This window comes from Triturus cristatus, chromosome 10 (assembly GCF_964204655.1).
Source record: "Triturus cristatus chromosome 10, aTriCri1.1, whole genome shotgun sequence".
Lineage (NCBI taxonomy): Eukaryota > Metazoa > Chordata > Amphibia > Caudata > Salamandridae > Triturus > Triturus cristatus.
In genome coordinates, this window is record NC_140593.1 from 1,247,800,108 (window position 1) to 1,247,944,286 (window position 144,179).

Genomic DNA, 144,179 nt, shown 5'->3' on the forward strand with positions numbered 1-144,179 from the left:
CTGAAGTTTTTGTTGGCTATCTGGCCTGGCTTGCCTGGGGTCGTGCCTCTCCCCTTTTACTCCTCTGACCTGTCGCAGCGCTATAGTTCGGTAGCCTCTACCCTACCATGGCCGACTATTGCTATGAGGATGATTATTATGGAGCGGAGCCGTCGGGCTCCCTAGAGCAGGACCTCGTGGAGGCCCTGGATGCTGGTGTACAGCACTCCGTCAATTCTGCCCTGGTGCGGGCTATTGCACCTTTCAAGCGCCACCTAAATAAGTATGCGCTGCAGCAAGGATAGATCCCGGCTGCAACCGTCCGTCAAAAAGCGAAAGACCCGAAAGCTTCCAACCCTCACTCTGAGGATTTTGCACGGCTCTCCAAAGCTTTGGCTAATGACCACGCATTTGTCGCGCGAGCAGACCAGGTGGAGTCTACCCAAGGAGACCAGAGAGACTCCTCCGCCAGTACGGATACGGATTCGGATCAGTAAGAGAGTCCTCAACCTGCGAAAAAGGTCAGAAAAGAGCATCACACAGAGCCTCCTCAACCCAAGGTTTTGACCTTTGACCCATCGGACATGGTCCATCCTAACTTTACCGCATGGCTCCCGCCGCAAGAGGTGGCGGATTACGTTCAGTCCAACATCCACCGTCCTTTTGACAAGGATGTCAGAGCCCGGCTTCGGTCAGAGTGCCCCAGGCCAGATTTGGCGGCTCGGGTCGCGGAAACACCCGAGGTGGATCTGACGATGCTCACCTACCTATAAAAGTATGCCAAGGATCCCAAGAAAGGCATAGACCGCGCCTCGCGGTCATGCCAGGATAAACTTCTTGACCTTTCAGGCCCCTTAACAAAAATTCTCGAGATGGGATTCCATGCCAAGGAATCTGGATCCCCGATAAATCCTGACGCCCTCATTGGATGGGTGCAGCGGGCGGTGTGCCAGTTAAGCAACGCCAACTGCGCCATGTCGAGCGAGAGGAGGAGGTCTATACTCCTCAAGCTGGACCCTAAATTGGCAGAATTGTCCTCGTCAGAGGCGGGTCCCGTGGCCCAGGGCCTCCTCTTCGGTCAACCATTCTTAAAAGAATTGACTAAGTTCGTAGCCACCTTCAGCGCCTGGACAAGGCACAGGAGTCACTTCGCTGCGCATTCAAACCGGTTTTCACCAGGGCCGGACGAAATCGAGGACGGTCGTTCGGCTGAGGAAACAACCAGGGCACCCCACGTGGCCAGCAACATCACAGAGGTGGCTACCAGGACAACCCCGGCAATCCTAACTTCTACCCCTCCCGGAGAGCGAGAAACCGGTTCCGTAGGGGAAGGTTCGGTGGCAACCAAGGAAACCACCAAGACGCCGGAACTAGAGGTGAGACTAATCCTATGTTCAGAGGTGATCGTGGGGGGGACGTATTCAGTTATTTCAACCAATTTGACACACCGTCTCACAGGATGCTTGGATTATGGAGATGGTGTAGGGGTACAAGCAGGAGAAGTATGAGACAGCCTCCCAAACTTTCCGTCCCCACCCCATACATTTTTCCCAACAAGATTAGACTTTCATCTCAGAAGAAATAAGATCCCTTCTGAAGAAAGGGGCAATAACCCTCAGGGTTTTCTCAGCCATGTGTTCCTGGTCGAGAAAAAAGGGGGCGGGTCCAGGTTGGTCCTGAATCTCAAGGAGTTCACTGGATGGATCGTCTACCTCCACTTCAAAATGGAGGGCATTCATCTGCTACACGACCTTCTACAGGAAGGGGATTGGCTGGTCCGGTTGGACCTGAAAGACGCGTATTTGTCCGTACCCATCTACGAATACACGGTCCTTCCCTTCTGACTTTCGTCAGCACCATGGTGCTTCACGAAACTCCTTTGTCCTGTGGTAGAGTCCTTGCACGCGCGCGGAGTGCGACTGATCGTCTATCTGGAAGACATAATTCTCATGGCGCAGTCTCCTCAGTTAGTGACTGCACATCTGGAATGGTCCATCCATCTCCTTCAGAGCCTAGGATTCGTGGTGAATCCCCAAAAGTCAGTCCTGGTCCCTACGCAATCTATAGAGTTTCTGAGTTTTCAGGTAGATTCCCGCAGCTGCCAGCTTCTCCTGCCCACGTACAAGATCAGAGCGATCAAGAAAGAATTGAACTTGATTGTGAACAGGCAGATTGTGTCCTTGAGATCCATTGCCCAAGTAGTGGGGTTATCGGCCTCTTCGATCCAGGCGATATTCCCAGGTCCCCTTCACTACCGCGTACTCCAACGCTTGAAGATTCAACATCTCCGCAAAAGCCTCGGGTTATGCTGAACAGATTCCTCTTTCAGAGGACGCGAGGTTGGAAATGTTGTGGCGGTTAGATCACATGGAGTCGTGGAATGGCAGAGCCATATTCGGTTTGAAATGCGAGGTGGTGATTGAGTCGGACGCCAGTCGTTGGGGCTGTGGTGCCCGCTGCGGTCCGATCTCGACGGGGGCGGTGGTCTCCAGAGGAGCTCTCTCTCCATATCAACTGCCTGGAGCTGCTGGCGGGCTCGTTCGCCATTCCGCAGCCTTTCTCTGCAGAAGACAGACTGTTGCATCCTCTTGTGGATGGACAACGTATCGGCGGTTCGATATGTGAACAAACTGGGAGGTACGAGGTCACGTATCCTAGCGGAGATTGCCAAGGATTTTTGGCACTACTGTCTACAACACAGACTGTCAGTAGTGGCGGAATACCTCCCGGGACGCAGGAACGAAGTTGCCGACTGGCACTCCCGTTACCTATGGGACTACAGCGATTGGCGCTTGCACCCTCGAGTCTTCAGGATGCTGAACCTCCTATGGGGTCCTTGCCAGTTGGATCTATTTGCGTCACGTCTGAACAAACAGCTCCCGGGTTTTTACAGCTGGCGCCCAGATCCAGAGGCTCTGGCCTCGGATGCGTTTCTTCAGACTTGGCTCCCAGTCCTTTGCTACGCCTTCCCGCCTTTTGTCATGATAACCAGAGTCCTGGCCCAGGCCAGGTGTCAGCAGACAGAACTGGTGTTAGTCACACCATTGTGGAGAGCACAGGCTTGCTCCCCGGGGGTGGCCTCCACTGAGGCCCCCGGTCCAGCCTCTATCCCCCTCCCCCTGGGGAGTGGGGGGCCGAACCAAGGGGCATTGTGATGTTTGGTTCTTCTAAAGGTTCTCCTCACAGACAGAACTCAAAAAAGTGTTATAGAGTACAGGGTGCTCATGGGATTTGTAGTTTATTGTGATTTGTTGAATAAAAAAGATCGTTTTTTATTGGCTGCTGTAATAAACCAAAGAAATGAGAAGCATAATCCTCGCCTCCGTTGTCCTTAATAGAATTGAAAATTCTTGTCACGAATGTTGGCAAATTTTTGATTGTGCATTGACATTCACTATGCCTACTGGATGTGGCGGCCATGTTGGAATGGTACAGCCAACTTGCTCTCCAACACGCTGCCCACTGAGTGCGGAGGCCATTTTGGAACGGTAAAGCTCACGTTCCTTTCAAGCCCAGAACGTCCTCAGTATTCCATATCTAGGCGTCCATGCAGCGGCCATGTTGGAATGGGCACATTCTACCGCAAGCAGACAAACTACGAAACGGTCATGTTAAAAAAAATCAGCTCCTGGAAACTGAACCCGGGTGGTCCCTTCCACAGGGGCAGGGAGGGTTCACTGTCCCGCCATCCGTGGTTCGCATTGTTAATCCACTGGCCTGAGACTGGGAACACCCAAGATGGTGGCAGGAAATGGCCAGTAGTGGGGCAGAGTCACTCAGACTGTGGAGCTCTGTGATTGGCTGAAAGGGAAGGTGCGCCGGAAATACGCTTGACAGCCGGAAACAGACGATTAAAGATAAGCTCAGCCTGAGAGGAAGAAGGTGAGTGACAGGGGGACCGGGGAAGCGACCTGAAACTTCCCCCCGAAGAACAGAAAACAACAGAGAGAGAGAGAGTGCCCTCCCTGGCTGAGAACACTACCTGGAGGGAGGTAGAGGACCATCCACCACTCCCAAAGAGCAAAGAGAGAGACCCCCCCTCCCCAGAGAGTGAACCTTCCCCCACTTCACAGAGAGACCCCCCAAGAGAGTGAGAATCCTCACACCACTCCCAATGAGAGAGAGACTGCCTTCAGAGAAGGACCACCGCCGGTGAAGTGACAGAGAGGGACCCCCTCTTCGGGAGAGATACATCCCCCTCCCAGACCCCACCACTGGATGAGAGAGAGACCCCCCCCCCACAGACCCCACCACTGGATAAGAGAGACCCCACACACACAGAGCCCACCACCTGATGAGAGAGAGAGAGACCCCCTCCCCACTCAGAGCCCACCACTGGATGAGAAACAGAGATCCCCCACGCACAGAGCCTACCACCGTATGAGAGAGAGAAATCCCCCCACACACAGAGCACACCACTGTATGAGAGAGAAATCCCCCCCACGTACGGAGCCCACCACCGGATGAGAGAGAGAGATCCCCCCCACACACAGAGCCCACCACCGGATGAGAGAGAGAGACCCCCCCACTAAGAGCCCACCACTGGATGAGACAGAGATACCCCCGCACAGAGCCCACCACCGGATATGAGAGAGAGATCCCCACACAGAGAGCACACCACTGTATGAGAGAGAAATCCTCCCCACATACAGAGCCCACCACCGGATGAGAGAGAGATCCCCCCACACACAGAGCCCACTACCGGATGAGAGAGACCCAACCCCACTAAGAGCCCACCACTGAATGAGAAAGAGATCCCCCCGCACAGAGCCCACCACTGGATGAGAGAGAGAGATCCCCCCACACACAGAGCCCACCACCGGATGAGAGGGAGAGATATCCCCCCACACACAGAGCCCACCACTGGATGAGAGAGAGAGATATCCCCCCACACACAGAGCCCACCACCGTATGAGAGAGAGAGATTCCCCCCACACACAGAGCCCACCACCGGATGCGAGAGAGACCCCCCCCCGCACAGAGCCCACTGTAGGAAGGTGGATATCTGACTATGGTTACCCCCAATTTTTTGCCTAGTGTCTAGCTGATTTTTCGACTTAGTTGGCCTGAGATCCTGCCATTCAGGGTCTCAGGCTGTCTGCTCTCTCTTTAAAACAGTACTCCATGTACCCTAGGTACATTCCCAATTGGTAAGGATCACCTTATTGGACCCTGTACAGTGTACCCTAGGTACCCAGGGCATAGGTGTACCCTAGGCCCCCCAGGGGCTGCAGCATGTATTATGCCACCCCTGGTCTGACCTTCCAATCAGACACAACTGGCTGATCACTCAGCTGGGGCAAGGTCGTGTAATCACCCCTTTCTTAGATATAGTGGGGCAGATTTATGAAGAGTGACGCATCGCTGCCGCACCGCAGCGATGCGTCAGAAAACTTGCGGCATCGCTGCGACAACGCAAGTCAAAAGAGATGCGCCATATCAACAAGGCGTCGGAGCGTGGCGCAACGCGGTAACCTGCGTCAGAAAAAATGACGCAGGTGCCGCAAAGGTGCCGCAAGTCAATCCGACGCAACCACGTGAAAAGTCACGCAAGGATGTTTTACGACACGCAACGCCATTCTGAAGAGACTGCGTGAACGCACACTGCGTGAAGCGAGAAAAATCGACCCGGAAAGCGACGCAAATCTGCTGAAACACATAACTCAGAACAGAGGAGCCAAAAATGGAAGCTGAAGGTGACACCAGCACCCAGGACCCACACGCAAATACTGGCAGCAGAAGTCCTGATGGCCAGGCTGAACCAGTGGCCAAACGCAAGCGGAAGTCTAACTTCAGCCATGAAGAGAACGAAATCCTGGTGACGGAGGTCACCAACCACCAGCACCAGCTGTTTGTCAACTCCAAGCTGCCCATTTAAAAAAAAGACGCAATCTGGCAGCGAATAGTGACAAAAATCAACTGTGTGGGACAGGCGAAGCGGACCATGCTGGACTGCAAAAAAAGGTGGCATGATTACAAGCGGCGCACCAAAGAAAAACTTGCTGCAACCGCAAGGCCGCACTACAAACCGGAGGAGGCAGCCCAGCACATCAGGAGTCACTTGATGACTTGGAGGAGCGGGTGGCACGAGTCATCCCAGAGGAGATAGTGAGTGGAATCTCTGGACAGGACAGTGCCGCAAGAGAAACAGAACAGCAGACAACTGGTAAGTAACAAAAAATGCACAATAGTCATGAAGGGGTCATGTTGGGCATAGCAGATTGAAATTTCACCGTGCCGTAGTCTGACGTCTGCATATTGTTGACCACATATTACTCCACAAGTACAAAACTCCACAATGTAAGTCCCACGCATATGTCAATCACACATTTCAAATGTCAGAAATGCACCACCATGTCCATATCTGATTGAGCACACATACTGGACATCATTTATGTAGGGACTTGCACCACCGGCATCTCACCTTAATGAATATCCAAAGTGAAGATCTCGCAGTGCAAGGAGTACATAAAAGATGTGCACAAGGTCATGCATATGCATACTTGCGTAATGTAGCCAATAAGGTGCAAACATGTGCTACATCTTGCCTGTATGGCCGTGAGGTGTGCCAGGAGGTGTGGGCAGGTGTTGAACTGTGGGTGGAGGACGTGTGCAGCGGGGTCATACAGTGAAAGTGTAGGCGTAGTGCTGTGGCCCAGGGAGTCCATGATAACCGAATAGATGTCCATAACACCTTTGGGATGTGTATCAATGATGGTGGTGCTGTATGGTGGGCATGGTGAACAAGTGACACACACAATGAGGGTTGGTCCACGTCAATATGGTGGTGTGGCTGAAGTTCAATCTGTCTACTGTGGAGGAGATGTGCCTGTCAACGTCTCGAGCAATGTGGCTTGGTGTTGGCAATAGCTCTCTCAGTCTGATGCCAGATATTTCACCAAGTAGCCAATGGTGTCCTGGTCACGGGTGTTGTGCATGTGGAACCAGAGTCCCTCAAGTAGGAAAGGGTGGGGGGGAGTCTGGTGTGCAATGACGTCTACAATGGCATTGTTGAAAGGGTGCACATGTCCCGGGTGGCATGCAAATGAAGGGGGCAATGTGATTGTTGCCTTGCCGGGTCTGGCCGTGTTAACGTGATTAGCACCATGGTTAATGCTGGGTCATTTAAGTGCATGTCCATTGTAAGTGTTCACCTTCCTTGTAGGAAATGGCAATGCCTCATCCTTGATGGATGTGGTGGACCCTGTGGGAATGAAGTAGCTGTCAATTATGTTGATGGTGATTACAGGTCCACAATGAAGGTTGGTGTATGTGTATGTGAAGCAGGTGACATATGAAGAGTCAACAGCAAGGTTGGGTGACATCTCTGTAGTGGGCATGGGTACTGCCAGCAGTGTTTTGAGGATGTATGTGATCTGGTTGTGTGTAGTGTTGTTTTGCTGGGTGGCACACGGCACTGGTGTCCTGATGTGTAACAAGGTCCGTCCTGAGATTACACTTGTGCAGGGGGCAAGATAAGCATACTGTAATGCAAGATGGCAGGGGTGGTTGCGTACAGGGTGGATGTCGAGGTGGGTGGCCATGTTCCAGCAGAGGAGTGTAGATGAGGAATTGTCCGAGCTGGTGTGTGTGGTCCTGGGCCAAATGACTACATATGATTTTAGCCATAGCTACCCTCCCTCATGCTAGATGTACATTACAACACAGTCATCACATTTCAATGTCAATTCCAAGTAACCACAGCCTTGCATTTGCCTTCACATGACATGTGAAATCAGTGCATTGTGATGCAACAAATAGGGGTTCCATCCATCAAAGCATATGTAAATATTTGCTTCCTGACATAGCAATGTAAGCATAGTATTCTTGAGAAAGAATTATCAATATCGGGATTCATGTTGAGAGAAAAAAGGGACAATAGTCGCTTCTCTATGTGGTCAAAAGCTAAACAGGATGCCTTCACTGGCCAGTTAAATTGTAAATCGTGTGTTTTCTGGGGTCAAACATTGCTATCTGTGCGTCGAGTGTGGTGTCTAATTGAAAATAGGGGGCAATGGTGGACAGAAAATGGACATAGGGTGCCACTTGGGGGCAAGAAATTTATTGTTACACATTGTATTATTTGTGGCGACAAATATACAACTGGGCGACATATGGGGGCAATTCATGACAAAATTGTGTCTGTCGGGGGCAATCCATAACAATAGTGTATTGTATGCACCAAATGTGCTATCTACTGTTAGTGGGGTGGGTCTGAGATGGATCCCAGTTAGCTTGCGTCATGTGTAACAAGTGTCCCTTTGAGGGTTGCAATCACTTCAGTAGTTACTGTAATTCACAAGGCTATCCTAGCCAGCTCCCACCACACTGTTGTAACATGAGACCCATTGGTATGCATCATAACTTCAAGAAATAGAATAGTATGCCATGCAACAAAAGACATCTTGTGTGAGTTCACAACAGGTCTGCATGATGCACAGGGCTGCACAGCATCTGGCAGTGACAAATTATGTAGGGGGCACTGGACAGCTGTCTAGAGAACTAATGCAGAAAATACACTGGAGGGGGCATGGATGTGGGGGTGGTTGTAAGCGTGTGCCTTACATCACATCACAAATGAAAATGTGTAACAAGGCCTGGCCATGTGTAAACTGTGCACCTGGGACTATGAGTCTGCCTCAAGGGACAGGAACCAGCCATGCTCCCTCACCTAAGTCAATCACAGGGCTGCAATGTGGTCTTGTGATTGCTCATGCGCGCAGGGACAGTGCGTTCTGACAGGGGCTTGATGGGTGGCCATGTACTTAATGCAAGCTGTAATGCTGTCTGCATTGTGAACATGGAAGTGCACATGAATGTCTGTGCCAGACTGAGAGGACAAATGACCAGACATTGTGCACCTCATTAGGCATACTACTGAGTCATGGGCCCAACTCTGATTCAAGCAGACCCAATCTCCCTCACACACAGAAAGGAAATGTAGCAACAGTACATAGATATTTGACCCTCATGGTAGTTGCTTCACTGTTTAGCACCACTCAAAATCATGGACCAAAATCTCAAGATCCATAAAGGATATTCCCCCATTGGGTGTCCTGCACCCACAGGCATTACCCCTGCGCACTACCATATCATGGCCATCCTACACTACACATCACACCCTGCACTCACTTGGACATCCACACATTGGTGATACCTGATGCACATTGATAATGTCGGTGAATCAGACAGCAGGATCCTCTGCTAGGTGGACTTACCCAGGCCTGGGTTGAGCATGTCCTGCAAAGACAGCTGGCCAAGGACACAATGACGGGGATGCCACATGCATCCCTCATGTGTGTAACTTGAGTGCCAAAGATTCATACGTGAGATTCAGCTCAGGGTCAAAACCCTCCACAGCGTCGGGCCATCGACCCATCCTGTGGCCTAGGGTTCAGATATGCGTTGAACACCATTGGCAATATACCTTGTGTAGCTCAGTGCACTGTTGGGGCATGGTATGCAATGTCTCACACCATCGGTAGTTACCCCTGAGAACAGGTAACATTCACAAATACATGGGGGTACAGGGTGTCTTCACACACAAGTCTGAAGCATGCCACCATGCAACCATGCTGGCTCAAACAACAGGTACAGGTGACCACCAATGCCTCAATTACCAACAACAGAGCCCAGCAAATAGACAGCACCTCCGTATGCCAGGTTGACTCACTAATAGCAGGCCAGCAATGGCACCATGAGCCATGAACCCATTGTTGCCTACATGGGTTTGTATGCCATTGTGTAGTACGATTGCCCAATTAGATGTGATGCACAATGGTCGTGCCCATCCAACTGCATGTACTCAGTGGTGTATCCTCATACTTAAGCAGTTTCCCTTGCTTCCTGGATTTGCAAGGCATTTGGCGGGGTGTGTGAGAGTAGGATCTGGTTCACATGGGTACCCCCACTTTTTGCTGGTGTCACACTGTCTCCCCAACCTTAGTCTGGCTGTGTCCCTGATAATCTGGACCAATGCCTAGCTGCGTCCTCTCGCCCCCACTATATGCTATACTATGTACCTAGGGCATAGGTACCTCACAGGCCTACCAAGGTCTGAAGCATGTATGAACCCACCCCTGGGAACCATTGACAAATGGCCACACATGTAGGCTACTGCAGACTGGCTAAGGGTGTGCTCTTTGACCTCTTACTGTGGTATAGTCTACCTATATAACTACTATTTGACAGACGCATATAAACCTATACGCCACTCCTATGGCAGGACTTGACAATCCTGAAGGTAGAGTGCTTGGAGTTATGTGAGAGGGTGGCCAAGCGTGAGATGAGCCTTCATGCAGCTTGTGGGAATACATCCGTACGGCTGTTATGTGATACAGCCATACCATATACACTTAAGTGCATTATTACCTTGTGGTAAAAGCCAACTTTGGAATGTCTGCCTCAAAACATGTTGGGTGTTGTCAACCGCATTGTAATTCTTCTCCCCCGCATGTACTGTCTGTGGGGGTAGCATTCCACCATTCGAGAGGGAGAGACATGGTCACACTGGCTAAACCTGGTCGGAACTCCCTGAGCCCTGGCATCATAAAAAGGATTTCCCAGACACAGACACGGGTCTGGCCTACTCCTGCTGACCAAAAGTCCTGCAGGGGATGGGTGGACAATAGCTTTCATTTTTAGGGGAGGTGTGTCCACCTCCCCAGACAGGCAGGTGTGTATTGTATCTGAGAGGGACCACTCTCTGGTGCATTGAAGTCCTGGTGTGGGTGCACGTTTGCTGATCATGTGCATAGACCACTTTTAAACGGTTGCAGGGTTTACCTGCCCCTGCACTTACATGAAACAGGACAAAGGAAATGGTTGTAACCACCCCTCACTCAAACACCACATATAGGTGGGTCATTAAAGTAAGTCCATCCCCTAAAACCACTATAAGTATAGGAATCTTGTCACTAGGACTTGAGATTACCCTTGATGAAAATAGGTCCTATATATCTCCTGTACCTTGGAATTTCTATCACAACTAGAATACAGAATAAATACCCCTTGTGGTCAAGGAGTGACTCCCCAGCTTGTCTGGCACCCAAAAAGCCAATTAACTGTCTGCTTGCAGAAGCTCCTGCCAGATGCCAAAGTCTGTGCATCACCAGAGGTGGAATTCCAGACTTCCCCAAGGCTACCCTGAGTCCACAGCAAAGCTGAGGCCCGTGGGTGATGTGAAGCTGTGACCCCTGGACCCCGTCATCTTTTGCAGCAACAGCAACTTCCTGATCCTCCTCGAAGATGTGCTTTGGGCTCCCACTAGCCCCAGCCTTGAGCACCACCTGCAACAAAAGTTGCTGGCCTCCACTCCACGAGGGACCCATGTGCCAGCTGAAAGTGCGCCTGCTTGATGCACCTTTGCAAACACTAGCCTGTTGGTTAGCAGGTGGCCACAAAGGCAAATCATCTTCTACTTGGCCTTTCCTGGTTGCTCCAGATGTGCCCTGACTCACCCTTGCTGGGTGAGTCCCTCAGATCTTGCAGGTCTGCACTGCAGTCCCTCCTCTAAATTCCATAGACTTGCCGTTGCCAAGGCTTGTTGGGTCCTTACTCGCCACCAAAAATGCAGCAACCAACAGACTTCGGGGCACATCTCGAATTGCGCACGTGGACTTCTTCAATGCCTCAAGGACATCGCGGATGAAGAGTCAAGACACACATCAACTCACATGAAGCACACCACATAAGGGGTCAGTGTTCCATCTTGTCCTAGGTCACGGGCAAGTGACCAACACTCTGTCCACTCTGCTTTCTGGTTCCTTACATCATAGAACCAGGTTTGGATCTCGCAAGACACGTCTCCTCTTCACGGCAGATGAAGTACTTAGCTGGCTCACATTGAAATGGATGCAACAAGCCAACACCAAAAGACACCTGTGCACCCTGATTCCCTGGGTGGCCAAACTCAAGTACCCTGGTGCCCATGTGTGTGCGAGTCCCAGAATATCTGAACTCAAAAAGGCTTTGTTCCGGACTTGACCAGAAGACCCCCTAATCTTCAAATTTACAAACACGACATTGCACATTGAAGATTATGTGAACCTGTGGTTGTGGTCTCACACTGCATACAGTCCCCATGTGTCCCATATGTCACTATGTTGGGTGGTCCCTTGAGCTCCCAGAGATTATACAGGTTGTGTCCAGTGCAGGTGTGTTTGAAATATCAATGTATTGGTATATGTATTGGAACTCCCCTAGGGCCCAAACGTGGAATACTGATATCACTGATGATTGTTATCCTGTAACTTAAGTATTTTCAACTCTAGGCCCATAAATAGACTAGAGGGGTGTGCGTAAACCTAAAGACATATATTAGAAACATATACCTGGTGCGTTATTCCTTCCATGTGATAATTCCAGACATCATACACTGGTAAAACATTCCTGCTTCACAGTCCTTCTAAAATTCCCATTAAGTCTTCTCTCCATACCTACCACTAGGATAGCTTTCAACAAAGGCTGTCTTCATACTATCATCAGAAGGTGTCTTTCGGACTGGTACAAGCTGCACAGTTCAACTAGTGGACAGCATATATCAGGCCACCGTCTCACCGGGGACCTTGGAGACTTGATGCCCTGTGAGGTACTGGGCACAGGTTAATACATGTAGCATTATAACCAATGTTAGCTTAATATCCCACATTGTAGGTTGACTCATAGGCTAAGTTACACACAGTTGATGCAAGAATAATTCTCGCTGAATATATTTATCATTTGACTATAATCTTTTTATTACTACACTCATTGCTTGCCAATGGTGTGATTAGTAATGATATCGTTGCAGTATTCCTGGCAGTCTTTATTGAGGACAACAGCAAATCTTGCCACGTCACACTGTATTGTAAGAGCTGGAGGAACAGTGTGTCCTTAGTGGGTGATAGGCTGACACAAACACAACTCATGCAAACTAGTGTGTGTTGTAGATGGCACACATGGTCCGTAATGTAACAGGAATGTGCAGGGACACATCTCATTAGTTTGTGTTTTGAAAGGAGGACAACACACTTGAATCACATACAAATGTACACTTGCAGTGTTGGCCTGAAATGTCAGCTACCACTAATAGTAAGATTACAATTGTGGTGTAAGTACACAGGTCAGCATCAATGCATATCGATTAACAGCAAGACTAATGTAATGATAAGTGGTGCTTAGTCCATTCAAGTGGCTCTGAGTATGAAGAATCTGTGTGCCTAAGGACAGAGATCGCTAGAATGTGCCACAAAGATCACCTTGGAAAAGACACATGTGATGCCTCTCACAAAACATCTAGACAATAGAACATGCAAACACCACTAACAGATTTGCATCTTACTTTTACAGATAATGCTGCTTCCACATCACAACAGGTGGATGACAGCAATCTGTTGGACGACATTGAAGACAACCCTCTCTCCATTGACAATGGCACACTTGAGGAGCTTATTGAAACTCTGCGGTCACCTACACCACCTCCAGAGCCTGACAACCGTGGGCTTGCTGATCAAGTGGAAACCCCAGCCCCACCAGATCCTGCACCCACAAACATAAGCACAGAGTGGGAGGACACCCAGCGTGAATTTCAACGAACTGCTGTCTCTCTACAGCGTGACCTCCTCAATGAGGTACACGTTGGTGTGTTGAGCATGGGTGGCACACTGCAAGCAATCCTACAAAGCCTAAATCCAGAGTTGGTGAACATCAGCCCTGAGCAAGGCAGCTCAAACCAAACACCGGGGGATTGCACAATCGCTGGCAAACATTTCGAACATTATGAGCCAGAGGCATGTGCAAATAACAACACAAAGTGCCACCAGGGATGTAGCCCAGCACCTCCAAAGTATTGATAACCAAATGAGAGAGATGCACCAACGTCAGGAACAATACATGTCAACACTCACAGCATTTCATGCAGATTTGCTGACGGTGATTAAAAATCAGCAACTGATGCTGAATACTCTAATGGTGAGATTTATGTCACCTGAACATGTGTTCCCACACACATCCACTGCCACAGCTGGTGGTAGCAGTGGGACAACATGCCCTGCACATAACCCAGAAACCAACACACACTCTGAAGACTCCGAGGATGAATTTGCAACACATGTACAGAGGAAGACATCCCAATAAATGACTGTACGTCACAGTTGTCGGATGACAACCACCAACCATTCACTGCTATGAGAACAATGTCCGCCACACAAGAGTCTCCAGATAAATATTAAAACTGTGTCATACAACATGTTTTTGTTGTACAAAATATGAAGTAAGATACATTGTGACTATAACAATGTATGAAAATAAAACCTACTTTAAAAATAAGAGATCTTGTTCACAACACCCTCAAACATGTCAACTTCTGTTGTTTCCACACTTGATTGTCAAGGACAATGTGCCCTTGTGTCCGGTTGGTACCACTCAACATTACCAGTGTGTATAATGTATGATTGCTAATCCAGACACACGTGGAATAGTGCATAAGTACAAGCTAAAGATTTGTAAGCATGACTAATTAGATGGGAAAAGACATGCTGTCACATGTAGCAATTAGTGAATGTCACTCATCAATGTGCGGCAGCGCATCACCACAAGCCCCTCCCTAACACAGAAATCCCACACATAGTCAAAGTAAAATCTGCATTCCTGTGCTCTCCCCTGTGCTGGTGCTGAGCCCTCTGTCATGTTCCGGTGTATGCACCCTAGCAGCATGCCTGCGTCATGGTGGGTGAATATTTTGGGCATGAATGTACACCTCTACACACACAAATTATCCCTGAAGGCTTACATCTGAAATGAATGCATGCTGTACACTGCAGCAAAACTTCAACCTCACTAAAACGTGGATTCAGTCAAAGCATGGTCATCAATGTGCCACTATCTGCCACACCTAGTGAGGCGTAGCATGCGGATGCATTAGCAGGAATAGGAATCCTTGGAACGCTTGAATGCTGTCTCCTTACACTGTTTAGAGTTGTGAACACCAACAGTAACCCACATGGGACACAACTTTCACAAATACAGCTTATCTACAAAAGTATGGAGTGTAAACTGCAGGATTGGATGAGGTACGTATTTTGACCCTGGTCCCATGTGATCTTTGTGCTGCTTTCGACAGGGTGTCCAAACAGATCTCACTGCTAAGGTTCGAGTAGGCAGGCAAAGTGGCCATTGCAATGGACTGGTTCACCTTTGGAGAGGAGCTTCCATGTTAAGAATCCCCCTATCATCTCCATGCCTCACACTAATGAAGAGGGTGTGCCACAGGGCTCAGCGCTGACCCCAACACATCTTGAGGCATTTCTCCAACCATCACCTGCGCTGTCCATGTGGTGAGAGTTCACAGTAGTGGCACATGCCGATGATATGCACTTGCAAATTACACTTTGCAATAACTGTGTGCCGGATGTCCCCAATTTTGTGATTAAATTAGCAGATGTTGCAGGATGGATGACTGCCAAGTGCCTCTAGCTCCATGCCAGCAAGTCAGAGGTGTTGCTGGTGATGAAAGATCATAAGCTGTGGAGTGAATGCTGGTGGCCTTCTAAATTTGTGTGTGCACTCACACATAAGCAGGTGCTGAAAGACCTGTGTGTCAGTGGAGACTCTGCTGGCATCCTCCAGGCTTACACTAACAAAGTGGCAGGAATGTGTCTTGGTATATTAAGGGGGTTCACACTGCTGTTGGTAGTCATTGTTGTCAAGCCATACATCACTCAGGTTATTGTCCATGAATCTATTTTCAAACAAAACATATTACTGCACCTTTCTGTAGCTGGGGACAAACAATTCTGAGATTGTGAGACTGGCCAGGGTCACAAACACAGCTGCCAGGACTCGAATAGATCCCTATAGAACCAGCTCCAACGCCAGCCCCAGTTGTTGCCATCATTGGCTTGCGTCAGCCAGAGTAGTGAGTACAAGCCTCTCAGATTTGCGTATAACATATTCGAATCATCCCCTCCTGCCATCTTGCCCCACATGCTGTCACAATACACCACCACTTGCAAAATCAGAGCAATAGGTCAACAGCTAGTGGTTGTCGCACGGGTAAGGAGGGTGTGAGCTTTCGTGTGCAACTCCTTCACAATAGCAGCTCAAGTCTTGAACTTATTCACTACACACATTGACATCATGGAGTATACTCTGGGCTGTTGTGAGGTTCTCAAGATTCACCTCTTCACTTACATCCGGGACTCCTACTGTCACCGGCCACCTGTTGTGTTTGCTACAAGTGCTGGGAGGGACCTTTGCTGGGGAAGCTGTGTGCAACATAAGACGTCTACACAGTACAAAATTTAACAAAGTCTCCACACAGTGGATGGTTGAATCTCTGTCAAAATGGGGCTGAGAAAAGCTCTGACAGTGTGTCACAAAAACACACTTCCTGGCTGCATAAGATGATTCAGAGACAGCACATCACCATTGATGACGTTGCGTCTAAAAATATTGTTGTCCTGCCCCAACTAAATGGCCATAAATTTCAACCACGCTACTTCATACAACATCCATAAATAGTAAATACTTCTGTATACAGACAGTGTGTTGTACAGTCATATGAACTAGCCACTTGTAACACAATGACCACTTGCACATGAACATGGTGTAGCTATTACAACACGGAGGGATCAGATGTGTGGTGAGTACATTCAGTACATCTGTGTAAGGGAAAAGCTGTATTTCACATACATATGTCAACATCGTACCCAGCAGAGACAGAATATTGCTAGATTCTCATGCAGAGGTTGGCAAAAAACTCATGATTAGAATCCAAAACGTATGTATGTGTCAGACCACTATTGGCTACCAACAAAAGCAAAGCACAGGTGTTGCATGAACATGTACATCTAGTCAGACATGTAGCACAAACCTACATGAATGTACTAATATGAAGCACTCAAACAGGAACCGGTGGTCACAGTCCATGTGCCCACCAACTCACACATACAACATATGAAATGCGGAATAACATAGAATATAGTCCAATGTATGTTAAGAAAGGTTTTATAAAATAAGAAGGGTGATCAAGAATGACATTACCTAAACAAACTACCATATCTTAACAACTAATCTAAAAATTAAAACCTATCTAAACTAACTAATCTTACACTAACTAACTTAACTCTATTAACCAAAGCTAAACTATGATCACGCAGACAAGTAGACATCATCCCCCCACCCCCCCTTAAGACATCAATGCACAATAGACATACACATACTTAAACTACACATTTACTAACTATAATACCATACAAAAACAATTTTTTTTTTTCTCATAAACTATTAACACACATAACATTACCCCCCACCCCTAAAAGTATTAAAAAAACCCTAGGATGAAAAAGCTTAAAACTAAATCTACATCTAAAAACCTATCTCAACTAACTATGCCTACATATACTAAAAAATCTAAAATCAGTAACAAAATGATACTTACAAAATCAAATATTTACAAAAACAATATCTGTTAACAATATTCATATTAGCCCCTAGATTAGGCTAATCAAATGTTCAAGTCTCTGCTGGACCGTGTCCAATTTGTCCTCCAACTTATCTAATTTTCTGTCCATTGAATCAAGTCTGGACATCAGGGTGTCCATTGCCTGCTCATGAATGGGCTGTGGAGCAGACGATCCAGAGGCTGCTGCACTGGGGACAACTGCGGCTGATGACGTTGATGGGGCCACGGGAGTGGGAGGATGCTGATGTGGCTGCATGCCATCCCTTGCGGCGGGGTCGGTGGTCCATGTGTTGGTAGCCCGCTGCTTCTCATACTGGCGGGAGGTCCAGCGGAAGCCCTTTGCCACGGAGAGGGGAACAACCTTTACAACGCAACTTTTACAACGCACTACCATTACAACGCATTTTTTACAACGCATAATCCATTACAACGCATGACATTACAACGCATGACACTACAACGCATTTTTAAAAACTACCTTTACAACGCATTCCATTACAACGCATACTACCATTACAACGCATACCATTACAACGCATAATATTACACTATACTATCCAACACTTACCCTACTGATGCACCCCCTGGAGTTAGAATAGTAATTTTTACCCCTACACTATCCAACACTTACCCTACTGTTGCACCCCCTGGAGTTAGAATAGTAATTTTTACCCCTATACTATCCAACACTTACCCTACTGATGCGCCCCCTGGAGTTAGAATAGTAATTTTTACCCCTATACTATCCAACACTTACCCTACTGATGCACCCCCTGGAGTTAGAATAGTAATTTTTACCCCTATACTATCCAACACTTACCCTACTGATGCACCCCCTGGAGTTAGAATAGTAATTTTTACCCCTACACTATCCAACACTTACCCTACTGTTGCACCCCCTGGAGTTAGAATAGTAATTTTTACCCCTCCACTATCCAACACTTACCCTACTGTTGCACCCCCTGGAGTTAGAATAGTAATTTTTACCCCTACACTATCCAACACTTACCCTACTGTTGCACCCCCTGGAGTTAGAATAGTAATTTTTACCCCTACACTATCCAACACTTACCCTACTGTTGCACCCCCTGGAGTTAGAATAGTAATTTTTACCCCTATACTATCTAATACTTACCTTAAATGTAATTTAATATTATGCGTTGTAATGGTATGCGTTGTAAAGGTAGTATGCGTTGTAATGGTAATGCGTTGTAAAGGTATTTTTTAAAAATGCGTTGTAGTGTCCTGCGTTGTAATGTCATGCGTTGTAATGGATTATGCGTTGTAAAAAATGCGTTGTAAGTGCATGCGTTGTAAAAGTGTGCGTTGTAACGTCATACATCCCCACGGAGAGGATGTGTTGATATCGGGCCTTCCGTATGCGGAAAGCCCGCTCTTCCTCTGCATTCATGTTATCTGTATGAAAAGGTGGACATGTGTTAGTTCACCAGAACATGCCGGACATTAAATCATAGGAAATGCATGCTGTCATGTGTAATGTAAACCACATTTGGCCAAATCATTTTTTACATTTGCTGCCCACACACACCAATACAGAAGTACTGATTTAGCTCGGCACATACTGTGCAGTCAACTGAATGTCATGGTTGCATGTTAATCCTTGCCACACTTGACATAGTAACTAATTACTGATGAGCCATATGAATGTAAGAACCAGTCAACAGGCATCACGACATGTGATCATTTCCCAACAAAAATGACATCTGGCTAGCCTTGTATCAGTCATGGAGTCATGTGGACATGAATCTGCAATGGATGCTAGGTTCTGACAGTGTCACAGTTTGTCATGGAAGAAGAACTTCTTCCCTTGCATATTTACCACTAGCCCGTTCATTTCACACTCCAACAGAGGAATGCACTGTAGTGGCAATTGCATATTGGAACACAGAGATGTGCTTGCTGTCTACACACCAAGGAGACTCATAATTGATAACAATACTAAAATTGGATGGCATGCAGCATGCCATGTAGTACTAACAGGGTGAAATTAACGTCAGCTTGGTGTTCACAGCATACATGCAACGAGCACTTACATGTAGACCATGGTTTTAGTGTGTATTGTCCAATCTCCAAAACACAGAAACAAATCTACCATATCTTGCAGCAACTCAGTCATCATGACAAAGGATCAAGGATGCGTCACAGCATCATGACATAAGTCTTATGTTGTCATGAATGTGAATATAACATTATCAGACAGGATGTGCCACACTTGTGTGTTGAAATACTTTCGTAGTGTCACCTACCCTGTGCACTAAAGCACGTCACAGCAATTTCAACATCATCCCTTATCTGTCCCATGGGGAAAAAGGGACAATCAAGCACTACAGTTCCAAGGATCACATCAGAAGGACCCATGCCTAGCTGTTGAAGTGTGTGGACTGCAGAAATGCTCACCTGCAGTCCATGCATCAATTGCTAATGCAACCATGCTGCCCAGGGTCATCCTGGCAATCGGCCATCTCATTGATTGTGCCTTACACATCCAATCATCTGTGGGACACACATTGTAAGTCCTGTACCAACTTTAATTGTGAAAGTGGGTCTGTGATACGTCTAGACATGAGATGAGGCTGTCAGCAAAATAATCAAATAGGAGGCTGATTCCTGTCCCACTAACAAATGGCTGTGGACTTCGAAATTCTAAAAGCCACCATAGTCTTGAAATATTCCGTGTGGAATTCCATGAGGACGAACCACGCATGGGCTCCCATCTGTTGTGTTACACGTAGGAAAAGTCAATGCATGGACACTACACCCGCTTTGGTATACATATATTGACATCATCCTGGAAACTGATTGGATTGAATAAGCCTTTTCACTACATTATGGAAGACATGCATACTTGACACATAGCTTTGCTCTTATTCTGTGCATATGGTACAAAGTGTCATCTATACTCCGTTGTAGGAATATTGCATACCTATCCAAGGTGGGTGGGTCCTCGAGCACAATGGAACCACATGAGAAATGTGATGACCGACAGATTGAATGCCAACTACATGACTCACAGACATATTGATGTGCAGATCGCAAGGCATATCCACAGGAAGTTTCCATACATTACAAATTGACCCTTTCATTGACCCAGCACAAGGCGAACCGCATTCAAATACACAATATGCTATACACAGTACGCAAACACCCCATCCAACTCATGGACATAATCCATACATCTTCCACGGATGTTGCCTTCCTGGGGGAGACATGTTTGAAGGCCTCCTCCATGCCCGACGTTGCCATAGCCATTCTGGACGGCTACAAGAACACTGGCAGGGACCGCAACAACGGAGTAGGAGGTGGACTTGGCATTGTCATGGTCAACCACAAAACCCTCTGGGCCTCACACATCAATGACCACACCCTCAGCATCCCCAAACTCATGCACTTGAAGAGCCACACATACCACAACCCCATTCTCAGAGGAACCCTCGTCTACAGAACCCCTGGACCCTGGCCTCAATTCTGTGACACCATTGCCAATTGGTTCTGCACGCATGACTACATCCTCCTGGTAGACCTGAACCTCCACCTCAAGAACCACAAACACAACAACTCCTCCACCCTGGTAGTCAACCTCGGACTCAGTCAGCTCGTCAAAACGCACACCCACTCCGCCAGACGCACTTGAGCCAGATCCTCGGCTACCTCCCATGTCACTTTCAGCCACACCACCAAACTGGACTGGCCATTGGTGCATCCACTACACTTTCAAGACAAATCACCACACCCCAACACATTCAACACATCACATGCTGCAGCCAGATCAAAGACAACAATGAACAGCTTGACAACACCCTTGCCCAGAGCCCACACGCCAACCCAAACTACACTGACTGCGCCACATGCAACCGCAGGCAATTGATCAATGACTGCGACAACACTGTCACCCCGATCACAGAACCCTCCAACAGACACATTGACAAGAAGGCTGCGTGGTTCACTGTGGACATACGGCCCTCCATACAAACATACCAGAAAGTACATAAAACATTGCACCCCAAACAGACACCAGACAGTATGTGGGCCACAAGAACGCCATCCTCAGACACCATCACCTCATCTGAACTGCTACAAGGGCCACCACCAAGGACTGCATAGACAACAGCGCCCCCAAAAACAAAGAGATCTTCAACATCATAAAGGTAGCCTCCAACCCTGGCTCCAAGACCAATGACATCCCACAACTGCAAGACCTGTGATACACCCTTGCCACACTCTTCCATTGCAATATTGCAGACATCCAGTCTGCAATATTGCAGCGGAGAGGTGTGGCTCACTGGTTAGAGGCGGCAGACCCGTAAGCAGAGGACGGCCCGGGACCAGGGTTCGATTCCCGACGCGGCAGGGTCGTGGACCAGGGTCAGTGGGCTCGATAATTCTCGCTTCGGTGCCTACTCCAGTCAGGGACCACACTCGGCAATTCTGGGCATTAGCTTGCCTCATCTTCACCAAGGCCCCCCCAGACCGCCGGGGATGCTTGGTCGCACCTTAGAGATACCCATTAGGGACCATCTCTCAGGGTGAGCCAGGACGGGTTCCCCAGCGGTCGAAGCGCGGAGATACTCCCCCGGGAGTCGATTCTAGCGCTATATAAACCCACAATTAAATTAAATTAAATCCACAACAGCTACAACAACCCGTACACCTTGACAGGCACCGACACCTCAGACCCCCCTGCCACCATCCACACTGACCCCCCTGCTCACCTGGACCAATGTGAAGGACGATGACAACATCAAAATGAGGTACACCATCCACTCCATCTCACCGTCTGACACATTGGCGCACCACATGTGCAGCAAAGCTAGCCCCACCATCGCAACCCATCTCCTCAAGGCCATCAACATCTCCTTCGAGAGTGCGAGCTTACCAGCAAATTTTGATGCACGCCGAGATCAACGCCTCACTCCAGGAATCCAAGGTGGATGCAAGAGGCCTCAAGAACTTCCAGACCATTTCCCTGCTCCCATTCCTGCTAAAGGGCATGCAGAAGATTGCAAACAAACAACTGACCGGCTACCTCGAGGAGTACAACATCCTGGACCTCTCACACTCCGACATCTGCAGGAATCCCAGTATTGACAATGGCCTCATTGCCGACACCAATGGCATCTGGCCCCTGATGTACAATGGTGAAAGTGCGCCACACATCCGCCAGGACCTCTCAGCCGCCTTCAACAATGTCTGTCAACGCACCCTACGCACATGCCTCCAAAACGCATGAATCCAAAGCAAGCCTCTGGAGTGGACCACCTCCTTCCTCTCTGGCAGAAGCCAGAGCCTCCGCCTACCCTCATTCTGCTCCCAAGCCTCAAAGCTCATCAGCGACAGAACACAAAGATCATCCCTCTGCACAACATTGTTCATCATCTCCATGGGCCCGCTTGCACACGTTGCACAACTGCACCACCTCCACATCATCTCCTACGCTGACAACACACAGCTGATCCTTTCCCTCACCAAGGACAACCTCAACACCAAAACCAACATCCACAAAGGAATGACTGCCGTTGACGAGTGGATGACGAACAAATGACGGAATCCAAACTCAGCCAAGACGGAGGTCCTCTTCTTTGGATCCACCCCCTCAGCCAGGGACAACTCCTGTTGGACTACTACACTGAGAGCAGCACCGGCAGCCACCAACCATGCAAGCAACCTGGGGGTCAACCTCGAATCAACACTCACCATGACCAGGCAGGTCAACGTCGTCTCATCCGCCAGCTACAACACCTTCCGCATGCTCAGCAAGATGTACAAGTGGATCCCCACTGCAACAAGAAGAAGCTTCACCCTGGCCCTCGACAGCATCAGGCTGCACCATTGACACGCAGACAATGTGGGAGCCACTGCCAAACTCCGTAAACGTCCGCAACACATACAGAACGCTTCTGCACACCTTGTGCACGACATCTCTTGCCACAGCCACATCACACCCCATCTGGGATCCCTGCATTGGCTCACCGTCAACAAGAGGATCGCCTGCAAGCTTCTCACACATGCACACAAAGCACTCCCCCACACCGGTCAAACATACCTCAACAGGATAATCACCGTCTACAACCAGAATTGCCAGGGCCCTTTCAGTGACCTTGCCCACTGTCCCCAACATCCAAATACCTACCAGCGGCGGCAGTTTGTACTGCCAACATGCCGCAAAGACCTGGAACACCCTCCTACAGCTGAGCCTGGTCCTTCTTGGCTTCATGAGGGTACTCAAGAACAGGCTGTTCGAGCAGTAGCAGCACACCTCCCCCCGCGCATTGAGACCCTCACGTGTGAGTAGAGCAATTTACCAAACTAATGATTTATTGATTCATTCATTCATAAGTCAGAGTGCCATTCTCATGGCTCATCCATATATACAAATGATTTGGGGCTAGGGATGTTGATGGTAATTGCACTGACAATGTTTCCACAGCATGATACATTGGCGAATTAATGCAAGGATGACATTAAACAGTCACTACAATATACTTGAACTTGTTCAAATTGTTCACGGACGTGAGGGATAAAATGTCAATTTTTTGGATGAGCGCACACTTATATGACACATGAATCATTGATTTGCGGTACGCGTGCACTGTTGCTAATGTACCAGCAGGCCATATATTTAGTAAGTATGGAGTGGCCTAGACCGTGAAGGTTGACTAGGAGTGCAACCTGATGATAGGATGTGTGAATTGTATCCTTGGACCTATTCGGTTACGTGTGCGTATTTTCAGAATCATGGCTGGCGTCGAAAATGTTGAAAGGAAGAAGATGATATCAAAGAATCAAGGTGAACATAGCAAAACTTCTTGCCACGTAGTGTGTTCAAGAATATGATCTTTGTACATTTGTCCATGTATGTGTTAGCATAAGATGGTGCTCCCCGGAAACCCATGGAAGTTGCGTTTAACTGTATGTAAAGATTCTCATTCCAGTTACAATTGCTATTGTGTACACAGATTATAAAGTGTCGTGGAATTAAACATTTAGATGCATCCAAATGTGCTATTCAAATTGTAAGACCATTCCATGCTTCAAGTCCATTGGCATGTGTTATGCATGTCAAAATTGCCACACATCAATGGTGCCCAAAATTAAACTTCCCCTAAATTCATCATTGACTGTCTTCAGGCTTCATAAGACATCCATTATATCGTCTACATAAATGATCACACTCTTGTTATTGTTCTTGTGCAACTCATTTTGATCACTCAGAAGTTCTGGTGTGCTACAGCTTGCTTCCATAGCGTCATGTCCATTTCCATGGTGCTTGGAACTATTGGAATGTAGATTGTAATCCTCGTGATAGTCATGGGTTTTTTTCTATTTCATTTGTTACATTCACCAGTGGTGAGGGGAGCACGGTGTATTCACATGCCATACTAGTGTTCATCTACATATCTGATCACAGGTGTGCTACCTTTTAACTCGTTATTCTTTTCTCAACACAGTATACCCCTGATGAAGGGACACAGCCTCACAAGTTTGCATTGGGTGTCACAGTGATCTCTTTTCTCACATGAAATATGAAATGTGGATCAGCTTGGCTTGTTCATGGGAACAATAGTACAGCACGACCTTGCATGCATATTGAAAAGTATCTGTTGTCTATCTGTCCTTGCTAATTTTTGTTTACAAAAATAATATTTACATGTAGGCGCATTCATTTTCTGTGCAGGTCTGAGTCCTAGTCACCTTTCATGCTCTAGGGCAATCAGTGCACTGACGTGAAGAGCCATTGACAAGCATGGACACTGAGCATGGCCACTTATTGGCTGGTTGTCCTCTGTGTCACCACATTGAATCAACATTGAGAGGCATGTCAAGCCATGTACATCCATAGACCAGCGGACTCTGACCTTGCACCCCCACTGCAACCCTGGAATCACGCCCTGTACAACAATTGGTGAATGCTACATCCCCAACATGTAGTGAGCACTGTGCCCAGCATGCACTCCTCTCCTTCTGGCAGGGTTCAGATGCTGTTTGCTCAACTTGGCTTCGGCTACTCCAGTCCCAGTGGCAATGGCCACTCCATTTTGCCTTGTGGATAGTGGCAAGGACTGTCTGACAGTGTTGTGGCTTCTGATCTGTCCACACATGTCTACACGTAGTACAACGGTCACAACATGTTACATCATGTTCTTTGGAATTTGGATGCAATAGATAAGTTCTGACTGCAGTAGGAAGTTGTGATTGTACCATAGTTGCCCACATACACAGTTTAGCTTCCATCCTCGCACTTGATACACATCAAATTATATTAACAAAGATACTCACTGGTGGCATTTGGGTCTTCGAAGCTGTCGACCTCCCCATGTGTATATGGCCGTGGGCCACCTACAAGAAGAGTAACAGAAGTACAAATTGGTATAGAATCACATCATATGTACATGCAAATTTAGACAGAAACATTATTTAGCGTGACACATGCATGGAATTAACAGGACGTGTCACTCCTTTTACATTGAGTGCAGCCATATTTTTCCTTACACACCTGGACAGTGGAAACACTTGATTGCTTCTACATCAATGTTCACTGAGTGTGGAACACACATGTGTGGCATCCCTGTGATTTGGCACGTGCATCAACAGATTCATCACACATGCCCTTATGCAGACACTGTTGCTGACTGCTGTAAGGATTGCTGTTTCAAAAACGTGTTTATGCACATGCACATGTGTAAGCATTTATTAGCCACAGACACTGACAACGCTTCTTCGCCTCTCAACATTCCCACAGCATGTAAAGCTCTATCTTGTTCACTGATTGCACACTGACATGATCTTGCAGAAGAATGTTGCATTGTGGCTCACACATGACTAGGGTTACATTTGGCTGCCTGCTTCACACTCCGTTCGGGATGCTGATTCACCTGCAGTGCATCCACCCTGACGTATACAGTGTTCAAGGTGTACATCCATGATACATTCAAGCGAACATGTAGTTTGATGCATGTACACACTGCAGATGCACAGCATCGGACCATCAGCCAAAACCATCTTTACCCAGCAACAAGCCAAACTCAATCATTGGACATGCCTCTACACAATCCATCAGCTCAAACTTGGATCACTTTGTATGGACTGTACCAGTGGCAAATCTACACGATACGCAAATTACACAGCCAGCAACACCCAGGGACAGTAATCCAGACTACAATGCACCCTGGCGTTCACCACCAAGTACACGCACACTACGTACACACAAAACTACACCAACTCTGGATCATGACATGCATCGCCATCAAAGTGTCCACCCTTTGAAGACTAGTCATGGAGATCTGTATCATCCGCAAAAAGACTAGCAACAGATTGAGCGTTACTCACAGGAATCTTAGTAAACGCTACCTTTCCATCACAAATTAGCAGATGACTCACCAATCAATCATCCCATTTCATGAATAGTCTGCAACAACTGTCTGGTATGTGCACATGCCATTGCACTCAATAGGTACATCTACATCACAAAGTTAAGCACAAGCCATTGCACGCTCAACAGCAAACGACTAAGTGCACAGATCCAGGTCCGAACAAGGACAACACCCCTGTGGAAACTCGTCCAAATACCTTCATGCCCCTGAGGTGTGTACACAACCCACATCACATACATCATTGCCCAACATGCAATCGCATACATGTACCACAGACTTGTGACATAGCTCAACTCACATCTTGACTACAGACATGCCAACAGATTAGCAAAATGCATTGACAAGCTTGTAGACATCACACAGTAGCAACTGGCCACAAGGCACAGCCACAAGGACGGTGCCAACATCAACACATCCACCACACCAAGACCACATACCCCCATGGACTGACCGGTCTGACGTACACCTCCTGTCAACTATACAGCTGCATCCCTATGAAACAATTAGCACCCCACACAGGAAATTACAAAATATTGACATGAAACAACTATAATGAGCCACAAACCAAAATGCCAACAACACCTTGCACTACACAAGCTTGGTTCTCAATGGACCACACAGATGGTTATCGTAATGTCTAGATGATTTTGCTACAGTCTCCAACACAGACACACAGCAGCACAGGAAGTCAACACGGTTCGCATACAGACCACATCATTAGTGAGACACATGCAGACACCATTTTGCTAAGATGAAGGACGGGGAGGCTAATACACCATAAATCCCCTTGATAAGGATCCAAAGCAAGGACACCATCTCAACAATCCACACACACATCAAGATTTTAAAAGGGCAAATGACTCACCCAATCAATCCTCAGCAACTCCAGAAATGCTAAGGTAAGAATCCACTTCACGAGTTACACTGGCAGAGCTAGCATTGTGCATGCGGACATCTCCCCCTCACAGGATCACTACAACAAGCTCTGCTCATATTTCCACACTGATGTCATGTGCCTCCAGGATCATTGACATTTTCAGACACAGGTCAATGTAAACATATATCTTCATGCAAAACCTGCTACCCCTCCATCTCATCTTTGACAACATTGAGCAGCACAGACAATGCATCTACCATGAGACTCATCCTTTGCTGATCACAAATGTACCCCTGTCACCAACCTCTCCTACCAATCTGGCACACACGTCACTCCAGCATTCAGCGTTTACAATGAAGCCGGGTGTGTAATAGTGAGCGTATGCACCTTAAGTGGACTAGCGCCTGCTTACGACCCACATTCAATGGGCTGACAACAAACATCCTGCGCAGACCACACCGTGCACCTCTCCTTTTCAAATGTATAGAATAAACTCTACAACTGCAGCTGGATTGCAACCCTCACATGTGAGTAGGCCAATCCTGATGATGATGCCTGCTTGATTCATCTATTGATGCCGCATGCTTACATACACAACCAGAGTCATGTATATCGTGACATATGCACAGGGTATGGACTGAAATACAAGATAGTGCAGGAATGATGCAACCCCAGACCTTTGTCTGCACCACACTGTTTAAAATTCCAAGCAATGGAATACAACATGGACATTTTCAATATTCCTTGTTCCAACAGTACTTCACTATATTCTACATCCTGGTGGTGCTGGTTCATGCTGGTTCATGCTTAACATTGACAACATTGACAATGAACTGCAAATCCAGCAAGCGTGTTGGACCATGCCCTTGTGATTATGCAACATTTGCACTCATTTTTTTAAAGGCTTGCTATGTTGCATGTTGTTAGATGTGGATGTTCACACACAACACCCATAGCCACTGATGCATGGCCAGACTTACAGAGAGGCAATTAACTGGGAAACCATCAGGATGGCACTCCACCCTAAGGTTGGCCTACTGTGTCACGAACAAGGGACTATTTAATCATTTCATTTGTCATCGCTCAATGCATGCTGCATTTGATTACACGCATTGGAGGAGAGAATCATAACAATTGTGACCTTGGGGTGTGAGGGACCTGTCAGCCCTAGGGTGGTCTCCCCTTCTATTTTTGATCGTGACTCATTTTTTCATCCTTATTTTTATGTTGGACTAGGTCTCCGTGCGCCTTTTCATTGCCAATCAGTGTTAAGGTGCAGGTGCTCCCTTCTCCCAAGATGGCTGGCACAGACCCCTGCTACTGCAGAGTGGTCTTTCATAGTAGCACCCTAGCTGCCAGGAGCTGGCTGGGACCCCACAACAATCTTGCGACACCAGCCCGCCTTTTGTCCCATGGGTAGAATGGGGAAGCTCCTGGAATGTGCTGGAACCTTCTAGAAGGGAGGTGGGGTTTTACTTTTGCCGCCTTGGCTAGAGGTCACCTGACCTAGGGCCACTTAAGTGAGGGAGGGAACTTTTTGTGGTGAGTTGGCCAGTGGGGTACAGCAGGGCTGGAGAATCCACGCAGGAGTGTAGGTGGTTGGGCCTAGCCAGGGACTTCTGCCTCTGAGAGTGACAGGATTTAGGTGCTGCCTCTTAAGTGAGTGAGTGAGTGAAACCCTCTGATCTTGCACAGCAGTAGGAGGACCCAGAGAACCTCTGCCCAGCCTGACTAGGAAGGACCTAGTCGTTAACTCCATCCCTACCCCCCTGTAACAGAACCCCCTTAAGGGCGCCAGAGCCATCTGGCCCAACAAGACTTCATCTAACACCTGAGAACAGAAACTGAGTGCTGAGACTGCGTGTCCTGACTGACCCCCGAAACCCTATGCAGATTGAAGAACCACCGGGGATCGACCAGGTACGAGCGCTGTGACCCCTGCGCTCCCTGACCTGGCCTGGGACCCCCGGCAGCGTGCTCCGCTGAGCGCGGAGCTCCCCTCCTTAATTTGAGCCCCCCCTGTGGCGTGGAAGCAAGCGCGCTCACCGCGGTGGGCCGGCGGCCGGATGAGGTGCCCTTCAGTGTCACGAGGCCCGTGGAGAAGCCCGGGGCCCCGTCGCTGCCATCGCAGCTGTGCAAGAAGGTGCGCGAGGCCGAGGACGAGTTCCCCCATCGCCGATGGAGCGGACGCCATCCGACGTCAAGAGCAAGGTAAGCCCGGAGGCTGGGATTGACCCCGGTGCGCCCCCTGCTGGTTGGGAGCCGCACCGCACCCTGAGCCCGGGTTCCCTCTCCGTGGGAGTCCCCCTGGTCACCACGACAGAGAGACCCCGCTGAGGGATCCTTTCCTTGTGCCCCCCGTGACTGTACTGAAGCGTGGTGCCCTACAAACTGCACCGGAGCCCGAGAGACTCGCTCCGCAAGTCCCGTGCGCTCCCTGCTACAAGCTCCGTGTGGAGAGATTCACTCTTACTGATTACGAGCAGCGCTATGCTCTTCATGTTCCGTTCTGAAGTGCTGAATGTCATTGCTTACGAGTAGCGCTCTGTTATTCAGGCCCCGTACTGAAGTATTGAATGTCATTGCTTACGAGTTGCACTCTGTTATTCATGTTCCGTTCTGAAGTATTCCTTGCTAATGATTACGAATAGCGCTCGGTTTGAAATGCTCCAGTCTGAAGTATTCCTTGCGAATGATGATGAGTAGTGCTCTGTTTCAAATGCTCCGTTCTGACAAATGCATGGCTATTGATTACGAGCAGCGCTCTGTGTTAAATGCTCCGTTCCAAAGTGTTCCCTGTTAGCAACTACGAGCAGCACTCTGGTCTAGATGCCCTGTTCTGAAGTAGTCATTGCCAGTTGATCACGACTAGCACTCTGTGGAAATAGGCGCTGTTCTGAGGTATTCACCGCTTAGCGCGTAAAGCGCATGAATCGCCACTGAGGCGCTACAGATAACCAAAGTAATATGGGTGGGCCCACGAGTTCTGCCCTGGGTCCCTGCACGCCCTGGGAGTGGCGCTACGGTCCCCAAACCCTACCCTGAGAAGTAATATACACTAGGGTGGCCTAGAGCCTTTAGAAACATACTGGAGAATAACGTGCTGGTGAATATGGTGCGGGTGAATCCACTGCTAATCTAAGTGAAGCTTGCATTGATATCTTATGAACTGCATTTACATCTCATGAATTGCATTTATATCGCATTAACTGCATTTATCTTGAACTACTTGGATAAACTTGATTTATTTGCATATACCTTTACAGTGTGGCGTACCTTATTGTGTGTGTTCCCCGTTCCATGAGAGGTGCGTGTTGTATGGTTGCTTTACACACAGGCCTTTGGGTGCCCAGCCGCTCGTGTCACGTTACCACCCTTAGGGACTGGAGACCCCGGTTTACTACAGGGTGCATGAAGGTGTCCCTTCCTGAACAGACACTACTGCCCCATGACGCAGGCAGCCATGTACATGTTAGCAAGTTTGCCTGCACCTGCACATGGTGGCAGTTTGTGTACCAGCACAGGGCTTGGCACCGTGATTGCACATCATGGGGCAGATTTATGTTTGACTTGCGCCTCATTTACGCCGCCGTTGCGTCACTTTTGTGACGCAGCAGCGGCGCTAATCCTGCGCCATGGTGCGGGGTATTTACAACGTGACGCATCTGGGAGATGCGTCACGTTGTAAAGCCCTGCGCCACATGTAGGCGTTCCAGGGCAGGTGGGGGCGTTCCGGCGCAGGAACGCCTCCTAAAAGTGGCTGAGTGAAATCTACAAGATTTCACTCAATCACTTTTCCAGCCATGCTGCGTAAATCCCTGCGCCTGCTTGAAGCAGGCGTAAGGATTGACGCAGCATGTTAGGGATAGGGGCACCCAGAGCCTTGCTGGAGCTGCATCGCGGTTGCGAAGCAACTCCAGCAATGCGCCATCCATACGACGGCAGATGCGTCACGCATCTGCCCATCCGAGTGCCACGGTGCGCAGCATCATAAATGGGGCGCATCAATGGTGGCGCACGAGTGGGCAGATGCGTGGCAACTCCTCTGGCACATCTCTGCTGATTAGCAGAGATGCGCCAGACGTCATAAATCTGCCCCTTTGTATCCAAATCATCCTCCCCCTTGTTTACAGCATGACAATGAAAAAACTTTTTTTTAACTGGTGCATGTGTCTGTGTGAATAGAGAAAATTTCTATGTCAACATCATATATATTGGGGCAGATTGATGTTTCCTGGCGCATCCCTGCAAATCAGCAAGGATGCGCCAGGAAAGATGGGTCACACAAGTTTACCCTTGCGCCACCCATGATGCGCAGCATTTGCAATGCGGCGCATCATGGCGCAGGAATAAACAGATGCGTGACGCATTCGATGGCGTAAGGTTGCCGCAGTGCTGAAGTTGTGTTGCAAGCGCAACGCAACTCCAGCACTGTTCCAAGCTGCCCATCCCTAACATGGTGTGTCAAGCCTTACGCCTGCTTCAAGCAGGTGCAGGCTTTTGTTGCATCATTGTCGGAAAAGTGAGTCAGTCACATATTATAGATTTGACTGAGTCACTTTTCCGAGGGTTTTTCCGCCGTTACGCCCACCCTGCATACATTAAACCTGACGCAGGTTTAATGTAGCGCAGAGCTTTACAGCGTGACACATCTCCATTGATGCGTCACGATGTGAATAGGGCGCAAACTGGCGCAGGGTTTACACCTCCGCTGCGTCACAAAAGTGACGCAACGGCGGCATCAAAGGGGCACAAGTCCCTCATAAATCTGCCCCATGGTTTCCAACATATGTGTCTGTGGCCACAGAACAGTCTTTTGTATTGCATGCGCTCATATGTAAATCCAAACAGACCATTGCAACGCCAATTGATTGGTCATACGATTTGTGCAGAGGGAGATATGGCATAGATTAGCACCTCTGAAGAGAATATATGAGTAACAAGAAACATTGACTTACCAACTGGACCACCAACCTCCAGGCCAAGATGATCTAGCAGGTCAGCCTCCCTGCTGATGACGTCCTGCCAGCGGTGCATGATCTGGTGGGGTGTCCGCTGGATCTGGAATAGACGCCCCAGATGTTGCTGCACCGTGGTCCACCGGCGCTTGCGCCCGGCCGTATCATACCCCTGACTGACCCTTCCCCCCATGCTGATCATCCGGGGCAGGTAGTGGAATATTAGCCATATCATACCCCCAAACTCTCGATCGGTCAAATTTCTTGACCTTCCTGACATGATGTATGATGATGTAAAGGAAACTTAATAAATATGACAAAGGAACTTATTAAAGATTTACCTAATATGTACTAACAATTAACCCACCCCTATATGAACCTTAAAACTAACTACCCCAATCGACAAACACCCCACAATACTTATCTTACAGACACACACAAGACTGACAAATCACTAAAGACAGACAAACACACCTCAAAAGACACAGGGGACAGACAAAAGACACTTTGAAAACCAAATCAGGACAGCACAGACTCCAAACAACTCCTCCAGCAAGCACACACCAAGAGCAAGTGAGGGAAAGTGAAAGTAACTGTGCACTTCCTGGTTTGGGAGGTTCTGGAATCATTGCATCATTTCCTGCTTCGATGTGTCACGTTTTGACGCTGTGCGTCACGCTTCCGTTGATGCGTAGATTTCCACTTAGGCTCAGGTATGCATGTGTGACGCTTCTTTGTTTAGCGTGTTGCATCATGCATTAATCATTACGAAGCGTGACGTAAGTCACAGTGCGTCGCGCATTATCGAGATGCTACTGGTTTGTGTGCATTTGCGAGACTTTCGTGTAGATGCGATACTTTACGGGTAAAAGCGTCACTTTTCATGTTGTTATTGCTGCAGAATGTAAAAATTATCCACGCTTTGCTACTTGCGACACTTTACATTGAGATGCAACACTCTTCTATTGTGTGAGTGACTCAATCATGATTTGTCACTGTATAGATGTGTATGTGTGAGGGCAGAACTACCAGGAAGTGCAGCATCGTAGCAGCATTTGCATTTTGCACTCCTGAATGCGCAGGTGTGCCACGTATTCACAGAAATTTGTTGCATCTCCATGCTTCACCCTGCACTGGTGCAACAACTTGAGGCATGCAGTGGGCCAGGACCCTTGGACCCTGGTGCATGGATGCGTACGTCCCAAGATATTATCTGTGTGCATGCAGGGTCACCTTCCTGACCATGAACAATCAATACAGGCATTATCCCCTTGAAATGAGTGCTGTGGACTGCAGCACAGATATGGAGCGGGATAAGGCACGGCGTACATACGAAGGGGCAGATTTACAAGCCGCTTGCGCCACTTTTGCGTCACTTTTCCCATGTTCATAGTGACGCAAAAGTGGCGCAAGGGGCTCGTAAATCTGCCCCGAAGTGCCATGCTTTTGGCTATTTACAACGTGACACATCTAGTGAGATGTGTCACGTTGTTGAGCCCTGCGCAAGATGTGGGTGTTCCTGGCAGGGGGGTGGGGGGGGGGGGGGTGGCCTTCCAGTGCAGGAACGCCTCAGACAAGTGGCTGAGTGACATGTACAAGATTCCACTCAGTCACTTTGACGTCCATGCAGCGTCAAAAGCCTGCGCCTTCTTGAAGCATGTATAAGTATTAATGCAGCATGTTTGCGATAGGGCCAAGATCAGACTTGCTGGACCTACGTTTCACTTGCAACGCAACTCCAGCAAAGCAATGCACCGCATTTGCACAGGGGGATGCGACACGCATCTGCACATCCATGTGCAACGGTGCACCACATTGTAAATGCGGCGCATCTGTGTTGGCGCACGGATGGGCAGATGGATCGATACTTCTGGTGCATCCATGTTGAATGACAGAGATGCACAGGAAGTCCGTAATCTGGCACGGAATGTCTCCTTTTTTGCAAATCATTACGCCACCTCTAGGGTGGTTTAGTATTCAGATGCATCTCCGTGCTTTCACTCATTTGGTCAATCTGGATATGTATCTTGTTCCATGTGTGTTGTGTGTGAACTACCACAGCAACGTCCATGGCACTCAAATTCTCGGCTAAGTGCTGTGTGTAAAGGGTTTGGGGCAGATTAACAAGCCCCTTGCGTCACTTTTGCACCGTCGTTGCATCACTTTTGTGACGCAGCGGCTGCGTAAAAGCTGCTGCCCATTTAGAACGTGACACATCTAGGGAGATGCGTCACGTTGTGAAGCCCTGCGCCACATTACACCTGCGTCAGGTTTAATGTGTGCGGTGTGGGCGTTCTGTCGCAGGAAGCCCCGTAAAAGTGACGCAGTGAAATCTACAAGATTTCACTGAGTCACTTTTACATCCATGCTGCGTCAAAACCCTGCGCCTGCTTGAAGCAGGAGTTAGAATTGATGCAGCATGTTAGGCATAGGGCGGGCCTGAGCATTGCTGGAGTTGCGTCGTGCTTGCGACACGACTCCAGCAATACATGACTTTTCCGTCAACAGATACGTCAGAATTTCTGACGCATCTGTCAATCCTTGCGCCATGGTTCGCCGTGCATCCATGGTAACGCAAGGATTTGGCAAGTTGGCGCAGGGAGGGAAAGTGACGCATCTCTACAGATGCGTCACTTTCTTGTAAATCTGCCCCTATGTATTTAGAAGGAGATGTGAAGTCACACAGGGTGGGTGTTCCGCTCCCTGTACATATGGATGGTCCCCATGCACCACCAGTCCGTCAGACAAAGTGATGTTCTGGTGGCACAGGGGGGCTTGTCATTCTACCCCATGTTGTTGTTCAAGGGATGTTTAACATATGGTACATGTGTGTAACCTGTGTCGACATGTTGCCTTATTGCATGTTGACTTGTGTGGCTTCTTCTCACCAACGTTTCCATCTGTAAAATGATATGTGTGTATATTCGGAGTGAATTACGATTGATCTGTGAGTGGTACTTCCAACTTGCACAGCAGCTGACTGACATTACATCACACATTGTTGGCAGTGCCTGCATGTCATTGCTTGAGCTGTGACTCTGCACAGACATGTATGTATTTTCCTAATCAACGGCGGAAATGCTGCATCACTTTTCACATGTCCATATGTGAGACATCAGCATCCCAAGGAGCTTTTGCACAGGTTTTTCCATGCGTGATATTTGTGGCCACTTTCAGCAGCTCTGCTTGTCAGGGCCACCACACACACATAGCTTACTCAGGGTGCAAGTGTGCATGATTCACTGCATGCCATCTATTCATGCAAAAGAAGTTTGCATACAACTATGAAACATGTTTTTGATAGGATGTTGCATTCCTGTGCTATGCCAGTGCCACAGCTTGTCACAACCAAGGTCCTTCCACTGCCATGCAGCAGCAGTTTCATGTACATCTGCACATGTATATATCTATGATTTGAACTTGAACGTTAATGGACACATAGTTGAGGATGCGACTTGAAATTGTGTAATGTTCTTTATTGTACATTATTACTGACTTCAATTTTCAACATCATGCGAAAAATTGAGTCACTATGTGTGTGCGTCGTTGTATCCCTGCTGCTGTGTGCTGGTTGTCTTGCACTTGGGGTTGCACATGTTCATCATCGTCCACCTGTCCAGGCTGCTGGTCCTCCTCCTCCCAGGGCACATTAGTTTTGACACAGATGTTGTGTAGTATCGCACATGTAAGTATTATTTTGCCAACAGTTTCTGGGGAATAAAGTAGCCTTCCGCCTGATACGTCAAGGCAACGGAACCTTGACTTCAGAATTCCGAAGCTGCGTTCGATAATGTTCCTTGTCCGGCAATGGGCATGGTTGTATGCCTTCTGTTGGTCAGTGGTTGGATTGCCAAATGGTGTCATAACCCACCTCTGGACTCCATATCCTTGATCAGCTGTAATTGGGAGGTAATAGATACGTGTTACTTTAGGCTGACATCAGTATACATGGCATGTGTCCTATGTCTACCTGCGCAAACTTTGAAACTACTCAAGTCCATGTTTATGGTGTTCCTGTGTGTGGTGGGTAGACAGTGTGTGGCCTTGACTGCTCTGATGTGTGCACGCTACGCGGGGGGATGGGCAGTTGCTTTTTCCAAATCATATCATCTAGCAGACAAATTTACAGGGCTCATGCAGAACATGGGTGATTGTTTGCCGGACACTGTGAAACAGGGGCAGAGGGCCCTGCCCTTCAAGGACTCTGGCAAATTGTGCTGTACCTTCATATTCCGACAGGCAGCCTCCCATGGGAACTGAAAACAGCATGGCGTGGTTGGATGGGGGGCTTGACAGGGCCAAACCTTGATGTCCCATATGCACGTGACATCGCATTATCCATGTGTGAAGTATCAGTTCACTGTGGGACCAGGGGCGACTGTCTGTTTGGCAGACAAAGGGTATGACTGATATTGTGGATTGGTATGAGGATGGCGTGCTCCTTCCCTTTGCTAACCTACCTGAGCAATGTGGCCCCTGAACAGGTCAGTTTATCAGATGGTGCACCAATACATGATTACGGTGTGTAATTGCTATGTGCACTTGTATACACATTGTTGCACATTCTAATAGTATTACTTAGCTTTTTACATGCATTTCGTACTGCACCTTTCAATAGTTAATTTGAGCTAGATGTCATGGGGCACATTTATGAGGTTTTGCCGTAGGGAAGCGCAGCAGGCCTTCCTGCTGCGCTTCCCTACGGCAATTGAAAAGGGCAGGGATGCGCCGTATCAATGACATGAGGCGCATTCCTGTCCTTTTTCCCTGCGCAGGCGCACAAAGGACAAACGAGGAGAAATAAAGATATTTCTCCCCGTTTTTTTTTTTTGTTTTTTTTAATTGTTATTCAGTTTTTGCATAGAAAGGAGCATTGAAGTACAGTATGCATGAAACACAATACTTTTACATATGAACTAAGGATATAGCATATATATCCGATGCAACCTTACACGCCGTGCCACATAGTTGTCAATGCCGACCAAATAAAACATACGAGTGCTTGATAGTACCTCAGTCAAGCACATAAGTATGTATCCAACCATGCCCCTGCGCTACGTTCCCAATCTTCGAGATTCTATATCTATGGGGGCACAGCCTCCCGAACAACCCTCTAACTCCCTACCCACCCCAACCCTCCCAATTAACCCAACACTTGCCACGAATTTCAGTCTGAGGGTCACAGATTGTTGACCTCGGGTGGGGAAAGGGAGTGGGCGGACCCACACTTCAAGTGCAGAGTCGGGGAAGGATAGAGGCCGAATACATCGGCCAGAGTGGGGACTGTGATGGTTCCGGACAGGCATAACAGAGGGGGGGAAGGCTTGTATCATCACCCACCAGGATATGGCCTCAGTCAGACGGAAAATTACAACCCTCAGCCCCAGAGGACTGGCCCCAGCTACTTCCAGACTCAACCGTTGGCATACACCCTGTTTCACGCTGGGGTACTCCGTGGACTGTGCCCCGCAGCCTCCTCACATTCCTCCACCTCACCCTTAAATAGCTCAGTCAGATGTGCCCATTCTAGAGATATTGGACGCTTTCGCAGCCCTCGACTCTCTTCCCGGTGCAACGCTTCTCGCTCCGCCACTGACCACCTCAACACCTCCTCCCCCCAGTCCTCCACCCGCGGCGGGGCTCGAGACTTCCACCGCTGGGTTATCAGGCGCTTTGCCAGCATTAATGCCAGATTGGCAAAGCGACGCAACAGTTTCGCCTTCAGGGGGAGCGGCAGCAGTCCCAATTGGCAAGCTTCTGCTGTGTTCCAGGAGGGGCGTTCAGTAATTATATTTAAGACGTGCGTTATCCTACCCCAGGATCAGGATATTTCTCCCCGTTGCGCCTCCCTTCCGCCTCCCCTGGGGAGGCGTAAGCTTTTGGCGCTGCCACAGATTTACAATTTCTCGAAAATCAGAGGCAGTGTCAAAAGGCCATGGATGTTGCTGGGAACGCCCCCAGCAACACCCATTGCACGCCCCTTTAACGCAGAACACTGCGTTAAAGGGACTGATATTTATGATGCAGCATTAAGCCGCAGAAAAGTGGCTCAGTGCTGCCTGATAAATATCACGCAGGCTTCTGCGCCACGGAACGTCACAAAAAGTTACGTTCCGATGGCGCTAGGGGCCTCATTAATGAGGCCCCATGTGTGCATATGTCGTCAGTGTGACTTGGTGATCAACAAAGTTTGATGTGTGATTTTTCCATGCATTCCTATCTGGTGTCCCTTGGCCCTTTACGTTATGCTGCTATTTGGGTCTGCAGGTTTGTCCAATATGTTGTGTGTTTATAGTGTATATGTGGCAATGCGTTTACACATTGATGTATTGCATCATTTGGACCTAAGGGCATGTCATGTGGATGTAATGTGGCATTGTAGAGGCTGCTGTTGCATCATATACTTGGATATACATTTATTAGTGCTTACCTACAAGAAGGCCGTTGCCATTTTGCCCATTTTCAAAACGTTCATTGATTATGCTGTTTCTGAAAATGTAGGAGTCATACACACTGCCAGGGTATTTCGCAAGGACATTGAGAAATTGTCCCCGATGATCCACAATGGCCTGGACATTGATGGAGTGTGTGTGCTTTCGGTTGCGGTAAAGGTGTTCCGTAGCTGCAGGTGGTACGAGCTGTACATGCGTGCAGTCCATTGCTCCAAGCACATGGGGAAATCCAGCAATGGCAAAAAATCCTTCTTTGATGTCCATCTGCAGCTGCTGTGTGTTGGGAAACTGTATATACTGTGGGGAGAGCTGGAGAATGGCATCCAGGACCGTAGGGAGGAAGCCCGAGAAAGATGACTGTGACACCCCAGCCACTTGTGCAGCTGTTGTTTGGAACGATCCAGAGGCCAACATATGCAATACCGCCAGTAGCTTTGTCAGGGGTGGGATGTTGTTACCCCTTTCAGTTGGTGCCTGGAGCTGTGGTGTGATCTGCCGCAACAGATTTAGTATGGACGCTTTCCTGATCCGATACAGTTTTATGACTTGTTCGTCCCGGAGTCCAATGAGGGTGGTCCTTGGACGGAAGATGCGCTCCTTTCTCCTGCGCAGCCTTTGTGGTAATGGTGGAGGCTGCGGTAGTGGGATTGGTGGTGGTGGTGGTTGTTGTCTTCTTTGTGCAACTCCCAGCTGGAGGATTAGCAGGTCCATGTTGCTTGCTACATAGCAATTTCACAGTCTTCACAGTGGTTTCCAAGCCAACACGTGTTTCGTCGCCTCTAGTAATATTGTACATGCGACTTGTTCACGGCTAGGTACAAATTGATATGGTAATTTACATTAGTTAAACTGATTATTTAGGAAATTGCATACATTTGTTAACATTGTAAACAAATGTGCTCCCAGGGTAAGTGTCACAAATTATGGGTTCTTTTCGTGGGAGGTGGTATCCCAAGGCTATAGTGTACTTAGCATGCACCGTGAGGTCAGGTGAGTACTAGCCTTATAATATCCGTTTGTGACCAATCAGATACATGTAGCTTTAGCGTGAGTGTGGTGTGTAGTGAAAATACACATATGTGATAGAAATCCGTTTTTTGTGATGTCTACTGATAAAGCATGCGATATGCAGAGCCAAAGACCCAGGTAGGTGGTAATGGGCAGTTGCAAATCATATAACATCAATGTGGGGTATGTTAAGCTGAAAGGTTATTAACTCCAAGGTATGAGCAAACTGACCTGCACACTGTCTAATTATCAGTATCTGCAATGAGTAAAAGAAGGGAAAAAAAGAAAAAGTACATGTGGCCATGAGTACCCACGTAAGGGGACACTGAGATCATAATAATCGTCACAGGCATATGCCAGGGAGAGATACATACTTAGGGTATGACGATAATTCCGGGTCATACAGTCATGCGACGGGGGGGGCCCGGTCCTAGTAAGCAACCGAGAAAAACTATAATATTTTAAATGACATCTTGAAATATCATATCTCAGAGATTAAAGCACGCAAAACTAAGAAACTTAAAAGAGATGAGGCTGATTACCGTAATGGTAGGATCTTTACCTTTGCCACCAAATACGATCACCTTGTATCCAAGGATGACCCTACCAAACCCAAACCGGCAACTTCCGTTAGCTCTAGTAACACCTCACTTGATACCGCAGCAACGAGTGGATCAGAACAGGGGGACACCCGTACCGAACCCTCAGATTCAGAGAATCGTTTTTTACAAGAGGTGTTACGAATCAAGAAAGGGAACAGGGAACAGAACAAACGACCCCTAATAAGCCCAAGACAAGGAGAGGGAAGAGAGGAGGTAGAAAAAGAAGAGAAGGCAGGAATGAAAACAAGGTCCTGGAACAGGAAGAGATAGATACAGTGAGCATAATTAATCTATCCACCAAAACACTGACAAATGATGATGAAGCTCTCCTTAAGAAAGGCCTCAACTTCTGTCCCAAAAGTCACGGAAATGTGGTGGATCTGAAAATAGACCTGTATAAATTTATTAGGAAAATAAAAATTAAAAAGCATTTCATGTTTGACAATGTAGTCAATAAAAGAAACACTGTTGATCGACAATTACATCCGTTGAGTGAGATTACTATTCAAGAAATTGTTGACACTAAGCTACTTTTGTCACTAACAGACTGTGAGGATGAAATCACAACTGCAGATATTGTCATGCGAGATCTGAATGTGATAAGTGATGCACGAGTGGAGAGTGGTCTAAAGGAAAAATCAAAATGGACACCCACGTTACAGAGTGGAAACAGTATAGATATTTTCTATAAACTAGTTATCAATGATCTTGATAAATTTGACCTAAAGAAACACACACCACACCTAAGGAATGACAACTTGACACACGGTGAGAGACAAGCACTCAGAAAGTTGAGGACTGATGATTGCATTATCATAAAGGAGGCAGATAAAGGGGGCAACATCGTCATTATGTCTAACCTAGACTATGATAACCAAATTCTCTCACAATTGGGAGACCTAGAATGTTATGAACATATCACCACTAATCCTATTTGGAAACTTACAGATCACATTAATAGACACCTAAAACAGTGGTATGGCATGGGTATCCTTGACAATGACGAGTATAGCTACCTACAAGTTAATAAACCAAGATTCCCTTGTATATACACACTCCCAAAAATACACAAGAATCTACCTTTCCCCCCTGGTAGGCCTATTATCTCTGGGATAGAAGGACCTACTGAAAGATTGTCTGAATATGTTGACATCTTCTTGAAACCATTGGTATACAACCTGCCATCATTTATACGAGATACCAAACATATATTAGGTCTTTTAACAGACATAACGTGGGGGCCTGACATGACACTAGTAACACTAGATGTTACAGCACTGTACACGAGCATCAAAAGAGAGAGTGGATTGAAAGCCATTAGGAAAATTCTCAGCACTAGATCTGCCAGCACATGGGAACATACAGAAATGCTCATTACCATGATAGAACTCATCCTTGATAATAATGTTTTTCTCTTTAAGGAGAAATGGTACCGTCAAAAACAGGGAGTTGCCATGGGCTCTAGATTCTCTCCTTCGTACGCCAACCTGTTCATGGGATGGTTTGAGGAGGAGTGGATCTGGGGCCAACATGGATCAGAATGGACAGAGTTCATTCTCTTCTGGGGCAGATATATTGACGACTGCCTGATGATTTGGACAGGAGACGATGTTAAACTGATGAAATTTGTGGAACACCTTAACGATAACACATGGAACATCAGATTTACACACGCACACAGCAAGGTGAAGGTGACATTTCTGGATACGGAACTGTATATAGAAAATAATCAGATCAACAGCAGACTATATCGCAAAGAGACAGCGTGTAATGCAATACTGCATGCGTCCAGTGCACACCCCAAGCACCAGATAAATGCCATCCCCTATGGGGAATTTGTCAGAGCTAGACGCAATTGTAGTGTGGATTCTGACTTCACAAAATGTACTGAAGAAATGACTAAACGCTTCAAGTCTAGAGGTTACAACACAAACACCCTAAAGAAGGCTGAATCTAGGATCAAGAGGATCAAAAGAGACACGACCCTAAGGGACACCACTAGTAGAAAGAAAGACGAAAACAAAGTCAGGTTCATCACGAATTTTAATAACCTTTCGGACGTGCTAGTGAAAAGTCTGAATAGACATTGGCACATCCTTAAGAAAGATGAGACCATGACAGGGGTGATTGACAACAAACCAGAGATCACTTACAGAAAAGGGACCTGCCTTAGAAGTCTCCTCAGCCCCAGCTATCCCACACCCCGTATCAGCAGAAACTGGCTGTCTACATACATGGTGGGTTTCCACAAGTGTGGACATTGCTCAGCCTGTAAATGGGCATACAGCAATAAATTAGAACACGTGGGCCCTAATGAAAGAAGCTACAAAATCCTTACAAATATCACCTGTAGCACAAGCTATGTAGTATACATCATTGAGTGCAGATGTAACAGGAAATATGTGGGGAGTACGATACGTCCTTTACGTGTCAGGATAGGCGAACACATGAGGGCAGTCAAGCAGGGTGACCACAGATATCCCATCGCGACACATATCCTTGAATGCCAATCCCAGGGTGTACATAAGGACTTCCTGTTCTATGGTATAGAGCAGACAATAAGAAACCCCAGAGGGGGTAACAGAGAACTTACACTTCGCAGGAACGAAGCATCCTGGATCCTAAAACTACGTACGACTGATATAGGGATGAATGTCGATGATGAGATGCATTATTTCCTTGGTAAATAAAAGAAGTGCCTCATATATAACCATATAGATATATCATCTCCTGTCATGTATACACAGTAATGAAGTATCTTTGATAACTGCATAAATTTTGTACATATGCTATTTAAGTGTTTTAACATATGCGTATATTATGTTTTAAGATGTCACTCATCCCTGCACCTTAGCCACTGAAAACCATAATTTACATGTTTTCACTAAATTACACACAGTGGTATGTTTAGCCCTTCATATATATAAGTATTCTCAACAACTTCTGAGGCTCGCTGATATAGACTATTTACAGTTTATGCCCAATTCCTCAAGGTTTATGCCAGCTCTGCCACTTTATGGGCAATATACCCATCCCCCAAGGGGCCCAATCATTGCCCTTATAGATAGTATTAACATTTAGAAGAGCCTGTATATAACTTCAGATTAAATCTGATATACGCCTGTCAGCTCGAATACAGACTTTGCTAACCACATTTGGCTTTTCTGTGTTCATGTCAAATATCGAGTTAAACTGACCCCAGCGCTTCACTGCCGTTTTTTCTCTTATTAAACTAAACGGGGGCACATCCTGACCCAAGATGGCCACCGCCTTTCCATTACATATTGCTGCAACCAGAAGTTTTATTTTGGATTTACCTAGTTTCGACATTCTGATAATGGCCTTTGAGATATATTACGTATCCATGGATATTATAGGATACGATTACTAACATTATCATCTTTACGAACACCCGAACATACTTTCTTCGCTGTTTCGGGATTATTATCGTTTCATACACGCAAGTAAATATGTACGTCTTGAATTACCCACACGATGTACATGACCATATTCTGATCGCCTGTACACATTGATTTTGCAATTCGAAACAGTCCTAGACATGGCGCCTGCATTTACCTACATTGTGTTAGTACACATGACCGATTTCCGGTCATGTGACTTCCGATTCCGAGTCAAATACATGCCGAGTGTTCTCTACCGGCAACTCGAATTGGAGCCAGACGCGGATGGGGGCAGTCTCATATTACGGACGTTCTCTCCACTACTCGGAGGTAAGAGATTAACTAGTAGCACTCGGGACGCGCATATTGGGTCCTTTTTGACCACCTATTAATTTTAAATAGTGTTTCCTTACACGGATCCTATTATTTTGTCTCGTTGACCTTAGATGGGATCTTTGCTGTTATACTGAGCACAGCCACCAACCGAAAGTTTTTACCTTACTAGGACCGGGCCCCCCCCGTCGCATGACTGTATGACCCGGAATTATCGTCATACCCTAAGTATGTATCTCTCCCTGGCATATGCCTGTGACGATTATTATGATCTCAGTGTCCCCTTACGTGGGTACTCATGGCCACATGTACTTTTTCTTTTTTTCCCTTCTTTTACTCATTGCAGATACTGATAATTAGACAGTGTGCAGGTCAGTTAGCTCATACCTTGGAGTTAATAACCTTTCAGCTTAACATACCCCACATTGATGTTATATGATTTGCAACTGCCCATTACCACCTACCTGGGTCTTTGGCTCTGCATATCGCATGCTTTATCAGTAGACATCACAAAAAACGGATTTCTATCACATATGTGTATTTTCACTACACACCACACTCACGCTAAAGCTACATGTATCTGATTGGTCACAAACGGATATTATAAGGCTAGTACTCACCTGACCTCACGGTGCATGCTAAGTACACTATAGCCTTGGGATACCACCTCCCACGAAAAGAACCCATAATTTGTGACACTTACCCTGGGAGCACATTTGTTTACAATGTTAACAAATGTATGCAATTTCCTAAATAATCAGTTTAACTAATGTAAATTACCATATCAATTTGTACCTAGCCGTGAACAAGTCGCATGTACAATATTACTAGAGGCGACGAAACACGTGTTGGCTTGGAAACCACTGTGAAGACTGTGAAATTGCTATGAATCAAGAATATTAAATTGAAGAAAGCTACAAGAAAGAAATGGAAAATCACTTATTGTGTTACAATTGTTACTTGATGTAATAATCTATGCAAACTTTATTTCTACGTGTGCTTGGGTACCCCAACTCTTGACTTTTGTTGCTCTGGCCACAAATCCTTTAGGGAGGCTAGTGGTTCTCCCCTACCCTCTAGCACCGTTACTGATTTAGAATCTCACGAATACCGGGTGCACTCACCACAAGCGCCTATTATCTATTATAAATACCACTGCCCAGCTCAAAAAAACTCTGTAACAGAATAGAAGGCTGCTGTGGTGCACCATGAATTCCTTTGAAAGTGTGTTAAGCAGTAGAGCTAAAGAAGCAGATGACCTCTTCAACAATAGGGATGATAACCCATCACCTTCCTCAGCCAACCCAGGGGCTTCATCCAGACCAAATGAAGGTCTAAAAAACAAATTCCAACGCCTAGAGAGGCTACGAAAAAATGAGGCATCTAAATGGTGGGACGGTGCCACCCTACGACAATATATCAAAATAAAACAAATACCCAGGGGGCTCCGTTCCCAAATCCTACCCACATATGATGACCTAGACCCAGATCTGTTAACAGCATGGGAACAAGAATTGACAGAAAATTCCAATAAATTAATGGGGATTCTAATCGAAAATTGTGATAGAAAAACAGCAAAGTTACAGACAGAAATAGAGACCCTAGAGGCAGAAATCAAATCACTTAACCTCCTAGAAGCAACCGAGAAAAACTATAATATTTTAAATGACATCTTGAAATATCATATCTCAGAGATTAAAGCACGCAAAACTAAGAAACTTAAAAGAGATGAGGCTGATTACCGTAATGGTAGGATCTTTACCTTTGCCACCAAATACGATCACCTTGTATCCAAGGATGACCCTACCAAACCCAAACCGGCAACTTCCGTTAGCTCTAGTAACACCTCACTTGATACCGCAGCAACGAGTGGATCAGAACAGGGGGACACCCGTACCGAACCCTCAGATTCAGAGAATCGTTTTTTACAAGAGGTGTTACGAATCAAGAAAGGGAACAGGGAACAGAACAAACGCCCCCTAATAAGCCCAAGACAAGGAGAGGGAAGAGAGGAGGTAGAAAAAGAAGAGAAGGCAGGAATGAAAACAAGGTCCTGGAACAGGAAGAGATAGATACAGTGAGCATAATTAATCTATCCACCAAAACACTGACAAATGATGATGAAGCTCTCCTTAAGAAAGGCCTCAACTTCTGTCCCAAAAGTCACGGAAATGTGGTGGATCTGAAAATAGACCTGTATAAATTTATTAGGAAAATAAAAATTAAAAAGCATTTCATGTTTGACAATGTAGTCAATAAAAGAAACACTGTTGATCGACAATTACATCCGTTGAGTGAGATAACTATTCAAGAAATTGTTGACACTAAGCTACTTTTGTCACTAACAGACTGTGAGGATGAAATCACAACTGCAGATATTGTCATGCGAGATCTGAATGTGATAAGTGATGCACGAGTGGAGAGTGGTCTAAAGGAAAAATCAAAATGGACACCCACGTTACAGAGTGGAAACAGTATAGATATTTTCTATAAACTAGTTATCAATGATCTTGATAAATTTGACCTAAAGAAACACACACCACACCTAAGGAATGACAACTTGACACACGGTGAGAGACAAGCACTCAGAAAGTTGAGGACTGATGATAGCATTATCATAAAGGAGGCAGATAAAGGGGGCAACATCGTCATTATGTCTAACCTAGACTATGATAACCAAATTCTCTCACAATTGGGAGACCTAGAATGTTATGAACATATCACCACTAATCCTATTTGGAAACTTACAGATCACATTAATAGACACCTAAAACAGTGGTATGGCATGGGTATCCTTGACAATGACGAGTATAGCTACCTACAAGTTAATAAACCAAGATTCCCTTGTATATACACACTCCCAAAAATACACAAGAATCTACCTTTCCCCCCTGGTAGGCCTATTATCTCTGGGATAGAAGGACCTACTGAAAGATTGTCTGAATATGTTGACATCTTCTTGAAACCATTGGTATACAACCTGCCATCATTTATACGAGATACCAAACATATATTAGGTCTTTTAACAGACATAACGTGGGGGCCTGACATGACACTAGTAACACTAGATGTTACAGCACTGTACACGAGCATCAAAAGAGAGAGTGGATTGAAAGCCATTAGGAAAATTCTCAGCACTAGATCTGCCAGCACATGGGAACATACAGAAATGCTCATTACCATGATAGAACTCATCCTTGATAATAATGTTTTTCTCTTTAAGGAGAAATGGTACCGTCAAAAACAGGGAGTTGCCATGGGCTCTAGATTCTCTCCTTCGTACGCCAACCTGTTCATGGGATGGTTTGAGGAGGAGTGGATCTGGGGCCAACATGGATCAGAATGGACAGAGTTCATTCTCTTCTGGGGCAGATATATTGACGACTGCCTGATGATTTGGACAGGAGACGATGTTAAACTGATGAAATTTGTGGAACACCTTAACGATAACACATGGAACATCAGATTTACACACGCACACAGCAAGGTGAAGGTGACATTTCTGGATACGGAACTGTATATAGAAAATAATCAGATCAACAGCAGACTATATCGCAAAGAGACAGCGTGTAATGCAATACTGCATGCGTCCAGTGCACACCCCAAGCACCAGATAAATGCCATCCCCTATGGGGAATTTGTCAGAGCTAGACGCAATTGTAGTGTGGATTCTGACTTCACAAAATGTACTGAAGAAATGACTAAACGCTTCAAGTCTAGAGGTTACAACACAAACACCCTAAAGAAGGCTGAATCTAGGATCAAGAGGATCAAAAGAGACACGACCCTAAGGGACACCACTAGTAGAAAGAAAGACGAAAACAAAGTCAGGTTCATCACGAATTTTAATAACCTTTCGGACGTGCTAGTGAAAAGTCTGAATAGACATTGGCACATCCTTAAGAAAGATGAGACCATGACAGGGGTGATTGACAACAAACCAGAGATCACTTACAGAAAAGGGACCTGCCTTAGAAGTCTCCTCAGCCCCAGCTATCCCACACCCCGTATCAGCAGAAACTGGCTGTCTACATACATGGTGGGTTTCCACAAGTGTGGACATTGCTCAGCCTGTAAATGGGCATACAGCAATAAATTAGAACACGTGGGCCCTAATGTAAGAAGCTACAAAATCCTTACAAATATCACCTGTAGCACAAGCTATGTAGTATACATCATTGAGTGCAGATGTAACAGGAAATATGTGGGGAGTACGATACGTCCTTTACGTGTCAGGATAGGCGAACACATGAGGGCAGTCAAGCAGGGTGACCACAGATATCCCATCGCGACACATATCCTTGAATGCCAATCCCAGGGTGTACATAAGGACTTCCTGTTCTATGGTATAGAGCAGACAATAAGAAACCCCAGAGGGGGTAACAGAGAACTTACACTTCGCAGGAACGAAGCATCCTGGATCCTAAAACTACGTACGACTGATATAGGGATGAATGTCGATGATGAGATGCATTATTTCCTTGGTAAATAAAAGAAGTGCCTCATATATAACCATATAGATATATCATCTCCTGTCATGTATACACAGTAATGAAGTATCTTTGGTAACTGCATACATTTTGTACATATGCTATTTAAGTGTTTTAACATATGCGTATATTATGTTTTAAGATGTCACTCATCCCTGCACCTTAGCCACTGAAAACCATAATTTACATGTTTTCACTAAATTACACACAGTGGTATGTTTAGCCCTTCATATATATAAGTATTCTCAACAACTTCTGAGGCTCGCTGATATAGACTATTTACAGTTTATGCCCAATTCCTCAAGGTTTATGCCAGCTCTGCCACTTTATGGGCAATATACCCATCCCCCAAGGGGCCCAATCATTGCCCTTATAGATAGTATTAACATTTAGAAGAGCCTGTATATAACTTCAGATTAAATCTGATATACGCCTGTCAGCTCGAATACAGACTTTGCTAACCACATTTGGCTTTTCTGTGTTCATGTCAAATATCGAGTTAAACTGACCCCAGCGCTTCACTGCCGTTTTTTCTCTTATTAAACTAAACGGGGGCACATCCTGACCCAAGATGGCCACCGCCTTTCCATTACATATTGCTGCAACCAGAAGTTTTATTTTGGATTTACCTAGTTTCGACATTCTGATAATGGCCTTTGAGATATATTACGTATCCATGGATATTATAGGATACGATTACTAACATTATCATCTTTACGAACACCCGAACATACTTTCTTCGCTGTTTCGGGATTATTATCGTTTCATACACGCAAGTAAATATGTATGTCTTGAATTACCCACACGATGTACATGACCATATTCTGATCGCCTGTACACATTGATTTTGCAATTCGAAACAGTCCTAGACATGGCGCCTGCATTTACCTACATTGTGTTAGTACACATGACCGATTTCCGGTCATGTGACTTCCGATTCCGAGTCAAATACATGCCGAGTGTTCTCTACCGGCAACTCGAATTGGAGCCAGACGCGGATGGGGGCAGTCTCATATTACGGACGTTCTCTCCACTACTCGGAGGTAAGAGATTAACTAGTAGCACTCGGGACGCGCATATTGGGTCCTTTTTGACCACCTATTAATTTTAAATAGTGTTTCCTTACACGGATCCTATTATTTTGTCTCGTTGACCTTAGATGGGATCTTTGCTGTTATACTGAGCACAGCCACCAACCGAAAGTTTTTACCTTACTAGGACCGGGCCCCCCTCGTCGCATGACTGTATGACCCGGAATTATCGTCATACCCTAAGTATGTATCTCTCCCTGGCATATGCCTGTGACGATTATTATGATCTCAGTGTCCCCTTACGTGGGTACTCATGGCCACATGTACTTTTTCTTTTTTTCCCTTCTTTTACTCATTGCAGATACTGATAATTAGACAGTGTGCAGGTCAGTTAGCTCATACCTTGGAGTTAATAACCTTTCAGCTTAACATACCCCACATTGATGTTATATGATTTGCAACTGCCCATTACCACCTACCTGGGTCTTTGGCTCTGCATATCGCATGCTTTATCAGTAGACATCACAAAAAACGGATTTCTATCACATATGTGTATTTTCACTACACACCACACTCACGCTAAAGCTACATGTATCTGATTGGTCACAAACGGATATTATAAGGCTAGTACTCACCTGACCTCACGGTGCATGCTAAGTACACTATAGCCTTGGGATACCACCTCCCACGAAAAGAACCCATAATTTGTGACACTTACCCTGGGAGCACATTTGTTTACAATGTTAACAAATGTATGCAATTTCCTAAATAATCAGTTTAACTAATGTAAATTACCATATCAATTTGTACCTAGCCGTGAACAAGTCGCATGTACAATATTACTAGAGGCGACGAAACACGTGTTGGCTTGGAAACCACTGTGAAGACTGTGAAATTGCTATGAATCAAGAATATTAAATTGAAGAAAGCTACAAGAAAGAAATGGAAAATCACTTATTGTGTTACAATTGTTACTTGATGTAATAATCTATGCAAACTTTATTTCTACGTGTGCTTGGGTACCCCAACTCTTGACTTTTGTTGCTCTGGCCACAAATCCTTTAGGGAGGCTAGTGGTTCTCCCCTACCCTCTAGCACCGTTACTGATTTAGAATCTCACGAATACCGGGTGCACTCACCACAAGCGCCTATTATCTATTATAAATACCACTGCCCAGCTCAAAAAAACTCTGTAACAGAATAGAAGGCTGCTGTGGTGCACCATGAATTCCTTTGAAAGTGTGTTAAGCAGTAGAGCTAAAGAAGCAGATGACCTCTTCAACAATAGGGATGATAACCCATCACCTTCCTCAGCCAACCCAGGGGCTTCATCCAGACCAAATGAAGGTCTAAAAAACAAATTCCAACGCCTAGAGAGGCTACGAAAAAATGAGGCATCTAAATGGTGGGACGGTGCCACCCTACGACAATATATCAAAATAAAACAAATACCCAGGGGGCTCCGTTCCCAAATCCTACCCACATATGATGACCTAGACCCAGATCTGTTAACAGCATGGGAACAAGAATTGACAGAAAATTCCAATAAATTAATGGGGATTCTAATCGAAAATTGTGATAGAAAAACAGCAAAGTTACAGACAGAAATAGAGACCCTAGAGGCAGAAATCAAATCACTTAACCTCCTAGAAGCAACCGAGAAAAACTATAATATTTTAAATGACATCTTGAAATATCATATCTCAGAGATTAAAGCACGCAAAACTAAGAAACTTAAAAGAGATGAGGCTGATTACCGTAATGGTAGGATCTTTACCTTTGCCACCAAATACGATCACCTTGTATCCAAGGATGACCCTACCAAACCCAAACCGGCAACTTCCGTTAGCTCTAGTAACACCTCACTTGATACCGCAGCAACGAGTGGATCAGAACAGGGGGACACCCGTACCGAACCCTCAGATTCAGAGAATCGTTTTTTACAAGAGGTGTTACGAATCAAGAAAGGGAACAGGGAACAGAACAAACGCCCCCTAATAAGCCCAAGACAAGGAGAGGGAAGAGAGGAGGTAGAAAAAGAAGAGAAGGCAGGAATGAAAACAAGGTCCTGGAACAGGAAGAGATAGATACAGTGAGCATAATTAATCTATCCACCAAAACACTGACAAATGATGATGAAGCTCTCCTTAAGAAAGGCCTCAACTTCTGTCCCAAAAGTCACGGAAATGTGGTGGATCTGAAAATAGACCTGTATAAATTTATTAGGAAAATAAAAATTAAAAAGCATTTCATGTTTGACAATGTAGTCAATAAAAGAAACACTGTTGATCGACAATTACATCCGTTGAGTGAGATAACTATTCAAGAAATTGTTGACACTAAGCTACTTTTGTCACTAACAGACTGTGAGGATGAAATCACAACTGCAGATATTGTCATGCGAGATCTGAATGTGATAAGTGATGCACGAGTGGAGAGTGGTCTAAAGGAAAAATCAAAATGGACACCCACGTTACAGAGTGGAAACAGTATAGATATTTTCTATAAACTAGTTATCAATGATCTTGATAAATTTGACCTAAAGAAACACACACCACACCTAAGGAATGACAACTTGACACACGGTGAGAGACAAGCACTCAGAAAGTTGAGGACTGATGATAGCATTATCATAAAGGAGGCAGATAAAGGGGGCAACATCGTCATTATGTCTAACCTAGACTATGATAACCAAATTCTCTCACAATTGGGAGACCTAGAATGTTATGAACATATCACCACTAATCCTATTTGGAAACTTACAGATCACATTAATAGACACCTAAAACAGTGGTATGGCATGGGTATCCTTGACAATGACGAGTATAGCTACCTACAAGTTAATAAACCAAGATTCCCTTGTATATACACACTCCCAAAAATACACAAGAATCTACCTTTCCCCCCTGGTAGGCCTATTATCTCTGGGATAGAAGGACCTACTGAAAGATTGTCTGAATATGTTGACATCTTCTTGAAACCATTGGTATACAACCTGCCATCATTTATACGAGATACCAAACATATATTAGGTCTTTTAACAGACATAACGTGGGGGCCTGACATGACACTAGTAACACTAGATGTTACAGCACTGTACACGAGCATCAAAAGAGAGAGTGGATTGAAAGCCATTAGGAAAATTCTCAGCACTAGATCTGCCAGCACATGGGAACATACAGAAATGCTCATTACCATGATAGAACTCATCCTTGATAATAATGTTTTTCTCTTTAAGGAGAAATGGTACCGTCAAAAACAGGGAGTTGCCATGGGCTCTAGATTCTCTCCTTCGTACGCCAACCTGTTCATGGGATGGCTTGAGGAGGAGTGGATCTGGGGCCAACATGGATCAGAATGGACAGAGTTCATTCTCTTCTGGGGCAGATATATTGACGACTGCCTGATGATTTGGACAGGAGACGATGTTAAACTGATGAAATTTGTGGAACACCTTAACGATAACACATGGAACATCAGATTTACACACGCACACAGCAAGGTGAAGGTGACATTTCTGGATACGGAACTGTATATAGAAAATAATCAGATCAACAGCAGACTATATCGCAAAGAGACAGCGTGTAATGCAATACTGCATGCGTCCAGTGCACACCCCAAGCACCAGATAAATGCCATCCCCTATGGGGAATTTGTCAGAGCTAGACGCAATTGTAGTGTGGATTCTGACTTCACAAAATGTACTGAAGAAATGACTAAACGCTTCAAGTCTAGAGGTTACAACACAAACACCCTAAAGAAGGCTGAATCTAGGATCAAGAGGATCAAAAGAGACACGACCCTAAGGGACACCACTAGTAGAAAGAAAGACGAAAACAAAGTCAGGTTCATCACGAATTTTAATAACCTTTCGGACGTGCTAGTGAAAAGTCTGAATAGACATTGGCACATCCTTAAGAAAGATGAGACCATGACAGGGGTGATTGACAACAAACCAGAGATCACTTACAGAAAAGGGACCTGCCTTAGAAGTCTCCTCAGCCCCAGCTATCCCACACCCCGTATCAGCAGAAACTGGCTGTCTACATACATGGTGGGTTTCCACAAGTGTGGACATTGCTCAGCCTGTAAATGGGCATACAGCAATAAATTAGAACACGTGGGCCCTAATGTAAGAAGCTACAAAATCCTTACAAATATCACCTGTAGCACAAGCTATGTAGTATACATCATTGAGTGCAGATGTAACAGGAAATATGTGGGGAGTACGATACGTCCTTTACGTGTCAGGATAGGCGAACACATGAGGGCAGTCAAGCAGGGTGACCACAGATATCCCATCGCGACACATATCCTTGAATGCCAATCCCAGGGTGTACATAAGGACTTCCTGTTCTATGGTATAGAGCAGACAATAAGAAACCCCAGAGGGGGTAACAGAGAACTTACACTTCGCAGGAACGAAGCATCCTGGATCCTAAAACTACGTACGACTGATATAGGGATGAATGTCGATGATGAGATGCATTATTTCCTTGGTAAATAAAAGAAGTGCCTCATATATAACCATATAGATATATCATCTCCTGTCATGTATACACAGTAATGAAGTATCTTTGATAACTGCATAAATTTTGTACATATGCTATTTAAGTGTTTTAACATATGCGTATATTATGTTTTAAGATGTCACTCATCCCTGCACCTTAGCCACTGAAAACCATAATTTACATGTTTTCACTAAATTACACACAGTGGTATGTTTAGCCCTTCATATATATAAGTATTCTCAACAACTTCTGAGGCTCGCTGATATAGACTATTTACAGTTTATGCCCAATTCCTCAAGGTTTATGCCAGCTCTGCCACTTTATGGGCAATATACCCATCCCCCAAGGGGCCCAATCATTGCCCTTATAGATAGTATTAACATTTAGAAGAGCCTGTATATAACTTCAGATTAAATCTGATATACGCCTGTCAGCTCGAATACAGACTTTGCTAACCACATTTGGCTTTTCTGTGTTCATGTCAAATATCGAGTTAAACTGACCCCAGCGCTTCACTGCCGTTTTTTCTCTTATTAAACTAAACGGGGGCACATCCTGACCCAAGATGGCCGCCGCCTTTCCATTACATATTGCTGCAACCAGAAGTTTTATTTTGGATTTACCTAGTTTCGACATTCTGATAATGGCCTTTGAGATATATTACGTATCCATGGATATTATAGGATACGATTACTAACATTATCATCTTTACGAACACCCGAACATACTTTCTTCGCTGTTTCGGGATTATTATCGTTTCATACACGCAAGTAAATATGTACGTCTTGAATTACCCACACGATGTACATGACCATATTCTGATCGCCTGTACACATTGATTTTGCAATTCGAAACAGTCCTAGACATGGCACCTGCATTTACCTACATTGTGTTAGTACACATGACCGATTTCCGGTCATGTGACTTCCGATTCCGAGTCAAATACATGCCGAGTGTTCTCTACCGGCAACTCGAATTGGAGCCAGACGCGGATGGGGGCAGTCTCATATTACGGACGTACTCTCCACTACTCGGAGGTAAGAGATTAACTAGTAGCACTCGGGACGCGCATATTGGGTCCTTTTTGACCACCTATTAATTTTAAATAGTGTTTCCTTACACGGATCCTATTATTTTGTCTCGTTGACCTTAGATGGGATCTTTGCTGTTATACTGAGCACAGCCACCAACCGAAAGTTTTTACCTTACTAGGACCGGGCCCCCCCCGTCGCATGACTGTATGACCCGGAATTATCGTCATACCCTAAGTATGTATCTCTCCCTGGCATATGCCTGTGACGATTATTATGCTCTCAGTGTCCCCTTACGTGGGTACTCATGGCCACATGTACTTTTTCTTTTTTTCCCTTCTTTTACTCATTGCAGATACTGATAATTAGACAGTGTGCAGGTCAGTTTGCTCATACCTTGGAGTTAATAACCTTTCAGCTTAACATACCCCACATTGATGTTATATGATTTGCAACTGCCCATTACCACCTACCTGGGTCTTTGGCTCTGCATATCGCATGCTTTATCAGTAGACATCACAAAAAACGGATTTCTATCACATATGTGTATTTTCACTACACACCACACTCACGCTAAAGCTACATGTATCTGATTGGTCACAAACGGATATTATAAGGCTAGTACTCACCTGACCTCACGGTGCATGCTAAGTACACTATAGCCTTGGGATACCACCTCCCACGAAAAGAACCCATAATTTGTGACACTTACCCTGGGAGCACATTTGTTTACAATGTTAACAAATGTATGCAATTTCCTAAATAATCAGTTTAACTAATGTAAATTACCATATCAATTTGTACCTAGCCGTGAACAAGTCGCATGTACAATATTACTAGAGGCGACGAAACACGTGTTGGCTTGGAAACCACTGTGAAGACTGTGAAATTGCTATGAATCAAGAATATTAAATTGAAGAAAGCTACAAGAAAGAAATGGAAAATCACTTATTGTGTTACAATTGTTACTTGATGTAATAATCTATGCAAACTTTATTTCTACGTGTGCTTGGGTACCCCAACTCTTGACTTTTGTTGCTCTGGCCACAAATCCTTTAGGGAGGCTAGTGGTTCTCCCCTACCCTCTAGCACCGTTACTGATTTAGAATCTCACGAATACCGGGTGCACTCACCACAAGCGCCTATTATCTATTATAAATACCACTGCCCAGCTCAAAAAAACCATGTTGCTTGCTATGCTTCCAAATTGCTCTGCGGCACTTTAAATCAAGTTCTGGTGAACTTGCGTCGTTATTTGTGCGTGGGTTTATGGGGCGCAGGTTTTCTGACGCATTCTCATATTTGCGTGACGCATTACGTAGATGCGTCGACGCGAGGAAATGACATAAATATGCCTGCGTTAGCAATGCGTTGCTTTTTGGTTGGGAACGCCTACCTTGCATATATTAAAAGTGACGCGACGCAGCCGATTCTGACGCAAATCAATTCCGTCGCATCTTCGATTACGTGACGCATATCCGTAGATGCGTCACATTATAAATTTTGCGTAAAAAAAAAAACGCCGCAGCGTCACAAAAGTGACGCAACGGCGGTGTAAAAGTGGCGCATGCCCAACATAAATCTGCCCCAGTATACCTATATCTACCCTTAAAATAAACACATGTGTACCTATCAGCCACTCCTATGGCAGGCCTTAACAATCCTGGAGGCAGAGTGCTTGGTAACATGTGAGATGGTGCTCTAGCATGAGCTGAGCCTGTCTGCAGCTTTCGGAACCATGTCCTTATAGGTGTTCTATGATATAGCCTACCATATACTCTTAAAGTGCCTTATAATCTTAAACGGTTATGGTAACTATGGTTTGGCTTTATCAAAACATGTCGTGTAAGGTGTCTAACACTTTGGAATAATACCCCCATACCATTTCTGGTGATGAGGATATTATTCCCCCCTTCTAGAGGGAGAGACATGTTAAAATCCTACTTTGCTGTTTAACTCTAACCAAAGCCTCAGCATCACAAAATGGATGCTGCTGCCACAGACACCAGTCTGACCTCCTGCTGCTGGGAGTGATCCCGGCAAGGGAGGCTTGGACAATAGGTTTCCTGCTTGGGGAGGTGCTAGCACCTCCCCAGAGAGACTTTAGTGTATTGGGGCAGGGAGGGCTGAAAGGAATGAGACATGCCTGGGGCACACAAGGTGTCCCATGCATAGTCCAGTTCAAACCGGTGCTGGGGCACTCCAGCCCCAGTCCTGGCGCGAAACTGGACAAAGGGAAGGGGGTGTAACCACCCCCCTCCCAGGTCCCACCCATAAGGCGTGACCTAGCAGGTAACCCAGCCCCCAGATTAGTATAAGAGTGGTAGCTGGGCCCCAGGAGATTAGATTATCCTGAACCTGCAACTTGAACAGAAACTCTGGACCTTCGACATTCGACGAAAGAAGAAGACTGAAGAATCTCCCTTGTGGCCAAGGAGTGGCTACCCTGTGCAAACAGGCACCATCAAGAAACTACCCTTTGCTTTGCTGAAGTTCTACGAGGGACCGACTGCAGAGCCCGACCAGAGCCTTGACTTCCAGACTTCTCCGACCCTGATCCACATCCACAGCCGAGCTGAGATCCGTGGAGGCGACGAGAGACGTGGGACCGGCTACCTGGGAAAAGTGGCGAGTATCTTCCAGCGCAGCTTCTGAGGCACCCTCGAAGTTGTGCACCGGGGATTGAGAAGCCCCAACCCCAAGCACCATCTGCACCGAAGATCAGCCCCCCACACTCCACGAGTCCTGCGTGGGGCCCTTCTGCATTTTCCTGCTTGCCGCGTCTGTCCGGTTGCTTGCCCGTTGGCTAGCGGCCTTTGTGACGACACACCTTGAAATCTTCACTGCTGGTTTGGCTCCTCCAGACTGGCTCCCACTTCCTTGCAAAAGAGAAGCACCCCAGACCTTCCTGGTCTGCACCAGAAGCAAGTCCTCCGTTCTTCGTGGGTTCCGCTTGCCAAGGCTTGGTGATTCCTAGTTCAACTGCGACGCCGCCGACAGCAAGAGCCTTCGTGGGACAGCTCGCCTCCTGGTCCTGGTTGTCCTCGACGTCTCCTGGTACCCGTGGCTGCAGCGACAAGCTTCACCTTTCACCTGCAATCTTCCCGACATCGCCTGGTTCCTTCCTGGTTCCACGTGGTCACTGGCTAGTGACCTTGACTCTGTCCCTTCTGCTTGCAGGTGTCCTCTCTTCTTGATCCCAGCCTTGGGATCCACCGGACACTCTTCACTGACTGCCTGTCAGCAACTTTCCTTCAGGCATCCATAGAAGTCCACGACGAAACCCGACGCAAGTTCACACCTATGCACCCGCAGCCCGTGGGCTAGGTAACTTGGGTACTTTGGTGCTCACAAGGGTAGTGACTATCCTAGGGTCTAGTTTCAGAGTCTCGACTCTCTAGCTGCTTCAGAAGTGTCCTTAAACTGTTAATTTCTAACTGCTAGTAATTCTATCGACTTTTACGCGTGACGCGTGAGTGTTTCCACTCTGCACCTGAATCCCGTGGGCCTCCCACTTCCTAACTGTTGTTAGTGTAGTGTAGCCCCAGCGATTCCCTAGGCCTAGGCCTATCCTATTTCCGTGACAGTGGTCCTTATACCACTTCTTTAGTATATGGTTTGCGTGGCCCCTAGGGCCTAACTGTATTACTTACCTGTGTGACTTAATGTATGCTTGAATAAGACTGTGTTGTACTTACCTCTAATCTCATAAAGAGTGCTGAGGGTTTGACTAGAATAAATACACTTTATTTTATATATATATCTGTTGTGGTGTCCTTTCATTTGGTATTCAAGGGATTATATATGGTATCACAGCTGGCTTCACATGCCATTCAGAGTTTAGCCTAAGACTGCTCTTGTCCATGCTACCACTAGGATAGCTGGTCTATAAGGTTGACTTTACAACCAATCACCATAAGGGTTGTTTGGACTGATATAAGGTGTGCACTAGAACTAGTGACATCATACATCAGGCCAACTTCTCACACCCACCACCGGATGAGAGAGAGAGAGATCCCACCCACTCAGAGCCCACCACCGGATGAGAGACATAAATCCTCACACACACAGCCCACCACCTGATGAGAGACAGAGATCCCCCCACACACACAGCCCACCAACGCATGAGAGCGAGAGAGACCCGCACTCACAGCCCGCCACCGGATGAGAGAGATCCCCCCCACACAGCCCACCACACACACAGAGTCCTGTGCTTCTTCAGGCCTGTGCTTCTTCAGTCCTGGTGTGTACCCTCTTTATTACCTGGGCAAGCCAATGTGCTTCCCGCCTGCCAACCTGGTTGACTGTTTCCATACCCCTCTCTGTGAAGGTGACCCGGTAACCGTTACCCCACTTCTTCAATGCCACAGGCTCTGCCCTCCGTTGCGTAATTAATTGTTTACTTCCGGTTCACCAGAACAAAGGGGCTTGAGGAGCTTGCCAGTCCCACTGGGTCCTGACTGCCCCGTTTGCGGTCTATGCCCCTTTCCAACCTGTTTCTGGTATTCCTCTTGGATCGCTTTGTAAGTACCGCCATGCCTCGCTGGGAGCTATCGCTGCCAGAGAGAACCCCCATGCCATACCTGTGGCACAATTCTTGAGAACTATCAACAGCCCCTTGCATTCAATGCCGCTAGCATATTTCGTAGCAGGACATCTGTTCCAGTGTCTGACAGGTACACCCCATCTGCCCTGTAATAGTGCGGCTGCCGCAAGTTAATCAGGGTGTGCCTAATGCTGCCTAAACCTGCACCCCCTAGAAATTTGGCCATGAGGCTGTTAAGCCTCTTCCTTGACAACTCCATACCCTTTTGGGAGCACACACCAGCCCATACCCTTCTGGGGATGATCTCGGACCACACCCCCTCCGTGTTATCCATGCTCCTGGCTAAATTGGTGAGATCCTTCTTTAACATGTGAAGTAGTTTTTTCCTCCCTATCGCCGGAAGGTCATTTCCCCCTAGATGAATTACTAAAATATCCAGGTCCTTTGAGCGGGAGCGGAAATCTGCAATGACGCTCCTCAAGTCTCTCCAGTGCAACCCCGGCTTCCCAAACCATCGCACCATTGTTCGTTGAAAGGGGAACGTTGCATCCCACCACTCGCCGTGGGCTCTGTAAGCAGCCATGGATACGTAAGAGTGCCCGATGACCCACACTGTTTTGCGTTCTGTGGAGTAGAACAGAAGGACAGAATTGTTGAGTTCAGTCTTCAACCAGCCTTTTATTATACGTGTAACCTGGTGTACATAAGTGTATAAAAGATCCCGACCCGAACTCCCGCAAACCCCTGCCTGTTTAATCGTTTAACTGCTGGGTGTTGGGCGAATGTAAACCCGGAACCTGTTCGATTCCCATCTTCCTATTCGTTTTATAGCGTTTGCCGAAATACCCTCCTGGAACGCTGTTGTGGCTGCCCCAATGAGGAAGGAATGTGTAGTGTAGTGATGCCCCTGTAGCCCAGCCATTTGGACCGTTGCTGCTAACACCCTTTTAAACTGATAAAGTGTTACTGGGCTCCCGTCTTTGTGGGTGAGAAGGTAGTTGTCGCTGTTGACACCCTCCCGTTCCTGGATGTACCCTGCTAAAAGATTAACTGGCCAATATGAGCTGTGCCCCCCCATCCTATTTAGTGTAATGTACTGTCCCCTTCCCACTTGATCTGTTTTAGAGTGTCGCACCCGTAAAGATGTCTGGTGTGTGCCCAGGGATAGGTCTTTAACCAACAGGGCCCTGCTTCTTTTGTCCCCTTTTGCTCTCGCTACTAATTCGCTAATGCGAAAGGCCCCAAAGAAGGCCAAGGAAAAGGTCACCCGAAACAGCATACTTTCAAATTCCGAGTGGCAAACCAAAGGGAGGTGGTCCATTAGAATTTTTAGTGTGTTAAAATCAATTGGGGACCAGTGATCCTCTTTTTTGCTTTCAGCTTTGGCCCAACCTTTCAAGGCTTCCCTGAGAACAAAACCTTTAGTGGGATCGTCCAAACCCTTTAGGTTAGCATGGTATGCTATAGCTGATAGGTGCTCTATAACCCATGGCCTAGATTTACCGGCTGCCCTGGCCCACACCACGAGCTATTTGACCCTCCTTCCCAGTTGCTGGAAATTGTCTGGAAGCTCGGAAACCTCTGCTGTAAAGTTCCAAAAAGTGTCCACACAACGCCGCTACATTTGCCTTGTTCCCACCGCTAAAGCCTCTTCAGCCATATGCTGTAGTTGACCTTCTAATGCATAAGCTTCCAATATTCCTCTTTGAAGGGCGTCATTTCCTGCTGCGCATCTGGCCATTCTGCTCGGAATCTTTCCCACTGTAAGCGAGAAAGAGCATCAGCTGCCTTGTTCTTAAACCCTTGCACATGCTTTACTGTTATCTGGATATTATACCGGAGACACCCGCTCACCAAATGCCTTAGTAAACCTAATACTATGGGACATGACGCCGCCTGATTATTAATTGCCTGGACGGCTGCCATGTTGTCTGACCGGATAACCAAATTCTTGTTAGCCAAGGTGTCCGACCAGAGTGACAATGCCAAAACAATGGGAAAAAGCTCTAACGCTGTGACATTGGTGGTGAGGATATCCCAGGAGAAAGAGGGCCTGGTGCCCGGTGCCCACCTTTAAATACCCCTGCCTCCCTAACACATTCCTTCCCTAGATTTACGGCTGATCTGGCCCATCCCTAATACCAGCCCTATCATCTGGTTGTCCCGCTTCCTTGTCTCCCATCCCTTATCTCTACCCAATCCGGTCCTTGGTGTTCGGGCTCTGCTCCCGGGGGTGGCCTCCACTGAGGCCCCCGGTCCAGCCTCTATCCCCTTCCCCCTGGGGAGTGGGGGGCCGAACCAAGGGGCATTGTGATGTTTGGTTCTTCTAAAGGTTCTCCTCACAGACAGAACTCAAGAAAGTGTTATAGAGTACAGGGTGCTCATGGGATTTGTAGTTTATTGTGATTTGTTGAATAAAAAAGATCGTTTTTTATTGGCTGTTGTAATAAAGCAAAGAAATGAGAAGCATAATCCTCGCCTCCGTTGTCCTTAATAGAATTGAAAATTCTTGTCACGAATGTTGGCAAATTTTTAATTGTGCATTGACATTCACTATGGCTACTGGATGTGGCGGCCATGTTGGAATGGTACAGCCAACTTGCTCTCCAACACTCTGCCCACTGAGTGCGGAGGCCATTTTGGAACGGTAAAGCTCACGTTCCTTTCAAGCACAGAACGTCCTCAGTATTCCATATCTAGGCGTACAACAGCGGCCATGTTGGAATGGGCACATTCTACCGCAAGGAGACAAACTACGTAACGGTCATGTTAAAAAAAATCAGCTCCTGGAAACTGAACCCGGGTGGTCCCTTCCACAGGGGCAGGGAGGGTTCACTGTCCCGCCATCCGTGGTTCGCATTGTTAATCCACTGGCCGGAGACTGGGAACACCCAAGATGGTGGCAGGAAATGGCCGGTAGTGGGGCAGAGTCACTCAGACTGTGGAGCTCTGTGATTGGCTGAAAGGGAAGGTGCGCCGGAAATACGCTTGACAGCCGGAAACAGACGATTAAAGAGAAGCTCAGCCTGAGAGGAAGAAGGTGAGTGACAGGGAAACCGGGAAAGCGACCTGAAGCTTCCCCCCGAAGAACAGAAAACAACAGAGAGAGAAAGAGAGAGAGACTGTGCCCTCCCTGGCTGAGAACACCACCTGGAGGAGGTAGAGGACCATCCACCACTCCCAAAGAGCAAAGAGAGAGACCCCCCCTCCCCAGAGAGTGAACCTTCCCCCACTCCACAGAGAGACCCCCCAAGAGAGTGAAAATCCTCACACCACTCCCAATGAGAGAGAGACTGCCTTCAGAGAAGGACCACCGCCGGTGAAGTGACAGAGAGGGACCCCCTCTTCGGGAGAGATTCATCCCCCCCACTGGATGAGAGAGAGACCCCACCACTGGATAAGAGAGACCCCGCCCACACAGAGCCCACCACCGGATGAGAGAGAGAGAGACCCCCTCCCCACTCAGAGCCCACCACTGGATGAGAGACAGAGACCCCCCACGCACAGAGCCCACCACCGTATGAGAGAGAGAAATCCCCCCACACACAGAGCACACCACTGTATGAGAGAGAAATCCCCCCCCCCCCCACGTACAGAGCCCACCACCGGATGAGAGAGAGAGAGATCCCCCACACACACAGAGCCCACCACCGGATGAGAGAGAGAGACCCCCCACCACTAAAAGCCCACCACTGGATGAGAGAGAGATCCCCCGCACAGAGCCCACCACCGGATATGAGAGAGAGATCCCCACGCACAGAGCACACCACTGTATGAGAGAGAAATCCCCCCACGTACAGAGCCCACCACCGGATGAGAGAGAGAGATCACCCCACACATAAAGCCCACTACCGGATGAGAGAGACCCCCCCCCCCACTAAGAGCCCACCACTGGATGAGACAGAGACCCCCCCCCCCGCACAGAGCCCACCACCGGATGAGAGACAGAGATCCCCCCACACACAGAGCCCGCCACCGGATGAGAGAGAGATCCCCCCCCCACACACACACAGCCCACCACCGGATGAGAGAGAGAGATCCCCCCCACTCAGAGCCCACCACCGGATGAGAGACATAAATCCTCACACACACAGCCCACCACTTGATGAGAGACAGAGACCCCCCACACACACACACACACAGCCCACCAACGCATGAGAGCGAGAGAGAACCCCACTCACAGCCCGCCACCGGATGAGAGAGATCCCCCCTCCCCACTCAGCCCACCACCGGATGAGAGACATAAATCCTCACACACACAGCCCACCACTTGATGAGAGACAGAGATCCCCCCACACACACAGCCCACCAACGCATGAGAGCGAGAGAGAACCCCACTCACAGCCCGCCACCGGATGAGAGAGATCCCCCTCCCCACACAGCCCACCATCGGATGAGAGACCCCCCTCACAAACACACACACAGAGCCCACCATCGGATGAGAGAGAGAGAGAGATACCCCCCCCACACACAGAGCCCACCAACGCATGAGAGCGAGAGAGAACCCCACTCACAGTCCGCCACCGGATGAGAGAGATCCCCCTCCCCACACAGCCCACCATCGGATGAGACCCCCCTCACAAACACGCACACAGAGCCCACCATCGGATGAGAGAGAGAGATCCCCCCCCCCACCCATACAGAGCCCACCACCGGATGAGTGAGAGAAGCCCTCACACCACTCCCAGAGAAGAGACACTGCTACAGAGATTGAGCTCATTCCCCCCACCCGCAGGAAGTCCCCTTCATCCCTCCTCTGAGAGGAAGATCCCGTGGAAGGAGAGGGTGACTCCTCACCTCAAGTATTAAAGATCTGTCCCTAGGCAGATCCTCATCGATACAGTGTGCAGGGGGACTCCTTCGGTCCTCCAGAAACAAACCCACCCGGTGCAAGTGAAACCCACCCAAAGTACCAGACCATAGCAAGAGACAGGGATCATAGTGAGGGGGAGATCCCAGAGAGAGAGTATATTTAGAGCCGGGAAAAAATACCCCAGACAGAGACTATAGCGAGAGGTCATCATAGAGGCAGAGATACCCTACAGAGAGGGCAAGAGCTTATAGTGAGCAACAGGTCATACTTGGAGCGGGAGCGCAGAGACATAACATTGCAAGAAATGGAGAGATATGAGAGAGACAGACTGACCCTGTATTGAGCTGGATGCAAAGAGAAAGATCACACAGAGATGGAGATGATGGAGAGACTATTGCAACAGTGGGAGAGATACTCCAGAGAGAGAGCGAGACTGAAGCAAGAGAGGCCGAGAGAGAACATAGCAAAAGATAGAGATATCCTAGAGAGAGAGAGCGAGACTGTAATTAGAGAGAAACCGAGAGAGACTATTGTAAGAGATGGAGGGATACCATAGAGCGAGAGAGAACGCCAATAGAAGCACAGAGATTATAGGGAGAGAGACATACTGAGAGAGGGAGATGACAGAGAGAGACTATAATGAAGGAAGGATTGATACCCCAGAGTGAGAGCGGGACTGTAGTGAGAGAGAGGCCCGGAGAGAACATAGCAAAAGATAGAGAATTACCTTAGAGAGAGAGCGAGAGGGTAATTAGAAGCAGAGAGAGACTATTGCAAGAGATGGAGGGATACCGTAGAAAGAGAGAGAGCCCATAGTGAGTTTAAAGCACCGAAAAAGATCATAGGGATGGAGACAAATCATAGTGAGAGAGATAGACAACAGAGAGAGACTATAGCGAAAGAAGGTAGGGATACCCCAGAGAGAGCAAAACTGCAGTGAGAGAGAGGCTGAGAGACAACATAGCAAAAATAGAGAGATACCTTAGAGAGAGAATGAACCTGATTCTGGGGAAGTTTGGGCTGTGGTCTTGTGACACTCAGGAGGTTAGTCTGGCAACAAACTCAGACAACATGTTAGTACATAAGTACCAGCCGTTCTGCATTTTTGCCATTCCCTGACACATGATTCAGACTCTTCCTCGGGTTTTTACTTGTGTTTGCTTAGTACATTTGCTCCTTTGCTACTACTCAAGGGTTTTTGTTTTTAAATAATCAGCTGTTCTACAACCACTTCTGCTAGATCTTACTCATGCTTTCATTACTTTATCTGATATATTTTCTTTCTAAGGGGACTTTTCATTACTCACCCTCTACATAGTATCACATATTACTTCCTGTGTCTAACGCTCCCCATCTGTTTAATTAGACCTATCTCCATCCTGTTCTAGCTTTGCCCAAGTGTTTAATGTGACTCTCTGCTGTCCTTCCACAACACCGTCCCAGTTTTAAACTGTGTTGTAAACTGTGGCTGTTCATTGGTCAAAAGGCTTAGTACTCCCTCCTCAGTACCGCCATGTCTCATTTTGTAACCTCCCATGGCGACACCCCCTGTTACGTGTGTTGTTACTCGGTAGTCTTTAATTACAGCCACCGAGTACTGTTTTCTCAAATAGCTTTGCCATGCCTGCTGTTGCAGGCAGGACACACTCTCTCCTAATGCTTTTTGAAAAAAATCTTATAGCACACATTTCCAACGCTATAGGTCTCGCATTTGCCAGAGTTTAAGCTATTGGGATTGAAAATGACAATGCCTTTTATTTATCTGGTTTAAAAACAACACATGAATAAAAGGCATTGTCATTTACAATGCCGCTAGCTCAAACTCTCGTAAATGTGAGACCTATTGTATTTCAAATGCTTGTTATGCTAGTCTCCTGCCGTAACAGTTGCTGGACCTGCCGTAACCTACCTATCCCCAATTTTAGATCCAACAATCCTGTGTCTCTTCCCGGTGGTGGTTTACACCCATGTGTGTAGCATTCAATTCTCCTTTAAGCTTTACTTGATTAATCCTCTTGTACCTTTACTGTGACTTTTGTTCTGCTTTTTATTCAGCTCAGATTGTATCTCTGCGTTGGATCTGACCTCCCTGTGACCTTCCTTCTACTCAAGAGCTCTAGTTACATGGTAGGCCTCATCAGGCTGTTATTTGTAACCTAGAGCTTTACAGGACCCTTTGCATGGGGCTTCCTGTTTCTTAGCACATTTTTTAATTATTTCCTATATGAGCAGTTAAAAAGTGACATTTTCTCTTCAGTGAGCTAGGAGTTGCGTCATTTGCTCACCCTTGTGTGACACCCCATACAGGACTGGCCCAGCTGGAAAGGTGTGCATGAGAATATGTTCTGTAATCAGGAACGCATGAAAGGATATAGAAAGTTAGGAGCTCATTTATGAGCCCCTGCGTCACTTTTGCGCCGCCGGTGCGTCACTTTTTGTGACGCACCAGTGGCGTAAAACATGTGCCATGTTGCGCCATATTTACAAAGTGACGCATCTAGGTAGATGCGTCACTTTGTAAACCCCTGCGCCACATTATACCTGCGCCAGGTATAATGTATGCAAGGGGGGCGTTTTGACGCAACAAAGGGTCGTAGAAGTGACGCAGTGAAATCTACGAGATTTCACTGCGCCACTTCTAGGGTGCAAATGCGTCAATTTCTTGCGCCTGCCTCAAGGCAGGCGTAAGACTGACGCAGGCCCTTTCACATGGGGCTTGCCCCATGTGAAAGGACACATTGCTGGAGTTGCGTCACTTTTGTGACACACTCCAGCGATGCGTCACTTTTGCGCCTACAGATACGTCAGAAATACTGACGTATCTGTGACTCCTTGCGACATGATGCGTCATACTGTAAATATGACGCATCACTGGAGTCGCAGGGAGGGCGCAGTGAAAAGTGGCGCATCACTGTTTTCACGCAGTGATGCGTCACTTTTCATAAATGAGGCCCTTAGTTTTTATTCAACAACTTTGGGAAACATGTACCATGATTATGCAAAGTGCAATGCATCCCGTTCCAGGTCTACTTAAAGATGGTTAAGACAACGCAACCCTTCCCAGGCCATATCTTAGAAGATGCTTTAGTGGTCTTGAGTATATGTCAGTAAACGTCTTGGCACCTTCTGCACAGTGTTGTAACTAGCCTTTGACCAGTAGACTAGCAACTCTGCTTCCAGCAAGACATACAGTGTGCATTGTTGTTGGGGGAGTGTATGAGGGAAGTAATCGTTCAGAAATATGAGCTGAGGAGGCATATGGATTCACGAGGGAATTGTGTTTTGCGAGCTAGTTTAAGAACATATTCAAAAAGTGAGTTTTTAGCCTCTTTCTGAAAGACTGGAGGGTTGGTTAGTTTCTCAGCTGCATGGGAAGTGAGTTTGAATGCTGCTCCGGTGAAGGACCGCTGTGTTGCTTTTTAAGTCCTGAATGTAGTGGTCACATGTTAGACCATGAAAGATGGTACGTAAGTTTGCAAAATATGGAGGCTGGCTTGGGTGAACGACTTTATAAACAAGCAGCTGGCTTTAAATGTGATAATTGATTCTAGGAGTAGCCAGTCAAGTTCTCGTAAGTAAGAAGAGAGTGTCTGATTTTGTTCTTCTTGTTCAAGGTTAGTTTGGCTATAGAGTGAAAGGCCACTTTGATGTGTCGGAGCTGAGGAGAGCTGGTTACTTTCTAGAATGGCATTTCCAAATTTTAGCTGGGAGATGATTGGGGCATGAATTGCTGTTTTTAATTGGTTCTGGAATAGAATTTTTTTTTAATTTTCTTTAGCAAGTGTAAGTAGAAGTTTGATGATTGAACTGTCTTGTCATTTTGGGGTATTAGTGTGAGTAGTAGTACATTATCCAGGGTGAAGTCCGATGATGTTATCAGTGGTGATAGATAAATGTTATTTATTGGTGATGTCTTTGGCTGTTGTTACGTATCATCTGCATATTTGGGAATTTCGACCCTGTGTCAGACAAGTGAGTGCTGAGCTGCTCAAAATGTACTTTTTTTTTGTTGAAAATTATTTTTCTTTATTACCATTAACAAATACAAACATAATTGAGCCATACATCATCATAAGTAATGCCGATATTGATTGATAGCATACACCACACGCTATCCATTCACATTTCAATTTATACATAGAGATATATGTCAGATCTCTTACAGTTCCATCCGTATATCGCCAGCCATTTTTCCTCACCAAGACTCCCCATGGGTAGCACCGCGTCAAACTTTAGTCACTCAGGTCTGATTTTGAGTCTTCAGGTGGTGGGGCACATATGTTTCCCCGAAAGGTATTCCAGTTACCCCACACATGTTTCCATTTGCGTGGGCACAAAATGTACTTTAAATAGATTCCGGCGGACGCTCTGTGTCATGCCAAATGTTGTTGAGGTGCATTTGTCAGTCTTCACTATCTGACTGTGGTAGAACATGTAGAGATAAAGCCAGTTTATGACTCAACTTTGGATTCACAGTCTTTGGTTTAGCATGTCTAGCAATTTGCCAGCGATCAGCCATATCAAACCTATCTGACAGGTCCAGTATGGTGAGTAAGCACTATTCTGTTTGTCCAAAATGTGGTGGACGTCCTGTAGGACTTTTAGGGTTGCCATTTGGGGACTGAGATCTGATCTGAAACCTGACTGGTGGTCTTCTGGAAGGAATTTGTCATGTATGTAGGTCAAGCATTGGGAGGAAAGACAACTGACAATAAACTACCACCTACTCAACTACCACCACATACCGTACGCTCCTTTGGTGAACACCTAGCAGATCTGATAACACACTGCTCACTCGCCAAAAACATCATCCTAGGGCACCTCAACCTTCACAGGAGTGATGAAAGCAAAACTCTTATCCGGTCCTTAAAGGACCTCTTGATCAGTAAGAATCTCTCCCAGCTTTGCAAAGGTCAAACCCACAACAAAGGCTGTACCCTGGATGCTATCATAGCTCAGGAAGAAACACTAACTACTGACAACATCCTCTCTGTCGACTGGTGGGATCACCACATCATTCTGTTCCACATCAACAATACAGTCCACCACCCAACTCACACACAAAAAGCCCTTTTGTGGACGAGAAACGTAGGGAAAATTCCCCTAGAAAGAATGGGATCACTACTCCCCTCACCCCCTCATCAGATAAACTTTCAATAACTGAACTGATTACCCACTACAACTCAACAATGTCCTCTATACTGGACCAAGTAGCCCCTTTGAAAACTGAAAAGGGTGAGAAACACACCCTCGAGATCCTGGTTCCAAAAAGACCTCAACACTGAAAGATGAAAGCTTAGAGCGCCAGAAAGACTCTGGCAAAAAAATCCATCCACAGCCCATCTGGACCAACTCAGAAGGGAACGCAGGAATTACAAAAAACACATCATGAATGAAAAAGCCAACTTCTTTAGCAACGCTCTCGACAAAGCCAAATACTACCCCTATGAGCTTTTCAATATCATCAAACAACAAACCACTAAGCCGTCCCTGGAAAAAAAACCTCAGATCTCTGAAGAATGGTGTGACAACTTTGCCAATTTCTTCAATGATAAAATCACAAAGATCGAGCTCTCGCTAGGAAGATCACAACCAGTCATCCAAGGGAAAACTCCCTCCCGAAAAGGAAAATAACAACCCGCCTTTCCACTTCACTGCCACCCTACCAACAATCTTGCCACAGAAAAATAATGGGAGCAATCTAATCCAAGGGCCCCACACATTTCCTAAAAGCTGGAAGGTATTCAGCCCACTCTCTGAGGAAGATATATCTGCACTGTTGGCTACGTCCAAACCCTCCTCCTACTTTGCTGACCCCCTCACAGCAGCCCTAGCAAAACAACTCAATCATACTCTAACCCCCCTCTGGTCTAAGATTATAAACAGTTCCCTGATGACTGGAGTGATGCCAGACTGCCTCAAACTGTCAAGTCACTCCACTGCTTAAAAATTGGGCGCCGACCCAAACGGTCTTGATAACTTCAGATCTGTCTCCAATCTCCCCTTCCTAGCTAAAAATGTAAAGAGATGTGTTCTCCCGCAACTAAACCAACTCATCGACAACAACAATCTCCTGGATCCTCATCAATTGGGCTTCAGAAAAGGATGCAGCACTGAAACAGCTATTCTGAACATAGTAGACGACCTACACAAATCCCTGGATACAGACTGATGTTGCCTGCTCATACTCCTAGACTTATAGACGGCCTTCGATAAGGTGAACAGCAAGCTCCTCTTGGAGTCTCTCGAAAAAAAGATTGGTGTGGATGGGGTGGTCTTACGCTGGTTCTTATCTTTTCTACAAAACCGCTCTCAACAAATAAAAGTAAACAACCTGACCTCCAACACAACAGCAATAACCCGGGGCGTCCACCAAGGATCTGTTGTGTCGCCTACACCGCTCAATATCTACACAGAGCCCCTCACGTCATTCTCAACCAAGCAAACATCCCCTTCCATCTATATGCAGATGACACCCAGCTCTACATGGAACTCTCATCACTAGACGACATACACCGGTTAAATGCCACCCTGAAAGAAGTCCAACTCTGGCTATCTCACAACTCCCTGAAGCTCAACCAAGATAAGACTGAGCAGTCCCCCAGATGAAAGAATGGCTAAATATCATTGACACTTTTAGCTGCAAGCTATCCCTGGATGACTCTGCCAAATCATTAGGAATCACACTGGACTCCAAAGTGATCATGAAAGGTCATATAAAGAATGGTGCGAAGAGTACCATCTACAACTTGAAACTTCTGAACAAAATCAAACCATACTTAACGCCAAATTATCTTAAATCTGCCACGCAAGCGCTGGCGTTATCTAGTTTAGACTGCGAGAGTGCCACCCTCAAAGGCACTGCGAAATCCCACCTTGCTCCCCTTAGAACCATTCTCAATGCCGCAACCAGAATGGTGACAGGAATCAAAACATGTGACAACATCGCCCCTTCGTAATCAAAAGAAGGAAGAATAAAACGTCAAAAGACGGATGGGCTATATTTAATGAGGTCCAGTATACAGGCCCTGAATTGGTCAAACGGAAAGGGTATACAGTTCCTCTGTTCATAGAGGAGAGAATGAAGGATAATCTCCTCAGAATTAGACTAAGTGGGGAGTGGTGTTCAATAAGCCTAAAGGGTATAGGACTGTGTGGGGTGGGGGAACCCACATTGGTGGAACTAAAACCCTCACACACCCAGCAAGCTAGGTGTCATGCTTCATCATCTGGGTTTTGCTCCTCGTCGGGTCGGCGCTGCAATTCCCGACGGGCACCCAGAGATGGGGCTCTTTGGCGGAGATCTTTTGTTCCTTGCCGAGGGTGAGTGCAGGTGAGGGCCAGGGAAGTGTAGACGTTAAGTGGGTGTGGTTAAAAAGGGTCGGTTAGTCTGAATAAATGATTTTATTGGGTCAGTAAACCACCCTGTTAAAATGACAAGAGAGGTGGTAGTCTTGACTAGATGGGTCAGGGACTACTCTACTCTGCTCTGGCGGTCGACATGTTTCATGCCTACAAGGTCAGGAGGATCCAACGGCAATTCATCAGGACCAGTGATTAAAACTATCTACAACTATGTGAGGGTGTGGTACTAATTATTAACAGTGATAAGAACTACCCTAAGTAAGTGTCGGAATAACTAGACTCTTACTTTCTGGACCGGCCTAACGTATTGGAAAGTGCCGCTCCAGTCGGTACTTGGCGAGCCTCTTGGGGATGCGAACTTGCCTAAGTTACGTCGCCCAAGGGTGGTGTAAAGACCTACCCCGCTCCGCCGAAACCGGGAAGCTTCCCGGTTTCGGCGGAGCGGGGTAGGTCTTTACACCACCCTTGGGCGACGTAACTTAGGCAAGTTCGCATCCCCAAGAGGCTCGCCAAGTACCGACTGGAGCGGCACTTTCCAATACGTTAGGCCGGTCCAGAAAGTAAGAGTCTAGTTATTCCGACACTTACTTAGGGTAGTTCTTATCACTGTTAATAATTAGTACCACACCCTCACATAGTTGTAGATAGTTTTAATCACTGGTCCTGATGAATTGCCGTTGGATCCTCCTGACCTTGTAGGCATGAAACATGTCGACCGCCAGAGCAGAGTAGAGTAGTCCCTGACCCATCTAGTCAAGACTACCACCTCTCTTGTCATTTTAACAGGGTGGTTTACTGACCCAATAAAATCATTTATTCAGACTAACCGACCCTTTTTAACCACACCCACTTAACGTCTACACTTCCCTGGCCCTCACCTGCACTCACCCTCGGCAAGGAACAAAAGATCTCCGCCAAAGAGCCCCATCTCTGGGTGCCCGTCGGGAATTGCAGCGCCGACCCGACGAGGAGCAAAACCCAGATGATGAAGCATGACACCTAGCTTGCTGGGTGTGTGAGGGTTTTAGTTCCACCAATGTGGGTTCCCCCACCCCACACAGTCCTATACCCTTTAGGCTTATTGAACACCACTCCCCACTTAGTCTAATTCTGAGGAGATTATCCTTCATTCTCTCCTCTATGAACAGAGGAACTGTATACCCTTTCCGTTTGAACAACATCGCCCCTTCCCAGAAACTGAACTAGCTCCCAATTGAAGCTCACTGCCACTTCAGAACTGATTCTCACTCATAAAGCCCTTCACACTGAGAAACCAGCTTACCTCTCCTCACAACTCAACAAGACAGGGCAGACAAGGAACCTTAGGAGCTCTAACATCCTACTCCTCATTCCGCCCAAATCTCACAAACAAAAAACCCAGGCACGCTCCTTCTCGAGCAGAGCACAAAAAATATGGAACTCCATTCCTGTACATATCAAGACAAACCTCTCGTTCCGGAGTTTCAAGAGACTGGTAAAGGATCTCCTCCTCAGCCAACATCTCAACTAGCAGGACATCAATCGCCCTTCAAGACATGACCTCAACCCGTAGCTCTCCTTCTACCCCATCCCTGTTATTTTTCCTCCATCGTGCTCAACCTTTTGGCTTGTTCTGATGATACTTGTTATGTGTTGAACATATACTGATGTAAAACGCTCTGATACCTTTGGGTCTTGTCAGTGCTATATAAAACTCTTAAATAAAAAACATATATCGTTGATTTTCCCTGATGATTAGTAGGTAGGAAGTTGTCATTTACGTAGGTCACGCATCTGGTGGAATCACATAGGTCGTTGATTTTCCCTTGTGATCAGCAGGTAGGAAGTTGTCATGTATGTAGGCCGTGCAGTAGGTAGAATCACATATGTCGTTGATTTTATCTGGTGATCAACGGGTAGGAAGTTGTCATTTACGTAGGTCATACATCAGGTGGAATCACATATGTTGTTGATTTTCACTGGTGAACAGTAGGCAGGAAGTTGTCATGTACGTAGGTCATGCATAGAGAGGGATCCCCATATATTGTTGTTTTTCCAGCCAAGGAACGTTGAAACTGGACAGTGTTTGTATAGAAGGTTTAGATCGGAGTTTGATTTCTTTAAGATCGGTGTGATCTAACCCCTGTTCAGAACATTTGGGAAGATTCTGCGGTGTATACATTGTACCAAGTGCCTCTAAATCCAGTTTGAGATGAGAGGACACAGTGCAGTAGTAAAGGTTTTCTGGTTCTTGCCATTAAAAATGCTGACAACAAATATACAGTATACTCTCAGGGACATGTCGTTTTGAGGCATCCTCTTCAATCGGGGATATCAAGGGTTTCACCCTCTGCAGGTCACACTCTGCAGTTAGGAATATCTCTCGACTAGAGATTCCCCTACATTCAGGAACACCACTGTCTGAAGTCTCCATTTGCATTCTAGATTTTCAGTGGTTTCCGTTTCTAAGTTAAATTCTGATCACTTGTCTGTTGTGTGTGAATAGCATCCTACGACACAAGGCTTACCTTGTCTCAACAATCACAATACAACCCTCCCACACAGCTTCTGAAGACTTTAGTGTCCACAGGAAATCTTTGTGACTTGGGTATGCAGCTCCCTTCTGCACACTAGCCAGGGGAACTGAGCTTCTCTCTTGATAACACCATAGCCACTGGGACTGGACGCAGCTTCCTCTCAACATAACACACTGGGTTACGAGGGAGTCACAGCTATCAGCGGTTCCTTAATAGGAGTGTCAGGGCTCCGCCCCACACTCTCTTCTTGCCCCTTTTCTGCTTCCTATTTCTTTTAAAGTGTTAGTTCATTTCAGTCACTCTGATCCTTGCTCTGTGCATGGGTCAGGCAGAGGCATGGCACTCGTTTAAGACAAGTACACTAGCGCACACGTTCCCCTGTCGCAGCTTTTTCTGGGCTTGTAAAATGCCAGCCCAGAGCCGTAGCATCCTGCAATGTTTAGAGCCACAACCAGTTGTGACGCACAGTGCCCTCGCTTCTGCAGAACTGGTGTCAGTAGGTGAAGAAATATGCAGCATGCTTGTAATCACAGAGCTCCCATTCTTGGGCCTTTATCCCATGCCAATTACCAGTGGTGCTAATCCGCTCACCAGCCTCTGGTTAACCTTCAGTTAAATGCAGTTTAGTCCGGTCCTACTGCTACAAAAATATATACCAGCCGATGTTCAAACAGAAGGTTAACCGAGGCCTGCAAGCTTCTGTTAAAACGGCAGCTGGTATACATTTTTGTAAGTAATGAAAGACAGTCTGGGATACTTCCTGTCCTCATAACATCACTAATGTTTAGAATGTGGCAACAGGTGTGGAAAATTCACAATTTTACCACATTTCTTCAAAAAAATGCAAAGGTGGTGGAACATCCAAACCCAGCTTGCAAAAGACATGCTCCATTTCCACGCTTGAATATGCAGGCAAACTCATAGTTGCCCTTACGCCCTACCACTTTCAAAGTTCACCAGCCGCCCCTGGTCACAGCTCCTTCCCACAACAGCTCACAGTGGCCAAGAGGACTGGGGCCACTGCCCTCTTCCTTGATTCCACACTAGTCAAAGGTCTAAGAAGACCACTTCCTTCCAAGATGTTACATTAGCCAAGAGGACCGGGGCCACTGCTTTTTTCCTTGATTCCACCCCAGTCAAAGGTCTGACAAGACCGCTTTCTTCCAAGATGTTACATTAGCCAAGAGGACTGTGGCCACTGCTCTCTTCCTTGATTCCACACTAGCGAAAGGTCTGAGAAGACCGCTTCCTTCCAAGATGTTACATTAGCCAAGAGAAGTGGGACCACAGCTTACTCCTGGGATCACATACCTCTGGCGTGTTTTCTGAAATCCCTCTTCAGAAGCCCAGCATACATGCTGTACTTTATAATGGGCATGGCTCAAGAGAAAGGCTGGGGCCCTGTCCCTGGCCTGCCTTGTCCCTGAAATGTGAGAGCAGTTACTGAGATCTTCTTGCACTCTCTCCTCACAGTGTGGACTGCCTGCGTTTTATCCAGGCATGCTCAGTCCCACGCCTCCAGGTGCAGCTTATATCTCAGTTGATTTCCATCTCTGAGAATGAAGGAGACCGCACAAAATTTCAATTTTTTTTCCTCATACAAGGCAGCTCCCAAAGATGTGCCGCAAAAGGTCGACCCTTTCCTGTGGCCTGTTTCACTATCCGCCAGCCTCCATATTTGTTTTATTCAGCAAGGGCTCTCAGCCCCTCTGTCCTTAGTCCTTGCACACCAGGGATTATCTCCAGGTCCTGTGGTAGTCCATGGTTGCGATTGTGTAATTTACATGGATCACACTTTCTTACACTAATAGGTGATACGTTTGTCCAGATAGTATTCAATGTACTGGGGGAAAGGATGTTCCATGCAGAAAGAAGCACAAGCACAACATATTTAAATATAATACAAACCAGAGCAGAAAGAATGATTCCTTCTTTGTCATCAGCATGTTTTCTTTCATTCATACAACATTGTCTTTCCGCCACAAACTTCTCTTAGTCACAGTTATTTAAATAAGATAATATGGAATTTAGAAGAACCCCAAACTTTCTGTATCTCTAACTAAGGTGTGGTGTCTTGAATATTAAATTGCTTCCTAGTGAGACGTTTACATAAAACTTTGTAATGATAAAAGACTGTTCTTCAGGGCCCTTTCTTGAAAAAGGTGCTTCCAGAGGCATAGTTGGTCCAAACCCTAAAAGTAAAGAATGGTATTAAGCATAATGGAAATGCTCCGAATAAAAGGAGCATTGTGTTAATTACAAGAAGCGGATACTTCAATCAATCAATCAATCAATCAGGGTACTTGTAAAGCGCGCTACTTACCCGTGAGGGTCTCAAGGCGCTGGGGGGTGGGGGGGTGCGCTCCTGCTCGAAGAGTCAGGTCTTGAGGAGTCTTCTGAAGGCGAGTAGGTCTTGGGTCTGTCGTAGGTGGGTTGGGAGGGTGTTCCAGGTTTTGGCGGCGAGGTAAGAGAAGGATCTACCGCCGGCGGTCGTACGTTGGATGCGGGGGACATCTGCGAGGGCGAGGCTGGCGGAGCGGAGCTGGCGGGTGTAGAAGCTGAGTCTGCTGTTCAGGTTGGCTGGTCCGGCATTGTGGAGTGCTTTGTGTGCGTGGGTGAGGAGCTTGAAGGTGATCCTCTTGTTGATGGGGAGCCTGTGCAGGTCTTTCAGGAGGGGGGTGATGTGGCTGCAGCGGGGGTCGTTGACGATCAGTCGGGCGGAGGCGTTTTGGATGCATTGTAGCCGCCATTGGTGTTTGGTTGGGATTCCTGCGTAGAGTGCGTTGCCGTAGTCCAGTCTGCTGCTGACGAGGGCCTGTGACACTGTTCTTCTTGTTTCGGTCTGGATCCATTTGTAGATCCGGCAGAGCAAGCGTAGGGTGTTGTAGCAGGAGGAGGAGACGGCGTTGACTTGCTTGGACATGGAGAGGGAGGAGTCGAGGAGGAATCCTAGGTTGCGTGCGTGGTCGGTTGGTGTCGGTGCTGTCCCTAGAGCGGTCGGCCACCAGGAGTTGTCCGAGGCTGAGGGGGTGGGTCCGAGGATGAGGACCTCCGTCTTGTCCGAGTTCAGTTTCAGACGGCTGCTCCTCATCCAGTCGGCGATGGCCTTCATGCCCTCGTGAATGTTGGTTTTGGCGGTGTGGGGGTCCTTGGTGAGAGAGAGGATGAGCTGGGTGTCGTCGGCGTAGGAGATGATGTTGAGGTTGTGGTGGCGGGCCACTTGTGCGAGGGGGGCCATGTAGATGTTGAACAGCGTCGGGCTGAGGGATGAGCCCTGGGGAACGCCGCAGATGATGTCGGTGGCTTCTGACCGGAAAGGTGGGAGGCAGACGCTCTGGGTTCTGCCGAAGAGGAAGGACGTGGTCCAGTCAAGGGCCTTCTCTTGGATTCCGGCTTCTTGGAGGCGTGTCTTTAGGGTGCGGTGGCAGACCGTGTCGAATGCGGCTGACAGGTCTAGGAGGATGAGGGCTGATGTTTTGCCGTTGTCCAGTTGGCGTCTGATGTCGTCTGTGGCGGCGATTAGGGCTGTCTCGGTGCTGTGGTCTCATCTGAATCCGGATTGGGACGGGTCCAGGATGTTGTTGTCTTCGAGGTGGCGGGTCAGTTGAATGTTGACGATTTTCTCGATGACCTTTGCCCGGAACGAAAGCAGGGAGATGGGTCGGAAGTTCTTGAGGTCCTTGGGGTCCGCCATGGGCTTTTTGAGGAGGGCGTTGATTTCGGCGTGCTTCCAGCTTTCCGGAAATGATCTTGCGTGTCTCGTCGTCGTTGGTGTTGGCCCAGGAGGTCAGGCGGTTGGCGCTGTTGGTGATCGCTGGGGGGTGGTGGAGTCGTGCATCGTTGGTGCGGTCGTGGAGTTGAAGCTGTCGTGGATGTCAGCGATCTTGCGGTGGAACAAGATGGCCAGTGAGTCGCACAGTTCTTGTGAGGGCGGGATGTCGTTGGCGCTGGCGTCGGGATTGGAGAGTTCTTTCACGATGCGGAAGAGCTCTTTGCTGTCGCGCGTTGTTATCCAGGCGGTCTTTGAAGGAGGATCTCTTGGCTAGTCTGATGAGGTGGTGATGTCTGCGGGTGGCGTCCTTGTGGGCTGCGTTGTTTTCTGGCGTTCGTTTGTGGAGCCATTTCTTCTTCAGCTTACGGCAGGCGCGTTTGAAGGTCAGGAGCTCGTCGGTGAACCAGGTGGCTCTCCTGCTGGCATGGCTGTTGGATGGTGTCTTGAGTGGGGCGAGGGTGTTGGCGCAGTCGTCGATCCACTGTCTGAGGTTGCGGGCTGCGGCGTCAGGGCAGGTTGGGTTGATAGGTGGGTTCTGGGCGAGGGTGGTGGTCAGCTGGTCTTCGGTGACTTTGTTCCAGCAGCGGCGCGGCAGCTGTTGGGTGCGATGGTGCGTGGTTGGTTTTTTGAAGGTAAAGTGGATGCAGCGGTGGTCGGTCCAGTGGGGTTCGGAGGTAAGGTCGAAGGCGATGTGGGTGCTTGTGGAGAAGACGGCGTCCAGCGTCTGGCCTGCAGCGTGGGTGGGTGCGGTGACGAGTTGTCAAGAGGCTTAGGTTGGCGAGGTTTTCGATCAGAGTGGCGGAGTTGGCGTCGTTGTTGTTCTCGAGGTGGAAATTCAGGTCCCCGAGGAGGATGTAGTCCGTGGAGGCGAGTGCGTGGGTGCTGGCGAGGTCGGCGATGGAGTCGCTGAACTGAGCCTGGGGTCCGGGGGGTCTGTAGATGAGTGTTCCTCTGAGGGTGGTGTTGGGGTCAGTGTGGATCCGGAAGTGCAGGTGTTCGGCGGTGTTGAGGGTGTCGTCTGCGTGGGTGGTGACCTTAAGGGTGGACTTGTAGAAGATGGCTATTCCCCCTCCGATTCCATTGGTGCGGTCCCTGCGGGTGATCGTGTAGCCGTCCAGGATGGCTATGGCGATGTCGGGTGCCGAGGAGTCGTTCCACCAGGTCTCGGTGAGGAAGGCCACGTCTGGGGCGAGGGTGTCGAGCAGGTCCCAGAGCTCGACAGCGTGTTTGCATGCGGAGCGGGTGTTGAGCAGAATGCAGCAGAGGTGGTTGGGTCCAGTTCTAGGAGGTTTGGTGGGTCTGTTGCAGGTGAAGCTGCAGGTGCGGCAGGAGAAGGGTCCGTGGGTCCGTTTCGGGGTGGCCTGGAAGCAGGTGTTGTGTCGGCCGGCGTTGAGTGCGTGGAGGGAGTCGGCATCGTATCTGAGTCTGGCGTCGTGGCGAGCGTGGGGTCCAGGGTTTCTGGCGCTGGGTGTGGTCCAGGCGCGGACGGGCGCAGACAGGCTTGCTTTAGGCGCGGCCGCGCAGCGGACTCCATTAAGAAGGGGGCGAGGGAGGGAGGAGCAGCTGGGAGGGGGAGCGGGTGGCGAATCCGGCGCGGGGGAGGGGCCGCAGGGGAGGCAGCGGTGGGAGCGGGAAAGCGCAAGAACGGCGGGAAAAAGGCAGGAATCGACAGAGGCAGCAAGGGGGACGCGGACGCGGTGGGGGAGCGACCTGGCCTGTGAACAGTGTCGAGGGTCGCACTTGTAGGCTAAATATTTGCTGAGTGTAATGCTATACTTTTATGCAAACTAACTCTAGAAGGTGGCAAGAAGAGCCTTTGTTATCTGGACCTCAAGTAGGGAGAAGCTCTCCCCACTCAAGGCAGTCCTCTTCTTCTTCGTTGTAGAGTAAACTAGCTGTAGTTCTGGAACTGCTCATGGCCGTGACGGTCTCCATAACACAGAATCTTTCCCGTTGAGCTGGTGCTCACAGTTGTTTTGTGCCAGCTGGGCTTCAGGTGTAGTGCAGGAAGGAAGGAGGGAGCATACTCTCTCCACTGGGCAGTCATGCTCTCCTTCTTTTTAGAGCACAGTAGCTGTAGTTCTGGAACTACTCCTGGTTTTGAGGGTCTCTGCAACTCCAGATTTTTCACCAGATCCAAGTTCTCCGTATTGCAAATGCATAGAACGCAGATGCCTCCAGGTCTTTAGTGAGTTATAAATGCTTTGGATCGTATTGGGAGTCAGATGGGAGCTAAAGTACTGGATCAGGAATGCCAGGACATTTCCAGGTTTGTGAACTGTGGAGGGACGACTGAGCACCTTTGAAATGTAGGAGGCTGTCCCCTTTAATTCAACCAGAATCTTCCTGAGTTTCGTACAGAAAAGATGGAGGGAAGAGGAATGTGTAAGTGGCACCCAACTTCCCAGAAGGTTCTTTCTTTAGGCTAGTATTACTAGGCAGATCCTGCTTCTCTGCACATGCTCTGATGGAGTACGGCCAGCCCTGGTCGGTACTCCAGGTGACCTGATACAGGGCTGGCCATTCACTGTGTGCGCCTTAAAAGCCCAATACCAGCTAGAGAAAGGGGAGGGAAAAAAATGTCCACGGATGCAGGTAGGGGACATGCCAGTAAATTGTAAGTGGGAAAGCTAAAAAGGCTTTCACTTGCCTCAGTGCTACCTAATTTTGGATTGCAGGAGCTGCGGGTTTAAAAAAGCTGTACAGTAGGGGGGAGCAACATATGAGTTTGCGTGGAGGGAGGAAACAGAGAGCGCACAGGGATTTGAGCTGGCAGACGCACATGAGGGAGAGAGCAAGAAAACAGATGCACTCTCATGAAGTTCTGAAAGGAAAAGAATAAAGTAGTTCCCTGAATGTCATCCATGGAAGGACTCGTGACATCCAACCAAAAGGGTGGCAAAGAAGCTATGCTCCAGAAGATGTACAAACACAAGAAGAGGAGGGGAAGCCATGGAATAAACTGTAAGCACATAAGATTGACATTAAACCCAGCCACTAATAAACAGCAGCATTATCCAAAGTCCACTCTAAGGTTTAAGACTCAAGACCACGAGGCAGGAAAGCTAACAGGTCAGACAGAACATTGAAATGTAGAGGCAGAGTGAAACAGACACTAAGTGAAGTGCAAGAAGAATTTGATCTCCCTCGCTCATGATACAGGCATGAGCAGCATTTCTCTCGCTGGTTCACTCTCCTCTCAGACAAAACACATTCTTCTGGGCCAGGGCATCGCTCCTCCTGGCAGACGGAGGATTTACATCCATGGGATAAAGCGCATTTTGAAAGGGACTTTCATGGCACCACCACAGAATGCACATATCATGGATTCTCACTGCTGCTGCATTTCTGTGGCCTTTCTTCCTACTGTGAAAAACAACTTCTGGTGTTTTCATGAGGGTGGAAGCAATCTTGGGGTCTTGAATAGGATATTCATAGGGAATGTAAGGAGCTCAAATAATGCAAATGCATTGAAACTCCTACCCTTATGAAACCTGTAGAGTTACTCAGTCATAATTGTAGAAGAACTCTAAGATAGTACATATACAGGGAATCCCAGGTTTAGAGTTAATAGATTTTCTAGGAATTTCGAGGTCACGGAAGATGCATGTACTAGGTCAGGTCTTCTCTGGAAGTACGCAACTGTTTACAAAATCAAATATTAACATTAATAAGACTTATACTGAGAAGTAAAATTTAAAATTTGAAAACATTTTCTATATTTGATTGTGAATTAAACAAAATATTTCAATTTTTTTTTTTTTTTAATTTTTCAAAAACCTTTATTGACAAGATTGCATAGACAGGTTACACACTTGCACCGAATCAGAGCACCATATACATGAATACTATAGAATATGACAAGGTTGACCAATAGTACAAATCATCAGAAAGCAACAACATGACAGATATAACGTAGGCGCACCAGGACAGTGAACAGGAATTGATGAGGCACCCAAGCTGCAGGAGAAGGGACGGGCTAAGCTGAAGGGAGTAGAGACAGGGGGGAAGCCAATTACTGACCTACACCGGCGGCCGTGGCCATTGGGAGGTACGACCCAAGAGGGCCCCATATGTCGAGTGGGCGAGATCTAGCTGGCATAAGATCCCAGAATTCGGACAGTAGAGTCTGGCAGCGCGATGCATCCTCGAGCCAATGAGCGAACTTAGGTGCAGGTTTGCGGCCCCAGCACATGGAAACTCTACGCCGCGCGAGGACAAGCAGCATGGCAGTCAAGCAGCGGGAGGCGCCTGGGCAGAATTTAACAAAGCCTAGGAGGCAGAGCGGGGGGTCGGGTTGGACCAACGATGAAGTGATCTCAGAATTATTATTGTTATTATTATAGAGATAGCAGCACAGACCTCACGCCAGTAAGCAGAGACCTTGGGGCACAGTCAGGCAAGGTGGGAGAAGTCCGCCGCAGGAGCAGCGTAGGCATCTATCACTGGGGATGAGTCCCAACTTGTGCAGCTGAACGGGAGTACGGTAGAGCCTATGCAAATATTTAAAATGAATGAGGCACAGAGGGTAGTTTGGGGACAATCGCTTAGTCTGGTTGCAACAGTAAAGCCAGTCAGCTTGAGAGATTTCCACACCAAGGTCCCCACCCCATGCCACGCATGCACGGTCAGTGGAGATGGAGGTAACTGCCAGCGTAAAGGCGTAAAGTTTGGTCACCAACTTCAGAGGGGAGGAAGACGAATATAGGAAATCCAGAGTGGCCATTGAGGGGGGGGGGGCAGGGGGAACGCGGGATGTAGCTCCCTGCAGATCACCCTGGGTTGATAATAAAGTAAAGTGTCCATAGGACCAGAATCTTCAGCGAGCGAGAAGAATGTGTTCCCCGGGTAGAGCTCCGCTACTGTAGTCAACCCCAGGCGAGTGGCGTGTTTAACCATTCCAGAGGGCTGGACAGGAGGGAAATCCGGATGTTGAGCGATCGGCATCGTGTTCGCTGAGATCATAGGAGCACCGGTAAAGCGGCAGAGTCAATCCCAGGCCCAGCGTAGGGTCTCGACTGTGTCAATCTCGGTATGTGGGAGTTTGGCTGGGGCAAACAGGGCGGTGGTATGCGGCCACGGGCAGCAAGATCAGCCTCTACCGCCACATGTGGCTGGAAAGGAGTGGGGTGAAGCCAAAAATGCAGAAAACTGGCCTGAGCGCATAACGTGTATAGCTTAAAGTCGGGCGCGCCAAGGCCTCCACGTGACATCGGGAGAGTTAAAGTGTCATACGCGATCCTGGGCTGCCTGCCAGCCCAGACCAGAGAAATAAGCAACGAGCGGACCCTGTGAAAAAAGTGGGTAGTGAGGGGAACAGGTACGTTCAGGAATAAATATAAAAATGTCGGGAGAACAACCATCTTGGCAATTGCTATTCGCCCGGCTAACGACAGGGGCAGCTTGCTCCATAGGGGAATCTTGGACTCTAACCAGTCCACGGCGCGACTGAAGTTAGCCCTCCAGAGTTCATCCACGTCCCTGCCAAGCCAGATGCCTAAATAGCGAGTAGGGCCTGACGCCCACACAAAGGGGTAGTCCGGGGTGAAAGGCGGGGTGGCGTCAGTAAGAGGGAAGAGGACGGACTTGTTCTAGTTCACCTGTATACCTGAATAGCCGACAAACTGTATAATCTCGCGCACCAGAGGGCTAAGATTGTCCTCGGGGTTGCGGACATATATATATAAGTGACGTCGTCTGCGTACAAGGAGACCAAATCCTAATCCTAATCCCATCATTTGTATAGCGCACTACTCACCCGGTAGGGTCTCAAGGCGCTGGGGGGAGGGGTCCGCTACTGCTCGAATAGCCAGGTCTTGAGTTGCTTCCTGAAGGAGTGATGGTCCTGGGTCAGCCGAAGGCGGATGGGGAGGGAGTTCCATGTCTTGGCTGCCAGGTAGGAGAAGGATCTTCCTCCGGCGGTGGCTCTGCGAATGCGTGGTACGGCGGTGAGGGCGAGGCTGGTCGATCGTAGCTGGCGGGTGGGTGTGTAGAAAGTCAGGCGGTTGTTGAGGTACTTGGGGCCCAGGTCGTGGAGAGCCTTGTGTGGGTGGGTGAGGAGTCTGAACGTGATCCTCTTGCTGACGGGGAGCCAGTGCAGGTCTCTCAGGTGGCCGGAGATGTGGTTGTGTCGGGGATGTCCAGGACGAGTCGTGCGGAGGCATTCTGTATGCACTGGAGTCTTTTCTGTAGTTTGGCTGTGGTTCCGGCGTAGAGGGTGTTTCCGTAGTCCAGTCAGCAGGTGACGAGTGCCTGGGTGACCGTCTTCCTGGATTCGGTGGGGATCCATCGGAAGATCTTACGGAGCATGCGCAGGGTGTTGAAGCACGATGAAGAGACGGCGTTGACTTGTCTGGTCATCGAGAGGGAGGAGTCCAGGATGAAGCCCAGGTTGCGTGCATGGTCCGTTGGCTTGGGAGTGGTGCCCAGGGCAGGGGGCCACCAGGAGCCGTCCCAGGCGGAGGGGGCTGATCCCAGGATGAGGACTTCCGTCTTGTCTGAGTTCAGTTTCAGGCGGCTGTTCTTCATCCACTCAGCGACGTCTTTCATCCCTTCGTGTAGGCTGGCTCTGGCGGGGTTGTTGGTGAGGGAGAGGATCAGCTGGGTATCGTCGGCGTAGGAGATGATGTTGAGGTTGTGTTGGCGTGCGATGGCTGCGAGAGGGCTCATGTAGACGTTGAAGAGGGTCAGGCTGAGGGATGATCCTTGTGGTACGCCGCAGATGACTTTGGTGGCCTCGGATCTGAACGGGGGGAGGCGGACTCTCTGGGTTCTGCCGGCGAGGAACGAGATGATCCACTCCAGTGCCTTCTCTTGGATTCCGATGTTGCTGAGGCGCTGTACTAGGGTGCGGTGGCAGACCGTGTCGAACGCCGCAGAGAGGTCCAGGAGGATGAGGGCCGCTGTTTCCCCGTTGTCGAGGAGGGATCTGATGTCATCGGTGGCTGCGATCAGGGCGGTCTCGGTGCTGTGGTTGGCTCGGAAACCGGACTGCGAGTGGTCGAGGCATCCGTTCGTCTCGAGGAAGGCGGCGAGCTGTCTGTTGACTGTCTTCTCGATGACTTTGGCAGGAAAAGGGAGGAGTGAGATGGGGCGGAAGTTCTTGAGGTCGGTGGGGTCCGCTGTTGGTTTCTTCAGTAGGGCGCTGAGCTCTGCATGCTTCCAGCTCTCCGGGAAGGTGGCGGTGGTGAAGGAGACGTTGATGATGACCCGGAGTTGGGGTGCGATGATGGAGTCGGCCTTGTTGAAGACGTGGTGGGGGCAGGGGTCGGTTGGTGATCCAGAGTGGATGGTGTTCATCGTGCGGGTGGTGTCTTCGATGCTGACCGGGGTCCAGTTGCAGATGGTGGTGATGGGGGGCGTTGGTTCGGTGGTTGGGTGCGTGGTTGGTGCACCGAAGCTGTTGTGTATGTCGGCGATCTTGCGCTGGAAGAATGAGGCGAGTGAGTCGCAGAGGTCTTGCGAGGGGGTGATGTCGTTGTTTCCGGCGCTGGGGTTGGAGAACTCTTTGACGATGCTGAAGAGTTCCTTGCTGTTGTGGGTGTTGTTTTCCAGTCGTTCTTTGAATGTTGACCTTTTGGTGGTGCGGATCAGCTGGTGGTGTATGCGGGTGGTGTTCTTGAGGGCAGTCATGTTTTCTGTGGTCTGGTCGTGGCGCCAGGCTTTCTCGAGGGTGCGGCAGTTCTTCTTGGAGTTTTTGAGTTCGTCAGTGAACCAAGAGGCTTTCTTGCTGCCGGGTCTGCTGGGAGGGGTCTTCAGTGGTGCGAGGTCATCTGCGCAGTCGGTGAGCCACTGTGTGAAGATGCGGGCTGCTACGTTGGGGTCCGTTGCGCTGGCGGGAGGGTTCCGTCTCTGGGAAGTGGTGAGCTGGTCGGCGGTGATCTTGCTCCAGCTCCTGCGGGGAACCTGTTGCGGGTGGTGGTGGGTCGTGGTTCTCCTGAAGCTGAAGTGGACGCAGCTGTGGTCAGTCCAATGTAGTCCGGCGGAGTGGCTGACGGAGATGTACTTGCTGGAGGAGAAGACTGGGTCAAGCGTGTGGCCGGCGTAGTGGGTGGGGGTGTTGACCAGTTGCTTGAGTCCGAGGTTGGCGAGGTTGTCCAGCAGGGTGGTGGTGTTGCTGTCATTGTTGTTCTCCAGGTGGAAGTTGAGGTCCCCTAGGAGGATGTAGTCTGAGGAGGCGAGGGCGTGCGGGCTGATGAAGTCCGCGATGTCTCCGCTGAATTGTGTGCGTGGTCCCGGGGGTCTGTAGATGAGGGTGCCTCTGAGGGTGGTCTTTGGGTCGGTGTGTATCTGGAAGTGGAGGTGCTCGGCAGCGGTGAATATGTCGTCGGGGTTTGTCGTGATGCGGATGGTGTTCTTGTGGACGATGGCGATGCCTCCTCCGGTCTGGTTTACGCGGTCCTTCCGGGTGATCTTGTATCCGTCCGGGATGGCTATGGCGATGTCGGGCGCTGAGGAGGCGTTCATCCAGGTTTCCGTGAGGAAGGCGACGTCTGGTGATGTGTCGAGCAGGTTCCAGAGTTCGACGGCGTGTCTGTGGACGGAGCGGGTGTTGAGCAGGATGCACTTGAGGTGGTTGTTGCTGGTGCTCGTCGGCTTGGCGGGTGCGGGTGCGGTGCAGGTCCAGAGGCAGGTGCAATTGCAGGCTTGGCAGGTGAAGGGTCCGTGGGTGCGTTTCGGGGTGGCTCGGTAGCTGGCGGGGTTCCGGCCGGGTTTGAGTGCGTTGAGGGTGGCAGCGTCGTAAGTCCATCTTGTGGGCTGCCATCTTCGGGGGCCAGGGGTCCTGGCGCTGTGCGCGGTCCAGGCGCGGATGGGCGTAGACGGGCTTGCATTTGGCGTGTACGCGTGGACTCCGCCATAAATGGCGAAGTGGGAGGGAGGAGCAACTGGCAGGCGGGAGCGGGGTGGCGAATGGGGGTACAGAAAGAAAAAGGGGGCGGGCCGCAGGGGAGCAGCGGCGGGGAGCGCGGGGAAAGGAGAGCGGGAAAAACGGGCGAGGGGGCAGGTACACAGGACAAAAACGGGCAGTACAATGAGCCCAGAGACAAGGCAAAATACAAGAACAGAATACAATACGTAGCAATAAAATACAATACTTAGCGGGAGCGGCGACAAAACACGTGCGGAAAAACCGGCGAAGGAAAAATCAAACGCTCAGCTGCAGGGCAGCGACGAACTCGAGGCAGCAGCGGTGGAGCCTGGCACACTCACCGGAAGTCGCGCAGTGTGTGGAGCGACCGGCCCTGAAGTAGGTGACCAAGAGGGCGCGGGCAGCGAATCCGATGTCCCTCTGGGTGTGAAGATGTCTGAGTCTAGCCACCAGTGCTTCCATCACGATGACAAAGAGCATAGGTGATAGCGGGCACCCCTGACGGGTGCCTCGCCCGATGGGGATGGGATCAGATATTAGGCCATTGATCCGGATACGGGCAGTGGGAAGGGTGTAAAGGAGTGATATTTTGCGACTAAAGACCGGGCTGAAGCCCAGACGTGGAAGGAGAGAAAAGAGGAAGGGCTATTCTAGGGTATCAAAGGCTTTGGTGGCTTCAAGCAGGGCGGCCACTGCAGGAAGCGCTGGGTTAATTTGGTGGAGAACGGAGAAGATGGTCCGAAGATTGTGGGAAGTCGCACGGCCGGGAATAAAACCCGGCTGGTCCGGGCGGGCGATGTGCGGCATGAGAAGGAGAAGGCGAGAAGCAAGCAATTTGGAGAAGATTTTGTTATCCGTATTAATAAGGGACAGGGGGCGGTAGTAATCTCGCAACTCTGGAGGTTTGTCCGGCTTGAGAAGGAGAGTAAGCATATCCTCGCGGAACGAAGTGGGGAACTGACCGCTCTCAAAGGACTCATTGTACATGGCGGCCAGGTGCGGTACTAAAAGCGGGGCGAAGGTCTTGTAGAAGAAGATAGGCAAGCTGTCCAGACCGGGGGCCTTGTCACCAGGCATAACATTGATGGCGGCTTGGATTTCTTCTTTAGAAAATGGCTCGTCAAGGAATCCCCAATGATAATTTTCAAGCCAAAGGAGTTCAAGGGTATCAAAATATTGGTCGAGGACCTAATGTGGTGGGGGGTGGATCCGGCCGTGTACAATTGCTTGTAAAAAGCTGTAAATCGTGTCTTGATTTCTTCAGGGGAGGTGGTCCGGGCTGGGCCACCATCTTGGAGGGCTGTTATATATGATGCAGTGGGAGGCGGACGGAGGAGGTTGGTCAGGGTTTTACTGGGCCAATCACCCTCGCCGAAGCGGCGCGCCCAGGCTTCCCTACCGAGGAACGAGAGCGCTCTATTGGCCTCGTCGGCTAATTCAGTGTGTTTCTCTCGGAGTCGGGCAAGCGTGTCGGAGCTAGGGTCAAGAGCGTGGGAGGAGTCCAAAGATTTAATTTCCATTTCCAGTTTATCGAGTGTGCTGCGCAAGTCGTGAAGGACGCCGGACTGTTTAGAAATACATTCCCCGCGAATGACAACTTTGAAACCCTCCCAGAGTGTACAGGGGGAGTCCACTGTACCCTCGTTGAGCTCAAAGTAGTTAGTGATCACGGTCTGGACCTCGTCGCAAAAGACAGAGTCCCGCTACGCATTGGAAGGGAGCCTCCAGGAGAAAGTGCACCGGGGGGACTGGGGGAGACGGAGACTAAGAAAATATTTCAATAGTTGGGCATTTGTTTGGTGTATACTTGTTTCTGTATTTTTTTTAATATAAATATTTGTATTGGTCTTTTCGTAAATAGAACCGTCTTGTATGCATAGTAATAAATCCAAAGGCACTGGGATGCAGCAGTACAAATAATCATGTAGACATCAACACATGTTCACTACCATCTAAATATCTTATGTAGGCATCTTCAAGCCTAATTGGCGACCAGTCGAAATTGACTACTTGCATGCTGTTTTCATTTCCTTGTTTGCACAAGCTGCTTTTATCAGGAGGGGTCTGGCTCCTGAACCACACTCAGCGGTCATTGCTAAGGGCTGCGGCCCGCTTGAAAGCAGATTTGATTTCTTTTATGTGTTTTTAGCTTTTCTCACCTTTTATTTAGTTCGTTTTCATTTACCAGTTATTGCGCCTCCCGAGGGAGCCCAAGAAGCGTAATAGCGGTTGCTGTACCCTAGTTAATTGGTTGTTTTTCCTGCACTGTTTCTCTTGCACATGCACCATATCACGCTTGATCGCCACGCCCCCCATGCTGGGATATAACAAGCATTTACAATGCAACGGTCTCGGCATTGTTAAAGTTAGAGCTATTGGCATTGCTCATGACAATGCCGTTTCTTTAAATGTTTTAAAAACAAAAACATAAACAAAAATAATGTCATGAGCAATGCCAATAGCTCTAACTTTACCAAGGCCGAGACCATTGCATTGTAAATACTTGTTACAAAGTTTACTTGACGTGTTTTGCTGAACTCATACCTAAATATTAAGTTATTCGATCTATGTAAATTTAGGAGCTGAACACTGTATGTTGATTGAGACTTCTCAGATTTCTAGGCCACCAAGGGAAACGTGCAGTATCACCTACTCAGGAGCCCCATGACCAACAGGATCTAGAGAGAAGGCCTGAATCCACCGGATCCGGAGACCGATACTAAGCACCGGCGGCTTAAGCTCAGTCCCTGTAATCATGTAGGAGGAGAAAACAGTAGCTTACTCCCATCAGCCCAGTAAGTGGAAAAGTTCCTACTACTCTTTGATGAGTTCCCGCCCCCTTTAATCTCAGAGAGTCTTAAAACCGCATGCAGGACACTCCGAGATTTGCATTTTACTTGAAAGCATTCTCTACAATCTCCGTTGGATCAATCAGAGGATTGTGTGCTTCGATCATTAGGGATGACGGGTGACTGGACTACCCCAACATAGACCTAGCTTCTGCCTAGGGAAGCTAAGCTAGGGCTTTATCCCACTACTCCTCGGTGGCCACACCTCCACGGAGGTCCACATCTCTAGCTCTGAACTACCAACTATTCGAACTCTTGGATAATCATTTCAAGCTGCCATCACATCCAACTAACCAGGCAACACCCAGCCTGCGGACTGCCCTTCATACACCCCAAACTGACGCTCAACACATTTGTTTCTAGGGAGAGTAGCTGGTCTTCCCTACTCCTGGCAGATTGTTACTACCACTGGAGGGCCTAGAGGTGTCGCAGGAAGGGCCCAGTGAAGTATACACAATGCATGTGAACATCAGACATGCTTTCACTCCTGAAAGGAGAGGTCCTTACAGGCACCAGAGGAAACAGCAAACACAACAAAGAAAAAAATCGAGAGAGCAACAAAACAAAACAAGCAGGAGGGAAAGTAAAGAAAAAAGAAACCGCACGGAAGATGAAACTTATTTTAACAGATGGCCTGGTCACCATGGGTCCGATGCAAAAAACGCTTCTTGGTTGTAAACCTAGTTTTATGAATAAAAATGGCTGGATTTATGACTCTTATATTATTCATGAAATGTTATGTGTATTTGTAAAGTGCACCATCACCTGCGAGGGTATCCTGTGCTGAGCAGGTGTGTGTGCCTAGCCCTGCCTATGGTAGGTTGGTTCATCACTCGTGAGGGTATCCTGGCACGGAGCAGGTGTGTGTGCCTAGCCCTGCCTATGATAAAGTGTTAATTGAAAAGCCAGGTTCAGGGCCACCTAAAGAAAGGATACTTTCTCATAAATCTATTTGCTTCTACATATTTTGTATCCCATGACTGTGCCCAAACTTGATGTGGGTGGAAGCAAAGAGGTCTATCCACAGGAAAAATATTTTCCCTGCGGATGTGCAACTTCACATCAGTACTGCCTCTCTCCAAGGCAAAATCGTACTGTGTACAATTCTGTACCGGGAAAATGTCTACACACAAAAATCATATGACCTTATTGGTACACCTATCTCCACTTTCGAGGCATATTTTAATAAAAGATACAATCTGCAAGTACTTTAAGGTTTTGTGTGAATCGGACCCCTGCATCAATCACTGTGCAGCATCTCTCAGCTTGGACTGCACTTTGATGCTGGGGAGTGGTACCCCTGGCTTGCTCTCATCTAAACTAATATTTCGTGGAAGGAAGAAGGTGTTGTGGTCTTTTTGGTCTTTTTATTAGGCAGTTTTATATTTGTATACATGCAGGGTCGTGTCCAATCTGCTCACTTAACTGACCGTCTACCATGGCAAGTGTCCACATATCAATGAGTACATAGGCATGCAGTACAGCGATTAAATAGTGAAACAGAAAAACAAGATTGCCTTTGGAGTAAAAAGATAGAACATGTCTCAATTACAAACAGTAGAACTAGCGCACACACACACTTAGTGCATTGGGATATCCGACACTGTATTATGGCATGGAGATGTATGTTACCTAGCCTTGATAGGCGGCAGCCAGTTTCAGGGGGTCAACGTGACATTTGGTGATCCCTAGAATCGCATATGGATATAAGATGCCGCGGCTTTAGGGGGGGGGGGGGGATGATCATCTTTCAAGGAAGATTGCAGCACATTGAGCAGAGTTTCTCCTCCCGGAGCAAGGCGTGCTCTCAGCTTGAGCCCAGGCCTCCATGGAGTGCGCCCGGAAGTAAGGTTGGGGGTGGGGCTGACTCATCTGCGGGTGATCAACCGTTTAGCTAGCGAAAGAGCCAGGTCTAGGAACCGCGCAGTCACTCTATTCCTTTTGGTATGGTGAAACCTACCGATTAGGCACACCTCCCATGTATGTAGCAACGGGTTCCCTGTACAGCAGGCCATGACATATGCATACCCAGCCACTACGAGGAGAGTGTGAGGTATGACCACAACATGTGCCGGAAATCAGCGGGGGCAGACTGCATCTGTACGGTGAAAGTAGCAGTTGATTGTGTGGAGTGAGGGAGGCCCTGTGTATTATGTAGTATTGAAATAACTTGAAAAGTGCATTGCGAAACACCAAGAGTATGCCAGAATGGAAAGCCACTCCTTGTCCGAACAGGAGGGGCCCAGCTCACGGGTCCAATGGCGTCACAACGGAGTGAGGGGTACACCGGTGTGTCTACGCATGAACTAGGGGACCACTTTATTAAATGACATCCTGTCCCCATGACATGGAGATATTGAATCATTAGATGTATTGTGGGTCCCTACTGAATGGCGCCCCAGTGCTCCCCGATTATTCAGATAAAGGAGTTGTGAAGTAGAAATTGGACCGGGAGTTGTCCAGCATCAGTGACGAGGTCCTCCAATGGGAGGAGAACCCCTTCCCAATGAAGGTCCCCTGGACTACGGGTTTCTGCTGTGTGCTAAGGGGCTACCTCCGGTAGGGAAGTTATCAACCCTTCGCGGGATGTACCAAGTAATGGGAGCGGCAGGGCACCGAGCGGGAGATGTAATGGCTCCTCCGGTAACAACGATGTGCCACCTGTAAAAGACGGGAGCAGGGTGGTAATGTTTTAGTGAAGATGTGTAGAAGGCGGGTTATGTCCGGGGGGGGGGGGGGGGGGGGGGGTAGGGGGAGCAGTTGCTATGTCGTGCAGCTAACAGCCTAATAACCATCTAGCCACCCACTGAACACTACTATCTGCCTTCGCATCTACAAAGTTTGGGATGCCAAAGCCACCCTGGTAGGACTGAAACACAAGCATCCAATGGAAGGACTTGTGCAGCAGGTCTTAGTTTAAGGAGGACCAATCTCTGTGCAAAGACAATCCAAACGTTTATGATTTAAAGGCATGAGGGAGATGGATGCATGCACACGGATATGCAGCAGTGGGGCCCTCTCCTGCTCTGGGACTGATTCAAGATCAGGGAAGAGCTAGGCCATGCTGAACTCCGGTGACTGACGTGCACCCCCAGGCTGCGGGCAGCATATGGAGGCACCAGACAGTGCAGCCTTCTGGAGCCCAGCTTCACTCCCCCCTCTTGGCACCCCGTCCGCCCACCCCCACCCGAGGCTAATTGCCTCAAATGGGGATCATGGTCAGATTAGCCTCACTTGAAGCACCAGAAGGGTTGAGATTTGCAATGCTCCTAATCCGCCATAAAGTTTGGGAGGCCAAAGCCGCCCATGTCCTACAGGAGGTAGAGCTTGGTGAGCACAACGAGGGGGTCGCGGTCTTATTTGCTAAAGGGATGGTATTACTGCATAGATTCTGGACCTGGGTCGTTACTATGGAGGTGACCCCACATTGGTAAGGGGGAGTCTAGTGTCAGGCATTACTTAGCTGCAGACTTGGTTGGCCAGTTTTTAGTCCAGGGCTGTCAAACGTAGGCCCTTGCCAGAATGACAGGTAAGTAGATAAAACAGGCCTACACACAATGAATCTAACTGGAGCCCCTTCTCATAGGCATGGAAGCCAGCTCCCCTGGACCTAGGGTGGGCACCACAGCTCTAGCACCCCCCTCACATTTGCAGGGCACCACCCAGAAGACGCAAACAGCCAGGAAATGCTGACTTGCATTTTGGAGCACTGTGGAGAGCTACAGCAAAGCCGGAGACCAAGTATGGTTTCATTTGGTACAAAAGCTAGGTACATTTGAAAAATCATAGTATGACGGGCCTTCGACGAGGTCAGTATCTGCGCGTCCGTGCCTCCAAGTTAATCTTCGGCATGGGTATCCGTTTCACCGAGGTCTGTCGTAATGTGTTCATTTCAGGGAACACAGCAGATTTAATTGTTTACAGAAACGAGGCTGCGAAACCCTGAGAGAGAATTAAAAGCGTACTTGGAAGAGACAAAGGAAAAGGCGAGAAAGAAGTACAGAATGCAAAAAAAAAAACTGAAAATGAAAAGCAGAAATAAAGTTTAAGGGAGGAAAATAGTAAGAGAAACTCAAAGGCAAGATTAAGTACTGACATTAACAAGCATTTGCAATGCAATAGGTCTCGCAATTACGCGAGTTTGAGCTATTGGCACTGTAAATGACAATGCCTTTTTTTGTTTTGCTTATTAAAACATAAATAAAAGGCATTGTCATTTACAATGCAACAGCTTAAACTCGCGTAACTGCGCGACCTATTGCATTGCAAATGCTTGTTCTTCTCCTTGCCCACTGTGTAGACACTAAGTGATATTAATGGTTTATCTACGGAATTGATTTGGGGACCCCAAAGACCATATGGGCTGCAGGAGATGGATGGAAAGGCGCCTGCCCATTTAGCAGCACTAGGAATTTGAATATCGTTTGATAGTGTTGCACCAAGGCTGGGAAGTGTAATGATTCTATAAACTTTTTTCGTCTTACATGCTCACGATTTCGGGTACATTATTATAATGTACACAAGTCTCATATAGAAACCTGTTTTGTAACGGCGGTTGCCCTAGCTGCTAGACTGCCTTCGAAATTGATAAAAACAGCACAGGTGATGCAAGGCAAGAACGCATCCGGTGGGCATTTTGTTTTTGTGCCCAGGAATACACCCAAAAATGTAAACAAAAGAAGGGAAGCGCCATGACAGTGCATCTTGACCACTTGTGTGTAAAGCTGCATTTATTGTGTAAAGTTGCTAAATGATGAAAACACAGGCAATTGTTTTTTCTTACAAATTACCCACTTAAAAAAGCAACTGTAGCTACGTGCTTAAAGCTACACACAAATAAAAGTAGTACCGTTAAAAATAAATAATGGTTTTCTTTGTAATACGCTTTAAACTTTCTTTTAAAATATATTTGCTTACACGTTGGTTTCGTAAGTGTATTCATATATTGTAATGTACTGGCATTTGTTTAGGAAAAAAAGGAGACTGCAAGTCTGCTATAGTGTGAAACATTAGCACGTTTCGCCACTTGCGAAAGGAAACCAGGACAAGCGAATTCAGTTCCAATAAGCCTTGTAGTAAAGATCGTAATCTTTTGTTCTGCAGCATCTGTGAGATGCAAATCAGCACACAGCAGGATACTAAGCTTGTAAAACAAACTGTAGGTCACTGCTGAAGTAAGGGGTAAAAGGAAAATAAATAAATAGTTATGGATAACTAAACAAAAGTCTCGTAAGTTTAACATATATCCTGTCATCGAAGTTGGATCATTGTCAACCAAAAGATAATAACGTGAATCATTTTAGTTCTGTTAAATAATTCAAAAATATTATCTTGTGTTTAATGATGACGCCATACACATTCACATAGCTCTTGTGAGCTTATCCCTCACCATGATGCAGGTTTGCGCCAGGCACAAACATCTGTTTTGCATTAGGAGAATGTCCTGTAATCTCCTCGACTATACAGATGAAGACCCCTTTACATTCTATATAGTGTGCCTGTCTTGAAGGCCTTACAATGTTTTGTGGAATAAAAGAAGCGCATCTTTTATTTGTTTCCTGACGTTTGACTGACTCTGCCATGTGGTGGACTATCATTACAGCCTGTGCTGACAATTAAGTGCTGGCACTGAACAACAGAAACCACCTACTCAAATTAAGCACTGGATCAAAGCTGACCAAGCTCTGCAGCTTCCATATGCATACTATATAACGACTGAGGCGTCCGAATGTCAGCAGACTCCTTCCCAGGTCGCCCGTTTTCATTGGCCTCGAAGCCCGAAGCCCGAATTTCCAGTTTTACCCCCGTGTGATGCTTTCCCAGGCACTTGATACAAGTGCCTGCCCTGTTTACACTCTGTGTGCCTGGCGGACCTGCTATTACATAAATCTGCACAGAAAAAGGCAGACCTTTTCGTTTGGTTGTTTTCGTTTCTGCCTTGTTTTTGAAGAGAGGCACTTTAGCTTCCTGGGTGAGACTAAGCTTAGCGTCCTTGTATTTTAAAGGAGTAGATTGTCAAACTGAAAGGGGCTGGTTGTGTCCTGAAATTGGTTTCAAGAACACGAAATTGGTTTCAAGAACTTGCAGGCAGCTGGGCCTCGCTTTAAGCCCCGGGCCATGGAAGGCGACCAGCAGTCCTCCTCTGCCCTGCCATTAACTCGGATGTACCATTTTGTTTTCTTGCTGTCTTGCAGAAACGTGACATTTCGAGTTCCCCAGCAGTGCATTCGCTGGTCAGAATAATTTACCGTAGTTAAATGAAAGGAATTCACATTGTGTCAAACGTGACATTTCGAGTTCCCCAGCAGTAAATGTAAATGTAAAATGTAAATGTAAATGTAAATGTGCAGATATTTATATAGCGCAAATCACCAACCGGTCTCTAAGCGCTTGCTTAGGGAACCCGTCCTGGTATTTCCCTGTGAGATAACCCAGCAGGGCATCCACAAGGTGAAAGCCAGGCATCCCGCCGCGAGGGGCCATTGTGGAGATTAAGCAAGCTATTGCCCAGAGTCGCAGAGTGTGAACCCATGAATCGAGTATGCACTGGAGCGAGAATTATCGAGTCCATGGACAATTTATGGACTCAAGACCCAGCCGAGCTGGGAATTGAACCCTGGTCCCGGGCTGACCCCTGCTTCCAGGTCTGCCTATTCTAACCAGTGAGCCACACTTCTCCACACCAGTGAGCCACACTTCTCCACTGCATTCGCCGGTCAGAATAATTTACCGTAGTTAAATGAAAGGAATTCACATTGTGTCATGTATTCCATTTTCAAGTGTTCCCGATGTTTTTTGCAATAACAGCGCTGCAAATGAACCTCAGATGTTCGCGGTTTGTTGGATTCGAGTTACATGGAGGGCAGGAGCATGTGTGGAACGGTAAGACCCAAGTTAGCTTGCATTTGGAACGGAGCAACGTGATCAGAAGTTGCAGTGCCAAGTAAACAAGCATTGGCCGCACGCGCGCCTCGCGCTTAAAGTTAAAAAAACAAAACAAAAAAAGACAAGCCCGGCGGAGCGTGGCGCGCGCGCGCTTGGGGGTGGGGGAGCAAACCCTTTGAAGTGCTCCCAAAAAGCAGAGTGCATGGCGGTACCAAGCGCGTGATTGTGCGCGTGCTAGCAATGTAATCCGCTTTTTGGGAGCACTTTAAAATGCCCTTTTACAATAGTCTCGCTTTGCGATCGCTTACGCGATAGCAAGGCGAGACCTAAAAAACCAGGCTCGACGGAAGATGACTCAGTCGTGGAGCTTGCGGTGATATGAGGCAGAGATCGCGACCCCTGCGAGGAGGCAGAAACCCCCTGGACAGCCTCCCTCTGCGCCGCGGAGCCGGTGTGTTTCTGAGACCCAGCGAGGCCGCCTCTCCTCCCGCTTCCGCACGATGTTGTTTGTTTGTTGGGAATTACATAGAGCGCGAGCAAAAAGGAGACGGAGAGGACGTGTGTGCGATACAACCCTCCCCAAGAGTGCGGCCCCGCCCCATCCTTGCCAACGGATGAGCAGCAGAAATAAGCAGGAGAGATGGCGCGCCTGGTCGCAGTCTGCAGGGACAGCGAGGAGAAGTTCCCGCTGTTCATCGAGGACACCCTGACGGTGAGTGAGGGCAAGAGTGGGTGACCCGTGGTGCAAAGGTAGCTCGGAGAAACAGCGCGTCATTTTTGGATTGGGGGGCGTGTTTTTCTTTTCTCTCCTCTTGCCATTGGCTGGAGGAGATAATTAGAAAAGTTGAAAAAAACACGCCCCCGAATCCGAAAAGGACGGGGCCTGTTCGGAGTGACGGAGCTCTTCTTCAATGGCTGGCCAGCATTTAAGAGGCCAGCCAATGGAGAAGAGGGGAGAAGAGGGGCGGGTTCAAGCCCCTCTTCTCCAAAACATTAAATCTCCGACTTCCGGTTCTGCCTTCGGCAGACCGGACGGTCCTCGACCTAAAAAGCAATCTCCAGCACGTCTGCGCCCGTCCGCGCTCGGACCTCGCTCAGCCCAAGCCTTCCTGCCGGTTCTACCCACAATCTGTGATAACAGTTAGCTAAGCAAGGAACACACTTCTCGGGCTGAACTTCCCGAGCAGATGATGTACCGGCCCAGCGCTGAGCTGCTCTAACGTTGAGGCTTCACAGAGGTGTCCCGAGTGTAACTTCTCTCTGACTAATGTAAAAGTGAGAATAATGAAGCCTTGTAGGCCCCACACTGCCGTGGTAGAAGATAAACCACGAACCTGTATTGTATGCTAATTAATGCTGCTCACTTATAAAACTTAAATATGAGTGCAGACACACTAGTTAATAGTCTGTTACAAAGACATGGGCCAACGCTTCATCTGGCCCAGAGTTGATTGCTGAGACCCCGACCGGATTCACCATTGCCAAGAAAGACTGGGAGGAGAAGAAGGGTAGGGTTTTGGCTATTGTCTACCCCAATCATCTGAGGGCAAACTTTTTGGAAATTCCACCCAAGTTTGAATGTGAAGCTTTTTCTTTTTAAATTCAACTCAGCCACAGGTACTCCTTTAACAGTCTTCTCACCTATCACCCTCTGGGCCCTAGAGCTGGCTCTACACAAGCTTTTCGCCGACTCTTGGAATCTAACGTCAATTTCCAGGATTACTCTGTACTCTGCGATTTTAAAATCCACTTGGATAATTTACAGGATAAAGACTCAAGTGGCCTCATGAATTTAACCAGATTTGGTTTGGAATTGGTCATTAAGGACCCCACCTATACGCCACGACATCTGCTTGATGCCATTTTTACAGACCACCCTTTTCTACAACCTATGGATTCACCCCAATAATCCCGGTCAGATCATTCAGCTGTTATGCTTAACCTCTCACTACCTAAAGTATCTTGTAAATTGAATACACCAGCGGAGAAGCACAAGCGTCTCCTTTGGCATAATATTGATGCCATTGAATGTAATGCTTCGCTAGTGGATATTAGGCCTGCAACCACTAGTGATCCGGTTACTGTTACTTCGGACTATCACCCCTGGATCGGCTCCCTAGTAAATACCTTAGTGGCTTTAAAAACTGGTAGGGTGAGCAGAGCTGCTCCATTTGAGCCCTGGTACTTGCAGGAGCTCAGGCTTGCAAACCGGCATTGTCGCTGACAGGAACAGCATTGGAGGCTGAACTATGCCACAGCCGAAAAAGATGTTTATAGAAAAAGGATTTCTGAATATAAAGAGCTGATCTATAGTACAAAAAACAGCTACTTTACAGATAGAATAAAATCGTCAAATAATAACCGCAAAGAATTATTTGCCACTGTTCAGAAATTAACTAAACTCCCAGAGAAAAATAATTTGTCCATTGATCAAACCTTCTGTAGCGTCTTTCTTTGGAGAAAAAAGTCTGGGACATCTACAACGGTTTCACTATAGGTCTGACTGCTGAAATTTTGTAGCCCCTCCACCAGTGGCAATTGGAGTGGTAGTGGCCAGATACTCCCTATGGGATTGTCGGAAACCAACTCAGCCTCTCCGACTGCCTTTTTGCCACCTACATATGATCAGGTCCTTAAACTTCTCATTACAGCGAAATCCACCTCTCTGGCTGACCCCTGCCCACCAAGAATAATACATCTGGCTTCAGGCGTCATAGCACAACATTTCACCAACTTGTTTAACCTTATTTTCAAGACTGGAGTATTTCCTAAACAATAGAAATAGGCTTCCATTCGTCCTCTTGAAAAAACCCAGCCTGGATACAATGAATCCCAGTAACTATCGCCCTATTTCCCACTTTCCCTTATCTGCAAAAATACTTGAAAAATTGATAAATCAAGAACTTACCACCTTTATTAATAATAACCATCCCCTAGATTCGACTCAGTACGGCTTCAGAAGCGTGCCGGGTCTTGTCAAATCCTTTGGCCTCGCCATGGTGTCCTATGCTTACGACACTCAAATCGCTGTCTTAGTGACCAACAATATTCAGGACATAGCTGCCAGATTTCAAAACTATGCAACAGGTTAGTAAGTAGATGATGGAAAATTGCCTGAAATTGAACTCTGGCAAAACTGAGGTACTGCTTTTCGGATCTAACATCTCCATCTGGTGACCTAATTGGTGGCCTGTGGCCTCAGGAACTCAGCTTGCTCCCCACTCTAGTAACAAAAGCAAAGAACTTGGTAATTTTCGACTCCGCTTTATCCTTTAACCACCAGGTTAATGCTATTACCTCGTCCACTTTCTACACATTAATAACGCTCAGGAAAATGTTCTAATTTATTCCTCATAATCTCCCAAAAACTGTTGTCTCTGCTCTTTTCCTTTCTAAATTAGACTACTGACTACTGTAATGCCATCTTTGTCAGTCTACAGAAAGGTCTTCTTCGCAAGCTTCAGGGATTCACTGCGTGGTTTCCTTCAGGGGCTGTATAGGGCGGGATCTTCTTTGTCGTTTCCTACAGGGGCTGTATAGGGCAGGATCGTCTGCTTCGTTTCCTACAGGGACTCTGTAGGGTGGGATCATCTGCATCGTTTCCTACAGGCGATGTATAGGGCGGGATCATCTGCATCGTTTCCTACAGGTGCTGTATAGGGCGGGATCATCTGCATCGTTTCCTACAGGTGCTGTATAGGGCGGGATCATCTGCATCGTTTCCTACAGGGGCTGTATAGGGCAGGATCATCTGTGTCGTTTCCTACAGGGGCTGTATAGGGCGGGATCATCTGTGTTGTTTCCTACAGGGGCTGTATAGGGCAGGATCATCTGTGTCGTTTCCTACAGGGGCTGTATAGGGCGGGATCATCTGCGTCTCCTAGAGTGATGTTGTAGTAACGGAGCCAGAAACGCCATATTTTGGTGCAGTTTCCTCAGACATCCTCTAGTCTTGTGTTACTTTGACATATAAAGATATATCCCCATTTTTCATTCTTGTAGTGTGTGTGTTCGGGCGGGGGGGGGGGGCCCGGTGTGCCCAAGTGTTTGGCCGCATCTTGTTTTGCTACCACAAGTGCTAAATTAGTGAATATGAGTTTAGCGCTAGGGATATCTACTGTGGGAATTCCCAATAGTATGTATTTGGGGCTCATTGGTAACGTTACTTGCAATACCTCGTTTAGCTCTGTCTGTATCATCTACCAATATGGTTAAATGTTGGGTGTAGGAAGCTGGCTCTGTATATACTATACCAAAAGGAGTTGTACGGAGTCCAAGGAGTCCCCAAAGGTAGGCAGAGATATAAGCAGATAGAACCTTATTCTCAATGTAGTGGTAGCTGGGCTGAGCAGTCTGGCTTATCAGAGGGTAGTGTTAAGCATTTGTTGTACACTCTCAGGCAATACATTATGTCACACACTGAAAGACTGAACTCAGACCAATTGTTTACATAAAAAGTTGTTACTTTGTTATTGGTATTACTAGAACCAAGAATCATTTAGTGCAGGTAAGTTACACAGTTTGTCACTGGCAATACTTTTCAAGAATGCAGGATAGTTTGGTAAAGATAGGCAATGCAATGTAATGTTTCAGTTCAATGCATTCCTATGGAGGAAACCAAAATGACTTAAAAGTAAGTACTCGGTTTTGTAGTTCAGTCTCAGGCTGGTAGCACTTACACAGGGCTGGGGTCAGGTAGGTAGAGAGTGTGCACCCTCAGCGGCACATGGGCACCCGGGTGCATAGGTCAAAGGAGAGGTTGGGGCCCAATGTAGTGCTATGGAGACTGGAGGTACTCGGAAAAGCATCGGCCACAGGTGGGCACCTGCGCTTTCTGGGTCAGGGTCCAGGGATCAAAGGTGGGCACAAAGTGGGCCACAAGTAGACACCAAAAGCCCACCTCCAGCAGTACACGGGCGGCAGGGTGCAAAGTTGGCATCTGGCTCCCAATGCAAACCAGTGGAGGACGTCGGTCGGGCAGAAATGCTGCAGGCTTGGACCAGAAGGTGAGATGAGGGCTACCAATGGCTGAGCAGGTAAGTTGGATAGCTGGGGGAGACCTGGGCATCATCAGCTGTGCTCCCCAAAGTCGGGGTGTGGGATGCAGGGGTGCCTTTTGGTGTCGGGTTTCCTTAGCCCAGGTCCGGTCGTGGTCGGGGTACCCGTCGTACAGAGGCTGCAGGCGTCGAGGAGGGGTCTTGGAGAGGTCAGCCACCAGTGCAGATGAGGTCAGGATCGCCAGGGAGACATCTCAGGGTAAGTTGTTCATTCCGGCCGTAGGTGTCGGGAGCAGAGTGGTGCAGTGTTGCGGATCCGCCTGGATCCTGAGACTGGGGATGGTTTCTTTGCTGGACAAATCCGGTGTCCACAGGGGACGGGAGTCTTTGTCAAAGACAGCACAGGTCCTCTGGGGTTCTTGAGTTTTCTGGCTACGGGCCATGCCTTTTTCTGGAAGCAAGGTCGCTAAAGGAGGAGTCAGGCCGGTTGGGCTGGGGCCAAGTCAGTTGTCTTCTCCACTGCTGTACGTCTCTTCAGTCCTTCTTCCTAGGTGGTAGTGTTTGAAGAGGCAAGGTTTGATTGATTGAACGTTGAGGGGTGCCCCTAAAAACTAGGTTTAGGGCGTTACAGGGGTGTGCACGTCTGGATCGATGGGTCTCTTCCTGGGGGTGTCTACACCCCCTATTATGTCACCCTTCACTGGGAGGGGGGCATAGGCCTCCTCCTGATTGGGTGAGTCCCCTCATCTTCAAGATGGAGGGGACTGAGATGTGTGCTTCACTTCATCTCCCCACCTGAGGGATGGGGTTGGCAAAGGTGGGCACACCTCCCCTCCTGATTAGGTTTTCCCGCCGATTCTCCCACCCAAAGTGGGGGTGTGAACCAGTGGTGGCCAGTTGCTGATAGCAGCAAAAGGCTAGGGGTAGCTAACAAAGACGGCAAGCCTTTGAAGCTTCCCCATTCGTAAACCCTCCCCATCCTGGGGAAGGAGGCATAACACCTCTACCCAGGATGGGCTTTGTTTCAGGACACAGAGAGCGGAGGCTCTCTACCCAGGGGTACAGAAATCTAGTGGTGGCAGATGGTCGATAGCTAGTCAGGAACCACACCAGGGCTGGTCGGTATTCAGGTAGCATCTCTAAGATGCCCCCTGAGTGCATTGTACATTAAATCCCACACTGGCATCAGTGTGGGTTTAATGTGCTGAGAGATTTAGTGCCAAACTTCCCAGTTTTCAGTGGATCCATTCTGCGGCCGTAGAGTTTGTAATGATCAACTCCCAGCCCCTATTCTCAAAACGGCTTCACTGTGCTCACACTGCCTGTGAATGCCACAGATACTGTAGGGGCATATCGCTCATGCAGCTATGCCTCACTGGTGGTATGGTGCACCCAGCCTTTAGGCTGTAAGGCCTTCTAGAGGAGGGACATACCCATGCCACAGGCAGTGTTGGTGGGCATGGCACTCAGGGATGGGTGCCATGTTGACTCTTCAGTTTAATGTGCACCAAAACATGCAGTCTGCAATGGCAGGATGGGTGTGTTCAGGTTAGGGGTCTCTGAGTGTAGATTAATACATGCTGCAGCCCTTAGATACCTTCTCTGGTCACAAGGCCCTTGGTACCAGGGGTACCTTTTACAAGGGACTTGCATGTGGCACAGAAGTGTGCCAGTGGTGGAGACAAAGGTACAGTTTGGGGAAAGAACACATGCCCTGGAAACCTGATTGGCAGGGACCTAGGGCACACCCAGTCAAGTTGATATTATGTATCTGGCAAACGGTTAGAGGGTTACCATGCAAAAAGGGTCCCTTTCCTACACAGGAGCACTCCCATAGTGTGTGTATATATGACCCTCTCACTGTCCCACACCAAAGGCAGTTCGCTGTGTCAGCCCCGCCAAATCTCTGGAGACGGGCCCTGTCATAGTAGACTCTGTGTAGACCTTAACTTATCAGTCAAAGTCACAATTTAATGGCACCTTCCCTGGAATGTATGAGTGCTCCCTCTCAATCTAGGTCATCTAAGTTTCCCACTTCTTGTTCCCATCGGGCCTGCAATTTTGTCTAAGTGGTCCGGTCCATTACTAGTGATTGTTCTGTATGTCCAAGATATTGCCTTTTCTACAGTTTCCCCCATGAGAACCTTCCTTCCAGTGGCGCATATTCAGGTATATGTTCCATGTCTAGTTTCTATGCCTATTATGCATGTGATAATTGTATGTATTTATAGTGTTGCGTCGGGTTAAGGTTCTATTAGCTTTGGAGCAAGCCGAAGAGGATAAGGTTGCCTCCCTCTATAATGTCCCCAAGTTTAGAGATCCATAGATTGTCCCAGGTTTTAAAACCCTGCGACTTTCTGAATTCCTGCATCACTCTTCCTATTAGAGGGTTTCCTGGGTGATTCGTGCATTCCATTTCATCCACCTTTCTGCCCCCAACCAGGCACCCATAGTCACCTGTGCAGCTTGAAGCAGTTTCTTCACCCCTTTACCACTGTTCTAGGGCATATGTGGGATGATCTCCTGGCATGTGTGCCCAGCCGTTGATCAGATGGGCTGCCCAGTAGTTGGCCTTGATACCCGGAAGAGCAATACCCCCATTGTATTGATTTGGCTGTAGAGTGCAAAGGAACGTCCAGATTTCCCCTTCAGTTTTGGCAAAGAGTACCTCTGGGATTTTCAGTTAGGTGCTCTGTAACACATTGAGGAGTTTCAGTAGCATTATCATCTTATACACTGCAGCTCTACCTAGGAGCGTCAGTGGTAGTGTTTTCCATCTTTCCACATCTTTGTGGAATTCCAATAGGACCCTTCGGATATTATGTCTCATGGCAACTTATTTTTTATCAAGATACGTTTTCTGTCTGTGAAGTAGTTGCCAGCTGGCGCTCTTTATAAAAAGCTGTGTAAGATTTGGCAAACTCTTGAGCAATCTCCCCTGCTGTCTCATGCGTGGGGCCACTATCTTCTTTTATGACAGTCACCCATCTATTTCGTACTTAGCAATGGCAATAATCTTCCAGCCTTATCGTCCATGTCATATAAACGCCGGTGGGTTGCCTTGAGTGTGGCGTTAGCCTCCTGGCATGCCATCGCCTGGTACTCTCTACGGAGCAATAATATGGTGTACAAATACGGAGGGGTCCGCAGTGGCCCCAGGTTGGCTTTCTAATTGTAGAAAGTTTGCATCCATCTATTCGATGTCTCTGGTTTCTTTCTGTTTTTATGTGCTATTATGTTTTACTCTCTGTCCCTAAGCACCGTTTTGTATGCTTTTCATATAGTGTGATTGCAGATGACTCCGAGTCTACGTTCTCTTTAAAATACAGCTTAGTGTCCACTCTAACTTCACGGGCTACTCTTTCATCTCACAATTCCCAAACATTTCATTTCCAGCCTTCCCCAAGGTTGCGAATATGCTTCCTAATAGTAAGACACACGGGTGAGTGCTCTGAAAGTCCCCAGGCAAGGAAGTCTGCTTGTTCTATACCCCCTATTTCTCCGGCTGGAGCGAGGATGTAGTCCAGCCCAGAGAATACCCTTTGTCCTTCAAAATAGTAAGAATATGCTTGGGGTAGTGGGTGGCAGCGACGCCATAGACCTGTTAGGCCAAGAGTCTTTACGAACGCCTTCAATGTTGTTTCCTCTCTAGGAGTTGGATCTGGGTTTGTGCTGCCAAGTGCCGGGTCTATCATGTCCTTAAAATCTCCTCTAATTATATGGCAGAGGGAATCCGCCTCTAGTAATATCTCCGCTAGCTTATCTAACATTTGTTTCTGCATCGTTTGGGGGGTATATACATCCTGTCACCCCAAAGCCCTCTAACTGCTACGTATGTTACCTTTAGGGTCTCTCCATCACATCCCTATCTGGAATGGTGGTGTTTTTTTAATTAGGATAGCTACGCCTCTGGAGCCCGTTGTAAACCATGCATGGGCCAGGGTCCTATATGCACATCTACCAAGAAATCCACATTGGATGCCACTGAGGTATGTTTATTGTAATAGGATTATGTTAGGTTTCAACCTCCTGATATATTTAGGGATCAGGCCATGTTTAATCTTATTCCTCAGCCTGTTAATGTTCCATGACAGCAGGAAATAACCCTCTTGGTCAGTCCTGCCGGTCTCGTTCATCTAAATGGTATTCTCCGCCCTCTGTAGTTGGTCATCTTGGTCTTTGCGTTGATGTGCCTGTCAGCATTGCTGCTTGTGTGCCAATACTCTGTATCCCCTGTCCAACAGCAAAAAGTCAACACCCTTCCCCTCCGTTCCCACTCTCCTCCCACGCACTTACTTTGATTCGTCAACATGACAAATGTGTCGCGGCTAGGTCATAGAGGTCTGTCTCCCACCTGTTCCCCTTAACAATACCCTCCTTCCTCTTTAAACAATAGAGACCTTCCACCTTAATTGAAACCTGTGGGAGTAGAGGAAGAAAAACCATTCTTAAGAAACAATTGTCACTATGACGTGGCTCTGCTGCTTCAAACAGTTCAGGCAGTGAGCCAGGTTCCGACATCTCCTCCAAGGCTCCGCTGGGCCAGTCTAAGCAGTCACTCAGTGTTCTCCTCTCTGTGTGCAGTTGTTTCGGTTTCACTGGGTGCACGATGGACCACAGCAACGGATGGTCTATTTCAGAATCTATGGGCTGGACCTGGTCTGAAAAGTCTGTATGGGCATCTCCTTTGCGTGCTCCTTGGGATTTCCTTCTCACGTTCGGAGTCATGCCAGCCTCTGTGCCTGAAGATAGGCCAGGTTTTGAAGGGCATCGCTGAGGTATAAGAAGGTTTTTATTTCTTTCATTGTTGAAATTGGTCTCCCGCCGATGCCGGTCAATTCTTTGCAATTTGAGCCATGTGCTTTGTTGCGAGCCAGTAGGATGTTGGATCCAGACCGAACGCTCCGGTCTTATGGGTCGTCATTCCTCTATTCATGTCTAGGTCTTCTCCAGCTTGTGGAAAAGGCTGTTCTCCCCTCATATATTACTTTGAGTTTAGCTGGGAACAATAACATGTACTGTATGTTAATCGCCCTGAGTTTTATTTTGACAGAGTCAAAAGTGCGCCTTTGCTTTTGTACTTCTCGTGAATAATCAAGAAAGACCATTTGCATGTTTGAATTGGATTTCTCCCATTCGTCTCGCCTCTCTCAAGATCAAGTCCCTATCTTGGTAGTTATGGACACGGGCAATGAGGGGTCTTTAAGATGCTCCCACTGGTAGTTTAGCACTGAGAGCTCTGTGCTCTCTCTATCACAAAACAGGCTGTTTTTTTGTTCTAAAGGAAGTGAGCCTTTCAGCCATTTCTCTAGAAAAGCCCCTGTTTCCGAGCCCTCGGACCCCTCCGGAAATCCCACAAATTGCAGATTGTTTCTTCTTGTATGATTTTCTGCGTCATCCACTCTCCAGGCCACTTCTTCCATGACCTCCTTGCGCATATTATGGGTAGCATCTTCCACCTCCGAGATTCTGCTTTTCGGCTGTGTTACTCTCTCTGAAACTTTATGGAGATCCTGGTGAATTAGGTTAACATCTGTGTGGACTTCGCCTATCTTGCTCTTTAGGGTCTCCCTTGAAGCGCAGATGGCCTGCAGGGCCACCGCATTATCCAGCATACAAGATGACTTTTCCTCTGGGCCTCTCTAAGGGGCCACCATTTTTGTGTACCTGTCCATCTTGCCTTGCTTCTGCTGTTTGGAGTCCTTATCCTTGGCCATTCTGAGCCTGTGGTTACCTGGGACCTTCAGTTATTGTGGGTGGGGGTAGTGTGTCCAGTTGTGAGTCTTTACCCTATTTATGGGGTCTCTTAAGAAAGACCCCCCTCCCCCCCTCCCTCCTGCACATCGCCTGCGGTCGAGATCTCGGAGCTTAAATGCCTTTTGTGAGACTGGATGCGGGAGTTCATTTCTGTGGGTGATCCTGTATGTCTGATCTGGCTTCAGGGTCTCCGCCGGGGAAGGGAGGGTTTCATGAATGATGTCATAGTGGGAGTTGTCCAGCTGGACAAGGCGGACTAGGAATCGCAGGCAGAAGGTCTCTGTATCCTAAGGTCTCTTCGACCCCCTGGATTTAGCAGCTAGGTGTTAGGATGATTTCAGGCCGAGGAGTTCTCCACCCCAGTTCCCTCTGTTCCTCAGGGTGTGTAGTGTTGCCCTCTGTGGTGATTGTAGGTGTATCTGCCAAGGAGTCATGGGGCTGCAGAGTGATCAAGGGTCTCCCGGAGCAAGGACCACCCGCAAAGGCCTACGTGCACTTCTCAGGGAGGTCATCTTATCCACCAAATTGACTACTGCTCGCCCAGGCTTGATTCTTAAGTGTGGCCTTTGTAAATGGCTGTGTTGTGTCATGTCTTGAGGCTACAGTTGAGTGAGCCACTATGAGGTCCCACAGTGGGGATCCCAGTGTCTCTATCTCTGCCAGCAACAGGGGGGGCTCTCGGAGTCCTCTGTTCTCTCCTGATGGGGTTTTGTGGAGCCCTCTACTCCTCAAAAGTGGCCTCTATTCAGGACTGCAGCGAGCAGCCAAAGAATTATCCCCCGGGGCAGGACTGAGCACCCTCAGTTGGACGGTCCCTTGTTACAGTTACAGTCTCGGACCTCCCACTGTTCTGCGTCTCTGGCAAACAGGGCCGCAGTCAGCGCCACTCAGCAGATCTGTTATGAGGTGCCGCTGCATTTGGCACAAGCTCGCTATTCTCTGTTCCCAACAGCAAGCCTCGCCACTTGATCTCTTGATTGGCCCACCTCAGATGCACCCTCTCCTTACTGCTCATGTCACAGTGTTTGGCAATGTGAGGAGTTTTCCTTGTCCCTTTGGAATGAGGCTGGGGGTAGGCTCTCATTTCTCTCCTTTGGTACTTCTGCAGATCCCCTTAGCTCATCTGCTGCTTCCTCTCCGGGAGGAGCCTCCCAAAATACTCAGTACTGGAGCACCTTCTGTGTACTTCCCGCTTCTCCGGGCTCTGCAGGTATGCCTGACTCTCTCTCCAAGTAGCCCAATGTACCTAGTCAGCACCGGGTGTGGTAACCCGACTGCAGGATGCCAGAGCCTCACCCCGCATCTCCTGCACCTCTCCGTCCTCAACAGTAGGTAGGTGGGCTGTGGCTCACTGAGTGCGAGCCAGGCTGCCAGTTCTGCCAGGCAGGCGACAGACCAGTGGAGCCGAAGCAAGAAGCTGTTAGTCGGCCATTTTGTTGCCCATGCCCTTGAAGTCTTCTCTTGTTTCTGTATTTTTGTGTATTATTTGGAGTTTTATATCACAGAAATCTCCGAGGCCGGTAATGATCCAGTGGGAGTCTACAGAAGTCAAAAGGTTAAAATCCGCTCTACTAGAAATCTTAGGGACTTGGATATTATAAAGTAAGAATCTCACGGTCTCGGATAATACATGTACAGTTATCTCAAGTTATTTGATAAGACATATACAGAGAATCTTAGGAACTCAGATAATGCATGTACAGGGAATCTCAGACACTTGGATGACGCATGTACAGGTAATCTCAGGGACTCGGATAACGCATGTACAGGTAATCTCAGGGGCTCGGATAATGCATGTACAGGTAATATCTGGATGTCGGATAATGCTTGTACAGGGAATTTCAGGGACTCGGATAATGCATGTTTGGGTAATCCCCCAGAAGTGGGATAATGCATGTACAGGGAATCTTCGGAAGTCAGATAACCATGCACAGGGAATATCAGGGTCTTGCATAACACAGTAAGAATCACAAGGTCGTAGGTAAAAAAAAAAAAAAATAAGATGCAAGAAGTCTCAGGCACTTTGATAATATATGTGCAGAGAATCTTAGGGACCTTAGAAAAAACTAATATAGGGACTCTGCAAAATCTGCTTAGGCAAAGACTCTGGTTGAATCAGTTACTGGCATTGTTATCTCCTTACCTTTCCTTCACAGTGGTCTCCTGCTTCTGAACCTATAATTCCCCAGGGTTAATTCAGGCCCAAGGGTGTCCCTCATTAATCCTTTCCCTGCTGGTGGACCCAACCCTCCTGTACCCAACTCCAACTCTTCATGTGGTATTGACTAACTGTTCCTGTTTCCTTTCTCAACTCTCTTGTGTCATCAATTGGACCTTCATGTGTCCTGCTCTTACAGATCTTCGGTCTTCTAATTGGCTGTCTTCTGTCTCATTTATTTAAGAGTTTTGTATAGCAACAGCAAGACCCGAAGGTATCCGAGTGCTTTGCGTCAGTACATGTTCAGCAAATAACGCATATAATCAGAACAGCTGAATCAAATCAAAACAAGTCAGAGGTTGAGCACGATGGAGGAAAAATAACAGGGAAGGGGTAGAAGGAGACCTAAGGGTTGAGGTCATGTCTTGAAGGGCGACTGATGTCCTGCTAGTTGAGATGTTAGTTGAGGAGGAGATCCTTTAGCCATCTTTTGAAACTCGGGAACAAGAGGTTTGTCTTGATATGCACTGGAATGGTTGCTCGAGAAGGAGAGTGCCTGGGTTTTTTGTTTGTGGGCTGTGGGCGGAATGAGGAGATGGGGTGTTAGAGCTCCTCAGGTTCCTTGTCTGACCTGTCTTGTTCAGGTTTAAGGCGAGGTAAGCTGGTTTCTCAGTGTGAAGGGCTCTATGAGTGTGACAATCAGTTGTGAAGTAGCAGCGAGCTTCAAGTTGGAGCCAGTTCAGTTCTTTCATGGCAGGGGAGATGTGGTCATATTTTTTGATTCCTCTGACAATTTTGGTTGCTGCATTGACAGTGGGTCTAAGGGGAGCAAGGTGGGATTTTGCAGTGCCTGTGGGGGTGGCATTCCCGCAGTCTAATCTAGACAACACCAGCGCTTGCGTTGCAGATTTAAGATCATTTACAGTAATTAGAGTTTGATTTTGTTCAAAGGCATCTCTGGTGCCCTAATTAGCTGTTGTCAATCCTGCTCAAACACTTCTCCTGTGTTCTTATAGGCTCTTGTCTGTCCTGTCCTAAGATATCTCTAGTGTTGTAATTGGCTCCAATCTGTCCTGCCTTAACTTCCCACCCACCCCAGAGTGGGATCCCACACTTCTATGTCCAAATATAACCCATCTCACTCTGTTGGGTCTGATGCTTCTCTTACCCATCCCGAGTATTGCCACAGGACTATTCTTATTTGTGATTTCACCCTCTTGTGCCTTGGATGAAACTTTTCCCACCTTTAGATAAGGCCCTCTGGTAACCTAATTCCCCTTTCGCTGTCTTGACTCACGCGTTGCCATAACCCTCCCCATGTTGGCTTTGAACCCCCCATGCCCTACCCATCCCTTATATTGGCTTTTGTACAATTGTGTTACAATAACTCTCTAATCCCTTTTGTTTTGTCATAACCCTCCCCCTTAGTTGGTTCCAACCCCACTGTGTGTTGCTCGAACCCTTTCCCCGATGTTGGCTCTGACCCTCCCCCATTTGTTGCCCCAACCGTTCTCCAATGTTGGCTTTAATCCCCACTTTGTGTTGCTGTTGGCTCTGGCCCTTGTGTGTCTTGCCCAAACCGTTCTTTTGTGTTGGACCCTAACTCTTTCACTGGTGTCGTGCCCTAAACCTTTCCCCATGTTATCTCTGAACCCCCTGTGTGCTGCCATAACATTTCCCTAATGTTGTCTGATCTCCCTGCGTGTTGCTAACCCTTCGCCTGCGTTGCCCTAACCCACCCCTGTTGTTGGCTCTCACCTCCCGTTTGTTGCCCTAACTCCTCCCCCATGTTGGCTCTGACTATTCCCAGATGTTGGCTCTGACTTTGCTGTTTGTTGCCCTAACCTACCTCCAGTGTTTGCTTTGACCCTGTTGTGTGTAGGCCTCACCCTCCTGCTATGTTGGCTGTAACCCACAACCATCCCCACGTGTGTTGCCCTAGGCATTCCCCGTTGTTAACTCTGACCCACCCTTTTTGTTGTCTTAACCCTTCCTTCCATAACTGTTCCCCAGTATTGGCTCTGTCACCCCTCCCAGCGTGTTACCCCAACTCTTCCCCAATGTTTGCTCTGACCCTTGTATGTCTTGCCTTAACCCTTCCCTTTTGTTTCTTTAATCCTTCTGTGTCTTGCCATAACCCTTGCTCATTGCTGGCTCTTACCCCGCCCCTTTTTGTTGCCCTACCACTCCTCAATTTGGGCTCTGACCTCCCTGTGTGTTGCCAAAACTCTTCCCCAATGTTGGCTCCCACCTACTTGGGTGTTGCTCTAACCCTCCCCCAGTGTTGGCTTTGACACCCCTGTGTCTTAAGCTAACCCATCCTATGGGTTTGACCCTAACCCTTCCCCCAATGTTGCCTCTGACATCCCTGTGCGTTGCCTTACCCTTCCCTGATATTGCTGCAAACCTTCGACGATGTTGTCTCTGATCGCCCAGTGTCTTGCCCCTACCCCTTCCTCAATATTGGCTTTGACCTTTGTGTCTTTTGCTTCAAATCTTTCACACAAGTTGGCTCTAGCCTCTGACCTTTGTGTTTTGCCCTAACTTAACCTTATGTTGGCTCTCACCTTTCTGTGTGTTGCCCTAAACCTTCCCCAGTGTTGGCTCTGACCCTTCAATGTATTGCATTAAATCTTTCTCCGATGTTGGCTCTGACGCCCCCGGTATTTCCTCTGTGTTGGACTGTAAAACGTCCACTGGTGTCTTGCCCTAAGCCTTTCCTCCGAGATGGCCCCTACCCAGGGGAACTTCAGAGTCTACCATCTTCGAGCCCTCTTAGTGGCCCAGGGCTCTGGTAAGAATTAGGATTTGTGACATTTTACTTCAGGGTGGACCCAGCAGACGAAGCTTTAACTGCTACCCTAATCCTTTCACGAGTGCTTGATAACAACCCTGCTGTTCTCCACCCACACCTTTGCTCCAGTGGCAACCCAGAATATCTCTGAGTAACTTTCCTTGTGTTTGCTCTGCAGGCGTCTCCCACATCTGATGGTGAAGGCATTCAACCGACCTGAAAAGCAGAAGTGGCGCAGAGGACTGAGCCTCCTCCTCCCCCTCTCCCTCCCCCAGTGCTACTTTGAGATGCAGGAAGTATCTGAGGCCAGAAATGACTGAGCAATTGGAAGAAGAGGGCGAGGACTGGCTGTGGCTACCCTCCCACAGCCCTGAAGCCATGCAACGCTTGCTCTGAGAGAGAGCGGCCTCAACAGTGCTAGGCCAGGAGGGGTGGGTGGACCCCTAGAAGCTTGTGGTTACTGCCTCGGTCATTCCCCACCATGGTCGTGACTGTCCTATTACTGACCACTCTCCTTTGGCGCAGTCAGTGCCAGACAGTCACCGGCCTGGGCTCTTCTGGTGACAATGTCAGCCACACAGGCTACCTGCACATCGGTGATGGCACCTCACAGGAGTTCTCATTCCCAGAGAAGAAACAAGGCATCCTAGTCATTGCCAGCCACTACACGACCCAGGGGGGCTCCTCATACCAGCCCTCGCTGTCTGTCGCATCCCTGGACCCAGCTGTGCTGACCATTGAGAACGTGAGCGATACCAGCCGGGCTGGCCAGCAGGGCAGCAGCTACGTGGTTAGCATCCGATCCGGCATTTCTGGAATGGCACCACTGCTGGTGCAGCTGCTGGGTGGGCAAAAGGACTCTGGACAGCCCGTTCTTATCGAGGAGCGCAGAGACTTCCGCATCAAGGTGGCACCTGATGAAGACGCTGTGCCCCAGGGCTCTGGGGGACTGGGCCACTTCTCAGAGAACCCGGTGCTGTATGTCTTACTGCCCCTCATCTTTGTCAACAAGTGCGCCTTTGGCTGCAAGGTGGAAGAGGAGGTGCTTCGGAGTCTGCTGCGGCAGCCGCAGCCAGTGCTACTGGGCATAGTCTCTCAGTTCCTCGTCATGCCCTTCTATGCCTATGTGCTCTCACTGCTCTTCTCGCTGGATAAGCCCCTGGCTTTGGGTCTGGTCATGACCTGCTCTTCACCTGGCGGGGGTGGAGGATACCTGTACAGCCTCCTGCTGGGTGGGGATGTCACACTTGCCATATGCATGACTCTGCTCTCCACTGTGGCAGCCACAGGACTCATGCCGCTGTCATCTGCCATCTACAGCCGCCTGCTGGGTGTCCACGAGACTCTCCACGTGCCATTTCTGAAGATCCTGGTCACTCTGCTCTTCATCGCTATCCCCATCTCTACAGGACTGCTTGTGAAGTGCCACCTTCCGCGCGTGTCACGTGGTCTGCTGCTGCTCATCAAGCCCTTCAGTTTTATGCTAATAGTGGGGGGTCTCTTTATGGCCTACCAGATGGGAGCCTTCATCCTGGCTGACGTGCGTCCCTCCATTGTGCTTGCTGGTATTTCGGTGCCGCTTTTCGGACTGGTGCTGGGCTATACGCTAGCCCGCTGCTTTGGGCTCGTGTTGCCCCATCGCCGGACTGTCAGCATTGAGGTGGGAGTGCAGAACAGCCTGCTGGCTTTGGCTGTCCTGCAACTTTCCTTTCAACGAGCAGAGGCAGACTATGCCTCCCAGGCACCCTTCATCGTAGCCCTGAGCAGCACCTCTGAGATGCTGGTCATTGTCATTGTTCACTTGGTGTATAAGAGAATTTTCCCCAGCCCATGAGGACTCCCAACTTCCCTTGCCAAGTCTCCCTTCCCACCACCTCCCTCCCTCCATGAATCCCCCGGTATTTGTCTGTCTGTCTCACTATCCCCTGCCATGCCTTAAGCTCACCCAAAGACCCATCTCTAAAGCCATCAACTCTCCTCCTCGATGGACCCTATGGGCCTTCTGTTCCAAGATTTCTGTCCCCACCTCCTCTCCTCCTGCCCAACCTATAATCTCTCTGGCTGCCCTCATACCAGATGAATCCATGTCCTAGACCTCTGTCCCAGGCCTTATCCCGATGTTTAACAGAATTTACAATCTGGACCCTTCACCCCATAAAGAAACATTACCTCTTCTTCGCTCCTCCCATGTTTATCCCAGAAATCTCCCAGCTCTCCCCGGCCCGTACCCTGCCTCTTTGCAAAGGATCTCTTCGCTCATTGTACAGGAGCTGCCACATGTCTCTGTACGCCCTCAGCAGGGACCTGATTGATCTATTGGAGTCTGATGGAGCAGTCACTTTTCAGGGGCCACTTGACGATTTAAATTTAGCTTGACGCAATGTGACAATCCTTCAGAAACCTTCCTGTACTGTATGGTTTCTCTTTTTGGTTCCCTCCTCCTCCCAGGATACACCAATCCCCCCCAAACTTCTCGTGCATCCCTGGGCCATTTATATGATCCCTCTTTTCTTGGCCTGGATCCCTCTTATCCATGGTCTGTTTCCACGATCCTTTTTCTCTTCCTGGCATTCATCTTCAATGAATGTCTCCTCTCCCCTAGATTCCTCCTCTCCTTGTGCTGTTCCCATGAACCCTCAACTCTGCTCGGCCTCTACTTTGGATCTCAAGCTCACCCCTTCCTGGAACCCTCATCTTCCCCTAGATTCCTTCTCCCCTGAGCCTTGATCGTTGATCTCCCCTTGATACTTCTCCGCTCGACCTCGGTCCATATGTCGCCCCTTGCTCCCTCCTCTACCCCTGGTCTCAGGCTTCCCTCCAAGTGGGTCACTCCTCTCTCCTGACTCCCTCCTCTCCCCGGCTCTCTCCGGCTCCTTCCTCTCTCCTGACTCCCTCCTCTCCCCGGCTCTCTCCGGCTCCTTCCTCTCTCCTGGCTCCCTCCTCTCCCCCGCTCTCTCCGGCTCCCTCTTCTCTCCTGGCTCCCTCTCCTCTCCCCGGCTCTCTCCGGCTCCCTCTTCTCTCCTGGCTCCCTCCTCTCCCCGGCTCTCTCCGGCTCCCTCTTCTCTCCTGGCTCCCTCTCCTCTCCCCGGCTCTCTCCGGCTCCCTCCTCTCTCCTGGCTCCCTCCTCTCCCCGGCTCTCTCCTGGCTCCCTCCTCTCTCCTGGCTCCCTCCTCTCTCGTGGCTCCCTCCTCTCTCCAGGCTCCCTCCTCTCCCCGTCTCCTTCCTCTCTCTTGGCTCCCTGGTCTGGTCGGTTCCCTCCTCTCTCCTGGCTCCTTCCCCTCTCCTGGCTCCTTCCCCTCTCCTGGCTCCCTCTTCTCTCCTGGCTCCCTCCTCTGTCCGGCTCCCTCCTCTGTCCGGCTCCCTCCTCTGTCCGTCTCCCTCCTCTCTCCGTCTCCCTCCTCTCTCCGTCTCCCTCCTCTCTCCGTCTCCCTCATCTGTCTTGGCTCACTCCTCTCCCCGGCTCCCTCCTCTCTCCGGCTCCCTCCTCTCCCCGGGCTCCCTCCTCTCCCCGGCTCTCTCCTGGCTCCCTCCTCTCTCCTGGCTCCCTCCTCTCTCCTGGCTCCCTCCTCTCTCCTGGCTCCCTCCTCTCCCCGGCTCCTTCCTCTCTCCGGCTCCTTCCTCTCTCCTGGTTCCCTCCTCTGTCCGGCTCCCTCCTCTCTCCGTCTCCCTCATCTGTCTTGGCTCACTCCTCTCCCCGGCTCCCTCCTCTCTCCTGGCTCCCTGGTTTCTCCGGATCCCTTTTCGCCATGTAAGTTATTGGACGCCAAAGACCCTTGGCCAGCAAGCACTTTGCACTAATGGAGCCGGGTTACTCTACTAATGAAACATTTTCTATGTTACAGGACGCCTCGGGGTGTCCCAGGATGACCATTGCCTGCGATTGTCTTTTTATAAGTGCAGAATTTTAATAATAATAAAAGTGTACAAATCTAACCCACTGTGTGCTGTACCTGTGCTTTATCGAACTGCATAAACCTGGTAAGAATCGTCTCTCTGTCCTTGTGTCTGTGCCTCCTCTTCTACCACCCCAAGTCTCTGCTCGTCTCTGTCCTGCTGTCTCTCTGGCACCTCATGCTCCCCATGCCTCTGTCCCTCTCTGACCCTCAGCCTCCCTCTCCCTGACCCTCAGCCTCCCTCTGTCCCTCAGGCTCCCCACACCTCTATCTCTGACCCTTAGCCTCCCTCTCCCTCAGACTCCCCAGGCCTCTGTCCCTCTCTGACCCTCAGCTTCCCTCTCCCTGACCCTCAGCCTCCCTCTCTCTGTCCCTCAGGCTCCCCCTCTCTGTCCCTCTGGCTCCCCATGCCTCTGTCCCTCTCTGACCCTCTGCCTCCTTACATGTCTCTGATCCTCAGCCTTCCTCTCTCTGTCCCTCAGCCCCCTCATGCCTCTGTCCCTCTGTGACCATCAGCCTCCCTCTCTCTGTCCCTCCTGACCCTCAGCTTCACCCTCTCTCTGACCCTTAGCCTCCCTCTCACTGTCCCTCAGACTCCTCATGCCTCTGTCCCTCTATGACCCTCAACCTCCCTATCTCTGTCCTTCAGTCTCCCCATGCCTCTCTCTCTTTCTCTGGCCCTCAGTCTCCCTCTCTCTGTCCCTCAGGTTCCCTATGCCTGTCTACCTCTGACCCTCAGCCTCCCTCAGACTCCCCAGGCGTCTGTCCCTCTCTGACCCTCAGCTTCCCTCTCCCTGACCCTGACCCTCAGCCTCCCTCTATCTGTCCCTCAGACTCCTCATGCCTCTGTCCCTCTCTGATCCTCAACCTCCCTCTCTCGGTCCCTCAGGTTACCCATGCCTCTGTCCCTCTCTGACCCTCAGCCTCCCTCTCTTCGTCCCTCAGGCTCCCCATGACTCTGGCCGTCTCTGACCCTCTGCCTCTCTCTGTCCCTCAGGCTCCCTATCTATGTCCCTCAGACTCCCCATGTACCCGTCCCTCTCTATCTCTATGATCCTCTACTTTCTGTCTCTTATGTCTCAGTCCCGCTGTCCCTCTCTGACCCTCAGCCTCCTTACATGTCTCCGATCCTAAGTCTCCCTCTCTCTGTCCCTCAGGCTCCTCGTGCCTCTGTCCCTCTCAGAAATTCTACCTCCTTACATGTCTGATCCTCAGGCTCCCTATCTCTGTCCCTCAGACTCCCCGTGCCTCGGTTCCTCTCTGACCCCCGGCCTCCCTCTCTGTCCCTCAGACTATACAGGACTCTGTCCCTCTCTGATCCTGAGCCTCCCTCTCTCTGTTCCTCACGCTCCCCATGCCTCTGTCCCTCTCTGACCCTCAGCCTCCCTCTCTCTGTCCCTCACGCTCTTCATGCCTTTGTCCCTCTCTGACCCTCAGCCTCCCTCTCTCTGTCCCTCACGCTACCCATGCCTCTGTCCCTCTCTGACCCTCAGCCTCCCTCCCTCAGTCCCCCAGTTTCCACATGCCTCTGTACCTGTCTGACCCTCAGCCTCCCTATCTATGTCCCTCAGGCTCCCCATGCCTCCGTCCCTCTCTGTCTCTCTGATCCTCTACTCTCTGTCTCTCTCATGTCTCTCAGTCCTACTGTCCCTCTTGGACCCTCAGCCTCCCTCTCTCTGACCCTCACGCTACCCATGCCTCTGTCCCTCTCTGACCCTCAGCCTCTCTCCCTCAGTCTCCGATCCCAAGTCTCCCTCTCTCTGTCCCTCGGGCTGCCCACGCCTCTGTCCCTCTCTGACCCTCAGCCTTCCTCTCTCTGTCCCTCAGGCTCCCCACGCCTCTGTCCCTCTCTGACCCTCAGCCTTCCTCTCCCTGTCCCTCAGACTCCCCAGGCCTCTGTCCCTCTCTGACCCTCAGGCGCCTCATGGAACTGTCCTCTCTGACCCTCAGCCTCCCTCTTTTCGTTCCTCAGGCTCCCAATGACTCTGTCTCAATCTGACCCTCTGCCTCTCTCTCTCTCTGTCCCTCAGGCTCCCAATGACTCTGGCCCCCTCTGACCCTCTGCCTCTCTCTCTCTCTCTCTCTCTCTGTCCCTCTGGCTCCCTCTCTCTATCCCTCAGGCTCCCCATGAATCTGGCCCTCTCTAACCCTCTGCCTCTTTCTTTCTGTGTCCCTCTGGCTCCCTGTCTCTATCCCTCAGACTCCCCATGCCTCCATCCCTCAGACTCCCCATGCCTCCGTCCCTCTCTGTCTCTCTGATCCTCTACTCTCTGTCTCTCTTATGTTTCTCAGTCCCTCTCTGACCCTCAGCCTCCTTACATGTCTCCGATCCCAAGTCTCCCTCTCTCTGTCTCTCAGGCTCCTCGTGCCTCTGTCCCTCTCTGAACCTCTACCTCATTACATGTCTCTGACCCTCAGCCTCCCTCTCTCTGTCCCTCTGGCTCCTTATCTCTGTCCCTCAGACTCCCCGTGCCTCAGTCCCTCTCTGTCTCTCTGATCCTTTACGCTCTGCCTCTCTAATGTCTCTCAGTCCCTCATCCTCATTACATGTCTCTAATCCTCAATCTCCCTCTCTCCGGCTCCCAATGCCTGTGTCCCTCTCTGACCCTCAGCCTCACGCTCTCTGCCCCTCAGTTTCCCTCTCTCTGTCCCTCAGACTCCTCATGCCTCTGTCCCTCTCTGATCCTCAACCTCCCTCTCTCGGTCCCTCAGGTTACCCATGCCTCTGTCCCTCTCTGACCCTCAGCCTCCCTCTCTTCGTCCCTCAGGCTCCCCATGACTCTGGCCGTCTCTGACCCTCTGCCTCTCTCTGTCCCTCAGGCTCCCTATCTATGTCCCTCAGACTCCCCATGTACCCGTCCCTCTCTATCTCTCTGATCCTCTACTTTCTGTCTCTTATGTCTCAGTCCCGCTGTCCCTCTCTGACCCTCAGCATCCTTACATGTCTCCGATCCTAAGTCTCCCTCTCTCTGTCCCTCAGGCTCCTCGTGCCTCTGTCCCTCTCAGAAATTCTACCTCCTTACATGTCTGATCCTCAGGCTCCCTATCTCTGTCCCTCAGACTCCCCGTGCCTCGGTTCCTCTCTGACCCCCGGCCTCCCTCTCTGTCCCTCAGACTATACAGGACTCTGTCCCTCTCTGATCCTGAGCCTCCCTCTCTCTGTTCCTCACGCTCCCCATGCCTCTGTCCCTCTCTGACCCTCAGCCTCCCTCTCTGTCCCTCACGCTCTTCATGCCTTTGTCCCTCTCTGACCCTCAGCCTCCCTCTCTCTGTCCCTCACGCTACCCATGCCTCTGTCCCTCTCTGACCCTCAGCCTCCCTCCCTCAGTCCCCCAGTTTCCACATGCCTCTGTACCTGTCTGACCCTCAGCCTCCCTATCCATGTCCCTCAGGCTCCCCATGCCTCCGTCCCTCTCTGTCTCTCTGATCCTCTACTCTCTGTCTCTCTCATGTCTCTCAGTCCTGCTGTCCCTCTTGGACCCTCAGCCTCCCTCTCTCTGACCCTCACGCTACCCATGCCTCTGTCCCTCTCTGACCCTCAGCCTCTCTCCCTCAGTCCCCCAGTCTCCGATCCCAAGTCTCCCTCTCTCTGTCCCTCGGGCTGCCCACGCCTCTGTCCCTCTCTGACCCTCAGCCTTCCTCTCTCTGTCCCTCAGGCTCCCCACGCCTCTGTCCCTCTCTGACCCTCAGCCTTCCTCTCCCTGTCCCTCAGACTCCCCAGGCCTCTGTCCCTCTCTGACCCTCAGGCGCCTCATGGAACTGTCCTCTCTGACCCTCAGCCTCCCTCTTTTCGTTCCTCAGGCTCCCAATGACTCTGTCTCAATCTGACCCTCTGCCTCTCTCTCTCTCTGTCCCTCAGGCTCCCCATGACTCTGGCCCCCTCTGACCCTCTGCCTCTCTCTCTCTCTCTCTCTGTCCCTCTGGCTCCCTCTCTCTATCCCTCAGGCTCCCCATGAATCTGTCCCTCTCTAACCCTCTGCCTCTTTCTTTCTGTGTCCCTCTGGCTCCCTGTCTCTATCCCTCAGACTCCCCATGCCTCCATCCCTCAGACTCCCCATGCCTCCGTCCCTCTCTGTCTCTCTGATCCTCTACTCTCTGTCTCTCTTATGTTTCTCAGTCCCTCTCTGACCCTCAGCCTCCTTACATGTCTCCGATCCCAAGTCTCCCTCTCTCTGTCTCTCAGGCTCCTCGTGCCTCTGTCCCTCTCTGAACCTCTACCTCATTACATGTCTCTGACCCTCAGCCTCCCTCTCTCTGTCCCTCTGGCTCCTTATCTCTGTCCCTCAGACTCCCCGTGCCTCGGTCCCTCTCTGTCTCTCTGATCCTTTACGCTCTGCCTCTCTAATGTCTCTCAGTCCCTCATCCTCATTACATGTCTCTAATCCTCAATCTCCCTCTCTCCGGCTCCCAATGCCTGTGTCCCTCTCTGACCCTCACCCTCACGCTCTCTGCCCCTCAGTTTCCCTCTCTCTGTTCCTCAGGCGCCACATGACTCTGTCCCTCTCTAATCCTGAGTCTCCCTCTCTCTGTCCCTCTCGCTCCCCATGCCTATGTTCCTCTCTGACCCTCAGCCTCCCTCTCTCTGTCCCTCATGCTACCCATGCCTCTGTCCCTCTCTGCTCCTCAGCCTCCATCTTTCTGTCCCTCAGTCTCCCCGTGCCTCTGTCCCTCTCTGATTCTCTACCTCCTTACATGTCTCTGACCCTCAGCCTCCCTCCCTCTGTCCCCCAGCTTCCCCATGCCTCTGTACCTGTCTGGCCCTCAGCCTCACGCTCTCTGCCCCTCAGGCTCCCCATGACTCTGTCCCTCTCTTACCCTCAGCCTCCCTCTGTCTGTCCCTCAGGCTCCACATGCCTCTGTCCCTCTCTGCCCCTCAGATTCCCTCTCTCTGTCCATCAGGCTTCCTCTCTCTGACCCTCACGCTCTTCATGCCTCTGTCCCTCTCTGCCCCTCAACCTCCCTCTCTCTGTCCATCAGGCTCCCCATGCCTGTGACCCTTTCTGACCCTCAGCCTCCCTCTCTCTGTCCCTCTCTGACCCTCAGCCTTCCTCTCTGTCCCTCTCTCCCTCAGACTCCCCATGCTTCCGTCCCTCTCTGCCTCATATGTCTCACAGTCCGCCTGTTTCTCTCTGTCCCTCTGCCTCCCTTGCACCTGCCTCTTTCGCTCTGCATTTGTCTTCGTAGGTGTCTCTGTCCTTCCGCCACTCATACTCCATTTCTCTAGCTCCCCCATGTATCTCTCTCTGCTCCTCTGCTTGTCCACGCCTCTCTGTCCCTGTCTGATCCTCATCCTCCCTCTGTCCCTCAGACTTCCCATGCCTCTGTCCCTCTCTGACCCACAGCTTCCCATTCTCTGTCCCTCAGCCTCCCTCTCTCTGTCCTTCAGCCTCCCTCTCTGTCTCTCTGTCCTTCAGCCTCCCTCTCTGTCCCTCTATGACCTTCAGCCTCCCTCTCTCTGTCCCGCTCTGACCCTCAGCCTCCCTCTCTCTGTCCCTCAGGCTCCCCATGCCTCTGTCCCTCTCTGCTCCCCCCTCTCTGTCCCTCTCTGCCCCTCAGCCTCCCTCTCTGTCCCTCAGACTCCCCATGCCCCCTTTCTCTGTCTCTCTGCCTCTCTCTCTTTCCCACAGCCTCCCTCTTACCCTCACCCTCCCTCTTTCTGACCCTCAGCCTCCCTCTCTCTTTCTCAGGCTCCCCATGCCTCCGTCCCTCTCTGCCTCCCTCTGTCTGTCCCTCAAGCTCCTCATGCCGCTGTCCCTCTCTGAACCACAGCTTCCCATTATCTGCCCCTCAGCTTCCCTCTCTGACCCTCAGCCTCCATCTCTGCCTCCCTCTCCCTCTCCCTCAGACTCCCCATGCCTCCCTCTCTCTGACACTCAGCCTCCCTCTCTGTCCCTTTCTGATCCTTAGCCTCACTCTCTCTGCCCCTCAGCCTCCCTCTCTGTCCCTCAGCCTCCCTCTCAGTCTCTCTCTGTCCCTCAGCCTCCCTCCCTGTCTCTCTGTGACCTTCAGCCTCCCTCTCTCTGTCCCGCTCTGACCCTCATCCTCCCTCTCTCTGACCCTCAGCTTCCCTCTCTCTGTCCCTCAGGCTCCCCATGCCTCTGTCCCTCTCTGCCCCTCAGCCTCCCTCTCTGACCCTCAGCCTCGCACTCTCTGTTTCTCAGGCTCCCCATGCCTCCGTCCCTCTCTGCCTCCCTCTGTCTGCCCCTCAAGCTTCTCATGCCGCTGTCCCTCTCTGACCCACAGCTTCCCATTCTCTGTCCCTCAGACTCCACATGCCCCCTCTCTCTGTCCCTCTGCCTCTCTTTCTTTCCCACAGCCTCCCTCTCTTACCCTCACCCTCCCTCTCTCTGACCCTCAGCCTCCCTCTCTGTTTCTCAGGCTCCCCATGCCTCTGTCACTCTCTGCCCCTCAGCCTCCCTCTGTCTGTAACTCTGGCTCCTCATGCCGCTGTCCCTCTCTGACCCACAGCTTCCCATTCTCTGACCCTCTGCCTCCTAACATGTTTCTGATCCTCAGCCTCCCGCTCTCTGTCCCTCAGACTCTCCATGCCTCTGTCCCTCTCTGAACCACAGCTTCCCATTATCTCCCCCTCCGCTTCCCTCTCTCTGTCCCTCTCTGACCCTCAGCCTCCATCTCTCTGTCCATCTCTGCCTCCCTCTCCCTGTCCCTCAGACTCCCCATGCGTCCCTCTCTCTGACACAGCCTCCCTCGCTGATCCTCAGCCTCACTCTCTCTGCCCTTTAGCCTCCCTCTCTGTCTCTCTTTGATCCTCAGCCTCCCTCTCTCTGCTGCTCTGCTTGTCCACGCCTCTCTGGCCCTGTGCATCCCTTCCTCTCTCTGCCCTCTGCCTGGGATGTATCGCTGGTTTCTCTGGACTGTCCATCTGTTGCCCCTGCCCCATCTCTCTCTGTCCTTCTGTTTCCTATGTGTCTCTGTAACGCTCATTCTTTCTGGCGTCTTTCTGCCCCCTGATATCTCCCTGGCCCTCGGCCTATCTGTTGCCCCCGTACCCAGATCAGGCCTCTGGACCGCCACATACGTTGCCTTCCGTCCCTCAGCTTCGTTTTTCTTCAGCCCCCCATGCAGCTCTCTGACCCTGCGCCTCATCAGTGTCCCTGTCCCTATGATCCTCTCTGTCTTTCTCTGGCTCTCTGCTCCCTCGGTGTTCCTGTCCCTCTGATATTCCCTGTCTCTCTCTGGTCCTTTGCTCCCTCAATGTCTCTGTCCTCCTGATTCTCCCCCTCTCTTTCTTTCTCTCTCTCTGACCCTCTACCTCACCACTGTCTCTGTCCTTTTGATTATCCCTGTCTCACTCTGATCCTGCACCTCTTCGGTGTCCCTGTCCCTCGGATCCTCTGTCTTTATCTGGCTCTCTGCTCCCTTTCTGTTTCTGTCCCTCTGATCCTCCCCGTCTCTCTCTCTCTCCGCCCCTTACTGTCTCTGTCTCTCTCTCTCTCTCTCTGCCCCTTACTGTCTCTGTCTCTCTCTGCCCCTTACTGTCTCTGTGTCTCTCTCTCTCTCTGCCCCTTACTGTCTCTGTCCCTCTGATCCTCTCTCTCTCTCTCTCTCTCTCTCCCCCCCCCCCCCCCTTACTGTCTCTGTCCTGATTCTTCCTAAAGCACTTCCCAGCCCTCTGCCTCTATTGCATCTCTCTGTCCCTTTGCCTGCCTCAGTCTTTCCTGGGGCAGGGTTCCTTTCTGAATCTTCGTGGCTGGGGCCAGCAGGCAGGGGGGGGGGGGGGGGGGGTCTGCTTCAGGCTCCTGCGTTACAGGTTCAGCAACATCCGGGCTGACAGCGGCAGAAGCGCGGGACTGCAGCGATGGGAATGCGGCCCTTCCTGTCTCCCTGCACCCTCGCCCTCGGCCCTACCCCACTGGTGCTAAACGGAACCCCGCCCCCTACAGCACTACAGAACCCTGCCCCTTACTGCACTACAGAACCCTGCCCCTTACTGCACTACAGAACCCTGCCCCTTACTGCACTACAGAACCCTGCCCCTTACTGCACTACAGAACCCTGCCCCTTACTGCACTACAGAACCCTGCCCCTTACTGCACTACAGAAACCTGCCCCTTACTGCACCACATAACCCTGCCCCTTACTGCACTACAGAACCCTGCCCCCTACTGCACTACAGAACCCTGCCTCTTACTGCACTACAGAACCCTGCCCCTTACTACACTACAGAACCCTGCCCCCTACTGCACTACAGAACCCTGCCCCCTACTGCACCACAGAACCCTGCCCCCTACTGCACTACAGAACCCTGCCCCCTACTGCACTACAGAACCCTGCCCCTTACTGCACTATGGAACTCTGCCTCTTACCGCCTATCTGAACCCTGCCCCTTACTGCACTACAGAACCCTGCCTCTTACTGCACTACAGAACCCTGCCCCTTACTGCACTACGGAACCCTGCCTCTTACTGCACTACAGAACCCTGCCCCTTACTGCACTATGGAACCCTGCCTCTTACTGCACTACAGAACCCTGCCTCTTACTGCACTACAGAACCCTGCCCCTTACTGCACTACGGAACCCTGCCCCTTACTGCACTACAGAACCCTGCCCCTTACTGCACTACAGAACCCTGCCCCTTACTGCACTACAGAACCCTGCCCCTTACTGCACTACAGAACCCTGCCCCTTACTGCACTACAGAACCCTGCCCCTTACTGCACTACAGAACCCTGCCTCTTGCTGCACTACAGAACCCTGCCCCTTACTGCACTACAGAACCCTGCCCCTTACTGCACTACAGAACCCTGCCCCTTACTTCACTATGGAACTCTGCCTCTTACCGCCTATCTAAACCCTGCCCCTTACTGCACTACAGAACCCTGCCTCTTACTGCACTACAGAACCCTGCCTCTTACTGCACTACAGAACCCTGCCCCTTACTGCACTACAGAACCCTGCCCCTTACTGCACTATGGAACTCTGCCTCTTACCGCCTATCTGAACCCTGCCCCTTACTGCACTACAGAACCCTGCCTCTTACTGCACTACAGAACCCTACCTCTTACTGCACTACAGAACCCTGCCCCTTACTGCACTACAGAACCCTGCCCCTTACTGCACTATGGAACTCTGCCTCTTACCGCCTATCTGAACCCTGCCCCTTACTGCACTACAGAACCCTGCCTCTTACTGCACTACAGAACCCTGCCTCTTACTGCACTACAGAACCCTGCCTCTTACTGCACTACAGAACCCTGCCCCTTACTGCACTATGGAACCCTGCCTCTTACTGCACTACAGAACCCTGCCCCTTACTGCACTACAGAACCCTGCCCCTTACTGCACTACAGAACCCTGCCCCTTACTGCACTACAGAACCCTGCCCCTTACTGCACTACAGAACCCTGCCTCTTGCTGCACTACAGAACCCTGCCCCTTACTGCACCACAGAACCCTGCCCCTTACTGAACCACAGAACCCTGCCCCTTACTGCACTACAGAACCCTGCCCCTTACTGCACTACAGAACCCTGCCCCTTACTGCACTACAGAACCCTGCCCCTTACTGCACTATGGAACTCTGCCTCTTACCGCCTATCTGAACCCTGCCCCCTACTGCACTACAGAACCCTGCCTCTTGCTGCACTACAGAACCCTGCCCCTTAATGCACTACAGAACCCTGCCCCTTACTGCACTACAGAACCCTGCCCCTTACTGCACTATGGAACTCTGCCTCCTACCGCCTATCTAAACCCTGCCCCCTACTGCACTACAGAACCCTGCCTCTTGCTGCACTACAGAACCCTGCCTCTTACTGCATTACAGAACCCTGCCTCTTACTGCATTACAGAACCCTGCCTCTTACTGCATTACAGAACCCTGCCTCTTACTGCACTACAGAACCCTGCCTCTTACTGCACTACAGAACCCTGCCTCTTACTGCACTACAGAACCCTGCCCATTACTGCACTACGGAACCCTGCCTCTTACTGCACTACAGAACCCTGCCCCTTACTGCACTACAGAACCCTGCCCCTTACTGCACTACAGAACCCTGCCCCTTACTGCACTACAGAACCCTGCCCCTTACTGCACTACAGAACCCTGCCTCTTGCTGCACTACAGAACCCTGCCCCTTACTGCACTACAGAACCCTGCCCCTTACTGCACTACAGAACCCTGCCCCTTACTGCACTATGGAACTCTGCCTCTTACCGCCTATCTGAACCCTGCCCCTTACTGCACTACAGAACCCTGCCTCTTACTGCACTACAGAACCCTGCCCCTTACTGCACTACAGAACCCTGCCTCTTGCTGCACTACAGAACCCTGCCCTTTACTGCACTACAGAACCCTGCCCCTTACTGCACTACAGAACCCTGCCCCTTACTTCACTATGGAACTCTGCCTCTTACCGCCTATCTGAACCCTGCCCCTTACTGCACTACAGAACCCTGCCTCTTACTGCACTACAGAACCCTGCCTCTTACTGCACTACAGAACCCTGCCCCTTACTGCACTACAGAACCCTGCCCCTTACTGCACTATGGAACTCTGCCTCTTACCGCCTATCTGAACCCTGCCCCTTACTGCACTACAGAACCCTGCCTCTTACTGCACTACAGAACCCTACCTCTTACTGCACTACAGAACCCTGCCCCTTACTGCACTACAGAACCCTGCCCCTTACTGCACTATGGAACTCTGCCTCTTACCGCCTATCTGAACCCTGCCCCTTACTGCACTACAGAACCCTGCCCCTTACTGCACTACAGAACCCTGCCTCTTACTGCACTACAGAACCCTGCCCCTTACTGCACTATGGAACCCTGCCTCTTACTGCACTACAGAACCCTGCCCCTTACTGCACTACAGAACCCTGCCCCTTACTGCACTACAGAACCCTGCCCCTTACTGCACTACAGAACCCTGCCCCTTACTGCACTACAGAACCCTGCCTCTTGCTGCACTACAGAACCCTGCCCCTTACTGTACCACAGAACCCTGCCCCTTACTGCACCACAGAACCCTGCCCCTTACTGCACTACAGAACCCTGCCCCTTACTCCACTACAGAACCCTGCCCCTTACTGCACTACAGAACCCTGCCCCTTACTGCACTATGGAACTCTGATTCTTACCGCCTATCTGAACCCTGCCCCCTACTGCACTACAGAACCCTGCCTCTTGCTGCACTACAGAACCCTGCCCCTTACTGCACTACAGAACCCTGCCCCTTACTGCACTACAGAACCCTGCCCCTTACTGCACTATGGAACTCTGCCTCTTACCGCCTATCTGAACCCTGCCCCTTACTGCACTACAGAACCCTGCCTCTTGCTGCACTACAGAACCCTGCCCCTTACTGCACTACAGAACCCTGCCCCTTACTGCACTACAGAACCCTGCCTCTTACTGCACTACAGAACCCTGCCTCTTACTGCACTACAGAACCCTGCCTCTTACTGCACTATGGAACCCTGCCCCTTACTGCACTACAGAACCCTGCCCCTTACTGCACTACAGAACCCTGCCCCTTACTGCACTACAGAACCCTGCCCCTTACTGCACTACAGAACCCTGCCCCTTACTGCACTACAGAACCCTGCCCCTTACTGCACTACAGAACCCTGCCTCTTGCTGCACTACAGAACCCTGCCCCTTACTGCACTACAGAACCCTGCCCCTTACTGCACTATGGAACTCTGCCTCTTACCGCCTATCTGAACCCTGCCCCTTACTGCACTACAGAACCCTGCCTCTTACTGCACTACAGAACCCTGCCTCTTACTGCACTACAGAACCCTGCCCCTTACTGCACTATGGAACCCTGCCTCTTACTGCACTACAGAACCCTGCCCCTTACTGCACTACAGAACCCTGCCCCTTACTGCACTACAGAACCCTGCCCCTTACTGCACTACAGAACCGTGCCCCTTACTGCACTACAGAACCCTGCCTCTTGCTGCACTACAGAACCCTGCCCCTTACTGCACCACAGAACCCTGCCCCTTACTGCACCACAGAACCCTGCCCCTTACTGCACTACAGAACCCTGCCCCTTACTGCACTACAGAACCCTGCCCCTTACTGCACTACATAACCCTGCCCCTTACTGCACTATGGAACTCTGCCTCTTACCGCCTATCTGAACCCTGCCCCCTACTGCACTGCAGAACCCTGCCTCTTGCTGCACTACAGAACCCTGCCCCTTACTGCACTACAGAACCCTGCCCCTTACTGCACTACAGAACCCTGCCCCTTACTGCACTACAGAACCCTGCCCCTTACTGCACTATGGAACTCTGCCTCTTACCGCCTATCTGAACCCTGCCCCTTACTGCACTACAGAACCCTGCCTCTTACTGCACTACAGAACCCTGCCTCTTACTGCACTACAGAACCCTGCCCCTTACTGCACTACGGAACCCTGCCTCTTACCGCACTACAGAACCCTGCCCCTTACTGCACTACAGAACCCTGCCCCTTACTGCACTACAGAACCCTGCCCCTTACTGCACTACAGAACCCTGCCCCTTACTGCACTATGGAACTCTGCCTCTTACCGCCTATCTAAACCCTGCCCCCTACTGCACTACAGAACCCTGCCTCTTGCTGCACTACAGAACCCTGCCTCTTGCTGCACTACAGAACCCTGCCTCTTACTGCACTACAGAACCCTGCCTCTTACTGCACTACAGAACCCTGCCTCTTACTGCACTACAGAACCCTGCCTCTTACTGCACTACAGAACCCTGCCCCTTACTGCACTATGGAACCCTGCCTCTTACTGCACTACAGAACCCTGCCCCTTACTGCACTACAGAACCCTGCCCCTTACTGCACTACAGAACCCTGCCCCTTACTGCACTACAGAACCCTGCCCCTTACTGCACTACAGAACCCTGCCTCTTGCTGCACTACAGAACCCTGCCCCTTACTGCACTACAGAACCCTGCCCCTTACTGCACTACAGAACCCTGCCCCTTACTGCACTATGGAACTCTGCCTCTTACCGCCTATCTGAACCCTGCCCCTTACTGCACTACAGAACCCTGCCTCTTACTGCACTACAGAACCCTGCCCCTTACTGCACTACAGAACCCTGCCTCTTGCTGCACTACAGAACCCTGCCCTTTACTGCACTACAGAACCCTGCCCCTTACTGCACTACAGAACCCTGCCCCTTACTTCACTATGGAACTCTGCCTCTTACCGCCTATCTGAACCCTGCCCCTTACTGCACTACAAATCCCTGCCTCTTACTGCACTACAGAACCCTGCCTCTTACTGCACTACAGAACCCTGCCCCTTACTGCACTACAGAACCCTGCCCCTTACTGCACTATGGAACTCTGCCTCTTACCGCCTATCTGAACCCTGCCCCTTACTGCACTACAGAACCCTGCCTCTTACTGCACTACAGAACCCTACCTCTTAATGCACTACAGAACCCTGCCCCTTACTGCACTACAGAACCCTGCCCCTTACTGCACTATGGAACTCTGCCTCTTACCGCCTATCTGAACCCTGCCCCTTACTGCACTACAGAACCCTGCCTCTTACTGCACTACAGAACCCTGCCTCTTACTGCACTACAGAACCCTGCCCCTTACTGCACTATGGAACCCTGCCTCTTACTGCACTACAGAACCCTGCCCCTTACTGCACTACAGAACCCTGCCCCTTACTGCACTACAGAACCCTGCCCCTTACTGCACTACAGAACCCTGCCCCTTACTGCACTACAGAACCCTGCCTCTTGCTGCACTACAGAACCCTGCCCCTTACTGTACCACAGAACCCTGCCCCTTACTGCACCACAGAACCCTGCCCCTTACTGCACCACAGAACCCTGCCCCTTACTGCACTACAGAACCCTGCCCCTTACTCCACTACAGAACCCTGCCCCTTACTGCACTACAGAACCCTGCCCCTTACTGCACTATGGAACTCTGCCTCTTACCGCCTATCTGAACCCTGCCCCCTACTGCACTACAGAACCCTGCCTCTTGCTGCACTACAGAACCCTGCCCCTTACTGCACTACAGAACCCTGCCCCTTACTGCACTACAGAACCCTGCCCCTTACTGCACTATGGAACTCTGCCTCTTACCGCCTATCTGAACCCTGCCCCTTACTGCACTACAGAACCCTGCCTCTTGCTGCACTACAGAACCCTGCCCCTTACTGCACTACAGAACCCTGCCTCTTACTGCACTACAGAACCCTGCCTCTTACTGCACTACAGAACCCTGCCCCTTACTGCACTATGGAACCCTGCCTCTTACTGCACTACAGAACCCTGCCCCTTACTGCACTACAGAACCCTGCCCCTTACTGCACTACAGAACCCTGCCCCTTACTGCACTACAGAACCCTGCCCCTTACTGCACTACAGAACCCTGCCCCTTACTGCACTACAGAACCCTGCCTCTTGCTGCACTACAGAACCCTGCCCCTTACTGCACTACAGAACCCTGCCCCTTACTGCACTATGGAACTCTGCCTCTTACCGCCTATCTGAACCCTGCCCCTTACTGCACTACAGAACCCTGCCTCTTACTGCACTACAGAACCCTGCCTCTTACTGCACTACAGAACCCTGCCCCTTACTGCACTATGGAACCCTGCCTCTTACTGCACTACAGAACCCTGCCCCTTACTGCACTACAGAACCCTGCCCCTTACTGCACTACAGAACCGTGCCCCTTACTGCACTACAGAACCCTGCCTCTTGCTGCACTACAGAACCCTGCCCCTTACTGCACCACAGAACCCTGCCCCTTACTGCACCACAGAACCCTGCCCCTTACTGCACTACAGAACCCTGCCCCTTACTGCACTACAGAACCCTGCCCCTTACTTTACTACATAACCCTGCCCCTTACTGCACTATGGAACTCTGCCTCTTACCGCCTATCTGAACCCTGCCCCCTACTGCACTGCAGAACCCTGCCTCTTGCTGCACTACAGAACCCTGCCCCTTACTGCACTACAGAACCCTGCCCCTTACTGCACTACAGAACCCTGCCCCTTACTGCACTATGGAACTCTGCCTCTTACCGCCTATCTGAACCCTGCCCCTTACTGCACTACAGAACCCTGCCTCCTACTGCACTACAGAACCCTGCCTCTTACTGCACTACAGAACCCTGCCCCTTACTGCACTACGGAACCCTGCCTCTTACTGCACTACAGAACCCTGCCCCTTACTGCACTACGGAACCCTGCCTCTTACTGCACTACAGAACCCTGCCCCTTACTGCACTACAGAACCCTGCCCCTTACTGCACTACAGAACCCTGCCCCTTACTGCACTACAGAACCCTGCCCCTTACTGCACTACAGAACCCTGCCTCTTGCTGCACTACAGAACCCTGCCTCTTGCTGCACTACAGAACCCTGCCCCTTACTGCACCACAGAACCCTGCCCCTTACTGCACTACAGAACCCTGCCCCTTACTGCACCACAGAACCCTGCCTCTTACTGCACCACAGAACCCTGCCCCTTACTGCACCACAGAACCCTGCCTCTTACTGCACCACAGAACCCTGCCCCTTACTGCACTACAGAACCCTGCCCCTTACTGCACTACAGAACCCTGCCTCTTTTTGCACTACAGAACCCTGCCCCTACTGCACTACAGAACTCTGCCTCTTACCGCCGATCTGAACCCTGCCCCTTACTGCACTAAAGAACCCTGCCTCTTGTTGCACTAAAGAACCCTGCCTCTTGTTGCACTACAGAACCCTGCCCCTTACTGCACTACAGAACCCTGCCCCTTACTGCACTACAGAACCCTGCCTCTTGCTGCACTACAGAACCCTGCCCCTTACTGCACTACAGAACCCTGCCTCTTGCTGCACTACAGAACCCTGCCCCCTACTGCACTACAGAACTCTGCCTCTTACCGCCTATCTGAACCCTGCCTCTTACTGCACTACGGAACCCTGCCTCTTACTGCACTACAGAACCCTGCCTCTTGCTGCACCACAGAACCCTGCCCCTTACTGCACTACAGAACCCTGCCTCTTACTGCACTACAGAACCCTGCCTCTTACTGTACTACAGAACCCTGCCTCTTACTGTACTACAGAACCCTGCCTCTTACTGCACTACAGAACCCTGCCTCTTACTGCACTACAGAACCCTGCCTCTTACTGCACTACAGAACCCTGCCTCTTACTGCACCACAGAACCCTGCCCCTTACTGCACTACAGAACCCTGCCCCATACTGCACTACAGAACTCTGCCTCTTACCGCCTATCTGAACCCTGCCTCTTACTGCACTACAGAACCCTGCCTCTTACTGCACTACAGAACCCTGCCCCTTACTGCACTACAGACACCTGCCTCTTACTGCACTACAGAACCCTGCCCCTTACTGCAATACAGAACCCTGCCTCTTGCCGCCTATCTGAGCCCAGCCTGACCGAACCCTGCCTCTTACTGCACTACAGAACCCTGACTCTTACTGCACTACAGAACCCTGCCCCTTACTGCACTACAGAACCCTGCCTCTTGCTGCACTACAGAACCCTGCCTCTTACTGCACCACAGAACCCTGCCCCTTACTGCACTACAGAACCCTGCCCCTTACTGCACTACAGAACCCTTCCGCTTACTGCACTACAGAGCCCTGCCTCTTACTGCACTACAGAGCCCTGCCTCTTACTGCACTACAGAGCCCTGCCTCTTACTGCACTACAGAGCCCTGCCTCTTACTGCACTACAGAACCCTGCCCCTTACTGCACTACAGAACCCTGCCCCTTACTGCACTACAGAACCCTGCCCCTTACTGCACTACAGAACCCTGCCCCTTACTGCACTATGGAACTCTGCCTCTTACCGCCTATCTGAACCCTGCCCCTTACTGCACTACAGAACCCTGCCTCTTACTGCACTACAGAACCCTGCCTCTTACTGCACTACAGAACCCTGCCCCTTACTGCACTATGGAACCCTGCCTCTTACTGCACTACAGAACCCTGCCCCTTACTGCACTACAGAACCCTGCCCCTTACTGCACTACAGAACCCTGCCCCTTACTGCACTACAGAACCCTGCCCCTTACTGCACTACAGAACCCTGCCTCTTGCTGCACTACAGAACCCTGTCCCTTACTGCACCACAGAACCCTGCCCCTTACTGTTAGACGGACAGGGAGGGTCGGCCGAGGACAAGGGGAGAGGTCTCCGGGGAGAGCCGTCTCCAGTGATCGTACAGATGAGTAACTACCCCCCACAGATACACACCACACAAGGATAGGATTTAACGTTCTTTATAGGCGATTTCTTAAGGTACGATGAAATGGTACAAGGAGGTCTGGACTCAGGGGTCCCCTCGATTCTAGTCTCTTGGTTTGGGAAAAGGGGGTAGCGGGACAGTCTGGTTACCAATCTGGTAGCTGAGATGGTATGGTGGATAGCTCACAATCCTCGAGCTCGGTGTTCTAGCTTGGACGGGCCGCGGCAGCGCCAGCAGGTCCCGGTGAAGGTGGTCGTTACACGGTCCGCGGCAGCGCCAGCAGGTCCCGATGAAGGTGGTCGTTACACGGTCCGCGGCAGCGCCAGCAGGTCCCGATGAAGGTGGTCGTTACAACGGTCCGCGGCAGCGCCAGCAGGTCCCGACGAGGATGGATGATGCAGAAGGCCGCGGCAGCGCCAGCAGGCAGGACGATAATTCACAAGGCAGGGCTACGGCAGCGCCAGTAGTCCGTCAAGGCTGAGTTCTTCTCGGTGTCTCTCGACTCCAGGATACAACTGCCTTCCTGCTCTGGAGCTGCCCTAGTTATAGGTCTGGCGCCCTTTGATGTCCGGACCCTCGCACTTGGAGGTCGGGGGGTCCGGGATGAGGGAGTCCAGACACCCAGCAGGGGGTGGAGCCAGCGCCCGGGGGAGCTGGAGGGCGATCGGCACCTGGCGGGGGAGAGCCATCGACACTTCTTTCTCCCATTGACCTGCCAAGTGGTCCGTTCACCTCCTGGGTGGATAGTGGTGCCGGGATGTCGGGGCCGGGCCAGGCCCAGGGTTAGGGTCGAGCTGAGGCCACGCGGCCTTGTGGCGCAGTGTCCAAGATGGCGGCTGATCCGGCCGGGGGAGCCGGTAGTGGTTCGGCCCCATGATACATGGATGTCCGGGGGCAGGAGTTCCGTCGGGAGACGGGGTGCGGGTTGCTCTTGTGGGTAACACCTGGGAGTCCGGGGCTTGGGCCTTGTCATGCGGGGAGGGAGCAAGCCCTTCATGTGGCCTGTCCAACACTTACTGCACCACAGAACCCTGCCCCTTACTGCACTACAGAACCCTGCCCCTTACTGCACTACAGAACCCTGCCCCTTACTGCACTACAGAACCCTGCCCCTTACTGCACTATGGAACTCTGCCTCTTACCGCCTATCTGAACCCTGCCCCCTACTGCACTACAGAACCCTGCCTCTTGCTGCACTACAGAACCCTGCCCCTTACTGCACTACAGAACCCTGCCCCTTACTGCACTACAGAACCCTGCCCCTTACTGCACTATGGAACTCTGCCTCTTACCGCCTATCTGAACCCTGCCCCTTACTGCACTACAGAACCCTGCCTCTTACTGCACTACAGAACCCTGCCTCTTACTGCACTACAGAACCCTGCCCCTTACTGCACTACGGAACCCTGCCTCTTACTGCACTACAGAACCCTGCCCCTTACTGCACTACAGAACCCTGCCCCTTACTGCACTACAGAACCCTGCCCCTTACTGCACTACAGAACCCTGCCCCTTACTGCACTACAGAACCCTGCCCCTTACTGCACTACAGAACCCTGCCTCTTGCTGCACTACAGAACCCTGCCCCTTACTGCACCACAGAACCCTGCCCCTTACTGCACTACAGAACCCTGCCCCTTACTGCACCACAGAACCCTGCCTCTTACTGCACCACAGAACCCTGCCCCTTACTGCACTACAGAACCCTGCCCCTTACTGCACTACAGAACTCTGCCTCTTACCGCCTATCTGAACCCTGCCCCTTACTGCACTAAAGAACCCTGCCTCTTGCTGCACTACAGAACCCTGCCCCTTACTGCACTACAGAACCCTGCCCCTTACTGCACTACAGAACCCTGCCTCTTGCTGCACTACAGAACCCTGCCCCTTACTGCACTACAGAACCCTGCCTCTTGCTGCACTACAGAACCCTGCCCCCTACTGCACTACAGAACCCTGCCTCTTACTGTACTACGGAACCCTGCCTCTTACTGCACTACAGAACCCTGCCTCTTGCTGCACCACAGAACCCTGCCCCTTACTGCACTACAGAACCCTGCCCCTTACTGCACTACAGAACCCTGGCTCTTGCCGCCTATCTGAGCCCAGCCTGCCCGAACCCTGCTCCTTACTGCACTACAGAACCCTGCCTCTTACTGCACTACAGAACCCTGCCTCTTACTGCACTACAGAACCCTGCCTCTTACTGCACCACAGAACCCTGCCCCTTACTGCACTACAGAACCCTGCCCCTTACTGCACTACAGAACTCTGCCTCTTACCGCCTATCTGAACCCTGCCTCTTACTGCACTACAGAACCCTGCCTCTTACTGCACTACAGAACCCTGCCTCTTACTGCACTACAGAACCCTGCCTCTTACTGCACTACAGAACCCTGCCTCTTACTGCACTACAGAACCCTGCCCCTTACTGCACTACAGAACCCTGGCTCTTGCCGCCTATCTGAGCCCAGCCTGACCGAACCCTGCTCCTTACTGCACTACAGAACCCTGCCTCTTACTGCACTACAGAACCCTGCCTCTTACTGCGCTACAGAACCCTGCCCCTTACTGCACTACAGAACCCTGCCTCTTGCTGCACTACAGAACCCTGCCTCTTACTGCACCACAGAACCCTGCCCCTTACTGCACTACAGAACCCTTCCCCTTACTGCACTACAGAACCCTTCCGCTTACTGCACTACAGAACCCTGCCTCTTACTGCACTACAGAACCCTGCCCCTTACTGCACTACAGAACCATTCCCCTTACTGCACTACAGAACCCTGCCTCTTACTGCACTACAGAACCCTACCTCTTACTGCACCACAGAACCCTGCCCCTTACTGCACTACAGAACCCAGCCCCTTACTGCACTACAGAACTCTGCCTCTTACAGCCTATCTGAACCCTGCCTCTTACTGCACTACGGAACCCTGCCTCTTACTGCACTACAGAACCCTGCCTCTTGCTGTACTACAGAACCCTGCCTCTTACTGCACCACAGAACCCTGCCCCTTACTGCACTACAGAACCCTGCCCCTTACTGCACTACAGAACCCTGCCCCTTACTGCACTACAGAACCCTGCCCCTTACTGCACTACAGAACTGTTGGACAGGCCACACGAAGGGCTTGCTCCCTCCCCGCACGACAGGGCCCGAGCTCCGGCCCACCAGGCATAACCCACGAAAAGCACCTGTGCCCCGTCTCCCGACGGATCTTCTGCCCTCGGACCTCTACTCATCACGGGGCCCAGCCCCACCGGCTCCCCCGGCCGGTTCAAGCCGCCATCATGGGCCCTGCACCACGAGGCCGCGTGGCCTCGGCCCGACCCTAACCCCGGGCCTGGCCGGCCCCGACATCCCGGCACCACCCTCCACCCAGGAGGTGAGCGGACCACTTGGCAGGGCAATGGGAGAACGAAGTGTCAAGAGCTCTTCCCCCGCCAGGTGCCGATCGCCTCCAGCTCCCCCAGGCGCTGGCTCCACCCCCTGCTGGGTGTCTGGACACCTTCATCCCGGGCCCTCCGACCTCCAAGTGCGAGGGTCCGGACATCAAAGGGCGCCTGCCCTATAACTGGGGCAGCTCCGGAGCAGGAAGGCAGTTGTATTCTGGAGTCGAGAGACACCGAGAGAACTCAGCCTTGACGGACTACTGGCGCTGCCGTAGCCCGCTCTTGTGAACCATCGTCCTGCCTGCTGGCGCTGCCGCGGCCTTCTGCAACATCCATCCTAGTCGGGACCTGCTGGCGCTGCCGCGGCCCGTTGTAACGACCATCTTCGTCGGGACCTGCTGGCGCTGCCGCGGCCCGTTGTATCGACCATCCTCACCGGGACCTGCTGGCGCTGCCGCGGACCGTACATCGACCATCTTTCCGGGACCTGCTGGCGCTGCCGCGGACCGTGTACCGACCATCTCAACCGGCACCTGCTGGCGCTGCCGCGGCCCGTACCAACTAAACCACCAAGCTCGAGGATTGTGAGCTAGTCATCATCTCATCCGACCTACCTGACTGGTAGACAGACTGTCCCGCTACCCCTTACCCTGCTTTGAGAGACTTGAATCGAGGGGACCCCTGAGTCCAGACCTCCTTGTACCATTCAACCGTACCTTAAGAAGTGCTTATAAAGAACACTGAACCTTATCCGTGTGTGGTATCTGTCTGTGGGGGGGAAGTTACTTGTCTGTACGATCGCTGGAGACGGCTCTCCCCGGAGACCTCTCCTCCTGACCCCGGCCGACCCTCCCGGTCCGTCTACCCTTTCTAACATTGGTGGCCAGCGGCGGGATCCGAATCAACGCGTAATCGTACAGAGAGTAGCTCACCCCACGACAAAAACACGATGTCAGCCAAAGATAGCAGCTCCACCGAGAAATTCCAAATGGATAAATTAGAAGAATACAACCACCGCGAACTGAGACAATTCTGCATAGAACTTGGCATTGCTACCACCGGCCTGAGTACCAAGGATGATCTAAAGCACGCCCTAGAGTCGTGGACAGAAACTGGGGTCGCCGGACCCTCCGACCAAAGCAGCATCACACCAGAGGGGAACGCCACGGCTCCCGAGGAGCGGGGAACGGGCCTCTCGCAGGAGGAGATCCGAGAAAGAGAAAGAACCAGATTGCACGAGTTGGAAATGGCACGACTCAAGATGGATGGGGAACTCAAGTTAGCTGAACAGAAACTCAACCTCGAGCATATGCGGCTCCGAGATGAACGAGAAGAGAAGCAGAGACAGAGAGAGCAGGAGGAGAAAAAAATAACGCTCGAGCACGAGCGCCAACTAGCGGAGATAGAACTTCGGAAACAGAATAAAGAACTGGGGGTGCCTGAGCGACCACACACCCCGGGGCCAATCGATAAAAAAGTCCACATCCCCAAGGATGTTGTCCGCGAGTATGTCCGAGAAGACGACATACAACAGTGGTTTAAAGCCTACGAGATCGCCATGACCTCCCACCGGATCGACCGGAGTGATTGGGGAGCCGGACTTTGGGGGAGGTTTATCAACGAGGGTCGCGATGCCCTGCTGCAGCTCCCAGATCACCAAATGTCGTCCTACGACCACATGAAGGCTGCCCTCCTCACCCGCTACGGCCTCACACCCGAGATGTACCGCCAGAGGTTCAGAGATTGCACCCGGATCCCAGGTACAACTTGGGTAGAATACGTGAACTATTTCAGCCGTGCCTTCGAGGGTTGGATAAAGGGGAGCCATGTCACCACCTACGAACAACTCTTTAACCTTATGGTATGGGAGCACCTGTCGAACAACTGTTTCGTCGAGCTCAGGCAGCACCTCCTCGACAGTAAGCTGACTGACCCCCGGCAGCTCGCCGCCGAAGCTGACCGATGGGAAAGCACCCGAGTGGGCCGGAGGGGGCCACACGAACAGAACAGAAGCAACCAAGGCCAGCACCGTCCTCGGGGAGGAGGAGGGGGCCAGGGGCGAGGGAGAGACGCCTTGCCAGCAACACCCGTGACCAGCACCCCGCCTCCGGCCGGCCGGGGCAACCCCCCGTGGCGTCCTGGGGTCCGAGCCAACGTCACGTGCCACCGATGCCAGCGAGTCGGCCACTACGCCAATGACCCGAGCTGCCCGCAGAACCAAACACCCAAGCCCCGCCAGGTAGCTGCCGCCGCCCTGGGGGAAGAGCGATCATCGGAGGAACCAGAAGAGTATGAGCCGGCCCAGCAAGAGTGGGAACCGGCCGCCATAGTCCTGGCGTGCTTAGGGGGAAGAGACATGGTCCCGCGGGCTCCCCTACCCGCTAACACCAGGAAATACGGTCAGTGGGTGACCATTAATGGACAGCGAGCCGAGGCCTTGCGCGACACAGGCGCCAGTGTGACGGCCGTCCGCTGTCACCTGGTGAAGCCCGAGCAGATCCTGCCGAACATTCTCTGCCCCGTCCGCTCGGCAGACAACTCTGAAAGTATGTGTCAAATGGCCTGCGTCCCATTCGAATGGGGAGGGGTCTCCGGCCTGTTGAAGGTGACGGTCCGGGACGATGCCCCCGTGGACTGCCTCCTGGGGAATGACCTTGAGAGTTCCCCGTGGGCCACCGTTGAGAGAAGAGAGCACCTGGGGATGCTGGGCCTCCCGCACTGGGCTTGCATAACCACCCGGTCCATGGCCGCCCGTGCCGTCCCTCGATCAGAAGAACCGGAATGGCCAGCACCTCCGCCCCCGGTCGCCCCAGTAGAAGACAACGACGAGGCCAGCCTCCCAGACCCGACGACCGAAGGGGACGCGCAACCCCAGGACCTCCCTGACCTGGCTCAGTGGCGTCAAGAAGGGGGGCCCACCCAAGAACAGTTCCGCCAGGAACAAAAGACCTGTCCCTCCCTCGAGGGACTCCGCCAACAAGCCAGCGCCCAGAACGCAGGGGACTCCACCGGAACTCACGGGGTCTACTGGGATAACGACCTGCTATACAGCGAGCAAAGAATCGCCGAGCTGGGGGCCGGTCGAGTACTGGTGGTACCTCTCCGCTTCAGAGACTTTCTGCTCAACCTGGCCCACGATGTCCCCCTGGCTGGACACCTGGGCCAGGACAAAACGTACAGCCGCCTAGTGACCCACTTTTTCTGGCCGAAAATGAGGAACGACGTCCTGAACCACTGCCGATCTTGCCCCACATGCCAAGCCAGCGGGAAGAGTGGCCGGAAGCTGAAAGCCCCTCTGCAACCCTTCCCTGTGGTCACCACCCCGTTCGAGAGGGTGGGGATAGACATTGTGGGGCCTCTGGACCCCCGCACGGCACAAGGACACAGGTTCATCTTAGTACTGGTGGACCATGCCACCCGCTACCCCGAGGCGGTGCCCCTACGGACCGTGACAGCTCCGGTGGTTGGCCGGGCCCTAATGGGGATCTTCTCCCGGGTAGGCTTCCCCCGAGAAGTCGTCAGCGACCGAGGCACGAACTTTATATCCAAATACATGAAGTCCCTCTGGCAACAATGCGGGGTCACCTACAGATTCACGACCCCCTATCACCCCCAAGGGAACGGACTAGTGGAGCGTTTTAACCGCACTCTCAAAGGGATGATTGGGGGATTGGAAGAGCCCCTCCGTCGCCAGTGGGATGTACTACTCCCGTGCCTCCTCTTCGCCTACCGGGAAGTTCCCCAGAAGTCCCTCGGTTTTAACCCTTTCGAACTCCTGTACGGGCACCCTGTGCGAGGGCCCCTCAGCCTCGTAAAAGAAGGTTGGGAGATGGCCCCCCTAAAGACCCCTCCAGACGTCTTCAAATACATCCTGGCCCTACGCAACCAGACCCGGCGCTTCAGAGAGATGGCCAAGGCGAACCTCGAGGCCAGCCAGGAGGACATGAAGAGGTGGTATGATCACAAGGCCTCCTCCGTTGAGTTCGAGCCCGGACAACAAGTATGGGTGATGTCCCCCACCGAACCATGTGCCTTGCAAGATAAGTGGACGGGGCCCTTCAAAGTGGTCGAGCGCAAAAGCCCCGTCACTTATCTCATCGACCTGGGGACCTCCCGGAACCCCCTCCGGGTCCTCCACACCAACCGACTCAAACCACACTTTGTGCGCTCAGAACTCAGCCTCCTGATGGCTACGGACAGTGGGGCAGAGGAAGACTCCGAACCCCTCCCGGATCTTCTGAAGACTCAGGAGAATGACGGCTCCATGGACGGGGTCCGGCTCTCTGACGCCCTCACTTCGGAGCAACGCCAGGGCTGCCGGAACCTCCTGCTGCAGTTCGCTACCCTGTTCTCCCTCACCCCCGGGGTCACCCCTTGGTGTTTGCACGACGTGGACACCGGGGACAGTCCCCCTGTCCGACACCGGGCCTACCGCGTACCAGATCGGGTACGGGCCTGCATACAGGAGGAAGTGGCCAAGATGCTCACAATCGGGGTCATCGAGCCCTCGGACAGTCCCTGGGCCAGTCCGGTTGTATTGGTTCCCAAAGCCGCTGCCCCCGGCACCGCACCTGAACTGAGATTCTGCGTCGACTACCGGGGCTTGAACGCTGTCACCCGGACCGACGCTCATCCGATTCCCCGAGCAGACGAGCTGATCGACCGGCTGGGGGCCGCCCGCTACCTTAGTATCTTCGACCTAACAGCGGGCTACTGGCAGATCGGCCTCACACCCACGGCTCAGGAACGGTCAGCCTTCTCTACCCCCGATGGCCACTACCAATTCAAGGTCATGCCCTTCGGCATGAAGAATGCCCCCGCCACGTTTCAACGCCTCGTGAACCAGGTCTTGGCGGGGCTCGAAGAGTTCAGCGCTGCCTACCTGGACGATATCGCTGTATACAGCCACCACTGGCCCGACCACCTCCGTCACCTCCAAGAGGTCCTACAGGCCCTCCAGCGGGCCGGCCTCACAATTAAGGCCGGCAAGTGCCAAATTGGCCAAGGGTCTGTGACCTACCTTGGGCACCAAGTGGGAAGCGGGCTGGTGGCCCCGCTACAACTTAAGATTGCTGCCATCCAGTCCTGGCAGCCCCCCGCCACCCAGACCGAGGTCCGAGCCTTCTTGGGGCTCACCGGCTACTACCGGCGGTTCGTGAAGGACTACGGCAGCATCGTGGGGCCCCTCACGGGTCTCACGTCCAAGAACCAGCCGAGGCGGGTTAACTGGACCCCCGATTGTCAAGCGGCCTTCGAGAAGCTGAAGGCCGCCCTGTGCACCGCCCCTGTGCTCCAGGCCCCCGATTACAGTCGGGAATTCGTGGTACAGACCGACGCCTCCGACCACGGCATCGGAGCCGTCCTTTCTCAGCTAAACCCCGAGGGTCATGACCAGCCGGTGGCCTTCATCAGTCGACGTCTCCTGGCCCGAGAACAGCGCTGGAGCACCATCGAGAGGGAGGCCTTCGCAGTGGTGTGGGCCCTCAAAAAGCTCCGGCCCTATCTCTTCGGTACCCACTTCCGGGTACAAACCGACCATCGACCCCTGCAGTGGCTGATGCAGATGCGGGGGGAGAACCCAAAACTCTTGCGCTGGTCCATTTCCCTGCAGGGAATGGACTTCACTGTGGAGCACCGACCAGGCCAAGACCACGCCAACGCGGATGGCCTGTCCCGCGTTTTCCGCCTCGACGAAGAGAGTCCCCAAGGAGATGGGTGACTCTCCCCGCCTTCAGCTGGGGGGGACGCATGTTGGACAGGCCACACGAAGGGCTTGCTCCCTCCCCGCACGACAGGGCCCGAGCTCCGGCCCACCAGGCATAACCCACGAAAAGCACCTGTGCCCCGTCTCCCGACGGATCTTCTGCCCTCGGACCTCTACTCATCACGGGGCCCAGCCCCACCGGCTCCCCCGGCCGGTTCAAGCCGCCATCATGGGCCCTGCACCACGAGGCCGCGTGGCCTCGGCCCGACCCTAACCCCGGGCCTGGCCGGCCCCGACATCCCGGCACCACCCTCCACCCAGGAGGTGAGCGGACCACTTGGCAGGGCAATGGGAGAACGAAGTGTCAAGAGCTCTTCCCCCGCCAGGTGCCGATCGCCTCCAGCTCCCCCAGGCGCTGGCTCCACCCCCTGCTGGGTGTCTGGACACCTTCATCCCGGGCCCTCCGACCTCCAAGTGCGAGGGTCCGGACATCAAAGGGCGCCTGCCCTATAACTGGGGCAGCTCCGGAGCAGGAAGGCAGTTGTATCCTGGAATCGAGAGACACCGAGAGAACTCAGCCTTGACGGACTACTGGCGCTGCCGTAGCCCGCTCTTGTGAACCATCGTCCTGCCTGCTGGCGCTGCCGCGGCCTTCTGCAACATCCATCCTAGTCGGGACCTGCTGGCGCTGCCGCGGCCCGTTGTAACGACCATCTTCGTCGGGACCTGCTGGCGCTGCCGCGGCCCGTTGTATCGACCATCCTCACCGGGACCTGCTGGCGCTGCCGCGGACCGTACATCGACCATCTTTCCGGGACCTGCTGGCGCTGCCGCGGACCGTGTACCGACCATCTCAACCGGGACCTGCTGGCGCTGCCGCGGCCCGTACCAACTAAACCACCAAGCTCGAGGATTGTGAGCTAGTCATCATCTCATCCGACCTACCTGACTGGTAGACAGACTGTCCCGCTACCCCTTACCCTGCTTTGAGAGACTTGAATCGAGGGGACCCCTGAGTCCAGACCTCCTTGTACCATTCAACCGTACCTTAAGAAGTGCTTATAAAGAACACTGAACCTTATCCGTGTGTGGTATCTGTCTGTGGGGGGGAAGTTACTTGTCTGTACGATCGCTGGAGACGGCTCT

General features: G+C 50.0%; 1 protein-coding gene across 3 annotated transcripts; it reads left to right on the top strand.

The window, feature by feature from the left end:
- Positions 1–3,847: 3,847 nt before the first annotated feature.
- Positions 3,848–116,759, top strand: SLC10A3 (solute carrier family 10 member 3). Of its 3 annotated transcripts, none has more exons than XM_085629920.1 (2): positions 3,848–3,861; positions 113,005–116,759. In XM_085629920.1, exon 2 carries the CDS (start codon positions 113,308–113,310, stop codon positions 114,658–114,660), a length of 1,353 nt encoding a protein of 450 aa, XP_085486046.1. In that variant the 5' UTR covers positions 3,848–3,861; positions 113,005–113,307; the 3' UTR covers positions 114,661–116,759. The 3 variants fall into 3 exon arrangements, with proteins under 3 accessions (XP_085486046.1, XP_085486045.1, XP_085486044.1); XM_085629919.1 differs by lacking the exon at positions 3,848–3,861 and adding an exon at positions 62,960–63,091; XM_085629918.1 differs by lacking the exon at positions 3,848–3,861 and adding an exon at positions 63,090–63,210.
- Positions 116,760–144,179: the final 27,420 nt, after the last annotated feature.

What these genes read in the sequence shown, in the direction of transcription:
- SLC10A3 (XM_085629920.1), top strand. Translation starts at nt 113,308, where the DNA reads ATGGTCGTGACTGTCCTATTACTGACCACTCTCCTTTGGCGCAGTCAG.